Source organism: Tetranychus urticae, chromosome 3, assembly GCF_039701765.1.
Source record: "Tetranychus urticae isolate SD_2017Ah chromosome 3, NJAU_TeUrti_SD_1.0, whole genome shotgun sequence".
Taxonomy (NCBI): Eukaryota; Metazoa; Arthropoda; class Arachnida; order Trombidiformes; family Tetranychidae; genus Tetranychus; species Tetranychus urticae.
This window is the reverse complement of record NC_142960.1, coordinates 17,480,367-17,606,331: the sequence shown is the minus strand read 5'-3', so window position 1 is coordinate 17,606,331 and position 125,965 is coordinate 17,480,367. Positions and strand designations below refer to the sequence as shown.

Sequence of the window (125,965 nt, the reverse complement as noted above, 5' to 3'; positions counted from 1 at the left end):
CCATTAAATTTAGATTCAATTTAGAGTCAAATTTGATGGTTAGTTGAACAACTTTTAAATCTGTGAAAATTATTGAGTGATTTTTCCATCTTTCGTTCCAGGTTGCATTGAAACGTCAACAAGCTGCTGAAGATGCAATTGCGATTGGATTAAGAGCTGTAGCCACTGGAGGTCCAGTTGAAGGATACCTTCCACCGGGACCAATTTTCGGAATGTCAGTCACTGAACCTCGAGTTGTTCACGATGAAATGATGAAAGAAACTGAAAGTGATTCAGACGCCAGTCAAGCTTGTCAAAATTCAAGTCCCTTCGATCATGATCATGATCATTCAATGAAGGGTAAGTCTTTCACTTCCACATTTCCCATCAAAGTCACTAGTCAACACAGTTTAATCCTGATAAAGTCACTTGATCAAATTGACTTTAAATTGTTGTACAAAATATTAGCTTCATTAGTTTGCTATTTAAGTCAACATTTCCATTTCCAAGAAAAAGTTGATTCTTTTAAAAACAACAGCAAAACCTTGATTAACATTGTAAGATCGTTCTTTGGGGTAATTTATCCAGCTAATTAGCTTTAATTAGTCAAGTTGTTAACATTATTCAAACCATTTATTGTTCATTTTCTGGAAAATTTAATTGTGTGAAAATTTCAACTGAATTGTCAGGTTTGTTTACAATTTAAACGATAAATTAATGAAAGAACGAAATTTTATTGGATTAAGAGTTAACTTTAAATTTTGATTATTCTATTGAGTAAATCTTAATTTCGCAAAAGCAATTTATTTTTCGCAATAACCGGTTGTTTACCTGATTAAAGGTAAAAATTAAATCAGTCCAAGAACAGCAAATTCATGGATTTACCTTAAAAGATTATCTGTTAAGGTAGGAGCATGAAAGTCGGTGAAAAAAAAGAACAAGAAAATCACTTGATTATAAGAGTATTCAATAAGCATTCGGTACAGTTGAATGCCAGGAGCAATTAAATTGTTAATCAAATACAAAAGTAGCAAAATTGAATCAAAAATGATCCCAAATTTGAAACAAGAAACAAAAAAGAAACAAGAAATGATGAAAAAGCAATGAGAAAATCGCAAATGGTGAAAAATGGAAAAGCATATTAACTTGTCAGAAATATTAATTTTGTTATAAAAATTACCTTGCTTATGTCAGATTTTGTCTGATTATTGAAGATGAAAGTGTATCAAAGTTAATTATCATTTTATTTTGACCTGAAAATTCAATCTTTTTTCCTCTTCATCTTCATCATTCCAACATTGTTCTTCTTGCTTTTTATCACCTTGTTTCAATTTTCAGTGAAACATTTCCAGTACTGAACAAAATTAACATGAAACACTGAAAGTAAACGCTTATTTAAATTTTAATTATTTAACTCTTTAATCATTTGAAAATTGCATTAAAAGGTTCTTAATTTGATGTTTGTTTTCAACAGTAAAGGCTTCAAAACCTTGCAATCAAGTTTACCTTTTGTTTTTGTTTCAATTTTGCTTTTATTTTGCTCTTTACTTTCCATGAAATAAGATGAAAAATCAGTGAAAAGAAATTTTTTCAATTTAAATTTTCTCTTTTTAATCAATTTAAATTGCTCAATTAACAATATTGACCATCATTTAATCAAAGTAAACACTTTCTATTGAGTTTTCACGTTAACTTGCTACTTTACAACTTTGCCGTAAGGCTATTTTTACAGTTAAGGTTTGCTTTCTTAATTTGTGATTTTCATTTGATTTGATTAGTTTAAATTGTAAACAAATACTTAAGGTGCGTCAAATCACAATTTGAATTGTTTCTTTAATTAACTGTATCCAGTTTAACCATAAAATAATTAATGACTAAATATCAATCATATGAATGATTTTAATGACTAACAGCTCTTTAAAATTTCAATTTAACCTTTTCTAATTTGTTTTTTTTCAATTTTAATTTCTCAGATTCTAATCAATCAGACCAAACTAATGGTAAACAATCGATGACAACTCAAGATTATTTCGATGATTCCAAATCTGAATTGATTCGCATGGACTTATCTGGCGATGAAGCAAATGAAAATATTATGATTAATGTTACAAAAACAACTGGACTGACCACAATAACACCTACTTCAGTCACGGCCACTTCTTTACCTCCAACCTCATCGACACTTCCAACAGTCTCATTATCATCCTCATCATCTCCACCATTCCTCATCGGTACACCAATAACCTTTCGTGAAGTAAATGTTAAACAAGGTAAACGTCCAACACTGACAACTCCAGCCACAACCTTAACCATGTCTACCATGTCTTCTGGATCATGTTCATCTTCCTCATCAACTTCATCAACTTCCTCGCTCTCTTCCATTGATCCAGGCAAAGATGTCGACTATCTTAACCAACTGAATCAAAACTGTCCCAGCGATTTTCGTCCAGGTCGGTTAACTGGAATTGAAATGTTGAGTCGAGTTTTTCCAACCCAAAAGCGAACCATTTTGGAATTGGTTTTACAAGGTTGTAATGGTGATGTTATCAAAGCAATTGAACAATTTTTATCCCTCAACGATTCAATACTGGCTCATGCAGGAAGCCGATCAGCTCAACTCTTGCCCTTTGATGCCAACAACCGTCGAGCAGCTGCAGCAGCAGCAGCAGCAGCGGCTGCCGCAATGATTACTGGCAATGGTTCAAGAGATGGAGATGCTCGTGAAATGAGTTTGTCAAGTTCAACCAATAGTACTTCCTTGTTACCCGGACATGCAATTAAATCGGCATTCACACCAATCCACTCGAGTCTCAACTTTATCCATCCGAGTGGTTACCTTGGTTCATCTGGAAATGCCGTTAATCTTGAATCTGGCAATGGAACTGGTTCCATGTTAAGTAGTGGTGCACTTTGTCCCGGTCGGCCTAGTCCTTTTGGATCAACTCTTATAAGTAGCATTTACAGCAGAGACTTTACTTGTCAACCTGTGATTGCCTCTGGAACCACTAATCAGTCCAATGGGTCAACAGTTTCAACCAATTCTCACAGTTATCCCAATTCAACTGCAGTTCAATTCCTTCTTGGTTCCAATCATCCATTTGCTGTTCCTTCAGTTCCATCATTAGTTTCCCCTTGTCCACCTGGATGTACTCAATGTCCACCAACCTCGGCTGCAGCGGTTGCTGCTGCAGCAGCTTCGCTTCTCCGTCGACCTGCAAGTCCCAATCGACCTTTCAAAGACTCACTAGGATCTCGTCTTGTTGACATTTCATCTAAAACGGCTGTTGACCTTTCATCAATGGAAAGTAATGGATGGCGTTCAAGTCCGCCATCCACTAGTTTAAGGGAAGGTAAATGTTCAAATTCATAAAGATAAACAAATAACTTTGTATTGCTTAATATAATTTCAAGTTGATTTAACGACAAAATCAGTTTAACTTTGAAACTGTAGTTAACTATTAATATTTATCCTGAAAGATCATTTATATATCAAACTCTTTACCTTTTCCCTCTTCATTTTAACCAGTAAAATCATTGACAAGAAAATGTAGAGCTTGATCAACAAACAATTAGTAATGGTAACTTGATAATTGTGAGATCAATGGTGTTTTCAAACAGTTCAAACTGTTGTTCACCGATTGATACCGAGCATTTTTCAATTCTGTATTTATTGACAACTGTAAATCAAAACCACAAAACATCAAAATTATCATTCTCTTATTATAATCATAAAACAATTGCCATTAATTATTTATTAGAGCAATACAAGCTTGCAATATAAGAAACAAATAAATTAAAATGTTTCACTGAAAACAACAAAAGTCTCAAATTAATATCAATCAAAAAAACTGGTTCATTTAGGAAGATGAAGCTTCCATAAATGTTAACCATCAACGGGTAAGTTAATCAACTAATGATGGATCAACCAATGCTATAAGTTAAGCAAAAATGTTTGATGTTTGATTGATGTTACATTTGAACAAAATGTATAGGCTTGTAAAGGAGGAGTTTTGAGTGAAGGAGGAGAGATGAAGATGAATAGAGATGATGAAGATAAAAGATAACGGTAAATGTTGTGAGATTGAGCAAAGACGGAACACAGGATGAAATATTATACGATGAAGGTATCAATGAAGATGATCAAGATAATGATAAATATAATAGCAAAATGCAACTTTATCCTTTTGCTTCAATTGTATAACAATTTGTCGATTGATAAAGGTAAATATTGAATGTACAAAAAGCGTAAAAATGGTTTTAAAACCAAACAAAAAGCAAAATAAAGTCCAAATGAGTATTTGTTTCAACAATGTTTATCTTTTTAATTCATATATTTGGACAAACGACAGCCAGCAAAATCTGAAGGATCGTTTAGCTGTGAGTCGCGATAAAATAATAATTTATTACAATCAAACTTAATTTTATTTTCACAGAAATATTCTGTAAATTTCATGTATAATCAAAGAATCTTGCTAAAAATTTCTACATATCTCGACTTCATCCTATGAGGTTTTGCCAGGCAGCTGGACAAAGGAAAGGGAAGTTCCAGACTCGATGATCTCATGCAAGCTACACAGTTATTACATTCGGGTTTGGAGTGGCATTAGCTGTATCAAAATGTCTCTTATTTCCTTATAGTGAGTGATGCCTAATTCAAGATTGAATTTTTCAACAGTTAGTTTAGTGATTGTATAATACTAAGAAATTGTTACTCGTCTCTTTGTAAAGACTTAATGCGAAGCTTTCCTTCAGTTCTGGTTTCTTGGAATACCCATTGTTCAGAAAAAGTTGATTTCAAAGACTGAGTAAGACGAAGTGAAGATAGAGTGGAGTGAAGTGGAGTCTTGAGATTAATCAAGCTGCCTAACTCAGGTCTATCTGTTGGTAGATTGTACAAGCATGATTTATCTAGTAGGACTGCATTCGGATAATTTTTGGCCTCGTTTGTGATCTTCGTGAATTTGATGAGTATAAATGGATAGAATCGTTTTTGAATTGAAAAAGCACTATTTTTGGTATGTGAAAACGTCATTTTTGGCACCTTTTAACGTTTCGCTAAAATATTTGTTTCATCTTCTGTGTATTGATATTTCCAAATTTCATGAAAATCCTTTTGCTCTCTACATCAGTCATTTTTTCACCTTAATACATTCGTCTTTGCTACGCTTCCGACTAATTAATGTTAACATTGAGCAGATGCTATAACAATAATAACAATATTTATACAATATTGTATTATCAAGTTTGGTTGACATAATAATGAGCAACAATGTTTCTGTTGGTTTGTCAAATGAGATTAAGTTTTGATGAAAATGGTTATCCAATTGAACCATTATTTATATTGTATATTTATATTAATAAACAAATATATAAATTAATATGATAATGATGATAATAAAGTTATCAATTCAATTTCAACCTCAAGAGAGTTGAACATGTTTTCAGGGTTGAGATTGAGATACTCAAAGGAGTTGATGTCAACTGTGAGTAAACAACATTGAAATATCCATCTTTTGACAGTCAAAGTTTCATTTTTTGGGTTCATTTTTGTTCCAAAAAATTATCATTGAAACATTGAATCAGATTAAGTGAAACAAAGTTGCACCGTTTTCATGTCCATTACAATGAAGAAGAAGAAAAAACAGATGAAAGTCCGAGTAACACAAGGCTGACCCCAAGGCAAGACATTTCCAACGGTTTGACCTGTGTTATCCTTTATCTTGAAACTTTGAGATTTCTTGATGGAAATCGAAAATTCTTGCACCAAATGATTTATAGGATGAAAGGCCTGAATGTCATGAGCCTTTGATGTTTGCATTCATCTTTTAACCTCTTCATCTTCGACTCATCTTACATGTAACCAGTTTTCCTGAGGGTAACAACAGTTGAAGATGTTGATAATAATAATGAGTGATAAGTTGGTGGCAAAAAAAAGTGAATATAATATCAAATTGAATTAGGTATCAACCAGGAAAAAAAAGGTTAACCCAGATAATTTGATTATAACAATCATTCTCAGTGTTTCTCTTGGATAAAAATATGAACAGCTTTTTCCTCAAAATCTTCACATTTTCCTTTTCCCCCATGAAATGAAAATCTTTCAACTCTAATCAGTATGATCTTCATTCCTGTGGTTATAATAGCTGAATTTTGATACATATTTTACTTAATCTTCTTGACACACAAGAAAAAAAGTCCAAAAATGAAGATTCTGTCAAAATACAGTTGACTGGACAAGTGAATAGTCCAAAGGGATTTCACTTTTTCTGTGTCTTTCCAACAGTTACTTTGTCTCAATTGAATCTCATATTTTTTTTGTTATCTTATTTTTGACACAAAAAAAGCAGATTCATTGTCCGGTAAGAAACAAAAGACAAATTGTGTTGTATCGGCGCATAAAAGGACTGTTCAACTGGGTAAGTGTTAACTTGGACAGGACTTAACAAGTTTACTAGATTGGGATAAATGTCAGGCCTAAATGAAAGGTTTAACCTTTCATCTTTTGGCTCCTACTCCAGCCATCTCTAAGGAGGTCTCTACGAGTAATGAAGAGATGAGAAGCTACTCAAGTTAATACTGAATTATCTTCCTCCTTAATCTGGATTCCTTGTTTTACCATCCTTTTCTAGATCCTTGTAAAGCCTCTTGTTTATTTATCATCATCTGTCAATCAAATAACGGTCAATTTAACGGAAAATTTTCTGCTCATCGAGTTGCTTTTTTGCTTCTCTTTTGCCAGCTACTGGGTTGACCTACTCGGTGGCCCGGCAAGACCTTCATCACCCTCATCATCACAACCTTATTACCAATTCAATGTTGTATAACTGTAATCCGCTCAACCTAATAATATTAACTAAAATGTTTACCACTTGATTAAACAAGTTGATCAGTAAATCAATCAAAGTAATACAATTGCATCTTTTCAGCTTTTACGGTTTTCCTTTTTTTTTAACATGATAAAATAGGAAATGTTCAATTGGCTTGTTCACTATCAATTAGCTTATTTCAATTCTGTTTGTTTGTTTATCATCTTCAAGCATCATGCTTGTGATGTTAAATTATTTAATGCAACTGTCAAAGGTTAACAGTGTTAAACATTCAGTACAAGAGCAACTCTACCAAAACAGATTAGCCTTTTTTTGAATTCCTTTGGTTAACTTTAATGTTTCTTGTTTTTCATTTTTTTTGTCTGAATGCCAATCAAACATCGGCAATATTGGCTCGATTCCGAGTCAGTTGTACTTGTCAAATGATCAAATCAATCAATAGTTTAAAACAAAATCAACAAAGGAAAACAATTTCTTCATTAACAAGCAACAAAAAGTATACCAAAAAATTGGATTCAAATTCAAACATCAAAACGATTCAAAGGCAGGATTGAAAGTTATTCAGTTTTCATTTTAAAATAACAAACATTCAAATATAGTTTCTTTCAAATATTCATAAGCAAAATTATCCAATTGTAATCAATTGTTAGTTTAAATCCAAGAATAACAAAATTAATACAAATGTTGTCCTCAAACAGAAGCAATTTTGTTGCATTTAAATGTTAAAACAGCTAAAGATTAAATCACTTCAACCCTCAACCAAGAGCAAATCTTGATGGGACAAGAGTCACTCTCTTGGGTTGTCTTAACATAGCCAACAGCCTGGTTGAGATTGAAAAAATAATTGAAACTCTAAGCTTTTTAACTGAAAAGATGAAGGGAATGTTGATTTGAATTAAAGATCCTTTTGAATTGCATTTTGTCTTGATTAAAATACACCTATTTTTAGGTTGAAAAATTGATGGCCAACAGTTTGGGCTAATTTGGATGATTGTAAATGTAATGATGAGTGAGTGATGAGTGAATATGAAAATGGTTGAGAGATGAAGAGTGTAAAGAGATTTATGTCAACACAGTAAATGTTTAATATTTAGCATTATTTTGATTCCCTGATGCTCATAATTGGATTTACTGTAACCACACTGAATAAAGTTACCATCATCATGATACCACTTTTGTTGATCAACAAACACCATCAATGAAGATGTTGGTGATCATCTTGATAGAGGGGAATAGATTGCCTTGAGCTATTAACATCAGATTTCTGTTTGCAGTTAACTAGTCAAATTGACTAACTTGATGAACCATGAAAAACCTTTTGTGGTATCTATTTAAGGTGGTTTTACTTGCACTTCATCATTCCAATTGATAAACTGTATTTTTATTGTTGGTGTTGATTTTATTTTTTCAAACCTTTTATTCCTCTTCGAGGTTCACATTTCTTTACAAATTCAAATCATGTTTTAACTTGTAACTTACACTGAATCTTAATTCATCGCAATTCAAATTTTTCCTTCTTTGCCATTTGCTTTCAATCCATCTCAAGTATCTTCATTTAACACTCATCTTTTCACATGCAAACAGTTCATCTTCATCTTATAGGATGAAAAATGAAACAAAATCAAACTGAAATCTCAAACAATTTAGTTGAGTTTAACTTTGATTGTATGTTAATCAGCCATGAAACCATCTGATAATCAAGTAAATAAACTTTACAGGCAAATAGAGGAAAAAATTGAACAATTTATGTTTCATGAGTGAATAGTGAAAACTGTTTCATCTCATTGAAATTGAAAAGATTGGATTTTATGTCCATTGATTTGTCCATTGATTGGATTGAGTGACATTTGTAATGACCATTCAACATTCAACAATGAAAATTATGTCGACTTAAAAAGTTTGAATTTAACCTTGCATTTAACCTTAATTCAGCAATTTGATATTGTTAAGAAAAACAAATTACAAGTTGTCTTTGGCAAAATAACTAATCAACTTTGTTAACATTATTATATTGAAGGTTAGTGACAAGGTTAGGTTAAAGGTTATGGTCAGTCATTTAAGCTGTTGACAGTTGACACTGTTTAAAATGTTAACGTGCAACAATAACAAACCCAAATCTGTTCAACTGTTCAATGTTTGAATTGTTTGGCAAGAACAGTGAAAATCAGTTTGCTGGATATTTCTCAGCAAATGCTGGTTAATGGACGTTATTGCCATTCAGTCAAACTCTTTCTGTTGATATGATGAAAATTCAAGTCTTCAGTTTCCGAATTGCTTCCATTTCGATTCGGTCGATACTTTTCCGTCCTTAGTTTCAACCTCTAGCTTACGAGGGAACCGTCAGAAGTGTAAAATCGATATTCAGATTTTATTGGTCACTATCGGTACATTAGACCTTATTGAAAACTAAAATAACGAAATTAGCTGCCACCTTTCCGATTTCGGCATTTTATGGCCTTTTTTCTAGAAAAATTTGTATGCTTTTCTATGGGGATTTTTAAGTTCATTTTTTAATTTTTGAAATTTTTAAACAAAAACATATACTTTTTATTGCACAACCAGAACATTTATTAAATGCGATTTCTAAAACAAATACAAATCCCCATAGAAAAGCATACAATTTCTTTTAAAAAAGGCCATAAAATGCCGAAATCGGAAAGGTGGCAGCTAATTTCGTTATTTTAGTTTTCAATAAGGTCTAATGTACCGATAGTGACCAATAAAATCTGAATATCGATTTTACACTTCTGACGGTTCCCTCGTTAGTACAAAAACCTCTCAATTAATCGCGATAACGTTTGATAGAGTTTTCTGTTTATTTCCTTCCCATTACTTTAGCGTTGTTGTGCAAGTATCATTTCTTTAACTTGTCGACTATGTGGCTTCGACTTCACCAGTAGAAAATGTAATCCAATTAATGCCATTTGCCTAACCATTTAACCAGCGTCAATTAATATTTTAACAAATTCGACTAGCTTCGGTGTCTGAAATTCACAAAAAAACTGAACTCGATTAAGCGAATTTTTCCACTGTATCCATCTAGTGATATTGTTTCATAAAGATATGATTTCTTACTATCTTTGTCACTAGATTGTCAAAAATAAGGCGGATTGTCATCATTCAAAACATAATCGATACTAGGCCCATCTAGCGATATTCACGCATAATGACAGATCACTAAATCAGGTCAGAACGTTTTTCTGTTTTATAATTTTCATTAGCCAGGGAATTAGCCTACTCTTCAAACATTGCTTTAAATATAAATCTGCATTCAAAGCGTGATTATAGCGATTCGTTTTGATATGTAAAATCAGTTTGGCACTTTGTATTATCTCGCTAGCGTTTAGACACCAGAAGATTTTGCTTTTGATTGCATGAGTAATCATTATTGTATGAAATTGACAGATTCATAGCTGGTTCGTGGTTTCTTCAACAAATCGCTGACTTTGACACATTTTGACTTGAATTTCATCTTTCTTTAATTTCATTTTATGCTGAAAATAAGCGATAAATAAGTGATTTTCAATAATTAGCCATAAAAAGTTTCTGTTGAAATTATTTGCTCAATCTATTAGTCCAAACAAGAATTAAAATCAAAGAGTGAAGGAAGTTCTTTTATTAATACTTCCTTTACTCTTTGATTTTAATGTATCAGTTTATGGAATCCTGGAATGTGTTTACTAACAATGTATTCATTTGTCTTCAAACTTTATTATCTTTTATTTTAATTCAGTTCAACAGCCAACAGCTTACAATGCTTATTCCAAATCTCATTACGATCATGCAATTCTTTTTATCCATTGAATATTCATATTCGTTCAAAAGATTTAAACAAAATCGATTAACTTACTACAAAGCACCAGATAGTGTTTCCTTTAGAAGTGATGACAATCTTACATGGTGTGATATTTATGTTGCTGGTGAACTCATAACAATTGAAACTCCAACAAGTGTAGTAAATGTGTCCGAAATCGTTAATTGGAAAGTAGTTAACCTAAGAAAAGATCGATTGATGTTCGTCCATAAAAATAAACCTCAGATGCTGATTAATCAAAAGAATATCGAAGATATGGAATATTCTGGTAAATTAAGTGGTCAAATAATAGCTTTTGGTGATGATGAAGCTCTTCATGTTCCAACAATATTCAATCCTAATTTAACTAAACCAGTTCCTGAATGGAATTATATTGAATTGTTGTATTTCGATGATGAAAATAAAAAGGTTTCTGTGAAGCGATCTTTACCTTGGCTTGTAGATGATTGGAAGTTCATCAGAGAATGGAAAATGACTGATTATATTCATTTCGACGATAAATTGTACCTTCTAATCAAGCGAAGTATTTGGAATGAAAAGACAAAAAATGTTACTCAAGAGATATCAATAATACGATTATGTCTTGACAAAGGAAGTGAGCTTATTTCTAGTGCAATTGAGATTCGTTATAATCGACCAGAGTTTCAAACTAATCAAATTACTGGAGCGATTTTTATTTGTTTACCATTTTACAAACCCGTAAAAATATTACTGTTAATAACAAAAGAAGCTTCCAACAAGAGTTTGATTCATACTAGATATTTCATCGATCATTTTGTTTCATTGTTTGACAAAACTGGTAAAGAATGTGCTTCAGGTGCTAATAATTACACCTTAATGCGAAACCATTTGAGATCTGAAGTTCGTAGTTGTCAAAAAACTACTTATAAAAATTGTTCTTCTAGTAAGAATACTGTACCTTCAGTTGAGCTCAATTTCGACCGAATATGGCCTTATCATTTTATCTTTGCTGATGGAAAAAGCACTAATCCAGATATTGAAGATGCTTACAATCATAGCCTCAATCAAACTCATTTTTGCCATAAAACAAGTGGTTTTAGACAGCAATGTATTGAAATATACAAAAATTTCAATAACGATAGTTCAATTCAAAATGTTCAAGCGTTTTTTTTTGGATACCCTATGAATTCGTTATGGTTAATGTATAACAGTTTACGTTTCAATGAAAGTCGCCGGTGTTTCCAACGAAAAAATAGATACTTAACATGTTTTAAAAACGATGGATATGAACAATTTATTGACGATATGCAACTTCACTGGTATTCTAATCACCGACCATTAGGGCATTTTCAAGTTACAAAAAATACCAATAAAATAATACTTTACAAATTGGTCGATTTTTGTGGCGAATTCAAAAGTTGTACTCATTGTTTGATGTATGGTGTGATTATGGACTGTATTTGGTCCAATTCAATATGTAAAAAGGACATAAACAGTGTTACACAAACTATTAATTACTGTTTCAAAATAGCTCAAATATCGCCTTTAATGTTCAACTCTGCATCGCCTGAAACTCTAACAATTGAACTCGATAGACCACTAGTACTTGATGACACTCAAGAGTACTTAGATATCAAAGCTGGTCCACAAAATCATTGCACCAACATAAAACCAAATCACAACGGATCAATCTTCAATTGCTCTATGCGCTTATCTGAATCGGGTAAATTCAAGATCAGTGTTAGTATACTAAATGATAAATATGCTGATGCTATAAGTATAAGTGCTCTATCAACTGAAAGGGTTGATATTGTTGCGCCCGAAGTTGATTATTTGCCGACATTCATTTTATTATTTTCAGGTTTATTCTTAATTTCATCGATAGTTTATGTGAGGTTTATAAAGCAACAGTCAAAAGATCCGAAAAAAGTTTCAACAAGAAAAGTAAGAAAATTTTCTGATTCAAAAAAGAAGAAAGCATTCGCTGAAGCTATAACTATAACGCGTGTTAAATCACAAATAATATCATCTACAATGCAAACTACGAAAGACTCGACGATTCAAAAGGAACCATCAAGTAAACTGGTTAAATCTCGAAGTTCAATTCCATCTGTATCCAAACAATTGGATGTTTCAAAAAGTCAAAACTCCAGTCTAAGTTGTTTGCAGAGCACTAAAAATAAAAAATCAACAAAAATTGCTGTAAGAAGTATGGAATCAAAAAGTTTGCCTGTTGTGATGAAAAGTATACCTAAAACGGAGAAGTCGAAATCCAGTGTCTCAAATAAACTAGTCAAGTTTTGAAGTACAATACCATTTGTATCAATGTCTTATCGGAACAATTACAATCGTCTTAAGATTGACCTTGCAATTTTAATTTTACAGAAATTGGAGCATTTTACGAATTCATTGCAGATTATTGATTAATCAATAAAGTTCTGTGACTTTTTACTGCTAAGTTTACTCCGCTTTCAAACTGAGCCAGTCGAAAGCGTGGTTTGTGCGAGCGATTGCCTCTAATTTGAGGTCTATTTCAGACTCAAATTAAACAAAAGTGAATGCACAATTATCGCAATTATAACAACTAACGTCATTAACGCTCTGATTTTGGCAAACGATCGTCTGACCTAGTGAAAGATAGGAAAACCGTTTAGAAATTCAATGTTAGAAGCTTTATTTCAAACTAACCTGTTTTGAGATTCAGCAATTGAATGAAGATGGATGAATACAATCAATACACTAAATATAATATTACAATAAATTATTTTATTGATTAATTCTGCAAATTAGAATTGCCTTTAAATAGGTTGAAGAAAAGGCTGCTTTTGGTTTGAATCTATCGTGTCTGAATAATCGAGAATCGGAAAGTTGATTATTAATTAATTACAATTGATTGCGAAATTATAAATAATTTGTTATTAAAATTGGTTCAAATTTTGATTTTTCCCAAATGCCGAATCTATTGAGATTTTCTTTCATTTTTCTTATTTTACAATCAAGTGGTCTCGATGCTCCCTTCATTTTTGTGGATTCATATGTCGCTTCATTGTGAATTTATTTCCTTTTTTACAACAATCCAAAATTTTGATTTTAATTTTGATTGGTTGTTTTCCGCACTTGTAAACCTTTTAATTTTTTCATAAAAAACGCACTTATGGAATATACTTTAGAATTGTTTGGCAAGAACAGTGAAAATCAGTTTGCTGGATATTTCTCAGCAAATGCTGGTTAATGGACGTTATTGCCATTCGGTCAAACTCTTTCTGTTGATATGATGAAAATTCAAGTCTTCAGTTTCCGAATCGCTTCCATTTCGATTCGGTCGATACTTTTCCATCCTTAGTTTTCAACCTCTAGCTTGACTAATACAAAAATTGAGTTGATTAACATCAAAAAACTCGCATAAAATATTATTGATTCACGAAAATAACAAATAAAAATTATCGTTTGATAAAGTTTTCTGTTTATTTCCTTCCCATTACTTTAGCGTTGTTGTGCAAGTATCATTTCTTTAACTTGTCGACTATGTGGCTTCGACTTTACCAGTAGAAAATGTAATCCGATTAATGCCAATTGACTAACCATTTAATCAGCGTCAATCAATAGTTTAACAAATTCGACTACTTTCGTTGTCTAAAATTTCACAAAAAAACCTGCACTCGATGAAGAAATTTTTTCTACTGTCTCCATCTAGTGGCAATGTTTCATAAAGATTTTCTTACAATCTTTGTCACTAGATTGTTTTGATTAAATAATATTGTACTTTAAAATTTTGTGTCAAAATACCGATACTTGATTTTAGTTGGTGTTTTAATAAAGCTGGAAGGTAGATCGGCGCAGAAGTATTCATTTAATGCAGATATCGGTGCTTTGCAATTATAACTCCTCAGCAGCTGATGCTTCAGACTTCAGATTAGAATCATGAGCTACCGTAGATAGATCAATAATAAATTCGAACGCTCAAGGTCATTCAAGGTCACCTCGTTATTTGACCTCTAAGACAAATGAAGGTCACATTTGACATTAGCAATTATGAATGCGGGGAAAAATCTTGATGGAAAGGTTGAATATGAACAGTGAATGAGGATGCAATTATGTTACCAAAAAAATTGCAGTTTATTGACCAAAAGTTTATCAACCATTGCCAACCAAGCATGGTTCTTGTAATAAATGTGATTTGATTCAGTAAAATTGCTCCAACTGTTGATAACTTTGCAAACATTTTAGCCTTCATTTGATTGAAACAAAATTGTGAGAGGGAAAAGCAAGAACAATCAGGTGTAAGTAAATTGAGTCAGTTGATAATGTTGGTTTCTTGTTTCGAGTATCAAATGGCTCAATTAGAACAATAAAATCCTTTACGAGTTACAAATTTAATTGCTTTGAGTGTCTGAATCGTGAGTTTTCCATTTCTCTTCAAGATTGAAACTTTGAATTAAGCTGAAGATGTAATGAAAATGAAAAAAACGAAAGCAAAATTTTCTTAGAACAATTAATTATTCCAGAAGCTTAAAATAAACAAATGATAAGAAAATATCATCATCATCAGGCATCAATGTGACAATGAATGTCACATTTGTGCCCAGTTGCACCTATCATACCGCAACCTTTCTCGTGTCGAACTTTATTAGAGCTTTTAGAAAAGTTGTGCCCACACCATCGACAACGATATTTTTCTGCGATATCATCTATAAAATGACGAGGGTTCCCACAATCTTGTAACTTTGATATATTTTGCGTGAATCCTTTGGGTATTGGCCCAGTGTACCCTGTTACTTGCGAAGGTGGATTTAGAGTATTGTAGTGCGCCAATTCGTATCGAAAATTTTTCATAACACCAGGCCGCCCAGGCAGGTAGCCTGATCCAAAAACACATTTGAAATCATAATTAGCTACGGGCATAGTCGCGAACTTTGTCAATTCTTCTTCTGTTGGCTCTTTTGCCCACTCCTCAGGCGAGACTTCGGCACCTTCACTCTCGAGTTCGTCGTCATCAGGCTCTTCGTCATCAAGTGCTGACTCTGCCTCTAAACTTTCTTCTTCTTCCATTGGAATTAGGGATGATTCATCAACACATACTTGTTCTTCAGCGGTCGCTCCCAAACCGGCAGCATGCTCCTCATCAATATTGCCAAAATTCACATCCTCACGTAAAGCCAAGGGTAATCCAGAAGCTGCTACTAAGCTAGAAGAAGGAGCACGGTGGCGAGTTTGCTTGGTACGGGCCATCTAACAACGAAAGAAACAAAGAAAAGACACATCAATCAATCATTTATCACCAAACTTAAAAGAAAACTTACCATAATGAATAATACGACAAAGGTGAAGGTAAAATGAAACCAGGACGAAAAATATGTAGACACAATAATTGGTCAGAGTTAATAAGTTCAATGGATGTAAAACAAAAACTGTGGTCAGTTTTTAAGACGGGCCGGGCAAGTGTTGTACTCAACGAGGACTCCTTGCTCATTTTCTATTGGTTGGTGACTAGAACACCAAACACTAGTATTTAAACCTCTGTAAATCTTAAGCATGTATTCCTCTCATCCCTTAAGCTGCTTAATAAAGATAAGATAACCTTAAGTTACTTAGTTCTCCTTCTTTTTACATCTTCAACCATTCTGGTACACAACAATATCACAATTATACAATTACACAATTATATCATATTATACAATTATACAATTATACCATCATTCCTCATTATATAAAAATAGGCGTTGAAAGATAAGGTCAGTGATTGAGGGAATGCGCGAGTTTTTCCCTATTTTCGACCTCGGTTTGTGAGTCAAAAGCGTAGGTCTCCTTTCATTCTTTGTAACTTTTAAACTGAGAACTTCCGAAACGAAAGGCTGATCTAGGTTCATTTAGAATATTTCAAACTCAAAAAGTCCAAAAAATTGTCTGACGAATATGTACTTCTCGTGATGTCCCATCACCGATTCCACAATCGGATGAATTCGGAAGGACCTATTCAAAATTTTGTTTACCAATGGTTTAATCTCTTGGGTACAAAGGCGGTTAAAAGAGTGTATGACCAGAAAAATATATTCCTTTAATTGTTTATTTTATGTTACATCTTTTTCATGATCACATTTTGGTTATCACAGTTTGAGGCTTCTCAGAATGCAAAGAATATTTCGTCAACTACTTTCTATTAATATTTCTTAATATTAAAATCTATTATATTTGCATCATTTCAAGATAAGTTCAGAGGCTATAGATCAATCTGCTATTTCAATCGACAGATGGAGTTAACGTCTGTTAACAGTTAGATAATTGTGTTTTCGTTTTCTGGTTAGAGATGTAATGCTTACTGGTAACCGGTTACATAGTTAGAATGAAAGGGAAAGTTATCATGAAACGGTTACTTCGAGTTTAATATCAACCATTAATAAAAATAACCAGTTACTCCTTGGTTACTCCATTCAGAACAATGTCAACAGATTTATCCTGTAAGTTGTAGCTTCCAATTTTTCAGTTTAGGCGCTGAAAATTGTAACCAAGAAATAACCAGTTACTTATACTGTGGTAGATTCATCCACGGTTAATATCTATACAAACTTAGCATTAATCACTACATCTTTAGTTTTGGTTTAGGTTGATTTAATTTTGAATTTTGAGTTGATTGTCATTTGATTTTTTTTACCTTTTCCTGTGGCATACAGTTGGTAAGTTGGCTTTACTAGTAATCTTTCAACTAACAAACTAAACTCCAGTTGAAAAATTGGCTTCGTTTCATGTTTTCCTTTTCATTTCCATTACATAATTCATTTTTGTTTACTTCTTTTTTTAATCTTCATCAAGATCAAAGTTTACCTTTTTCCAACCATGGCTGTATTCAAATTTAATGCCGAGATTACCTGTGAAGGATGTGTCAATGCTATTAAACGTAGTTTGGATCGATCTCTGGGAGATAAATTATTAAATCTAGAGTCTAATGTTCCAGAAAAAAGTGTAACCCTGACAGTTGACGATTCAGTTACTCAACAGCAATGTTTGGATGCATTACAAAAAAGTGGAAAAGAGTGTTCAATAGCCTGAATTTACCTAAATGTTTTTAAATTGTCTTCAATAAAATGATTTAATTTCTAAGAGTCAAATGATGTCTTGATGATGTTAATGTTGATTCAAATGTGAATGTACATGTTGATGTGGATCGATTTTGTGCGCGATTCCATTAATAGTTGCCATTGTGAGCAGGGTGTTGGCTTCTCTCCAATCTCGAGGAGAGAAAGAGTGAGAGAAACGAAGAGGCAAAAAAAAGATCAACATAGGTTGTTTTCAGAATTTTTTGCCCAGAAAATGATCATAATATTCTGACACATTAAAGCTCAATCTTTACCAATCAACATTATCCATGTATAACTACTAATTAATAGGCACATCAATTTTGGATTATTGTTCCCAGTTTACGAATCAATTTGCGTTTTCTTTTATTTTCACCTTTTTCTTTACCTTTTTTGCTTTCTCTTGTGAACATTAACATTAACTGTTAACTCAGAGAATCACAAATCAACTCGGCATTCAATCAAATTTCCCGCAAATCAAAGACCAAAGTGACCATTTCTATTGGAAACAAAAGTAAACTGATTAAACTGTCCACTTGATTAACCCAAATTGATTATGGCTTCAACACAATTGGGTGCTCTTCCCGAAGAGTCAACAATAACAACAACCACAAGTTCAACAAATGAACCCACAACTGAACCGTCAACCAACGATCAACCAATTGTTGTACCTGTTGTAATGAAAGAGATAGAAACAGTTAAATATGGTAAAGTTAAAGTTTACATTCAAGGTAAGTAAAAGTGCTTTTTCCTCATTTATTGATCATTTCATTGTCAACCCAATCACCTTAAACACCAATTTTGATCCCGAAACAATAACAAGGCAAACCCAATAAAACCCAATAAAAAGCCAAATTAAGGATTAATTAGTTTATGGGTTATTGATATAGCAATTAAAGTTGAATCTCTTGTCATTTTGCCAATAATCAGTTGCCAAACAAAACCCAAAGTTGACTTTTGAAAATAAGAGTTTTGTTTGTAACAAAACATGAGAAAAGTCAATTCAATGTTCAACTTTGACCTTATCCTGGTTACTCTTTACCCATCCTCCAAACCTTTCAATTTTCATTGCCTTTTCTCACCTTTTATTATCCAATCCATTCAACTATTTATATCAAATTTGGTTCAAGATGGTAAACAATTTAGTGGTTAACCTTCAGGGTAGCTCATTAGGATGCCTGAAAGATGCTCATGATCCTCTTAATTAACCAACACTCTTTACCTGTTTTTCACAAATTTACTTGTTTTCATTTCAAACATCACACAACATAACAATCATCATTTATCCTTGAATTCATAATTTCACTAATTGTTATTGTAGCTCACCATTTACTCATCCAATTTAATGGCAATATTTTTCACCATTTACATGTTATTGAAGAGTAAAACCAACAATTTAACCAAATTACATAAGATTATGAATTGAAAGCAAACGATAATTCAAGTTTAACCAGATTCGTTGCCAGACATGTTGACTATTTTTAGGTTGTTGTTGTTGATCAAAGCTCAACATATTTAGCTAATTTCATGATTCAATCCAAGGCTATCCAATTGTCTGCATCATTTGACCAACAATTTGAAATAATTTTGTTCCTTCCAATTTCAATATTAACCTGTGGGGAAAAAGTTTGAGACTTTTTGGTTTTTTTCTTATATCTCGTAAGATAATGGCTGAATTTTTTCGAAAATTCAACATGACATAGTTGGATAGTGTGGCTTTGATACCTGAGAAATGCAGAATTCAAAAAACAAAGGTCACTCCACAATCATCGTTCAAACTAGGTAGAGAAAAAAAATGTTCAAAAAATTCTCTTTTATACATGTTAAACTCTCATAGACAGAAACCAATTTTTGAGACTAATTCATATTTTGGATATTTGGTTGAATAACCTATTATTCAAAATTGAATATCTTTCAAACGACTTATCCGAATTTTTTCGATCATACCTCAACTGAAAGGTCTTGAAGAGTTGCATCAGTTGATGTATTTTTTAAGCTACATCGAATGTTGTTCATGGGGTTATTCACGAAACCAGTTTAACATGTATAAAAGAGAATTTTTTGAACATTTTTTTTCTCTACCTAGTTTGAACGATGATTGTGGAGTGACCTTTGTTTTTTGAATTCTGCATTTCTCAGGTATCAAAGCCACACTATCCAACTATGTCATGTTGAATTTTCGAAAAAATTCAGCCATTATCTTACGAGATATAAGAAAAAAACCAAAAAGTCTCAAACTTTTTCCCCACAGGTTAATCAATTGTTGGGTCCATTTATGTGCTAATGGTTTCACTCATTATCTCAACCTTATTGAATTGATTGAAAGATGACAAAAGGAACCTGAAAATATTACATGAAATAGATGAAAGTTATAACCTTATATCTATTGAAGTACATTTTACTTGAAATTGGGTAAAAAAAAGTGAAATGAAAATTCACTAAATTTACTGTTCACTTGAGATGATTTTGCTTTTCATTTCTCATCTTCACTCTCATGGTAAATCATCAGTTTATCCTGGGAATAAAAGGAGTAACTTGAAGCTCTTTTATTTGAACATTTTTAACTCTGATTTTGTTGTTATTTACAAACAAAAATGTTAATAAAAAGCAGAAAAAAAAGGGTAAACTCAATGAACTGAATTTATCTTCCTTTTATTTCCATTCTCATCGTTTCTTCATTCTTAATCATCTTAACAAACATTATTAGTTCAAGTTGAACATTTCCTCAAAATTTCATTTCCATTTCAACTTGTCTGCTCAAGTAATGCACTTGAAATATTCTGGATAACTCGGAATTAACCTTTAAACTTTCCAATCAATCTTTCATTACCTGAACCGTTAATTCATGATTAGCAAATTAGAAACATTAATCTGCTTACTTTTGGTCAATTGATTACAAGCCACTTGACTTCCATTAAGATCAATCAGATTGTCCAGTCCATTGCTTTTGATCAAAATTTTAGCTTTAAATTTACAGATCTTCATCATTAGAGAGCTTTAATTGTTGATTTAATTTCTTGATTTCTTATTGTTTAACCTTTGTTTCAATGCTTCAGCTCAACCCAAATAACCAGATTGAAAGCTGCTTTTTTATGCAAAATATATTAATGGTTTTAATCAAAAGATTAATTAACAGGAAATTGAAAGATTAGGATTGATTTGAGTCAATTTTTTGTCCTTTAATTAACCAGCTTTTGTTGCTCAGTTAATCCATTATCAACGTTAATCTATTGATTTTACTCAAGTTGTCTGCTTTACTCTAAAACAATTTCATTAAAATCTCTTGTTCAACCGTTCAACTTTCCCTCATTTAATTAATTAATCCAAGAGACGAGTTTAACTCTAATTGTAATCAAATAAATCATTTATGGTTAAACTGTTCAAAGAATCATTTCTCAAATGAATTCACTGATAATCATGGAAACATTATCTGAAAGATGAAATGGATTGAGTACAAAAATGTATTCAAAATATCCTTTGAAATGGCAATCAACTCGTTAACTTGTGAACAGCAAAAAACTGTGTTGTCTTTGAACCCAAAAAATTGATATTTTCACTTTTCTCAGTTTATAATGTAAATTGAGATTTAATTTACTTTTAATGAAAACTGTGAACAAAATTAAAATGATTCAAACAACAGCTTGTCTTGAAATTTGGATTCGTTGCAGGTTATCTTTAAATAGCATCTTCTAAGCATCTTTTACCAGTTTCTGGTTCAAGATGGTTCAAGAAAAGTTCAAAGCAAAGAAACGCTTGAAATCGCGAGAATTAAACTGAAAATTGACTTCGAGCTGAACCAGAATCTAAACCAGAAAACAATTTAATATCTAATATGAAAGAAATGATTCTTTAAGAGATTAACCTTAGATTTGAATTTCATTTTGATTAACTCTTCCTACTTCCAAGTCTTGAATCGTAAATGTTTTCTGGTTAATTCACTCTGATTCAAGTTGGTTTGATTGATCAGCTCAACACTGGACAATTTATTGATTGTTAACCTTGCAGAGTCACATTTGATTGATACGACCATTTAATTAATTGAAAGTTGACAATGATCAAGATAAATGATCCTTTTGGTTGAATGCAAATTGAACATGCAAAAGAGTCTCAATTTTTTGATGAAAAGATGAACTAATCAAAACAATATTGATTTGCTGATGAACCCAGTTTGATTTAAATGATTTATTGTTGACATTTGACAATGTAAACAGTGAATAAATTGTCAACTGTTTAATTCAAACAAATGTAAATTAAGGTAAAATGTCTATCCATTTAGAGTTAAATTACAATTGTAACATTAACTGAATTGCGATCAAGTCTCTTCAAAACCAGTTTAATAGCAATTAGAGAAATTAGAGAAAAAAAATTGTCATCAAATTCAATTGTAAAAGTGATGAATTGTCAACAAAATGAGGCAATTTAAACGATTATAATGATTATAAAGTGAATGGTAACTCGATAAAGGTATTAACCAGAATAAATGGACATTTTATTCAACAAAGGCTTCCAAGTTGACCCTTCAATGGATGATCGTAAAAGAAGAGAATCGGACAAAAAGAAGAAAAAATAATTACTATTTTGTAGGAAAAGGATTGATGGACAGTCACTTACATGGTGTCAATAGAGTCACTTCACTAAATGCACATATCTGGTTAAATGTGTTTAGCTGATGAATTGGTTTCCGATTTCATGATACTTTTGTCCAAATACAGTTTCTAACATTACACTTTCATCCAATTCTGGTTGGCTGGTCAAGTTGACTTTTGTTATTTACTATTCAATAACTTTCTTACATTTTATGCATCAATTTATCCATTGCAACCTTAACCAAAAACTGGTGAACCAGTTTTTTTGTTTGTGTTCAAACCAACAGTAACTTGAAGCATTTTTTTCATATTTTCCCTGTTAATACCAATTTTCATCATTCCTTACATGGATTGGTTTCGAGGAGAGAAACTTATCGATTAATAATGAGCTAATGACGAGCAGATACAGTTAACTAATAGTTGACTTATTTCATCTGTAATTCAATATCAACAATTATTTAGCAACAATTCATCTTCAACTATCCAAATTGATTGAGATAAATGGTTAACTAATCACATGAAACTAGAGATGAAATGGAATAATCTTTCCAGTCTAAATTAGATCAAACAATCCAACTAATCATTATTAGCCATCAACATCAAATATTGAAAGGTTTAAAACATTGGCAACAAAAAAGCCTAAAAACCTAAAAAAATGTCAGGCCTAACGAGTAAGCATAGCTTTTAAATCTATGAAGAGACGCGCAATTTTTAACCAATAATTTCATCCAATTTGTTAATTCTGCTGATTTTTGCCTTATATTCAACATCCAAGGTTTAAAGCTGGTTGAGTTGATAACAATTTTTTGGGTGAAACCGGTAAATCTTTTGATTTGGGTTCCATTTGCCCCGTTTTCATCGATTAAAATGGGAATCTTGTCTTCATTGTATTTGACAAAAACTGGTTTTTGGTTTATGGGAATATCAATCCCGGTTGTTTCTATTGAAGAAATTTCATGATTTCTGAGTGAATATTATTCATATTACATGCTAATATGTCAGGATACTTGGTAAAGGTTTGGGTTCAATTTTGATTGATTCAATTTTAATAAATTTAAATGTATTTACAAAAGGTTTTAACAACTCTTTGAACAAGCTTTAACAAACTAAACAACTTAATGATTATATTCAAATTCAGTAGCTTTAAACAATTTATAATCTAACACTTGACACTAATGAAATAATAGCATCATCATTAATAATAAATGAATGTGTAATTTTCATGATTATTCTGTGAACTTCTGCTGATCAAGAATAATGATATTTAACTCAATTAGAAATGTTGATCTACTATTTTTTTGCCTTTTTTCTGGTTCAACATCTACCAATGTTTTAGCCTATTTTTACATGTCAGGTCTGATATCTAATTGCTCTTGTATTATTGTTGATTTGTAGCTTAATTAATCCCAATAAAGTTGATAAACTAATAGTGAAACAGAAACAGTAAATTACATTTTCAATTGTAATGTAAATACAATTGTTAATCAATAGCAAACCAGAATTGACGGACTCTATTTGCTTTGCCTTTTGTTTATCCTTTGCTTCCATTATTGAAAGTGATTTAATTTATTGATTAAAGATGATTGAGCATCATGGAAAGATTATGAATCAATTTGAACTTTTTGCTTTGAACAAAACATGTAAACGCTAATTTACATGAAAATCTTGAGCTTATTGTTTCTGGTTGTAACAAGCAAGTGATGATTGATAGTTGGCATGTTTGTTATTAATTATGGTTGACTATTTAAAAAGGAATCATCATAAATCAAAATGATTATGTTTAAACTCGCCATTAATTTTTGGTTTCAATTTTTGCTTTTTTGTGTGTTTCAGGTGATCTTCAAGAAAAGGAGAAAAAAGCTGTTTTCCTGACGGTTCATGATATTGGAAGTAATCATTCGTAAGTTTTAAATTGACTTCAATTTAATCGCATAATTGATCACATTATTCAAACATAACAGTTCAATCCGTGATTTCGTTGAGAAACCCTGTATGTCTGAGATTAAGGCTCGATCCATTTTTATTCATCTTGATATTCCTGGGCAAGAGGATGGTGCTGATGATTTACCAGATGATTTTACTTTTCCTAGCATTCAACAAATGGGTGAGTTGAACACAATCCAAGTAAACACCTAATCAAACAATTAATTGTAAATATTTGTCCCAGTCGAGACAAAAAGCAAATTTACAAAGCAATCCTTTGAAGCTACTTTTCTGGTTTCTAGTTCTGTCTAATTTTTCCACCAAAAATGTCTTTTTTCTGGTTTCCTCATCAGGAGAAGAGCTGATTCCTACAGTTCTTGATCACTTAAAGGTTGGACTGATTGTGGGCATCGGTGAAGGTGCTGGAGCCAATGTTTTGGTCCGCTTTGCTTTAGCCAATCCAACCCGAACTTTAGGTAAGCATAAAACCATTTGACAAAAGTGTGGATAATCTGGAAAAGAATAAGAATGAACATTAGGAATTTTCATGAAATAATCCATCTTTGAAACCACGAAAAATCGATGAACTTGAAAAACTCTTGAAGCTTCAAAAAGGCAAGAAACTGGTAAAACCTCAGGAATTTGAGAATTTCAAAAACTTTTTATATCCTCAGTTCTTTTTCAACTGCAATCACTACAAGACTCTGGAGCTTTGTTAATACCAGAATTTAGTCAGATCTAAGTTCAGAAATTGTGATAATTAAAAACTGAAGACTGAAAATCTTGATCCTTTCAGTAATTTCCTGCGAGTTTGAAGCTGCCTTTAATTTAACTTTGATCATTAGCATGTTGATGTTCATCTTTAATGGTAAATTTATTAATCTTCTTAATTTTATCACCATTAACTCATCAAACATTGACCAAGGATAATGACATTGAAAAACTCGTTAACATGTTTTAAATTGAAAAAGCTAGTTTCTCTGAATTTTGTTGATAAATCGATAGTATTATAGTATTAGCTAATGTACTCATTGTTAGCATGTAATTGATAGCATTTCATCATCTTCACTTCAATGATCAATCCAACCAATTTGATTACTTACTTTTCAGTTACAGACCAGTTCTATTACCATCTAATTTCAATAACTATTATTATGGTTCATTAATCTTATTAACCAGTTTATCTCACCTCTTCACTCATCATGGTAGCTTCTGAGATAATGATGAAGTAGATGTAGCATTCAATGTACACAGAATAACCTTTGCAAGAAAGATTAAGCACTTTGAATAAATGATTTGGGTCCAAGTTGTATTCACTTTGAAAAATAACGACTGAAATTATTTAAGTGGGTTAAAAATGGGATTAAAATTAATGTTTTCACTAACAATTGTAAATTGGATTTAAAATTTTCGGTTAAAACAAAGAAAACTCCATCTGCCGTTAATTAGATTCAAAGAGTAAAGAAGATTAAATTCAAATTTCAAAGTCGAACACAGATTAACCAAAAAGCAACGCCATCTTGCTGATTTAACCCCTAAACTTACCCCTTTAATTTTTATAAATTAATCAAGTTTTTACCTAAAATATTGTTAATTATAAAGTGATTTGAAAACAGGATGATCGAGGCATACAGGAGCATTGAAGGTATTATTGATCGAGACGTTAATAAAAAAGGTAAAACCAAATAGAAAGAAAAAACCATTTGTAGAATTTGAAAATTGCGCTCTTAAATCGCGCCCTTTAAACTCGCGCCTCCCTCAACTGCAACTCGATCTCTTAATTCTCGACATTTCTTTCTTCATTTCACAACTTGCTTTCATTCATAGTCCCACACTTCATTCATGATTTGTTAAATTATTCATCTAGTTTGTAATTTAAATTAAGTGACCTCTCATAGACTTGAGTATTTACAACCAAAGATCTACTTGTGTTAATTTAAATTGTGCTTCATTCTCGAATTAAGTATTTTCGAAATATTTCCAGTCATATTAACCTGATATTTTGCGAGCAATCGATTAGATTATCAATTTTGTGTCTTTTGAAATCTCTCTCACCAGTCCACTCTAACCATGTGTACACCAGCAGGAAAAGGAGGAAAACACCCTAGAATCTGTGAATCAGTTAAAAATATAATAATTGATTTGTATTACGAGCAAGACAAAGGCCCTAAGTTTATCAGTGATACGTTGAAAATCAGTCAATCATCAGTCGCCAAAATTATTCAACAGTATAAAAAAGATAATAATCTACCGGCAGGTCCTCGACCTAGATATTGGGTCTACGTTGGCGACAAAAATTAAGATGGCCGCTCGATCCTCGATATTATCTTATTTCTGGATTGTATGAGTGGTCTCATAACATAAAATAAAGATGGTTACATTTGTACTTTCTGCCATTATGACCTTTGGTTCATACCATTTCTAATATCTTCTGACCAAATGTTTTCAAGATCTCTTTTTTCCTAATTTTCTCTTTTTGCCCAATTTTTTCAAATTTCATTCCGATTTTTTGTACAACTTCTAATCAAGATTTCCAATTCCTACTTATGTTCCTTCTGCCATTGTGCCTTCTGGGACCTTTGGTACATTCCAGCTCACATATCTTCTGACAAACATGTTTTCAAGATTTATTTATTTCATAATTTTCTCTTTGCTAAATTTTTGTGTTAAATTTCTTCCGATTCTTGTATAAATATCCATAGCTTTAATTTAATGTTAACTAATGGATAAATTACAATAAAGTTTCTGACAATTCTAAACGTAGTTCGTTCCTTAATATTGACTCGCAACCTTTGTGTAATTTCATCGATCGAGATATAACTTGTTGATATTTAATTAACCATGAAAATGGATCAAAATAGTTGAAGGAATATTTAGCGATTTTCATTACTCCAATCAATACTAATAGTTCACTGAATGTTAATGATATCAATCAATATTATCATTTCAATGACTGTTAATGTTTTGACCCGAAAAAAAAATTCACTTTTCAGTTCATTTATCCATTGAAACTGAAAGTTAAAATTCCAAAAATGCTTTTCAAAAGCCTAACACATTTGACGAGTAAATTTTGAATAATGTGAGCTTTCCTTTTCAATTTAGCCCAAGTTTTTAGATGAAAATTTAATGATTAATTGCATTTATTGGTTTATCGGTTAAATAAACTGTTTCGACTGATTGATTCAGAAGCTTTTTTCATATTGAAAAGCAAATATTGTACATCCATTGATAATGAAAACATTGTGAAAATTGTCAAACTTGTGATGCCACTTTACTAATGCCATGAGATACCAAATTGATCCAAAATTGTTATCCTTCACAATTTATTAATATGATAACTTTTACTTCAATTTATTCTCTTGTCTAATTTTTTATGTGCTCAACATTTTCCTCAGCCATATCGTATTCCAGATTTAACCTTCTGTTATTTTTCACCCAGAATGCATCTTCAGTTATCCCTTCAACTTGATCCTTCCTCTTAATCATTTTCATCTTTTATTCCTCTTTTTTTGCCTCTCAGTGTGATTTTTTTAACCCAGACTGTGTTAGACTAATGCATTGCTTTTGGTCACTGATGGTTCTATTGAAAAATGAGTTGAAAGCGCAATCTAATGAAGATGATGATGAAAATGATAAACTAGATTGATTCAAGTAATTTGAACAACAAGTGTCACTCCATTGGTACAAGAAAACAAGAAAACAGCAAATTGTGTGTAAAGACTGGAAACAGTTTCACTTTCAGAGGATAAATCATTTGGGAATGAAGAATGAAGATTAATTATCACTCTTGTCGCTATTCTGTTGTTTCATTATCAACCTCTCATCATGGTTATGGACTGAATGGAAGTACATGTCTCTGAAAATGAACATTTAGCTTGGAGAAAAAAAGAAAAGAAGAAATTATTGAAAGATTTTCCACAAACAAAAATTTAAACCTTTAATGTTGTCAAAGCTCATTGTTTAACACATACGAGGAGTGAAAATTAATTTTTAATAACAACTTTAGTTTCTCATGATAGCTATTAAATATTAACTCGCTTGGAATTGATTCAATCAAATTTATGTTTGAAAATTATTGCACCAAGTTAATTATCAATCAAAAATGAGTTTACTTTAACAAGATTGTCTAGATGGCATCAATCAAGTGACAAAAATGTTTACTAATCAACTTTTGTTTTGTACCTTTGGAAATTGTTTCAAAATTTCAGGCAAAATCCCAAAATCCCTGAACAGTAAAGCATGAACCTTCTGAACAGTTAAGGACAATTTTTTTATTCCTTAATGATGAAAGTCAATTTTCTTACAATTCAACCAACTCTATGGATAATGACACTTGTCAGTTGATGAAAACATTACCTCGCTCATTTCAATCATCTTGATACCTCATTGAGTCTTCGTAATGAGAAAACATTTCTTGATTATCTTAATGAATTAATATTAAGTTGATGTTCATTTAACTAATGGATGTTTCCCTTCATCATCAGGAATTATGCTTATTCACTTGGTTACGGCTGGAGTTGGAATGTTGGAAAAACTGAAAGATTCATTTTTTACTGGTAAACGACGTCCCAGTGAAGCTTTTCAGCAACCTGATCAGGTTATTGCTTTACACAAATTTGGTGGAACCGGGAATTCATCGGGTTCAGTGGAAGATAATCTTCTATCTGATACTAAATCACGAGTTGCCAATATAAATCGTAAGTAACATTTAATCAAAAATTACAAATTTGCCAAGCTCAACATTCATTTGCACATTGAATGCACCAGGTTGGTTTGAAGACTGTCTTTAAATCAGAAACCATCATTTTTATTGTATTATTAAAATTGTTATTACAGTACAAAGTCATTTATTAATGTGTTGTTTACCAGTAACAATGGTATTACAATATTTCCCCTGAAATACAAATCTTGCTATTACTTTTATTCAGTTTAATCATAAAGATTTATTTATTTATACATTTCTGAATGAGAAACAATTTATTATAGCCAAGCTGGCTCTTCATTTGCTAATCATTGCTATCAAATATCATTCAATTGGATTGATTGATAAATTTACAATTTAATTCCTGGCAATTTACCAACCCAATATTCATTAATCTTATCCATTTCAGTGAACCATCATGATCAGTGAATGTCATTATTAATATCTTCATTTACTTTTCAAGGAACCAAAAAAAATGAACCTTTAAAATACTTTTACAGAAAATGAAATTGATTTGAAATTTGATATTAAAATAACCTTTTTCAACTATTAATATGCGACAAAAACAATGCCAGTTGAAATTAATATCATCTTAGTTCAAATTGAATTTAAATTCAATTCCATTTTCTTATTCATTTTTTTCAACATTAATACTTGAGTGAATCAATATTAAACTATGACAGATTGTATTTTATAACTATTATTATGGATATTATTTTGGAGAGAACAGGGAGAATCCTTGGAAAATCTTGAATATCTTGAATCTTTTTCGTTATTTTTCTCATCCATTCTTTAAACTTTTCATGGTGTATCTTTTTTTCAGTTGAATTGTCAGTTTTCCTCCAGATATCATTGAATTTCATTCATTGTTGGCTAATTTCCTTATCATTCCAGCGGCTCTTTGCATTGAAGAAAAAATCTAGTACAATAAGACAGATTAGGATACATTAGAAACAAGAAGTGGGCTAAAAGTATTGAATTGAATGGACTATTTGGACTAAAATGGACATATGATTGTAAAAATGTCAAAATCATATTGTAAGTCAATAAATCTAACAGAAGATTAATTGACTCGAGATAGGAATCATCTTATTTTGGTACAATAAATAAAATAAAAATCATCTTGACATGGGTTTACTCCATTTTTTTCACAAACTTGACACACACTGGAAAAGATACAACAACAATAACAAATGAAACTGAGTTAAGCTTTTTTCTTGATACTTTAACATTTTTGATGTAAGGTAATGCTAATACTATTACTGGTAGTGATATCAATGGTAATACCTTGAGAAACTCAATTTGAACAAGTTAGATTAAAATGTACGTTTAGTTTGTTTGTTTAGCTGAACCTAATTGTAACATTATTATTATTAATTTTCGTCATAATCGACAATAACATCAAATAATAGCTATCTGACAAGCAAATAAAGGTTGAGCAAAAATAGATTGAATCTCATGATTTAGCTTCTTTCTTCCTGGCTGGACAGAAACTAACATTTGGAGTAATTGTATTTTTATATTATATTTAAACTAATCACGAAGCAAAGTTTATCAACAGAGGAACCCACAACCTCTGAAAAAACTATTAAGTAAAAAAAGACTCATTTCTATTGATTATCTTTCGTTTGGCATTGTTGCTGTTCATCTTTACTGTTCACTTGTCGAGTTTCTCATCACTTGAAATTTAACTCACAATCTTGGCTCAGTAGTGATTCAATATTTTTTTCACTTTTCTTTTTCTCTTTGTTCCAATTTTCCTTTCAATCCTTTCTCTGCAATTGATCAGCTTTTCTTGGCCTGTCCAGTATCACATATGGAAACGAAATGTATCCTTTTGTTTGGCTCATTAGTCACAATTTTTCCACATTCATCTGCAATCCTTTCATGACTGTTTCCCACCATAATGATATAATTTTCACAATAGAAAATATCGGAAAACAAAAAGGTGATAAAAGAATGTTGAAGAAAAGAATTGGGTCAACAGTCTTTTAGTTGCAATGTTTCTTTCCTTTTTCTGACACTTCTTTTTCCCATGTAATTGTATTTTCAAAGTACAACTGTAAATTGACGTTTCCAATGTTTACTTGCTTCAGGGTAAAATTGATTTTCTGTATTCCAGTCATAACAAATATTGCCTTTTGCCATAATAGTTCAACTGTTAAAGAAAAGAGTACAAAAAATGACAATTTCTCTGATATTATCATTACAAACAGAATTGAAAGAAAAATTAGAAGCGTTTCATTTTGTAAATACTTACTGCTCATGATGAATTTCATTATCATTATCATTAATATAACTTTCAAGTTTCTTTAATTGCATAGTTTATCTTCTTCTTTGTTCCTAGTCTCCTGCATCTTATACATCAATCCAGTGAAGTTATTTTCTAAGTTCTGTTAGCAAAAAAATATTTAGAACCATGTTGATGGTTGTTCATCAGACTTTTTTGCTTCTCCTTTGAATTATCCTTTTCTTTTGCTTGACTCTTTAATGACTTTGCATATTTTTTTTGTTCAGCCTGCTTCACCATAATGTGCATGAAGATGCTCATGGTAGTCTTGGTGAACGAAATGATGATAATGGTTAGAAAAGATGGAAAAGAAAAGCACTTTTCACTTATTTCCCTTTTTTCGTCTTATGTTTCTTATGTGGATGTATAGATGCACATTAAACGCCATTGTACTATTTGGAGTAATGATAATCAAGTTCATAAGATCCATTCCAGAGATGGGAAAATCCAAATTGAATCTGATAATTGAAGAAAATTACGAAAATTAGTAGAGTTTTAATTTTGAAATTGTATTGATAAAAGTGGTTTGCATTTGACGCTATTAATTTCTTGGAAATTTCAGATTAAATTGATTAAATTGAATTAATTTTTAACACTGAGTTTTCCCTTGAAATTATTTAACGTTTACTCACAATTGTTTAGTCAGACTTAACCACAATTGAGTGTGCAAGTATATTTACCCTTGAAGCTTTTTCATTTGCTTTTCTTTGCTTATTTCAATCTTGTTTACTTTTTCTGGTCTTCTTATTTTGATCTTGTGTTTGATGAAATTAACTTGAATCAAATTTGATTTCTGCAAACTTGTCACTTGGTATTTGCAGCGTATACTTATTCTTGAGTCCAAATTGACCTTTTCACCAAATGCATTGAACGAACTTTGATCTTAAGCAAATAATAGTTACTTTATATTGCAACAAATCAGCAATACCTAAATCACATTTTTGCCTCGTGAATTGCAATGCTTTGAAAACCTTCGAAATCCTTTTTATCCTTTGATCCATAATTGTATTTTGTTTATCCTCTTCCCTCCAACCTTTCAACAAATTATCATTTGACTTGTTGGGTGTGGTTAGGAAACCAGGAAATTATGAGAATAATAATGCATATCAGGTTAACAATTGAGTCTATTTTACTTCATTTTTGCTCAGTTTTCAATCTTCACTTCTCTGGGTTCGTTTCTTCCAATTATCTCTTTTTGGTTTCTCTCATTAAAAATTTGAGGTAAGCAATGATAGGCGTTGTTCAAATAGCATTTTGTTTCAACTCTTTTTTCTGATTATTGTCCAATTCAATCATTATTATTGGATTCTTCAAGTCTCCATGGCGTTACGTTCATTATCGACAGCATTCCTTTTCAAACCAATCAATTAGATTTCATTTAATGAAGGTACCATTCAATTATCTTGTTTCGAGCCTTGAATCAAGTTAGGACAGCAAATTTTGGTGAGGAAAGGAAAAAAGTACAGATGTTATTAACAGTTATCTCAATAGTAATAAACAGAAGCAAAAAATGATGTTATTACTCACTTAATTCAATATTATTTAGTCAACCGTATTTATTTTAGTTTATATCGAGAGTTGGAGACAAATTCAGTAAAACGGAAGTCACAAAATTGAGAATGATAAATGGATTGAGAATTGTTAGATTCAGTTCTTTTATATCTGATGGATTCTTTTGATTCTTCCTTTGTGTTTTCAGGCCTTCTTGATTCATTTACTTTAATAAATGTATTTATAGATTTTCAGAGTCTTTGATCGTTCAATGGTTTACCTTTATAACAACATGCTGGAAGGTATCTTTTTTTACTCTAATTCATTGATTATTTCAAGGTTGACCTTTCTTTTATCCCATGGTATAACTGTTCGTTAATTCAAACCAAGAGTAAATAGCAAATTATATGGCAAATTGAAACCTTTATAGTTTTCTTCGTAATTTCGTTCCAACCAGAGACGATGTTTGCAAATGATTTATTTCAATCTTGCTATGCTACGTCAGTGGTGCATACAATTCAGTTTCCAACCATGCTTAACACATTTTCACCGTTATTATCCAATGATGTTTCATCTTTTGTCTTTACTCTTTCCTTCTTGGCCTTCAAAATTCAACCTGAAAAACAATAGATTAACATGAGATTAGTAATGCTATTAGATTAGTTACCTTTTATTTTCTTAAATAAACACAGTCTCTGATTTACTTTGGAAATTATACTAATTACACCTTCAAGTTATTATAATATTCAGTCTGGGTAAAGCAAAGACTATCAATTGTAAGGTATAAGGGTAATGTTAATGTATCAAGTTGTTACCTTTTTCCATCAACAATTTTGCCTTAAATACATTAACATTTTGATTACTCTGATAATGACCTGGAGTAAATTAAACTTACCTAATTTTAGGCTCTTATTAACCAGTCAACGTACCAAAATAGATGGCAATGGATGTTTGAAGATAACATGCATTTCATTTAGAGATCAGAAGATTTTTCCTGGGACACCCTTTACAATAATGTTGAGTTGAATGTTTTATCAAGAAAGAAAGAGAAACACAAATAGAAAGCAAGAAAAATCCGTGTTCTTTTTTTGGACTTGGGTATAAAAATGAGGTAACTAACGAAGATTGATTATTACTAGAGACACATTTAGTTCATTTAAGTTATCATTTAAATAATTAATTTATTATAAAAGCATTAGAGGAACAATATTTTTGATCAAAACAAAAGCTGTGAAAAAAGCAGCATTGTTAAGTTGCTGTTTGTCTATTGCCTTTAACCCGCTAATTTTGCTAATGGAAGACAAAAAGTTGCTACTCATTACCCAATGAGCAATGAGTCAACCAAGTCATTTGAGACTTTTTTGCTAAACATTGACATCGCCATTTTTCATTTTAACTGGTAACACTTTTCTTCATGTCAACCGTTTTTCAACTTACTTTAATAAACGGATTATGTTAATCACTTAGTCCAATTATCCCGGGTCTCTACAAATAATCAACGGTCATATGTTTATGTTTAAATTATCTTTTGTTTCTCTTTTTCTACTCTTCTTAAGTCTCTTTTTTTAATACCAACCAAAGAGTAATGGTTATACTCTTTGTTGATAGCTCAGTAGGTAAATAAAACTGCGCTTTTCATCAAAACCCGAGTCATGTTTAAAGTTAATCATTGTTTAGTATGGATTTCCAATAAAGTGTTGTCACATCAAGTGATGATAAAAACATTGATTTTCGCTATGTGTTCACCAAAAGTTATTAAACAACTCTCATCGTAATGTCTATTTTGTTACCATAATCATTTATACCAAGGATTCCAACACTTGATCACATTTTGTTGAGCAGCTTCACCCTCAATCAAACTTTCATCATTCCTGTTAATTCTCTTGTTATTGGAGTAATGATTGTTCAGACTTTAAATGATTATTCAGTTATTGCGGAGTTGTGATTTTTTTGCTATCTATTGTCTTGATTCAATTGCTGTTTTATGTCTTTTGGCTGGTTTAACTCTTAATCTCTACCATCATTGGGATTTTGTCTATTCGAGCTGCATCCATGTTAACCGTCACATGATCGTCTATTTACTCTGAATTCATATTATGGATGGACAGTAAAGATCTTCATGTAGTTTTCCAGACAATTGGTGACCAGATTTTCTTTGTTCTAATACAATTGAAGGGAAATATAAATTATATCTGGTTAACTTGGTTTATTGGTTGAATCTCATACAATATTGGTTGCTTAAATTATGTTAAAATCTGCTTTCTGATGAAACAGCAACAATTTCAAATGCAAGCTGATTCAGAAATTATTTAGTTACCTCAATTGTATCCTTTGCAACTGAATATGTGTTCAAAGCAACTTTCTTGAGCAGTGACCATAATTTCATTCAGTTCAACTACAGTTTTATAGATCACAAGAGAAATATCACATTCATTTCCAATGGCACGTCTCAACTTTGACCATGTCACATTTCCATATCATCAAGTTTATGAATTTCCAGACTTTCTCCATTGACCTGCTGATTTAACTGAGGTCTCATGGGCTGTCACAATAAGTGATGAAAATTTAATCAACAACTGTGCCATTGGAGTAATAAATAACCAGTTGAAATAATGATTTCCATGATTACTCGGAAATCCTCACTAACTAACTTGGGTTTATCGGTAAAAATCAAATCAACTTTAATCTTGTACAATAGCTAATAACATCATTCCAGCAGTTTCAGCCGATTTTTTATACTTCTTTAATAATTGTGTTATTAGTTTTACAAGGAAATGGTGGTTTCTTATCAGAATAAAAACAATATTAATGAAGTTAATAAATGAATTTATAAAGTTATATAGCAATATATAACATTATAAAAGTTAATGATCGCATAAATGATCTAGCAAGTTTCACCCTCGAAATTGAACACAATCTGGATTGCATGAACATCTATTGAATTTCAATATTATTTGCTATGAATATTGTTTTTATTTGCTAAAAGCCTTTCTTTTTTAATGATTACGTTTATAAAAATTGAAACTATAAACAATATTGCTTCATTGAATGAATAATTGAAAATGAATAGCTGAGCAATTAATCGATAACCTATTCAAACCTGTAAATATTAATTTCATTTCTTCTCTCTATTTCAGCTAAAAATTTACGCAAATACGTTGAAGCCTACATGAATAGGAAAGATATTACAGATAAACTATCTGGCATGAATAATATGGACATTCTTTTAGTAGCTGGTGGTAAATCACCTTACATGCAAGGAGTAATAACTATCTATGGTAAAATGGATAAATCAAAAACGTCTCTTCTTAAAATTGATGGAGTTGTCGATGTAATGCAAGAAGCTTCTGATAAATTGGCCAAGAGTTTACTTCTTTTCGTTAAAGTTAGTCTTAATTTTCAAATTTAAACTTTTAATTTAATTTTACCATTTGCTTGCCCTGTCTAATTCAATTTAATTTTATTCATCAGGGTCTTGGTTTTCTAACCTCATTAACTTTACCTGGAGTTGAGCGACAACGAACAATGAGTGGAGAGAGTCAAGAAGGAGGTAATTCAAGCAACTACAATGAAATCGATGAAAACAGAAAGCCTTCAATTCCGAATCTTTTTTTTTCTGGGATGACCGGAACAGACTTTTTCCATTACCTTAACATTAACACTTGAATCCAATTAATAATTTTATAATTATTACGCTTGATTGTTGGTCAAGTAAAACATTAGTAATTACTTTTAATGCTAATTTTCTAATGAGCAAAATCCATACATTTTGATAATCAAACATTCAAATGTTGAACTGGTAAACCAATTTGCAGAAGGCGGTGCAAGAAGTCTGTTTCACTCATCAATAGATGAGAAAAAACAAAAGGCAAACTCGAGTCTTATCGAATCAGTTTTAATTGTTTCATAAATTAACGAACTTTTTTTGTTCATTTAGCAGCACCACTTAGTAGAGCAGCTCTTGGAGCAATCGGAAGACGTCGAACTCTTTCAATGGAAGAATATGATTTACCCAGACCCAGACGTTTGAGCTTAACTACTGCAGGAATCAGCGCTTCTCCAGCCAAATAAATTGAAAGCTCGGATAACCATTAAAGCAAACTTGAAAATAGTCATTTGATTCATAAGCCGCTATTCATTCAAATGAAATTTCACCCAACAACGACGATGGATGCGATGTAAAAATAGATGGTAGAGAAAATGAAAATGAAAATTGACGAGAAACAAAAAAAGGTCCGAAAATGTCAACTATGTTTTGAAATTTGGTATGACACACTCATACACATATATACATATACATATACAAATATATATACATCTCTATCTTGTTGTCTTCTTTTGCTGTTGATAATGGTAATGATTATGATGATCAAGTCAAAGATGGAAACAACATGAATCACGGAAGGATATTATTATTGCCATATTACTATGGATAAGGTTAAATTGACTTGATCCAGTTCTTTTTCTTCTCTCTATTGTTATTCCTTCATTCCTCCATTTTACACAAAAGATGGACATGAATGAAACAAACGACAGTTTATGTACCTTAATTCATTGTCCCATCATCTGTCTTTTTGTTTGAAAGAGACAAAGGATTTGGTCCCACTGTCATTATACAGCGATGAGATTCTGACAATTCAGATTTCATGTTATCTCTGTTTTTTTTTTGTGTTTCGTTTCCTGACTTGGATCATCCTAGTTTCCTTGGTCATTCTTGTTCTTGTAATATATTTGGCGATAGTGGGATGAAAAAGATGATGATGATGATGTTTCATAAGCAAAAGAAACAATTTTTTCATGCTCACAAATCACATCAAATTAATGTTATATTGACCTCAGACTCCAACTGTCAATAATTTAAATAACATTACATATAATAATAATGATCATTTGGGAAACGAAACATTGAAGATGTCATTTCTTTTAACTTGTTAACTAAAAGAGAAATAAACAAATATAGTAATTAGTTTAATTTTGATCTTATAATCATCAATATTCTCATTATACAAAAAACCTATTATTATACATATTAAACAATTAAGAGTATATTAAATTACAAAAAACTGTACCTTTATTAGCTTAATTTTCACACAATTAATTGTAGATTTTGTGAAAAAATTGAAATCGAGTTAAATCACAATATTTAGCTAACCATTGGTTAGATATAGAAGTAAATCAAAAACACTTTTAATTCTGTATTTCAAATGAAAGTCAATTAATAATTTTTATTCATTACACACTAGAATCTCAAAAAATGTATTTCCAGCTTGATTGTATTGAGATTTGCCTGACAAAACATCGTCTTTAACACATCAATTTAGCTCAATAAATTGTTTGAGATGGAATTATTAGACTTTTTGAAGTTACTTTGGTATCGCTTCGTGACATTACAGGGAACTTTGTATATGAATTCAGCCTGTGAGTTGAGGCTGCTTTTGTAGCAAAATTTTGAATCGAAGTAGCTGATTTTCCAGGCTCAGGCCACAGGATTTCACTTTTTAGTTTGTGTGCTTTTTGTATCCAAAAGCAATAAGCACCTAATCCAAGTGATCCGATCAAACCAAGCGGTATCAGTGGGAGAACATAATAAATCTTTGATTTTTTAGCTTTCGCTACCAATAGCATGGAAAATTCATGGCTTCCAATCGAAAGGATCGCCGTCCAAGCATACGATCCAGTTAAACTAATGTTGTTATAAATACATGTTATAAGGTTTTCAGTAGACTTGAATTGAATTTGGGTGCATCCAAAGTAGAGGTTAGCTTCACAGTCACATACAAAGCGAATACTTGTATTGGATAAGTAATCTGGATGATAGTTAGAAATTCCGAATTTTAATTGGTTCGACGTTTGTTTGAAAGTCACCAAATCTGGTGGAGGGTTTGCCTTGAATTTGAGATCTGGTAAATTAAACAACTGATTTGAATGGGAATACCAAACAAAAGTTCCTATAGCAGGCAGGTCACTGGGAAACTTGTCATTTGAACAGTATAAATCTGTATCGGAGACGACAGTACAATTAAGAAGCATTTTATCACCCCTCAAGTAGCTGATATAAACCTCCAAATTACTGAATGAGTAAAAATTTGTTCCAATGAAATGAAATGGTACCGAATAACCAGGGAATGATTGAGATAGACTCGTCTGATTGATGGTTGGATATGGGTTTAACTGGAAAGCGTATGAATACCAGTTGATATTTGCCACGTGAATCGATAAATACTGCCAATTCACTGTAGAATCGACGACAATGAATTGACAGTTAAAGTTGACTGTCTTTTTGGATTCAATTTTACATCCGATGGTTGAATCGCCATAAACAAGTTTAACTGTTTGAATGTGTCTGGTTGCGATGCGTGAAAATTTAAAGGTAAAAATCGATGGATGATTGATTAAAGCAGAGTTTGGTCCAATTTCCTTAATAATGGGGTCGACAAATCGCATTTGATCTGAGATGATGAAATGTAAAGGGTAAATGGTGCCAAAATAAACGCTGATGAAAACATGAAATGTCTTATAGAAAGGGAAGACAATGGAATTATTCTGTGGAGTTAAATTACAAGTGACTTTTTTGCTGACGGAATTATAGCTGGCAGTGATGTTGATGTAGTTCTTGAACGGTACATCCAGCCATACATTAACAGCTGTTACTGGATTGGTAAATTGAATGCCAAAGTAAAACTCTAATGTACCATTGGACAATATCAAATTATTTACAACTTTTTCAGACGATATTGGAAGATAGTCAATGTTTTCTGGACAAGATTGAATAAGAGTCCTGGGGCGGCATTCATAAAGGCAAATGAAGCATCCAGATTGGGATAAACATTGTTCTTGGGTAAATTTTTCACATGACACAGCCACTTGTAGCTCTTCAAAATTTGGATTGGATTCCCTTTTCTTAGAAATGGGTTCCTGGATTGATGAATTGATTTGACTGGTAAACGATCCAACTGATGAACCATTACTTTCCCTTACAGCTATTAATTGGCCCAAACCTAATCTGGATCCTAAAATGTGCGATATTAAAAAACAGAAGAAAAGTGAATGATTTAATTTTTCAATAAAAAAATGTAGCATTATGCAAGTAAAAGGAAAACAAAATTTAAAAAGATATTTACCATATTTCCAAGTAAACAATGGTATCAATAATGCTTGAATGTTTTGTTAAAATCCAATAAGACAAGTTTATCATATTTGTATTTATAATATCTCGAGAAACAAGTTATAAGATTGAAACAATTAAAACAAAATTAAGCACAAATTAATTCAAATTTTTGGTGCAAACCTTTTATTTCTGTGTTTTTCATGATACAAGAAAGGAAGCTGTTAGCGCATTCCTGTTGATGAAGGTTGATTTGTTTTTAGTTACAAAAAGTAGAGATATTTTAGAGGTAAATGATAAGAATTAAGTTTCAAGCTGTTCTATGTTTTTTTGTGGGTTTATCTGAGTAGTGTTGTTCTAAGAGTGGAGCAACACATTTGGTGTAGATTTCGTTAATGAAGGTATAGGATTTTTGGATTGGGTTAGTAAGAATAAATAAGAAAATGTTAGTATCTTTAATGACATTTAGCTGAGTGAAGCTGTTCCTAGATGATTCCAGGGAGTCACATTGAGTTATCCAGTGAATATTATCATTCATCTTGGATCCACATATACAGTCATGGTCCTTGGCGAGTGAGTTATATTTTCCAATGACTAATTTTGTCAGATTGTCGATTTTTGTTCTTGAGTTAAGATATTTCCAAGGTCCAATTAGTTTATATGCACTATCTGGTTGATTTTTCCAATTTTCACTGAGAAAATTATTGCTATGATTCTCAATCATTTGGTTGTAACCCCACCAGATAGCTTTGGAGTTAATAGAAGGGGCTAGATTGGGAAATTTGGTAAAGAAGAGTAGATTCTCTTCTATGTTTTGATTATTAAAGAGTTGACAGTATTTCTTTTTAAGACAGATCTTTATAATTCTAATCCATATTGGTTCTCTTCCTAGTAGAGAGCAAGCTGTGAGTTGGTTAACTCCCCAGTCAAATTTACATTTGAATCGGTAGAAGTAACTACATGCATATTCTAGTTGGTTTCTTGTGTTTTCTGAGGTCAACAGCTGTTCCAGGATTAGTTCTGAGTATGTAATAACTTTGGATTCAAGGAGAGTGTTTGTTAAAAGTTTGACGGTATGAAGCGGTAGTAGTTTAATTCTGGGATTTAGACCAATTAGTTTATGTGATGATGAGGATATCTTCTCGATGATTGAATTTATATCCAAGTGATATCGTCCGTTGTGAGTTGTTATTATTGCTCCAAGTATCTTATTTTTGATGGTAACTTTTATATTGTAGTTGGCTTTGATCTTTAGTTCATTTGCTCTCTTGATTATTAATGGATGTATTATAAGACTTGTTTTTTCAGGTAGTATCGTTAGATTCTTGGAACTTAAAAGATTCTGGAGAAGTTTAATGATGATTTTTGTGCACATTAATGCATGTTCAGGTTTATCTCTTTGTCTTGGTGGGATTGCTATAATCAAGTCATCAGCATAGGCTGTGACTTTGAATTGTAGAGGAGTTTCATCTTTGATTTGGCGACCTTGTCTAACCAGTGGAGGTTGACAGTATCTGCTTTCATTGATGGTTCGTATTATATCTTGGATTGAAATAATGAATAAATAAGGGCCTAAGATAGACCCTTGAGGAACTCCATCCAGTGTTGATTTTGCTTTGAATTTTTTACCATCAAGAATGGACATAAAGCGGTTTTTCAGGTAATTTGAAATAATTTCTGATAGATTTGAGTTGTTGGTGAGATCTTTTAGAGTTGATAGGATCGCTTGGTGTGAGATATTGTCAAATGCTGATTCAATATCAGCAAGTAGAAGTGAGTGTCCATATTTGACTTGAGCGATAATTTCTTTTAAGGCTAAGATTATTCCTTTGTTTTCCTGGTATGAGTATTGATTTTCGAAGAAATTTGGTAGTAATTCTTCCTTAAGGATATTTAAGATTAATATTTCAGCGATTTTTGCCAGGTTGGATTGGAGGGATATCGGCCTTACTCGCTTTCCATCACTCTTTGGAATATACACTACTTGACATACTTTCCAAGCATCTGGGAAGAAATTGTGTTGAATGATTAAAGTGTAGATTTTTGCCATCTTTTCAGGATATTCAGTTGTAATGTTTTTGATGAATTCAATGTTGATGCTGTCAATTCCAGGAGATGCTTGATTGTTAAGATCTCTGATTGCTGATAGAATGGCTTCTTGGTTAATTACCATTTCATTCTTTTGAGGCTGATATTCTGTTGTTGTTGTTACATCTTCCAGGTTTAGATTGTAGGTATTCATTTGTTTTTCCAGGTTGATATTGTAAACCTCTTCCAGATTATCTTCTTGTTTTGTGATGAAGTGTCTGATTTTATTCCATCTGGTTTTAGTTTCATCCGAAGGATCGAAGAAATCCTCAATGCACTTGTTCATATGTCTCATCAAAAGTCGCTTTGCTAGTTGATATTGTTCTGATTCATGACTATTGATCTTCATTTGAAATTTTTTGAGATTCTTCATATGATTAATAGTGTCTTTATTGAGAATTCCAGATTTCCAGCTCTGTTTCTCTGATTTATACCAGTTGTTTGGATTGGTAAACATTTCAATTTTTGTTCTGAGGATTTTATTCATCAGGTTATTGACATCAGAGATGGAATTTATAATCGATTCTTTGATTAATTTTTCAATCTCATGGTAGTATTTCTTGTATTTAAAGAAGGCTTCAGTTTGCTTGGAGGTTTTCTTCTTCTTGAGTGTGATGATTGAGGTCAAAATGTTGTGATCAAAGGTTTCTGAGATTGTTACGTCAGTTTGATGATGGAAATCGTCATAAAACTTGTGTAAGTTAGTAGCAATTATATCAATCCATTGCGGTTGTGAGTTATTATTGCGTCTGTAGGTCCAATTCATCGAGTTAGGCTGGTTGAGTATTTTAATGTTATGTGATTCAAGAAGGTTATTTAAAGCATTTCCTTTACCCTTCTCTCGGTTGTAAGTCTCATAAGACCATGCTGGACAGGCTGCATTGGTATCGCCACAGATAACTATTGGTAGATCTTTGTTGGCCATAATAATTGTGTTTATAGATGATATTGTTTTTTCATATTCATAATATGTTATATTTGGTGAGATATATAAAGATATTGCTAGAAATTTGATTCCACAGATGTCAATGATGGCTGCACAACTATCAGATGAGATGTTGAAGGTCTTCTTGAATGATCTTGTGAGTGTAGTTATAGCTGATCTGTTGTTTTGATGAACTTTATAGTTGTGGTCTGTTATGATGAGAGGAAGATGATTTGGTTCTTGGATGAAGGATAGATGAAAGTCACTTATGGTTTTGTTGATGATATTTGTTGTTTTCTGTAGTGTATTTCCACAATTTTGATTAATTATTTTGAGTTCCATAACTCCAGTCAGTTATCTTCTTCAAGTTATCAATAGCTTTGAGAAAAGCTTGACAATGAGATGATTTTGGTCGATGATTTACTTCTTTTTCATTTCCATTTACACATAATAAACAAATATTGGTTTTTGGGAGGTCACACGTGGTGGTCTTATGAACATCTTGGCATTTGCCGCACATGGGTTTGTTTGAACAATATTTAGAGGTGTGGCCAACTGAGAGGCAATTTGTGCATGTCTTTATGTAAAAATTATCTCTAATTGGAACACTTTCTGCACCAATATAAATTCTTCCTTGATTTTCAATCAATTGACATGCATTTCGTGATAATCTTATGATTAATTTTTTCTTTGGTTCTTTGTTATGAATTGGAATATCATAAGTTTGCACAATCATGAGAGTTTCTTCTTCAGGAATATTATTTCTTTTCTTTATAATTTCGGCTGATTCCTCTGAGAAATTATTGATTACTGCAGAGATTTGTGGAAGTAGTAATTTCATCTCTTCAAACTCTAATTTGTCCTTTAGATCCGTAGTTTCCACATGTGATTTGATCTTGTCCATCATTTGATCATTACTTGTTGTTAGTTTGACAGCTGTAAGTCCAGCTCTAGCTTCATCCAGTTGCATCGAGTTATCTTGTTTGGTTAAAGATGTTATCTCTTTGAGGATTGTATTAGGTTGGATTTTAGGGTCTTTACTTTTAATAATATAACTTTTTGACTTTCGAGTTGGTTTTGATTGACTCGAGTTGTTCACCAGTTTATCCATTATTTTGTTAGTAAATTTGTCCAATGTGTAAGAGTTATCTGGTCCAGTGGCGTCGGTCTTTGCTGCATGATCAATCATAATATTGATGATATTTAAGAAATTATTCACTTGATTGTTGACTTTATCTTTCGCAGATTTACTCATGTTGTTCAACATGGCAGTTGAAAAGTCTTGGATATTATCTCGGACATGATAAAGTGTTGATGGAGTGTCCATGTGCTTAAGAGCAGCAGTGATGATAGATTGGTTTTTACACTGTCTTATTTCTTCATAAGTAAAGTTGAATTGGTTGTTTGTTGCCATTCTGAAGCTGATGAGCTTAAGAACTTTATTTTCACAAAAGATAAGATTAAAATTAGGGATTAATTAAGTTAATTAAGATAATTTGGAGAGCTAATTTAAACGTGACTCTCAAAAGCACCTTTAGTCATACAAGCCAGTAGTGTCATCTAGTGTTCCAGATTGTTAATACACCAACTCAACTCGCAATTAACATTTGATTGAAAATGAAAAATTGAGAGATTGAGTTGATAATAACATTATTATTGACACTATTGAATCGTAATTTGTACTGGGTGACAATTAAATGCTTAAGTAAAGTAAAGGGCTATAAAAATCGTATTTCTTGGTCGATTTTCATCAAATTTTCAGCAATGAAATTTAAGATGAAAGGAATTCAATAAATCACATTTACAAAGTTAAAAACTAAACGGGCATCATATGACGCAATATGGGGTTCAATGAGGATTTTTTTTCACGTGGGCTATTTTAACAATAACGCCTATCGAAACTGTCTCACTTCGATAGAGGAGCTCAAAATTTTCATCAGATAACAAATCCGGTGAATAACTGATAAGATGAGATGAAAAACACGTTACAACTCTTAAAGTCAAATTCAAGCAAATTCCTTCACAAATAGCGCCATAAGATCGCCCGTTAAGTTTTTAACTTTGTAAATGTGATTTATTGCATTCCTTTCATCTTAAATTTCATTGCTGAAAATTTGATGAAAATCGACCAAGAAATACGATTTTTATAGCCCTTTACTTTACTTAAGCATTTAATTGTCACCCAGTATAATAAAATGAAAAAGTTATAGATATACATTGTATATTGTAATTGTTCAGTTTTCATCCTTTCTACTTGTTTGAGTCTCATTTGCATTTCAAGTTCATTCATTTGCATTGTTCGTGTATTTATTTTTCATTTATTTTACATTTCAATGAGATTTTCACAGAATATTTCTTCAAAATTCGATGTGTCTCTAAATCAGAAATCTGTCATGGAAATGGGATAATTTCAAGTTATAGCATTTATGTAAAGTTATGATGGCAGCTAAAGCAAGAAAGTTTCTTTTCGGGTTTTGCAGAATCACAAAAATAGCAAAATTTGACCTCAAATTGATGAAAAAGATTGTCTCAAATGAAACTCAAGTATAGTCAATTGAAGGATTCTGGTCCTCCTCAAAGCTAAATTTTATGAGACTTGCCTGCTTCTATCCAGTTTCCAGGGAGTTTAAGCTTATTATTATGCGACTTAGCAAATTAATTACTCGATCCATTGAGTATAAAATGAAAAGCTGGACTTTGCATCAAAACTGGTTGATAATCATTGAATCCGATTCGGAAATATTTTGATAAATCTCTAGTTTAGTGTAATCTTTAAAGATTATATGGTCATTGAGATGAAGATTTATTGACGATTAAAAGTGTAATCATGCAAATGAATCTAGATCACCATATTTCCCAACAAAACCAAATCAGAAATTTATTTCCATTTTCCTCTCAAAATTGAGAAAAATTCATCATTTGATTCACTCATGTAACAAGTGTCTAAGATTGCAAAAAATGTTGAACATTTCAATCAACTGCCAATGCTTCATCTTGATCCTTTTACCGTCAAGTCTCTGGTTATGATTACCAGTCAATTTGCGACTACATTGTTAAATGATATTGCTTTCAGACAAAATTAGTAATCTTTTCTTATGAATTAATCATTCTCATTAAATCACCAATTTATTTTCAGTATTTTGTTTTCTTCTGAGTAAATAACATTTTACTCTTTTGCACATCAATTTTCATGAAAAATTCATCTCTTTAAAAGCAAGTAGCAAAGCGAAATCTCTCAACTTCAATTCAGTTTCTCCAAGTCAAAGCCTTTTGAATGTTCCTCCATCGGAATCAATTAAAGAGCTTTTCAATCATTTTTCAACCTTTCAATGGTTCAACATGATTTGTAACAAAGATACAAACAAAAATATCGAGATAAATTCCTAAAAATTTTGATTTTCTTTTCAATATACAATTCATCATGAAAGATGAAGCATTTACAAGCTTTCAAGCAACTTATAAAACGACTGTAAATGCTCTCGAAAATTGATCTTAAACTCCATTCAAAAACATTTTTCTTTAAAAATTTGAAGTCGATTCAAATGGTAGCTAGTATTGGTTCTGAATTTGAACTTTTCCCGTTCAGCAAAATGTTTAGAGTCTTTGATAAAACCTTTTATTCAAACTCAACCTTTTCACTATTCATGGGATTCCATGTAAATTATTGATGAATCAACAGATGAAGTCAATGGTTAAATTTTATTTTTGGTTAACTTTTTTGTTCATATTTGAAGTTAAAACACATCTTTTTGTCATTCATCGACATTTTGTTATTTTGTATTCCTTTGCTTCTCGAAGCTCACCAAGTTTTTTGTTAAAAGTATTGACAATCATCATAATATTTGAACCTTTCAGAATATTTCAGGGAAAATTTGTTGCCATCTTTTTCTCTCATGTTTCTTGAGCTTCTCTAATCTCAACTGAAATCCATTTCGATAAATCTTTGATCATTTAATGGAGATAAAATTTCGCCATTTTTTGATTAAAAATACAAATGTTGAAAACTTTTCAGTGCAACCTGAGTCAATCGCAATTCCCAAGAATTCAGGGGAAATCTCAATAATCCAGATTATATTGTACCGAGTGTAGCTTCAATGGGAATTAAAGGTTGATTGTTAACAGGTAAAAGTACAAGTGTAAAACAGAGGACAATAGTTTATTCAAATGCAATCAGTTAGAGACTTGGAACCTTCATCTCCAACCTGATTACAATAACAGTAAGCAAAATGAAAAGATAAACAAATAAACAGAGGAAAGATTCAAGCGATTTAACATGATAACAAAAAAAGCTATTCATCCAATGGAATGAATGAAATTGAATGAAAAATAAAAACAAAATGATTTGTTAAATATTGAATTGTCATCTCACGAGAGTTTAAAATTATCCGTAAATTTGTATATTCAAACGATTTCCAACAAAAGTCAAATTTTTTTTTCACTAAAAGTTGAAATTGCAAAGTCAACTGTTAATATTTAATACAAATCAAATAATTTAACCTTCACTGTTCCAGGAATTGATCAATATTCATCAATGAATTGAGATTTAAATCTCTTGAATTCATGCTGACATCCAACTTAAAGCAGATTTTCATTAACCATTTCAATTGAATTATGTTGCCTCCATAACAGCTCATTAAACTATGGACAAGATTTGGGTGACAATGAATATTATGTGTTAATCTGTAGAAACGTATTGAACTATGAATTTTGGGTTGAAAAATCATTGTCTAATCAGATTAATTTTGATGGCCAAAAATGTAATGAAAGGCGAAGTGAGAAAAAAATGAAAATGAAAATGTTTGCTTTCACGAAGTGAAGGCCTTTAGTAAGCTAATTTTGATGCAGCAAGTGTTGCTTGTTAGGTGTAACAATACATCACCAACAGCCTAGCCAGACAACATTGAATGACTTCCAGTGTGGCAACAAAAGATGATGATGATGATGATAAGGTAGAGTAGATTGGATAAAATTAGTTGGCCTGAGGGTTGTTCACATTAAATGGTTGCTTTGTTGAAATTTGCTGAGGATATTCCTGAATCAAAATGAAGATGAGATTGTAAATTTTGTGTTAATGAGTGAAAAAAAAGTTGAAGATTGAAACTGTTGCAAGTGACAGTGATAAATCACTTTAACAGCCATTCCTTTATCCTCGCCCCTTGAACACATCTCATCCCGCAACCCTTAACCTTGCCCCATTAAAATATTGTTTACATTGTGCTTCTTTGTGTAACATTCAATCATTTCACTTTGTTACACTTTAATCAATTTTTAGTTGACAAAATTTTAAATTAATAACAAATAATTTTACTAACAATAATAATCTTTATTTTGATAATATTATTATTTGTTATCATCCAAGTTTATTGAAATGTGAAAATAGGAAGAGCAGAGTAGAGAAAAAAAGAGTAAAAGAAAAGCAAATGATATTCACTCTTTTTTTTCTGGCTTGCTATTTTTTCCTATTCAACTCCAAGTGAAAATATTATATATCAAAATCCAACTGATTTACACACAGAATCAACCAGTGGTTACCATGGTTACCCTCATGAAACCAGAATAATCTGATCCTCTGTTGCCTTTCTTCCTCATCCTTCTTCATCTTCCTTTTCCTTCTCTTGTTTGTTTTCAACCTGATTTACCTTTCGTGTTTTTTTTGTTTCCATGATTTGTCCTTTTGCTCCTTTCCTCATCATTTTGCGTTTATCAATTGTTCAACCTTTTCTGTAACCTCTTTCTTACTGCTTTCCTCATCTTTCCAATTGTTGTACATGTTTACAAATGTCAATGTTTATCAAATTGTTTCCCATCTCATTTGCAAATTGCAATTCAATTTTCATTTTGAGACACAAATAACAATCTTGAAATTTGATTCCCAGCCATTGTCTGCCATTGTAGCTACTTTTGCCAATTTCATTGTCCAGTTTCCAGGTTTAACTCAAAGTCAGTTTCCATTATAATGACAAGAAATCAGTCAGTCTTGAAATAACTACATGAATACATCGCTAATGCATCCAAGAGTCTAACCTTTCCAAGACCATTAGACCAAAAGCTCGAGTCGATTAAATTTCCTCGAAATTCCGATTCGGACCTTCAGATTCGCTCAGATATAAAAAGTGACTTTGAATCATCACTAAGCGAACTCATAGATGAAACTGAAAATCAATTTTCTGCAAATGAACATCAGATGATGATTCCATGATGCAAGAGCGCCAATCAATCGAAAATTTTGCTCAATATTTTCTGTTCGTCAAACGGCTAAATGTAAGGGAAACTTGAAAGTCTCTAGAAATGGTCAAAATCGATGAATGCATTTTCTGTGGTCATTTGCTTCTTTTCCTTAAATTGTTGCGCTCATCTTGTTCATTCTGCAAAGTAAAGTTCTCAGCTCAATTTGAACACTTTAAAGCTTTATTGAACCTCTCTTGTAAAGTATACAGGTTCAATTGGGTAAACAGTATGAAGTGAAGTGTTGAAATGTCTCTTCATGTTCATCATTTTAGAGTTTTATCATCAGAATGACAATTAAAGCGATTCCTTTTTTTGTCGCTATTGTTGTCTTTTCTTGATTCCATTTAACCTTTTTCCTGTTACTTTTGAGATTTACAGGCATTTAAAAGCATTCAGGTTCAACACAATGAAAATGAGCAATAAAGCTTCACTCAGCTTTAGATTGTTGCTTTTCTCAAGCATTTTTAGCTAAACAAATACGATCAACTTTATATCTAAAAGAAAATAAAATAATGACAAATCCTTTTTTCATCATCTTCTTCCCATCTTGGTGTGATTATTATTTCTTACCTTTGATACCTTTGAAAGAATCAAAAAAAAAAAAGAAATACCAATTTTTCTGGTTTTCAGAGTTTTCTGTCTTTTCTGGTTCGTTAGTGAAGAGACACAAAAAAATGATGATTTTGTCAAAGTTGAATTAGTTGATCATTAAAAGAGTGTTAAAAATGAAAATGATTGATACTCACTTGGTATTAGCTTTAATGATGACCAGTGTTGCCAAGATTAATTAACGTTAAATTGCATTCCAAGTTGCGACCATTTTAATCGTTTAATTATTCCCTTCAAGTGACTTGCCATTGATTAATTGTGAGTTAATGGCTTTTGTAGGTTAAACTTGAAAAATGGTTGTAAAGTGAACCTTTTGCTCTTCTCCTTTTTTTTTGCCCGTTGATTTATGGATCTCAATTCAGGTTTTGACGACAACGAACAGATTGATTTAAAAGACGTTGAACCAAAATCCGTTTACCAAGATGTCATGATTAACCTTATTAATTCACTGATTAACCTTGATAAGTGGAGATTGATCAACAGCCAATGTTCGCCGATCGCCCAAACCCGAACCTTATCCATTAACATTTCCAGATTATTGCATTCTTTACCAGTTTACAAAGCCTTCAACTTGGAGTGAAAATGTTTCATGTTGAAAAATCATTATTATTTGATGGATTTCAAACCTTTTCAATAGTTTAATTATTTCACCTTTTTTCATCTTCACTTTGACTGTTGACTTTGATTCACTTTGAGTCAATGCTGTGAACCAGAAAAAAAGAGGAAGGATGATGATGATGAGATGAAAGTGAAAAGTTGAATTGAATGTTGAAATTTAATGATGAACAATAATGAACAAAATTCATTTTTAGATTGCCGATTTAATCAGAGTTTGTTACCTTTCAATGATTGAACTTGTACCAAAGAAAAGAGTTGTTCAATGGAAGCTATTTTTAACAATGTTAATCAAAAGGTAAAACATTTTTCAACTCATCATTTTTTTTCCTTCCCAGTCAACATTATCATTTCACCATTTTGGTTGCCTTTATTCAAACTCTCCATGATTAATGAAGAAAAAAGAAGAGAAAAAAAGGGGAAAAATTTTGAGGTTAAAATCTTACCTTTGGAGTGAAAAATCCAAGGAAACAGAAAAGAAAAGGAAGGAAACCAGAATTCTGGTTCTCAAGTGTTGAAATGTTCATTGGAATGGATTTACATGGCAAGGTGAACCAGGATGAGGAGTAAAAGGTGAATAGAGAAAATGGCGATTTATAAATGTAAATGTTACTCACTTGATTTGATTGGTAAATGAATTGATTAGTAAAGATGTAAAGTGAATTGAAGAGACGGAGAAGAAGAAAAAACTGGTTTTCTGTTGATGTGGGTTGATCAATGTTCAATGATTATGGTTAGTGGTTGGTGATGAGGTTGATGATCATCATTTTGGATAAGCTGATTGTTGCCATTGTATCGAGTTGGATGATGATGTTGTCAGGCAAAAGAAGAAAAAGGAAAACGGTGAAAAAAAGTAAAATCTGGTTAAAGGTTCACATCCAATGCAAGTATTCATTTGAATATCGTTTCTTTTTTTTCAGCGTTTTGTGTTGGAGCAGGAAAAATTGTGATAAAGACAATCTTGTGCTGCCAAAGTAAAGGTATTTTGAAGAAAGGGCGAAAGAAGAGAGAAAAAGGTGAAACAGAAACAGAAATGAGATGAAGATGGAGAAGAAGATGATAATGATGATTGTATTAGTAGTAGTTATGGAGGAAGACATTGTAACTAGGTCTGGCAACCTGTGGATAGAGTCAGCCTCAGGAGAGACAAAACCAGAAAAAGAAGAAGACAGGAAAAGATGTTCATGCGGAGGAAAATGATGAAGAAGAAGAAGAAGAATGATGATGATGAAGAAGAAGATTAAAGGCAGAATTGGAAGGAAGGATGAAGAGGGAAGATGAAGGTGAAGATGAGGGTGAAAGAGGAAAGAGTTTGCGTCGATCGATAGTGAATATCGATTTTGGATGTTTAACATTCTCAACACTCCAAGCTCTCTTTTCACTCCCAAGGATAATCCTGATGACAGCATCCTTATCTCTTCCCCTTAAAACTCCCATCTTGTTTTCCTCTCTTCTTCACCTTCCTCATCTCACCTCAGTTATTTTTACTCTCATCTTTATTCACTTTGTGTGCCTTTCATCCTTCATCTTCATCTTCTCATCATCATTTTATTATCCTGCATTTGCTCCCCTTTTCCTGTTTCCTTTGCCTTCTCCTTTACCTTTTTGCTTTTCCTTTTTTTTACTCTACTTTTTCAATTTACCTGTTCCTTTACCTTACTTTGCTCCTTTCAACTTTGCTACCTTCAAGTTAACCTTTGAAAGTAATGACAATGTTTGATTTCAGAAGCTGAATCAATTGAAATTGCGATTAGCGACAAATTTGGATAAACAGAAAAATCTTTCATTGAAAATTCGCTTTTCATTTTTTTACTTTCACATTCCATTAGGAGATGCAATGATAATCACGAGAAGAGTTGATTAAATCTGATGAATATTGTTTAATCATGGAAAATGATTGTTAATTGTTTATCGTTTTGGTGAACATGAAAGGCTCATCCATCATTATCACTGAACTCGCGTTGCACTAAAAATGAAATGAAAGTATAAAGTTTTATCGAAATGCCTTTTGGCAAGAAACAGCAACAATATTAAATGAAGGTAAAGAGTAAAGGTTTAATCATTGCCTCTTGCCAGCTTTATCCTCATCCTTTTTTTTCCTCATCATCCTCATCGATTCACCAAAAACCATAGAAACTAAACTTGCAAAGTTTACGAATCGCTTTTTCTATCAACATTTTCAATTCTAATTACAAACATTTTTCCTCATCCAAAACCAACATTTACCTGCATCAATTGGTCAACTCTTGACAAACAACTTGAAACTCCCAGCAACCAACAACCAGCAAGTTGAATATCAAAGTTATAATCATTTCTTAAAAAGGAAAAGCCAATTGTAATACTTTACGATTAATGGTTCAAAGTAAATGATCAACAAATGCAATAGTTGAGAAGATGAAGTGAAACAAAATTTAATTAAATGAAATTATATTAATGATGGTTATAATTAGAGGTAATTAGTCTGACTTTTCCTCATTTCTTCAGACTTTTTTTTAAGGCTAACTTTTTAACCAAGATTATAATTGAACATTCATCTTGATGTAACTCAATGTGCAACATTTGAAAAGCTTATAAGATGACAGAGAAGACGTTTTACTGAATAACAGTGATTCATTAGCTGAAGTAAAAGATGAAAATTTAAATAAGATCATGATTAAGATGCAAGAGTTTGGGTGACTTTTTGCAACATTTTTGCTCTTCTCTGCTCTCACCTTTGCGTGTCTAACCCAAAAAAGGGAAACATTTTTCACACAATTCTCGATGGAATCTGTTGATGATGAAAATTTCATCAACTGTTCAGTGTTATGCGTGTTTCTCAACATTCAATGAAGACACTTATTTCCATCATGATGATGATGATCATCATCAACAGATCTGCTCGTTTCAACTGTAATAACTGAACGGTCCAATTGTTTCTCCTCTTCACTTTTGTTGCCTTTTTGCTTGTTATTGTATTAGCTTTTACTTCATCATCATCAACTTGATTAACATTTACATTCTTATTATTGATAACAAACAATTTTCATTGTTACTATTGTCCATAATCAGAATAGCATGGCCAGGTAATGATGTGTTAATCTATTATCGTCTTGCAAGATGATAATAAATGAATTAACATTTAGAGACGCGAAATGATAATTTTGATAAATTAGCTAATCAACTCTTTGCAGCCTTTTCTTTTGTTTCCTGGTGAACACACAAATGTCTGTGTTTGCGCTTCTGTAATTTGCTTAATGCTGTTCAAGAGTTGGACATTTATTGATATTAAAGTCTATCATCAATTCATTCACCTTTTTCTTTCCACTGATCTCCAGGAAGATCATGATTGTGTTGAGACATTTCATTCAACCTTCATTTCTTTTTCCTCCTTTTACCTACTTTATGCCAGTTACAGTTGTTAATATTTATCTCTACCTTTTTTTTGCTGTTGTTCAACTCACAAAAAATGTTACAAAGTATTATCATGCTAATATCTTTAAATATTCATGTTCATTGTAAAGATATTGAAGATTATTCAAGCAGAATAAGAAATAATAGTAAAAGTTAAGAGTTTTATTACATGCTTGCCATGCATTAGTTTCAACAACAATTTTTAGAATTGAAATTCAAAGAATTTTCTCTAATTCTTTTCTTCACTTGGAACAATACTTTAGGTTATTTGGGTAAATCAAAATTCTGTGAATATAAACTGAACAATTTGTTATGGTCAGGTTGTGATCTGAGATTATTTCTGAAAATTTTTTGATTCTAGGTTCGAGAAACGAAAAAAACATGGTTTGCATTTGGAAAATTTCCATAAAAAAATTATTAGAAAAATCAGTTTAATAAAAAATACGGAATCATAATCTAATGCGTTGCCGTTTGAATTTGGAACGCTATTCTATCAAAAACTATTGATAATACTCTGAATGTGCAAATTAACTTTTATGGATCAAGCTCACCAGGTCTCAACTCGAATCAAAAATAAAAAATGTTCATTTGCTTCTCCAAAAAATTAGGGATTATCCCTACGGGTTGTAATCGTAAGGATAATCCGAAAAGTAAACGGAAAAGGTAAATGTAGCACCCTGACCGGACTCGAACCGTCAACATCAGAATCGTTAGACTCTGAGTTAGTTTATCTTGCCCTGGTCAGGGCAAACAATTAACAGCTAAAATTAAATTAAATTCATGAATATCGACAAGATTATAAACATTTCACCGAAACTGTAATATTTCAATTGTTAATATTGAAAATGCGTGCTGATTTTGATGCATAAAATGATGGCCGATATTTTTACAAGAATTTGAGGATTCCAAGAAAAAATGTCAATTGACTAAGAGATTAGCAGATATTTCAGTGAAAAATGGGAAAAAATTTGTCTATTCCTCGAAAGCAGAATAATTTTCTTCATGATTCCTCAACACATTTACACGAACTCCAGTCAACACCAGTTTCTTGAGGTTTTTCAAAGCCAAGTATTTGTAGCAAGCTTGTTAGTTTTACTTGACTAATACATGTAATTTGACTCATTTGTTGCATGGGATGGAATGGAATGAACTATGAATAGTGAAATATGAAAAGTGTTTCATTCTGGTGCTTCATTGAAGATCCATTTGTATTAATATTTGCATTGAAAATGGTTAAAGTTGTACTAAAGCAGACTCTTCTGGCTTTTCATTTGACAGTCTAGTTGGTTTTGGGATTTGAGAAAGATATTTATCTTAATCAAGTCTTACTTGCAAAGGTATAAATTGTTTAATTATTATTATTTAGTGTCAATGTTGAATAATTAATTGGTTTCATAAATTTGATCCATTTAAACTGAATAATGTAGCTTTTGTTGAACCTTTTGAACCTGGAAATGGAAACCAAGAATTATTTTGTGACTTGTTTTTGTCAGTAAATCTTGATTTGTAACAATCAGTTATATGAATAGCGTGATGATGATAATAATCATTCTGGTATCAATTGAATAGTGAGAAGATGAAAATTGAGTTTAACTGCAATAGTTGATGTCTTTTCAGATGCGATCTCAGCAATTGAGTTAACATAATTTATTCGATAACAATTTACATTTGCTTTACAATATTATCTAATGTAATACTGCGATTAAAATTGGATAACATTTTTCATCCTCAAAAGTGTTATCTTTTAATAAATAATGTCAATGTTTGATTTTGCTCAAGAAAAAAGGTTAACTCAAGTCATGACAAAAGTGTGAACATGAAAAGGCTGAAATCTTTTTCTGATTAATTCACAAGAATTATCATCTTACTTTGAATGTATGACAAAATTTTTGAATCTCTTTAAAGCAAGAGTTTTTTGTCCTCATCTTGTGAATAAACAGGTAAAAAATAGCATTTAATTTTTGTACAGAAAAAGGAAAAATGCGGAAAGAAAAAAATTGGATCCTAATCGGATTATTTTGACCTTTTAATGGAATCCGATCTCAAGAATATCTAGAAATATGAGCATTTTTGCTCTCAACATTATGATAATGCCAGCGTTATGCTAATCATTGAAAAGTGTAGATTTTTCGCCACTTTTTTGCTGTTATAGAAATGGCTTGAGCCTAAGATTCAAGTCACTATTTTGATTCAGTATGCGATGGAAAAGATAAGCCAATTTCAAGCAAGAAATCATGGGAAGTCAGAAGTTCTAATGAAGACAGTTTCTTCTATTCGATTACAATTTAAGATAAAAAATAGAAATGCTGTTCAACATTTATTTATGGTCACTAGCTGTTATATCAGTGAAAATTTTTAGTTGGGTTACAGTCAAGGCTAAACTTGATCTTTAGGTACTGTCAGTCTAGATACCCTTTTTTATGCTATCGATAGGCCTTTCTGTAAAGATGATGCTTTTGTATTATGCTCGACACTATCGACTTTGGAATAGTCAACTCGACTTCGGTCCTGAATAGCGTGTTTATTCCATGAGAATTGTTTCCTGGAAAACATTGATTGACTTTGCACAACCATTTCTTTTAATGCTTCATAATCAGCTTGTGGATACGCAAGTATAATTTGGTAAACATCGTGACTTCCATCGTCAATACTTCCAAGTTTACATGGACTAATCACATGTATTTATGAAATCAATAGATTTAAAAAACAATTGAAATGATATCTTTAACCTTTCATATTAAGATAGTTTTCATTCTTCAACCTTGTCAATATTAATCACAGTTACATGGTTGTATAATGATTTTGGGAATGTGTTTATATGAAAAAATTGTCAGGATTTATTAGTTATCTTCTTCTCTACTTTTAGTTTCTTTGGTCATGGGGTCAAAAATAGAGATTATCACAAGGTAAATAAACTTTGATTAACAAAATCGATTGTGGATGCTGGTTAAATTTTATCCACATTCATTGGTAAAAGCATCTCATTCGTTTCACCGTTTAGAGATTAAAAATAGAAAACTCTACACTTCAGAAATTAAAAAATCTTTGTTAAATAATATGAGAAGGGTCGATGCTCTTGTAAACCAGATTCGTTGTTTTCCCGTCATAAGATCGTGCCTTGTTGTACAAAAGGACACCCAAAATTACAATTGCAGTTCCAAGCCAACTTAGGTACGTCACTGGATTGCTAAAAATTATCACAGATAGCCAGATCAAAAGCGCTCTTTTAGCTGTATTTGCAACACTAAGAATGAAAAGAAACAAAAAAAATTAATAGCTGATCAATCTGAAATCAAATGAATATTTCTGAAAATGATGAACATTTAAAGAACTTCACTCATGTGTTCTTTAGTTGTTTTCAGTTTGAAGGAAATGGGAAAATTTGGGTTGTCATGACGAGTTAATTTGATGAACAGATGATTAGAGTTGTTTCTATGATGGATTGCAATAACAAATTATTTTCCTTTCAATACTCTATAATATATGAGCAATCAGAAAGTGATGATTGAACAATCAACGTGATACTACAGATATTACGAAACATTGAGAAGATTGATCATTTTAATTGCATTCAATTTTATGAAGGCTCAAATCAATATGATCAAGGATCTTGAATTGTTTTATCAGATGAGTGAACACATATTAAAATGAGGTTGATAATGTTGAAAAGACAGAAGTTGCCACGTACCTATGAGTAACTGGTGATATAAAATTCAATAATAAATATTCAGATAAACTTTGAAAATGAAAGGAAATACCGCTCAACAAAAACGACAAACATAGATTACTGTCCTCCATTAAAGCATTCCAAACTTGACCAAAGTCGACCATAAAAAATATGCATGGAATCTGCAACAATAACGACGAAGTGCTTGAATAAAATTGCATTTCAGCTGGCTCATGAAAACGAAGTAGCTTTTTGGAATAAACATTTTGTAGACATTCAGATAGGTTTGTTGATAGTGAAACAACTAAGCCGGTAAAACTGAAGCTTAATTCATAAGCTGAACAAATAGCTAATCCAGACATAACAGGTATTAAAGAAAGTTTGGTAAAAGTAGTGGTTGTTTCGCCAATTAAAATCCATGAAATGAACACAGTGAAAACTGGCGCTGAACTTTTAACTGTCTCCGCAAAAGAAACAGGGACATACCAAAGAGCGTATAAACCTAAAATGATAGTGGAATACCTGTGGCATGACAAAATAAAGGTTGAATTAATGAAAAACTGGTCACTGATAAAGCAAGATTCAGTCATTAGTAATGACTCATTACTTACCTTAAACATCCTATTAGAATAAGATTACTAGAAAAATTGTCCCATGAAACGGGCTTACGAACTTCATCCTTTATCGGATTTGTTGCCAAAAAACTAGTTGGAAATTGAAGATGAGCGTAACCACAAATGGCACAAATAATCAACTGGAGAGAACCTGAAAGGAAAGAGTTTAAAATGTTGAAAGATTTAACATGAATTTGTACTTACCTAATATTGTTGGGTCTCCATTGAGGTAGGAAAGAATGTATTTGTTAAGAAAAAGAGTTGTACAGCTAAAAAAATACCAAACAATTATAATTATAGTCAATTTATGTTTAAGCAAAACCATTTTTAAATGACATGGTAAATTCAATTTCAAACTAAAAACTCGATAGCAACTGATTGACACAACATACACTACACTTGTAACCATAACAACTTGAGGTTAGCGAGGGAATTTGAATATAAGTTGAAATCTTTTTTGATGCTCAAGAAAAATTAGTAAAACTGATTAATTTAAACAATTAAATGTATTAATTTACAGGAAGAAATGAATAAAAATACTACAATTAAAGGATTGTTGTATAAATTTATTGACAAACAAACATGATGGTGTATAACGATTTAAGAGCCATTGGCAAGCTAATCATTTTGCTTCTTTTTACTCGATCTTCGACCTTTAACATCAACCTTTTGGTAGAAGTGAACACCGATCTTCTTTGATTTTTTGGCCCTTTCTAAGGCTCGTTTTTGTTTGGAGGTCAATTTACTAGTCGATGCTTCTTCATCACTATCAGCTTTACGTTTTTTGCTATCTTGAGGAGCCATGAACTCTTTCAGCGTCTCTTCTTCACTTGATAAATCATCTTCATCGCCTTCAGCTTCCTCAGCTTCATCATCTTCTTCATTTTCAGCATTTTCATCATCGGAATCGAAGACTGGTCCTTCTTCTTCTTCTATTGTTTTAACATCGTCTCCACTGAATTCAGGCTCAACCTGAATCTTAGCAAGTTTTTGTTTAACGATTGAAATTTCTGAAGGTTCAGTTGTTACATTTTCACCTGAAGATTCTTGAGTTTCAGTTTTATCTGATTTCTCTTCATTTGTTCCGTCAAGAGTTGGAGGTTTAACGAAATAAGGAAGTTTACCACGTTGAAAATCATTGAGTACCATTCTGGAGACTGTTGATATATCAGGTTCAGCACGTTTCAGCAACCTTCCAGTACGTCGACACAGCTTTTCAAGAAAATCTTCAGTACTTTCCCACTCATCGATTTTATATGTTTTGACAATATATTCCTTTTTCACTCTTTTCAAGACTTCACCAATGTGTTCTTCTGGGGCTTTGATATTTTCAACTCTCACCACACCTTTCAAAACAATTTCTGTATCACTATCACTAGTTGGATAAACAATTCCAGGACAGTCAATTAAAAATATTTTTTTCATTAAAGTAATGAACTGCCAAACTTTCGTCTCTCCAGCAATAGGCGCAACATTACACACTTTTTTGGCTCTGAGTGTATTGATAACAGAACTTTTACCAACATTTGGATATCCAATGAGCCCAATGCTGATTTGTTTTTTGTCACTGTGTAGTTTACCAAATTGTCGTAATAGGTTAATTAAAGCACCTTTACCAAAAGAGTTCTTAATAGAGGAATGGAAGGCCATCGTTGGATATTCTTGCGATAGTATAGTAACCCATCTTTGTGTCACCCAAACAGGTACTAAATCACACTTATTTAACAGAAGCACAAGATGCTTGTGCGGCTTCTCTTTTTTCAAAAACTTCTCTACATGTTGACATCTTGTACCAAGTGGATTACGAGCATCTAAAACCTCTATGATCACATCGCTGGAGTCAATTACTTTATAAAGTTCTCCCCAGATACGTCTTGATGTACCTAGAAAAGGAAATAATAAAAAAAATTGTAACTAAAACAGAGACAAACAAATGATAATCGAAATACCTTTCTTCATTATTGCTTCTCTCTGCTCATCCTTTGGTATAAATTCTTCACTAAGCAAATCCTTGTCCTCTTCAGGTTTATATTCCGTCGCTTTGCTCTGAGCAGCATTTACCAATTCAGATAAATCAGATATTTTGAGGTTAGGCCTTTTCCTTTGAGACTTTGGACCAAAGGTATTAGAAAATGTTTCAGTTTCAAGAATATGAACATTAGTATTCTTTGCTTTCTCATTTAAAAGAGTAATTGGCAGATTGGTTTGTCTCATAACAACTTGGTAAGGATCATTAATAACTTTTCCCAATTCATCTTGGAAAGACTGTAGAGCTGTTTGAGTGATTGTCCTGGTATTGTTGAACCATTTCTGATTTGGAGCAATTCTAGATACACTTCCCGATGGAAGCCAGTCTTGAAACGGAGCAGCTTTCACAATTTTACCTTTCCTATTCCTTATTGGTTTACAATTTTTATAAACCAAAAGTCTTTTGATAGTTGCTTTATCTCGTAAATGTGTTTGATTAGGATCCCTAGGACGATCAGGGTTAAGAGAATGGTTACCCTTTTGTAAACCGATCCGAGTAGGTGTATTTTTATCCGATTTCCTAGTTTTAGCCATTCTTGGAACAATCAAAACAAACTGAAATTCAATAAATTAGTATAACTTATAATATAAAAAACCCCATAAACACAAAACAATTGCTTAATTAAAGCAATTAAATTAAATACAAAAAAAAGTCAACACGTGTGTAAATTAAATGCAGAAACAGAGAGAAAAATTTTTGTCTTAAAATGTTGTATCCAATGGAAACCAAGGGGATGGTAACCAGATAAAATAAAGGCGGCCTTTTCGAATGAAATTTTTCACAGAATTGCCAAAATTATATGAAAGCCATCAAACTAGATGGCAGGTAAAGTAAAATTCAATGGCAATTGTAACCAGTTGAATGTTATACCTGTTGATGGTGTAAGCAACAGAGTCTAACTGTTATAACTGTTTTTTCCTAGTTTTTACTTTCACTTCGAGTTCAACTTTTTGCCTGTCACACAAAGTCTAATAATCAAAATACAAATTTGATTCCTAAAGTGGCTTCAAATTTAAACGTAATTTTCAACCTCTTTTCATTTCTGGCCAAACATTTCAATTTTTACTTTTCGAAGTTTACGTTTCCACTGTCAATCATTCAAACTCTAAGTGTAATTAACAACATTTGTTTTACAACAATCAACATAACGAACAAATCATTTCAGTTTAACGGTTAAACAAATCGGAAACCAAAAAACCCCACAAAATTCACCATTTAAAAAGTGATCGTCTTCACAACTTTACCCAAACAGTAATCATCATTTTTCCGTCTCCATTTTTCATCCACGGAAACAACAAAAAGTACCTTTTCTTGGTGTGTTTTATCATTCTTATTTCCGGTAACCTTGTATTATAACCAAACGGAACCAAAATTTTCTTTTTCTGATTAAATGTTGATCTTTGAAAGCCATCTCAACACATTATAAACCGGTAAGTACCTTTTGTCTTTACATTTGCAAGACTCTAAACCCAATGAGACATCGGTCATTATTGTTACCAGTTTTTACCAACAATAACCAAAGTAACTCTTGACTTGCTTAACCTGTGACTTAACCTTAAACTTAACCTCAAATCTTAACCAATCACACTTTATTAACAAAGTAAAGGCCATTTCAGTGCCTCTTAACCGGTTAAATAAACGCAATTCTTGTGAGTCATGGTTTACTCTACATAGATTTCAATAGATTTCTGAATGTTGTAAAAAATATACAACATCGACAGTTAATGATGACGATGACGGTGATGATGTTAGAGTATTAGGAAGGGGAAATAATTGAAAGACAGAAAGAACAATCAATGATTAAAAGCTGACATCAAATCAAATATTAGACTTGTAATTAAATAGATTCACCGCAAAAAAACCATTTATCTTGCCTATTCCATCGTTCAACTTCACAATTTCCATCTTTATCATTTCTTCTCTTTCTTCTCTCTTTTCTATCTTCATCATCATCTTGTATTTGTTTCTCATCATCATCAATAAACCTTATTATATTATATACAAATATATTTTGTTTTTCTTTCCGTCTTTCGTCTCCATTCCTATTCTTATGATAACTCAATTGTCATCACAAATGTTACAATATATATTGATTGTCATTTCGTGATGATGACCACAATAATAAACTAATAATGACAGTAAATCATAAAACCATTTAGTTTGATTATCACGCTAATAATAAAGATCACAGGCAACAAAAAACAACAAAACCCAAAAAAAGCTGAACCCAAAACAGTTTCCAAATTTACATTCCTATTGAAAAGACAGTCAATAATAGATGGTAAAGACAATAGGAAAAAAGTGATTAAAAGGTAATTTTCAATTCTCATTGATTCCAGGTTAACTAATTGTTTGTTCAAGATGATCAACAATCAGTTTGACTGATGAAAAGGTTGAACAAGTGAATACACATTTACATGAACATGAATAAAATATGCGACAAGAAGGCAAAGGAAAGGGTAAAGGCGAAGAAAACAAATTAAGAAAAGGAAACTAAATCTAATTTAGTTGATTACCTGACATTGTTAATTGTTGTTTCATCTATTATGTCAATCTAATCAAGAGAAATCAAAGTTTGAATCAAATCAAAGTTATCATTAATTAGCATTGAAATTATCTCCAATTAACTGAATAAAAGGCAATTTCTCGAGTCCAAATCAAATTGTATTTGCCTATTTAAAGCTGAGGGTTAATCAATTTTCATTATAAAGACAATCAAAACCAGTTGACAAATTTACTTCATCATCATCAATATTGTACAATTAAAAGGTAAACTAAATTCAATTTGTTTTTTTCCTCTTGAAAATCATTCCAATCAGTTTACCTTTCATTGTTTTTACCCTTTAATTGTCAGTGGACTTGAAGTGATTAAGTCAATTATTGCTAGTCAAATCAATATAAACTTGCACAAAAGTCCAGTTTCACTGTCAAAGAGTTAACCTTTTTTTCAATTTACTTTGCTTTTTAATCAATTGCTTTAATTATTATACACCTTTTTTCACTCTAATTTAGTCCTATTTTTTACCTTTTGTTTTCCTCGTTTTCCCCTCAATTTACTTCATTTAACCAGTTGCTCTGTTCATTGTTGATTAACTGATTACCCTGAAAATTGATTAAATGAAAGGCAAGTGAACAAACATGAAAATGAAACAAAAAAAAGTAAGCAACAAATAATTAAATAAACAAGAATAATGTCATTTCAAAGTGAATGCTCAATTTCAATTCATGATTATGAGTTAACTTTAACACTAATTATCTTTTCTGTTGTCATCATTTCCTCCAATTAGTTCAATATTGACTGGCATTTCATGAAAGTCTTTTCACAAAATGAACACAAATCAATGTCCAATTCAATTCAGTTTGAATTATCAAACAAAAACCACAGAAACATTAAAGAACTGAAAAGTTGACTAATCTTGAAAGTTGTTATAATTCATTCGGAAATGAAAGCAACTCTCGAATATCTGATTTACCATGAAAATTCTTGAAAACCAAAATTCCAACCTTTTAATTTTCTCCTCAAAGAAAATATCGAAAATGAAGAAAATTTATTTTCCTTAAAATTCAGTGAATGGAAACACTTTGATGGAATCTCAGCTTTTCCGATTTTTCCATTCAAGTTGTTTCAATGTTTCCTTTGACATTTATGATTATCATATTCATAAGATAACAAATGACCAGCCGAGGTTCACTATTGGACTCTCAATAAAAATGATAATAATCATGAAAATGTTGAGTTTAAACTTGGAGACAAAAGGCTAACAAAAGTGGTCCACTTGAATACAAATTAGATTTCAATTAGATTCTCAGCACTAAATAGCAAAATAAAAACTTTCATTGTCATTATTAAATGTACAATACAAAGCAAGTGAAACAAAAACCTAAAAAAGCCAGAAAATTATCCTGAAAAAAGTGATAATTTTCTGGAGGAAACTTGTTAAATTAAGTTGAATAATTTCAACTAATCCATTCAATGTTTCCATTCTTCCATAAATTCATGGTTATGATAATTTCAACTTTTACCAAACTGTTTACGATCATTTGAACATTGACAAAGTCTGCTTTTTATAATTCTCATGAATCTCAATTTTTTCCAGTTTTTCAACAGAAACATTTTGTTGGCTTTTCTGCTTCTCAATCTTATTGTTGAAACTGAATCTCATCTTCACCTTTCAACTTATCAGTTGCTGTTTACTGGCAAAATGATTATCTGATTGAGCTTTGAAATGATCATTAATCGTGTAATGATGGTAGAGTGATTATGCAGGTAGACAGATGAGTTATTAAAGCTGTTTCATGAGCTTTTCTATTAACTCAACAATAGACATTAATTGTTGCTTTTATGGCAAAAAAACAGATAAAATCATCTGCGCAAAATGATTATCAATTACAGATGTGACAATCATCAAGTTTCTGCTCATAAACACCGAGACTAGAAAAGGTTTAACCAGTTGTGACCAGAAAAAGGTGAAAATCATTTTCAAGAATTGGAAAAGTCATTGGAATAATTTCTTTACCTGAAAATTTGAATTTTCATTCTCAATGAGTAAATGTTGAGAACAATTGATTTTCTTCTCAATTTGGAAGTTGAAGTTTTACAAAAAAAGAGCTTATTCCACACTTTTCAATTGTTTATCATGAAACTTGAAAGAGATGACCTAATAAAATAGGAAAATGCGTTCAACTGGGAATGATGAAAAAATAGAAGAAAATATCAAATTCTCAAAGGAGATTAATTTGGTGTTATGATTGAGAATCCATTGTGATGATGATGATATGAATGAATCTAAAGTCAAATGTTTTTCAATCTTTTTTTTGTCAAATCTTAACATTTCAAACTATTGTATTCAACTTATTGTAAAGAGCAAAATATTTATCCAAAAAGTTAATCTTAAACTTTACTCCTTAACTCATTGAAACTTTTCCCATTTGACGGCAATTTTTTTCATGTTAACTCTTATTTATTGTTTACAGTTAACCTTTTTGTTGTTGAATCCATTCAGCTTTTTATTCAACCTGCACCAGGGAATCATGACAATTGAAGGAAAAGTGTGAATATCAACAGATGAATTTCAAAATTTACATTCAACTATAAATACATTTTAAACTCGTTTCAAATTAAACAGGAAAAACATTGATTGAAAATGGTGTAAAGGTTTTTTGATCAATTTTTTGGTCTTTCATCGCTTTTCTTTCCGAGTTCACCAGTTCGTTTAATGTTGTAATGTTTAATTATATTAGTGGTTAATCAAGATTAACACTTAATATAACCAGAATCTAGTATAGAGAAGCTTTCAATTGATTTAGGCCTTGTTGTTGTTACTCTTTTATTAATACATCTTGGGCCTAACAATCAATTCAATTTTGCTAGTTTTAGGTTCAAGCTTAAATGGTATTATCATGTAACTTGCATTTTGATTAGACTCAACCTTACCCAGTTGGAATCCCTTTATTCAATCTCCTGGTGAGTTTCACCTCATCTTTACATGCTACTTGTCCATTGTTTTTCCTATTGTGCTTCATTCCTTGTTTAAATAGTCAACCAAGGCTCATAACTTTATTCACATTTATTGTAAAAACACAAAATAAAAGTTTGTAAACACCAATAACACCCAACACATGTGTGTAACCATCAAACATTTTCAATCTTTTTTCCTTCTCATTAACATTTGTTACCAGTTTTTGGATGCTATTGACTTTTCATACTGGTTTTACAGCCACACACACACACATTGCTTGATTATTAATGAACAAAATGCGCACATTTACAGGGACTTTTAGGCTTTCCCGTTATTGAGATTGATTTGATTGTTGAAACTTGTTCAACCCTAGTTTGGGTCTTTATTAGATTATCAATTATGTTTATGTCAACAGAAGTTGCAAAGTAACACTTTATTGTGTTGACACAGTATTAAAGGTTATACCTTGTTACCTGATGAATTTTGATAAAAGCTTCAAAATTAATATATTGATGATGAAAAGCTGTTTCCAATATCTTACCAACTTTTTTTATTGCTTCACCTTTTTGGGTACAAAAATGGGTAAAGATTTTCGACATTTCACCATTCATCTGTTTAATCAACTTTCAGATTCAACATTTCATTTCACTTTTAGATGTTTTTTGTTTACCAAATTCAGAGACTTTTTTGTCCTTTTTTGCTCCAACCTTTGAAACTTTCAATTGAAATGTCCAAATGTATTTGAAGCAATTTTCAATGAAAAGATTCAACTTTTGGTGAAACCAAAAAGTCACAATTTGGACATTCATTATGACCAGTTGAATATTGAATAAATAGCAGTAAATGTTGAAATATTGGGTTTACTCTATTTTTATAACACTTGTGATACTTCAATAATTTATTGATGAATTTGGTTCAACCTTTCAACAAGTTTGTTTTTCCATGAAATGAGAGGAGGAAAAAATGATGAAAATGTATCTGATGATGAAAAAATGGGTTCAAACGAGAAAAGAGATTATAATCAGTGGAATAAGATTGTTCACTGAGAATATGATTAAAGGTGGAAAAGCTGAATCAACCCTAAAGGTAGTCAAACTGAATGTTATTTAATCTCAATATTGAAGGAGAAGCTATTCTCAGTCTATCACATGAAACTGATGATAATTGGTTTGAATGGTTTATGAGCATTCAATTGCGTGATTGGAAACTAAGTGAAAAAAAAGAGTGACACAAATAGCATGAGAATAATGGGAAAAGTGGATAATTCGTAATCAGATATTAAACATTAAAATTGAGAGAAATGTTAACAGGTGAACATCTTTGTTAAGATGTAAATGGACGACTAATGTTTATCCTGATTAAAGTGACAATTTGATATTGTTGCAAATTGATTTGAAATGGTATTGTTAGGTAAATAGATATACTAACAACGATTGATTTTACATTTGATTGTAATTTGATTCCATTGATGATAAATGATGATTCAATTTCATGAGCAACCAAATTCCATTGATTGGGAAATGAAAACCAAAGAAAATGAAAATATCTTGAAACACGGTTTGACAGACGAAAAAATAGTTGACGAAGAAAAAAGTAAAATAAATTGTTGCTTGAAAAAGATTAAAGGTTTCGCGTTACTAATCATTGATCTCAATGATTATCACAATTATCAATCAAAAAAGCAAACCAACATGACATCAATAGATTAAGTATTAATATCAAAATAAGAGGCAACATCGTCTAATCCAACGTCATTTGTCAGGGAAAGAAGCTGGTTGATTCTGTAAGAAAAAGGTAAAGATTTATGATGAATTCACTCGAATTTTCGTTTGAATAATTTCAGTTGTTAGATTTGAAGCTCAAAAATAACATTCGAACCTGATTTTTGAAGCATCAACTCGTCGCTGTTGCTTTACAATTCCTTAGATCATGACACTCTTCTGGAGATTCGAGAGGTGACGAGGTGAAGTGTAAGTTCTTGACCTTACCAAAAATCAACCAATTACCAGTTAACCCAGGCAGAAGTGTGATAACATGAGATCAGAGGAAAGACCAGATTTTTCGTTTCTTTAATTTCGTTTAATCTCATTGCCAGTTACAAGAGTTCCCCGATTTGGTCTCAAGACTTGGGTTGACTGGTAAGTTGGACTGAACACAGGGAACGACACTTTAAATGACCAGTTGAACACTAAAAATAAGCACATGCTTTGAAGACAATTTCATAGATATGAAGATGAATCAAATTAAAGGTGAATTTAACAGAATCACATCAATCAAATAACAGTTATTAGCAAGGACAAAAGAATAATCTGATTAAAGGTGCAATTAAATCACTTTGAATACATTTATGAAGCAATTTACAAAAGAAAAAGGAAAAAGGAAAAGAAAAGCTTATCAGGGTTTGATGCATAATTACAATCTGTAACAAGTGTCGATCCCTTGCAATGCTATCAATAATAAAAAATGGCAAAAAATAAAAACATATTTTACAATCTTGCACTTCGAACTATTGTAAAATATTTCCTTACCAATATCAATAAAAGTTGAGATAACTCAGGATATCTTTTATTGCCTTTTCTCGCTGTCGATGTTTACTTTTCATCATTTATACAAAAATTATTTTGAAAAATTCAAGATTCTATTTGATAATCTGATAAGTTTCAGTTTGACTCGAAACGCAACCAGAATACAAATATCGATTTAAAAACTCGACTTTTACTGATTCCATTGTATCACCTTGAACATTATCCTCTCTAGTCTTGGTTTACATTGCCATTCAGCTGAACCATTCCATGATTTTCTGACCGTGAATTTGAAATGAACCAACTTGAAAGACCAAGACTAAAGTCTAGTGAAAAGACAACTAATTCAGTAGACAAATTGACCATTCAATTGTCCAACCTTAACTGAATCACTTTTGTTTTTACTTTTTTCCTCTGTCCACCAAACCTTAAGTAACAAAGTCAATGGTTAATGTTTCACTGATAATAAAACAAAACAAAAATTACTGTAAAGCATTATTTGTTAACCTTTTTATATCTATCATAACCTTTAGTATAGTTTTTCATTTCTTTTAGTTGATCAATTGAACGAGAGAGAAGAAGAGAAAATTTTTCCCCATTCTTTACCTTTCCATCTTTAAGTAACATTTCAAGATTCAATCTTACCTTTTACTTGCAAGTTGCTCACCGTTTATCCAAGTGATTTAATACTTTCTTGGGAGTGAAAAACAAAAATAAAAAAAAAGTATAACATTGAGAGGAAAAGGAAAAGAGCCGAGAAAAGATTTAATTCAATTTGAGTTATAGATAGACAAGAATCAGGTATCAAAAAGGAAAGTTATCAGTAAAGGCAAAAGCAAATTGAAAATGTTTCCCATTCACTTGGGATGTGAAACTTTCTATTTTTTATATCATTATTATCATGATTATTATTTGTATTTATAATCAGTAGAGTAAAAACCTGATTAACCAGTTTAACTCGATTCCAGTGAACATCTCATGAGATGTTAAATTATGAGAAGTTAAACATTCAACAGTTTTATCAATTGATCTGGATTCCCAGTAAATGGATAAAAAGTGTTTAAAAATAGTTTCAATAATTTTGCTCTTTTCACGACCAGTTTGCTTGACTCGTTATTGTTCAAAGTTGATTAATCAAAGACCATGTTTCTCCTCATGTTTTCGCGAATAAACTTGAAACTTTAAATCAGGTAAACCGATTAGAATGGTAAAGAAAAGGATTTTCCTTTTCTCCATGTTGTCAGAATTTTTGAATAGCCTTTCTTTTTGAATAAACAATTTTGCACTTTGAGTAGGTTTTGAAAAGCTCGGAAACTGAAACATTTTCATGTGTTTACATTTACCATGAATGGGTAAACAAATTGGAAGAAAAGATAATCTCTTTCTTTTCAAGATTAACGGCAAGATTATGTTTAACCTCTTCAATGTTGACGGTTAGTTGATCAACTTGATGGTTCATGGTGTTGAACACTTGTTGAAATGTTGACTAATCGCAAACTCATCAGAATGAGAATCTATTGTAACCACAAGTTAAGTGAGTTTCATGGAGTGGGCGAGTTGTGATGATATATTTTTCTGTTGAATATTTTTCTTCTTCTCTTCTTCTTCTTCTTCTTTCCTTTATTGGTTTGGCTGGATGAAATCACATGGATAAGGAGAAAAGAAAAAGAAAAATTGATTGAATGAAAAATTCCTATTCTTGTGGTTTCTTTCCATATCATTTCATATCATCAAGTGTATAATATGACTGGTAAAAAAGCTGATGTAATAAAAATAAAACAACTGAAGATTCCCTTGAGATATTTTTAATAGCTTCAAGCATTTGTATCTATCATTCAATGTTATATCATTTTTCATTTTACCACTTTATCCAAAATAAAGTTATGTTTTATTATCATTATTATTATACCATTTTTTGCTCCAATTCAACCAGATAATGTAACAATTTAATATTTAAGCGTCTTGTTCAACATTTTGCTTTTCGTAATTATACCTTTGAATATAGTTTGGTAACGATGTAGACGATATTCAGATTGAGAATTGTCTGATTATTTTATTTATGGTTTGTTATTTTGAGAATCCAACTTTACTGATTTATTCAAAATGGTATTTGAAGTTAGCATGTCGGAGAGCGAAATATTACTCTATTTTGAGTGTTTCTGTCTTATAAGCTTCGGTCTTGTTATGATATTAGAACTCTGGTTTTGTTAATTGAAAAGTTGGTTCTATGCGAATAATAAAAGCGATGTTCATAGAGTAATATTTCTGTCCCAAAACAATGTTTGCTGCGTAAGTGGCTGCTACGAAATACTAACACTTTTTGCATTAAACCAACTTTTAAATGACCAAAACTCACTTGCATAAGCAAGAAACGCTCAAAAGATTGTTAATTCGGTTTCCACAATTACATCTTGACTTGACTTACAAACAATAACTAGAACTCTTTCGAAAATATGTGTTCATTCAGCAACATAATGCGGCCAACTATCAACTGATCTCTTCAATAAGTCCAAATCATTTTGCAATTGGAATAACAAGCAAAAATATTTAGTAAATGATTTGCACAATTGATGCAACGCCATTTCACTGACCAATCAAAGGAAGAGGTCAAAAACTTGCAAAATAATATCAATACTTGTATTACAATAATTATAGCAAAATAATATGAGAATTTTCCATGTAATGCTCTAACATACGAAGCTTATTCAGCTAACCTTTTAAATGAACAAAACCAGCAAACCAAAAGACTAAAACCATAGTTTTCATAACAAAACCAGTATTGAAACTACCAAAGCTTATTTTGATAGGACAAAAACTCGTTGTTTAACAGTTACTCGAACTGCAAAATAATTATGAACTCATTGCAGTGATCAGTTGATAGTTAGCATACGGATCAAATTGCTGAATGAAAATAAATTTTTGTGGAGTCTAATGACTAGTCTGATAAGTCTTAGTCTCTCTAATTATAGTGATTCGTTTTGATTTGTAAAATCAGTTTGGCACTTTGTATTATTTGTATTACACTAGCGTTTAGACACCAGAAGATTTTGCTTTTGATTTGTATGAGTAATCATTATTGTATGAAATTGGATAGATTTATAACCATTAGGTTAGATGGTTTGTGGTGCCTTCAACAAATCGCTATGAACAATAGACGATTTATATTATTTTGACGCACTAACCCTCTTGGCTGAAGTACAAATCTAAAGATGGCTGGCTTGACTGTATAGCATCAAATCACCGTGAATATAAAAAAAAGTTCATTATGAGTGTAGCGCTCATATTGTGGGATGAACGAAGATCGAAATAGTTGAATGACTTGAATTTCATCTTTCTTTAATTTCATTTTATGCTGAAAATAAGTGATTTTCAATATTTAAGCATAAAAAGGGTGCGTTGAAGTTTCTGTTGAAATTATTTGCTCAATCTATTAGTCCAAAAAAGCAGTAATATGTATTATTAGTTTATGGAATCCTGGGATTTCTTTACTAAAAATGTATTCATTTGTCTTCAAACTTTATTATCTTTTATTTTAATTCAGTTTAACAACCAACAAATTACAATGCTTATTCCAAATCTTGTTATCATCATGCAATTCTTTTTATCGATTGAATATTCATATTCTTTCAAACGATTTAAACAAAATCGATTGACTTACTACAAAGCACCAGATAGTGTTTCCTTTAGAAATGCGGAGAATCTTACATGGTGTGATATTTATGTTGCTGGTGGAATAATAACAATTGAAACTCCAACAAGTGTAGTTAATGTGTCCGACATCGTCAATTGGAAAGTAGTAAATCTTGATAAGAATAAATTGATGTTCGTCCATAAAAATAAACCTCAAATAATGATTAATCAAAAGAATATTGAAGATATGGAATATTCTGGTAAATTAACTGGTTCAATAATCGCTTTTGGTGATAATGAAGCTCTTCATGTTCCAACAATATTCAATCCTAATTTAACTGAACCAGTTCCTAAATGGAATTATATTGAATTGTTGTATTTCGATGATCAAAAAAAATCAGTTTCTGCGATTCGATTCTTACCTATGCTTAAAGATGATTGGAAGTTCATTAAAGAATGGAAAATGATGGATTATATTCATTTCGACGATAAATTGTACCTTTTAATAAAGCGAAGTATTTGGAATGAAAAAGCCGCAAATGTTACTCAAGAGATATCAATAATACGTTTGTGTCTTGACAAAGGAAGTGAACTTATTTCAACTGCAATTGAGATTCGTTATAATCGACCAGAATTTCACAATAATCAGATTACTGGAGCGATTTTTATTTGCTTAACATTTTATAAACCCGAAAAAATATTACTGTTAATAACAAAAGAAGCTTCCAACAAGAGTTTGATTCATACTCGATATTTCATCAAGCATTTTGTTTCATTGTTTGACAAAACTGGACAAAAATGTGCTTCAGGTTCTAATAATTACACCTTAATGCGATACCATTTAAGATCCGAAGTTCGTAGTTGCCAAAAAACTACTTATAAAAATTGCTCTTCTAGTAAGAATACTGTACCTTCAGTTGAGCTCAATTTCGACCGAATATGGCCTTATCATTTTATCTTCGCTGATGGAAGAAGTATTCATCCACCACTTGAATATGATTACAATCATAGCCTCAATCAAACTCATTTTTGCCACCAAATAAGTGGTTGGGAACAGACTTGTATTGAAATTTACAAAAACTTTAATAACGACAGTTCAATTCAAAATGTTCAAGCGTTTTTTTTTGGATACCCTATGAATAGGTTATGGTTGAGGTATAACAGTTTACGCTTCATTGAAAGTCGCCGGTGTTACCAACGCATAGAGATGTGCGATTATTAAAAAAACGATTATCGATGATGACGCAATGTTAAAAATTTTAATCGATAAATATCGATATTATCGATAAATCGATTTAATTCAAAAAAAACGATACAAAACGATTAATACTTAAAACAATGTGGTAAAGATTTCAAAAAACAAAGCATATCAACATTTTTGGCATCAAGTCGGCTTCTTCTTTCATTAAGAATATAACCTGCTTTTGAAAAAAGCCTCTCGCAAGGGACAGAGGTAGCAGTTGTTGTTAGGTACTTAATTGCTAAGTTATGGAGCTCGTGCCAATTCTCCTTATTGCGCTTCCAAAAATCAAGAGGATCAGCATTTAACTTGAGATTCGGTAGAGATAAATAGTGTTTGAGACCAGAATTAAGTCCAACTTCTGAATCAATAAGTTGGTTACAACGCCTATCATGTAGCTCCCATAAGCTATCAGTAGGTGATTGTGATATGTCAGGAACTTCCTGAGTGAGAGGCACAAACTGCAATAAGTTATTGATTTCAGTGATTGCATGAGCACAGTTTGATGGTGACATGAAATCAATCTTTTTGAACCTAGGGTCCAAAATTGTGGCCAAAGAAAATCTTTTAAAACTTTCAATATTTCCAAACCTTTGGTCCAAATTGCGTAAAATTACGGTTTGAAATTTTTTACCTGCTTCACTTTTAGTTACATAAGATTTTACACAATGCTTAAGCATGTTGATAACAGGTATAACTCTGCTTACAGTTACGTAACTTTCTCCTGAAATATCAACAGTTACTTTGAAAAAAGGTTCTAATAATCCTTTGATATCAGTAATGAAGTCCATTTCATAAAAAGGTATATCCATATCTTCTCTCGATGATCTAATTAAAGCCATAGATGTAAAACTCTTTAACTGTAGATACCTGTCAATCATAAGGTAGGTACTGTTCCATCTTGTTATGACATCTTGTTTTAACTTGAGTGGAACCAAAACGCCATCTTGGGTTTGAAGATTTTTCAGTAAATCATTGAGATTATTACTTTGTTTAAATAGTTTAACTATTAATCTGATTTTGGAACAAATATCACGAGTATCACCACAAGTTCCAATCGAATCGGTAACAACCAGATTAAGTTTGTGAGCTACACACCAAATCGGACTTGGACATATGCGTCCAGCAGCGTTGGCAATGTTTGGTGCACCATCAGTAACTATTGAAGTTATTTTGTCCTTTCCAATTTCAAAATCTTCTAATACTTCATTGATGGCAATTACAATGTGATCAGATGTATGAGAAACATTCATATGTTTAACAGCTAAACATATTGATTGACTTGTATAGTTGTCAATGAAGTGGCATGTTAAGCCGATGAAAGATCTAGAATTATGTTCATCGGTCCATAAATCACATGATAAACTAAGGTAATTTATCATTTTGAGATGAGTTTTTATTAGCTCTTTTTTGTTGATGAATATCCTATTCGCAAGCTGTGTAATACTTTTTCTTCCTGGCATCTTAAAATGTTTACACGCTATTTTAAACATTTGAATAAATGCTTCACTTTCCACTACTGAAAATGGCTGAAAATCACCAACAATAAACCAAACAATAGCTTCTTTAATAGCATTAGCAGCAACACCACCTTAAAAGAAGAAAAAAAAATGTTAAAAATTTCATCTTATTTTACATTGAAAATACTTACCTTTAATTGAATTCAATTCAGCGACCAGATCATCTATTCTTGGTTGTTTGTTTCCTGTTGCTTCATCAACTAATTGAATAGCAAGGTTTGGATGTTTAGATTTGATGTGTGAGTGGAGATTGGTAGTATTACCACAATATTTCACATTAGCATCACATTGTTTGCATTTTGCTTTGGTTCCGTCAACCTTGTTGAAAAAATTCCACACTTTGGATGGCATATTTCAATATTACATTAAGTAAAACTTTCAAAAAAATCAAAAAAAAACGTAAAGAAATACATAAAACAGACTAAATTTGGTCAAACATGTGTATGTCATAAGATAAACAAGCGTTTCCAAGGGTTTCCTTTAGTACGATATATCACTGAAATCATCGATATGGAATCGACTTGAAATCATCGATATTTATCGATGATTTTGATATAATCGCACATCTCTACCAACGCAATAATATTTACTTAGGATGTTACAAAAACGATGGATTTGAACAATTTATAGACGATATGCAACTTCACTGGTATTCTAATCACCGACCATTAGGGCACTTTCAAGTTACTAAAAATACCAATAAAATAATACTTTACGACTTGAACAATTTTTGTGGCGAATACAAAAGTTGCATGCATTGTTTGATGTATGGTGTGAGTATGGATTGTATTTGGTCCGATTCAATATGTAAAAAGGACAAAGAAACTGTTACACAAACTAATGATTTCTGCTTCAAATTAGCTCGAATATCGCCTTTAATGTTCAACTCTTCATCGCCTGAAACTCTAACAATTGAACTCGATAGACCACTAGTACTTGATGACACTCAAGAGTACTTAGATATCAAAGCTGGTCCACATAATCATTGCACCAACATAAAACCAAATCACAACAGATCAATCTTCAATTGCTCTATGCGCTTATCCGAATCGGGTAAATTCAAGATCAGTGTTAGTATACTAAATGATAGGTTTGCTGATGCTATAAGTGTAAGTGCTTTATCAACTGAAAAGGTTGATGTTGTTGTGCCCGAAGATGATTATTTGCCGACAGTCATTTTATTATCTTCAGGTTTATTCTTAATTTCATCGATAGTTTATGTGAGGTTTAAAAAGCAACAATCAAAAGAACCGAAAAAAGTTTCAACAAGGAAAGTAAGAAAATTTTCTGATTCAAAAAAGAAGAAAGCATTCGCTGAAGCTATAACTGTAACGCGTGTTAAATCACAAATAATATCTTCTACAATGCAAACTACGAAAGACTCGACGATTCAAAAGGAACCATCAAGTAAACTGGTTAAATCTCGAAGTTCGATTCCATCTGTATCCAAACAATTGGATGTTTCAAAAAGTCAAAACTCCAGTCTAAGTTGTTTGAAGAGCACTAAAAATAAAAAATCAACAAAAATTGCTGTAAAAAGTATGGAATCAAAAAGTCGCCTGCTGTAATAAAAAGGAAACGCAAAAAAAAGAAGTTGAAACCCAAAATCGGTGTCTCAAATAAACCTAAATGAACTAATAGTTAAGTTTTGAAGTACAATACCATTTGTATCAATGTCTTATTGGAACAATTATAATACAATCGTCTTAAGATTCACCCTGGAATTTTAATTTTACAGAAATTGAAGTATTTTATCAATTCATTGCAGATTAATGATTAATCAATAAAGTTCTGTGACTTTTTACTGCTGAGTTTGCTTTGCTTTCAAACTGAGCCAGTCGAAAGCGTGGTTTGTGCGAGCGGATTGGCTCTAATTTGAGGTCTATTTCAGACTCAAAATAAACAAAAGTGGATGTACAATTATCTCAACTAACGTCAGTAACGCTCCGATTTCGGAGAACGATCGTCTGACCTAGTTGGCAATTCGATCCTCTAGCAAATTATTAAGTAAATTGTTGTGTTCGGTTCATTGAACGCCTTTTTACGTACCAATAAACACAACAGAACGTTCTAACGCTGGTTTTGTTGGTTAAATTGGTTCTATTCAAAATATTGAAAATGATTGTAAAAAGTGATTTGATTATTCCATATTAGCACAGCAAACGGTATTTTTGAGACAGAAATATTGCTCTATGAACAGCGCTTTTTGCAATCATTTTCGTGTGCATAGAACCAGCGTTTGCAAAATGAACATTTCAGTAATTTTAAAGAGTAAAACCAGAGTTTTCATTACAAAACATAATATTAAGTTACCGTAACATAAACACTCAAAATATTGTAACTTTGGTTCAACAGTTTCAACTTAACTTACAAACAATAACTAGAACTCTTTCGAACTTCAATAAAATCAACTATTTACAATTCTAGTAACAAGCAGGCATTTGCAGTAAACTGACTTGAAAGATTGATTCATTTCAAGGACCAATCAACCCAACAGAAGAGGTCAAAACTTGCAAACCAATATCAATAGCATTTGTATTAGAATAATTATACCCTAATAATCTTGATTTTTCATTTACTTTTCCCTAACATACTAAACTTATCAAAATTAATTGCTATTAATTTTCACTTAGCTTTTGCTAAATGAAATCTCGTAATGTCTAACTTTTGTCATGAATAACTGAATAATCTTTTATTATTTATGAATGATTCTTATTCAACTGTTGAATACAATGCAAGTTTAAAGTTTGTTTCATTCGTGCTAAAATGTGTCAACTTTAACTCGTCTCTGAATGAGTTTGACGGTCACGATACAAAAGGTTCTTTCTCCTTTCTCCTTCTTTCTCCGTTCCAAAGTTTTCCATTCTTCCGTAGTTGCCACTTACGCAGCAAATGTTAGCTGGAGACAGAAATATTGCTCTATTTTGAGTATTTCTGTCTTATGATAGTAAGTTGTTCGAACTCTGGTTTTACTCTTTTGATTGCTAGTTTTGTTCAGTTGGTTATGTTAGGTTAGACTTGATGTTCATAGAGCAATATTTCTGTCCCCAAAATAACGTTTGGTGTAAGTGATTACGGATACGGATTACGGACTACGGATTAATAACGCTTTTATTATATAATCATTTCCTTTGCATAGAACCAACTTTCAAATAGCCAAAACCAGCAATTACAAGACAGAACCAGAGTTAAAACGACCAAAGCTTACTTTCATATAACAAAAACACTCAAAAGATTGTGTAGGTTTCATTTTAACTATCAACCGATCACTTATTCAATAAGTTCAATATTGTTTTTCGAGCAACTCTCGAATAACGAGTTCCCGTCTTATGAAAATAAGCTTTGGCCATTTCAACGCTGGTTTTGTTCATTTAAGTTGGTTCTCTGAAAATGATTGTATTAAAAGCGATGTCCATAGAATAATATTTCTGTTCCTAAATAAAGTTTTTGTGTAATTGAAACTACGAATTAATTCTTGTTGACTGCTCTTATTCGCTAATAAGTTTCAATTTTATCGTCAGACAATTCAAAGAAATATGTTCTCATTGAGAACAATAAATAACAAATTGGATACGTTTTTCAAGTAAATCTTTTCAATATTTCAATTCGTCTTTTAATGTAAACTTATAAACAATCTTTCGGAGATTCGTTTTTGCGTTTCAAATTCTGTAAATATCAAATGTCTGAATAAAGGAAGAAATAAAAACAATATTTTCTGTAAAACCTTTTCTCAAAAACATTGATACATTGAAATTTCTGGTATATAATGATTCTATGAGTTCGTCCTCTTTAAAACCTTAACTAAACATAAGCCATTTCCAAGCATTCTCCGATTGATCTACTAACCTAGATAACCCGATGAACAATTTACAGATCACTGCAAAGTTGAAACTTCGTTGAAAGAGAAATGAGAGAGAGAAAGAGAATAGAATCGCTCTGAAGCTTGAAAAACTCACTAGGCTCATCTGGATGAGAAGCTAATCAGACAAAATTGATTGTTGACTTGAAATTACATTTTTTGTTTGCTCTTTCCGTGCTTTCATCATCTACAGCTTCCTACGCAGTCAGTTGAACATGTTGAGAGCTTTCAGTTCCTGCTTTTCTGAAAGCCAAAGGTTTGGTTTTACAATATCAAGTAATAGGTAACAAGAAACGCAATGAATGATTAACGTTCAGTTTTTCATTTCTTTTCCAGTTCACTTGTTCACTTGTTAACAAGTTTAATCACAACTAAAGAAATGAACATTTCCATCTATTAACTCCCAGCCTTTACACTTAAACATAAAAGCATTTTTGTAAACAACCAAAATGTGGGCAACAATTGTTAACCATTCAACTCATGATGAATGATGTCTGGTTATTTTTAGCAGCAAAATGTAACAATATATCATTCAATAGACAAATCAAGAATCGATCATTAATCTGACCCAATCAAACAAATTAACGCTTTCGTGTCGACTCTGAAACATTTCCTTCCATCATGAATTACGATTCATAACCTTTTCCAATTTAAGCTCAAAATACTTTTCATGGTTATTACGATGTTCATTGAAAGTTCATAACGATCATAAATGCTGAATAACATTACCTTTAATCAAGCAAATTAAATTTGATTCAACTTCTTCAATGGATAATAAAAGTTGAAAATTTGCTCAAAATTAAGATCGAATTTCGAAAAGGCTTTAATCAAGTTTATCGATTTTAGTCAATTCATTTAGTGTTCATTTTTCCTCCATTTTATTGGAAAAATTTCAAGCTCATCTTTCACTGTTGAGCAAGTTTCATCTTGAAATTTTTCGGGAAATTTTTTATTGAATAAAAGTTGGAAAAACATTTTAAAATGTTTTTCTTACTTTTCAATGAAAGAGAATCAATCAATCTGATTTTAGAGTATTCGGTGCAAAATCAGGAATAATATTTGATTTTAAATGTACAATAAAATATCAAATCCTGATATTAATAAAAGTTGAAGCTTAAATCATCAGAATCGTCTATTCAAAATAAGATAAATTTGCAATCTTTGATCATTTCTGTTCTCTTTTTTCACCAATCATTGTAAATCTTATTACAGAAAATGTGATTTACTTTTCATCATCATTAATCTGATAATCAAAATAACATAATAATAGAAACTGAAGCAAAGAGAAAAGGTAAAAAGCAAAACCAAAATTTTAAAGAAAAAAAGATTTCAAAGAAAAGACGAAAATTTCAAAACTCGACTGATTCATTTGGACGAATCTGAAAGCAACAATGGAATGACTTGGAGTGAAAACTCCCAGCAAAGAAAACAAGAGAATTTTCAATTCATGACAGATTCACACTTGAATATCATTCTTTACTCCTAATCTAATCCTTTGTCTTGCAACCATTTTACATGTTTCACTCCAAGTAATAGCATTAAATATTTTGCTCAACTCGAGTGTGAAAGGTTTGACTTGAAAATCAGCTTAAGTCTAAGACAGTGAAAAACCATTGAATACATTAAAAGTGACTTAGTTTTGCGTGAAAATGTTAGTCTAACAAGTTTTATCTGTTGGCCTGTTTTTTTGTAACAAAATGCTGGCGAAGACGAAATTTTTGGATTCTTTAACCATTTGATGAATAATTGATGGTTCCTTTTTGTGCTCATTAAATGTTGCTTTTTATTCACTTTGCATTCAGTTTAATCAGTTGAACTTTCCTCGAGACTTGTGTTAGTTAACTTGTTGAACATTGTTTACTTCATTTGAGCAACTTTTTTGCTTCGTCTTCTCTCTCTCTGCTCAAGTTCAAGGGAAGCAAAAAACTTAATCATTTAATTGGTTTCACACACATGAATTGAACATTTGTCGGCTCAGGTTATGAATAAGTCGAGTGTTGGAATGAAAGAAACACTTTTCTCCATATTTTAATGAACACATTTCAACTGATTAACTTTACTAAGGTTTCAAATTGTATTTAACAGCATTTTTCGGTTGTAAGGTTACTTGGTCCAATGTAAACAAATACATGTTTATATTTGAATCATCGTCATCTTTGGATGAATAAGGAAGGAAGAGAAAGGTTGAAAAAAGGGAAGACAATGATGATAGGATGATGATGGTGAGGTTGATGGTGAAAAGAAGTTACTTTTTAGGTCAAATAAGGAGACAAAAAAACCAAGTAAGGCAAAAATAAACAAAAGTAGAAGATGGAAAAATAAATAAATAAAAATGCAAAAATCAATATTATTAGCAAAGGTAATTGTGTATTGAGATAGATTATCTGATTTCTCATTTCTTCATTCTTTTGCTTCGTTTTTTTGTCCAACAATATTTTAGCAAAATATTTCCATTTATCATTATCCCTCGGTGTTCTGTTCATTGAAGGATTCATTATGTGTGTAGCGCTGATATTGTGGGATGAACGAAGATCGAAATAGTTTAATGACTTGAATTTCATCTTTCTTTAGTTTCATTTTATGCTGAAAATAAGTGATTTTCAATATTTGAGCATAAAAAAAGTGCGTTGAAGTTTCTATTGAAATTATATCCACAACCTATTAGTCCAAACAAGAAGTAAAATGTATTATTAGTTTATGGAATCCTGGGATTTCTTTACTAAAAATGTATTCATTTGTCTTTAAACTTTATTATCTTTTATTTTAATTCAGTTTAACAGCCAACAACTTACAATGCTTATTCCAAATCTCATTACGATCATGCAATTCTTTTTATCGATTGAATATTCATATTCGTTCAAAAGATTTAAACAAAATCGATTGACTTACTACAAAGCACCAGATAGTGTTTCCTTTAGAAGTGAAGACAATCTTACATGGTGTGATATTTATGTTGCTGGTGGAATAATAACAATTGAAACTCCAACAAGTGTAGTTAATGTGTCCGACATCGTCAATTGGAAAGTAGTTAATCTTGATAAGAATAAATTGATGTTCGTCCATAAAAATAAACCTCAAATTCTCATCGACCAAAAGACTATCAAAGATATGGAATATTCTGGTAAACTGAGTGGTTCAATAATAGCTTTCGGTGATAATGAAGCTCTTCATGTTCCAACAATATTCAATCCAAATTTAACAGGACCGGTTCCTAAATTGAATTATATTGAATTGTTATATTTCGATGAAAAAAATGCAAAAGTTTCTGTGCTTCGATTCTTACCTATGCTTAAAGATGATTGGAAGTTCATTAAAGAATGGAAAATGATGGATTATATTCATTTCGACGATAAATTTTACCTTTTAATAAAGCGAAGTATTTGGAATGAAAAGAACGCAAATGTTACTCAAGAGATATCAATAATACGATTGTGTCTTGACAAAGGAAGTGAACTCATTTCAAGTGCAATTGAGATTCGTTATAATCGACCAGAATTTCAAACTAATCAAATTACTGGAGCGATTTTTATTTGCTTAACATTTTATAAGCCCGAAAAAATATTACTGTTAATAACAAAAGAAGCTTCCAACAAAAGTTTGATTCATACTCGATATTTCATCGATCATTTTGTTTCATTGTTTGACAAAACTGGTAAAGAATGTGCTTCAGGTGCTAATAATTACACCTTAATGCGATACCATTTAAGATCCGAAGTTCGTAGTTGCCAAAAAACTACTTATAAAAGTTGTTCTTCTAACAAGAATACTGTACCTTCAGTTGAGCTCAATTTTGACCGAATATGGCCTTATCATTTTATCTTCGCTGATGGAACAAGCGTTAGTGCAAGAATGGAAGATGATTACACGCCATACTTCAATCAAACTCATTTTTGTCACCAAAAAAGTGGCTCACAGAAGAAATGTATTAAAATTCACAAAAACTTCAATAACGATAATTCAATTCAAAATGTTGAAGCGCTTTTTTTTGGATACCCTATGAATAGGTTTTGGTTGAGGTATAACAGTTTACGTTTCAGTGAAGGTCGACAGTGTTACCAACAAAATAATTCTTACTTAGGTTGTTATAAAGAAGATGGATTTGAACAATTTATAGACGATATGCAACTTCACTGGTATTCTAATCACCGACCATTAGGGCACTTTCAAGTTACTAAAAATACCAATCAAATAATACTTTTAGAATTGATCGATTTTTGTGGCGAATTTAAAAGTTGCACTCATTGTTTGATGTATGGTGTGAGTATGGACTGTATTTGGTCCAATTCAATATGTAAAAAGGACAAAGAAAGTGTTACACAAACTATTGATTACTGCTTCAAAATAGCTCGAATTTCGCCTTTAATGTTCAACTCTTCATCGCCTGAAACTCTAACAATTGAACTCGATAGACCACTGAACCTTGATGACACTCAAGAGTATTTAGATATCAAAGCTGGTCCACAAAATCATTGCACCAACATAAAACCAAATCACAACAGATCAATCTTCAATTGCTCTATGAGCTTATCTGAATCGGGTAAATTCAAAATCAGTGTTAGTATACTAAATGATAGGTATGCTGATGCTATAACATTAAGTTCCCTATCAACTGAAAAGGTTGATGTTGTTGTGCCCGAAGATGATTATTTGCCGACAGTCATTTTATTATTTTTAGGTTTACTCTTGATTTCATCGATAGTTTATGTAAGGTTAATAAAGGAACAGTCAGAAGATCCGAAAAAAGTTTCAACAAGGAAAGTAAGAAAATTTTCTGATTCAAAAAAGAAGAAAGCATTCGCTGAAGCTATAACTGTAACGCGTGTTAAATCACAAATAATATCTTCTACAATGCCAACTACGAAAGACTCAACCATCCACAACGAACCATCGAGTAAACTGGTTTAATCTCGAAGTTCAATTCCATCTGTATCTAAACAATTGGATTCATCGAAAAGTCAAAACTCCAGCCCCAGTTTGAAGAACTATAAAAATCAAAATCCACAAAAATTAGTTTAAAAACTATGAAATCAAAAAGTTTGCATGTTGCGATGAAAAGTATACCTAAACGAAGAATTTGAAATCAGTGTCTTGAATAAACCTAAATAAACTAAGCAAGTTTTGAAGTACAATATTATTTGTATCAATTATTGGAACAATTACAATCATCTTCAGATTCACCCAGGAATTTCAATTTTACAGAAATTGAAGCATTTTACGAATTCATTGCAGATTAATGATTTATCAATAAAGTTCTGTGACTTTTTACTGCTGCGTTTGCTCCACTTTCAAACTGAACCAGTCGAAAGCGTGATTTGTGCGAGCGATTGCCTCTAATTTGAGGTCTATTTCAGACTCAAAATAAATAAAAGTAGAAGATGGAAAAATAAATAAATAAAAATGCAAAAATCAATATTATTAGCAAAGGTAAATGTGTATTGAGATAGATTATCTGATTTATCATTTCTTCATTCTTTTGCTTCGTTTTTTTTCGTCCAACAATATTCTGCAAAATATTTCCATTTATCATTATCCCTCGGTGTTCTGTTCATTAAAGGATTCATAAAACTGATTGCATTTAAGGCTCTATCACTTAATAGCGTTTCATCGATTCCAAATCAATACCAATTGATGAAATCGAAAAGGAATCAACAAACGCAGAAAACGCTATTTTGAGACAGAAAATTACTCTATGACATTGATTTTTACAATTATTTCGTTTAGCTAACCTTTTAAATGAAGCCTTTTGTGAAGTCTAATGGCTAGTCTGATAAGTCTAAGTATTTCAAATTACAGCGATTCGTTTTGATTTGTAAAATCAGTTTGGCACTTTGCATTATCACACTGTCGTTTAGACACCAGAAGATTTTGCTTTTGATTTGTATGAGTGATCATTATTGTATGAAATTGGATAGATTTATAGCTGGTTTGTAATGCCTTCAACAAATCGCTAGCATGAATTATTTTGACACACAAACTCTCTTGGCTGAAATCCAAATCTAAAGATGGCTGGCTTGCCTGATGCTATCATCAAATTGCCGTGAATATAACATAAAATTCATTATGAGTGTGGCGCTGATATTGTGGGATGAACGAAGATCAAAATAGTTTAATGACTTGAATTTCATCTTTCTTTAGTTTCATTTTATGCTGAAAATAAGTGATAAATAAGTGATTTTCAATATTTAAGCATAAAAAGGGTGCGTTGAAGTTTCTGTTGAAATTATATACACAACCTATTAGTCCAAACAAGAAACTAAATGAATTTTTAGTTTATGGAATCCTGGGATGTGTTTACTAACAATGTATTCATTTGTCTTCAAACTACATTATCTCTTATTTTAACTCAGTTGTACAGCCAACAACTTAAAATGCTTATTCCAAATCTCATTACGATCATGCAATTCTTTTTATCGGTTGAATATTCATATTCGTTCAAAAGATTTAAACATAATCGATTAACTTACTACAAAGCACCAGACAGTGTTTCCTTTAGAAGTGAGAAGAATCTTACATGGTGTGATATTTATGTTGCTGGTGGAATAATAACAATTGAAACTCCAACAAGTGTAGTTAATGTGTCCGAAATCGTCAATTGGAAAGTAGTTAATCTTGATAAAAATCAATTGATGTTCGTCTATAAAAATAAACCTAAAATTCTCATCAACCAAAACACTATCGAAGATATGGAATTTTCTGGTAAATTGAGTGGCTCAATAATAGCTTTTGGTGATAATGAAGCTCTTCATGTACCAACAATATTCAATCCAAATTTAACTGAACCAGTTCCTAAATGGAATTATATTGAATTGTTGTATTTCGATGCTCAAAAAAAATCAGTTTCTGCGATTCGATTCTTACCTATGCTTAAAGATGATTGGAAGTTCATTAAAGAATGGAAAATGATGGATTATATTCATTTCGACGATAAATTGTACCTTCTAATCAAGCGAAGTATTTGGAATGAAAAAGCCGCAAATGTTACTCAAGAGATATCAATAATACGATTGTGTCTTGACAAAGGAAGTGAACTCATTTCAACTGCAATTGAGATTCGTTATAATCGACCAGAATTTCAAACTAACCAAATTACTGGAGCGATTTTCATTTGTTTACCATTTTTTAAACCAGTAAAAATATTACTGTTGATAACAAAAGAAGCTTCCAACAAGAGTTTGATTCATACTCGATACTTTTTCAATGATTTTGTTTCATTGTTTGACAAAACTGGTAAAGAATGTGCTTCAGGTGCTAATAATTACACCTTAATGCGATATCATTTAAGATCCGAAGTTCGTAGTTGCCAAAAAACTACTTATAAAAATTGTTCTTCTAACAAGAATATTGTACCTTCAGTTGAGCTCAATTTTGCACAAATATTGGATTATCATTTAATCTTCGGTGCTGATACTAAAGGAGCTTCTCTTCCACAAATTGAATATGATTACACTCCATACTTCAATCAAACTCATTTTTGCCACCAAAGAAGTGGCATCATTCAGACATGTTTTAAAATTCACAAAAACTTCAATAAGGATAGTTCAATTCAAAATGTTGAAGCGTTGTTTCATGGATATCCTCTTAATACGTTATGGTTATGGTATAACAGTTTACGTTTAAGTGAAGGTCAAAAATGTTTCCAAAACAATAATACTTACTTAGATTGTTACAGAAACGATGAAGATGAACTATTTATAGACGATATGCAGCTTAACTATTATACTAATCACCGACCATATGGATATTTTCAAGTTACTAAAAATACCAATCAAATAATTATTTACACATTGATCGATCAGTGTAAAAAATTGAAAAGTTGCATGCATTGTTTGATGTATGGTGTAATTTTGGACTGTATTTGGTCTAATTCGAGATGTGAAAAGGACAAAGAAAATGTTGCACAAACTATTGATTACTGCTTCAAAATAGCTCGAATATCGCCTTTAATGTTCAACTCTTCATCGCCTGAAACTCTAACAATTGAACTCGATAGACCGTTAGTACTTGATGAAACTCAAGAGTACTTAGATATCAAAGCTGGTCCACATAATCATTGCACTAACATAACACCAAATCACAACGGATCAATGTTCAATTGCTCGATGAGGTTATCTGAATCGGGTGAATTCAAGATCATTGTTAGTATACTAAACAATAGATATGCTGATGCTATAAGTGTAAGTGCTCTATCAACTGATAGAGTTGATATTGTTGCCCCCGAAGTTGATTATTTGCCGACAGTGATTTCATTATCTTTAGGTTTACTCTTTATTTTATTTATATTTTATGTAAGGTTTAAAAAGCAACAGTCGAAAGATCCGAAAAAAGATTCAAATACAAATATTAGAAAATTTTCTGATTCAAAAAAGAAGCAAGGATTTGCTGAAGCTATGACTACTGTAACGCGTGTTGAAGCACAAATAATTTCATCTTCAATGCAAACTACGAAAGACTCGACGATTCAAAAGGAACCATCGAGTAAACTGGTTAAATATCGAAGTTCAATGCCATCTGTATCTAAACAATTGGATGTTTCAAAAAGACAAAATTCCAGTCTAAGTTGTTTGAAGAGCACTAAAAATAAAAAATCAACAAAAATTGCTGTAAAAAGTATGAAAACAAAAAAGTATCCTGTCGTAATAAAAAGGAAACGCAAAAGAAAGAAGTTGAAACCCAAAATCGGTGTCTCAAATAAACGCAAATGAACTAGTTAAATTTTGAAGTACAATACCATTTGTATTACTGTCGAACATCCAATAACTATCCACTAACTTCGTGATTAGCGTTTTGTTATTTTTACATAATTTCTAGGTGGAATAGCCTTTTTAGGAATCTTATTTAGCATTTTTTCTTCCATTTTAAGCCTTTATACAGGCACAAATCACGAAGGGTTCCTGCACGCCCAGGTGGACATGGCAAGCGATGCTCTTCGACATTCTCTTTTGAATGAGTTATTGAGCATCAAAACCGTTTGGTACCACTTCGAATGGTTCCCTTGTTAGTAAAGTTTAAAAAGCAGCAGTCAAAAGTTCCGAAAAAAGTTTCAACAAGAAAAGTAAGAAAATTTTCTGATTCAAAAGAGAAGCAAGAATTCGCTGAAGCTATGACTGCTGTAACGCGTGTTGAATTACAAATAATATCCTCTACAATGCAAACTACGAAAGACTCAACGAACAATCGAGTAAACTGGTTGTTTCGAAGTTCAATTCCATCTTTATCAAAACAATTGGATGTTACAAAAAGTCAAAACTCTAGTCTAAGTTGTTTGAAGAGCACCAAAAATCAAAATCAACAAAAATTGATGTAAAAAGTATGGAATCAAAAAGTTTGCTTGAATTGATTGATTGTTTCGTGTGAATAGAATCAGCGTTTGCAAAATGAACAAATCAGTAATAAAGAGTAAACCCAGAGTTTTCATTACAAAACACGATACTAAGTTACCGTACTAACATGTACTTGAACGCTTGTTTTACACTTTTGATTGCTAGTTTTATTTAAAAGTTGGTTATGTTAGGTTCCATGTTCACGGAGTAATATTTCTGTCCCTTTAAATAGCGTTTGCTGTAAGTGGCAACTACGGAATAATACTTTCATCGATCATTTTCGTTTGCATATGAAGCAAATGAACAAAACCAACATTCAAACGACTAAAGCCTACTTGCATATAACAGAAACACTCAAAATATTGTAACTTCAACAGTTTCAACTTAACTTACAAACAATAACTAGAACTCTTTCGAACTTTAATAAGATCAAAATTATTTTGACTCACTAACTCTCTTGGCTGAAATACAAATCTTGAGATGGCTGGCTTGCCTGTATAGCATCGAATCACCATGAAAATAAACTGGAATTCATTATATGTGTAGCGCTCATATTGTGGGATGAACGAAGATCAAAATATTATAGTTTGACTTGAATTTCATCTTTCTTTAATTTCATTTTATACTGAAAATAAGTGATAAATAAGTGATTTATCAATATTTGAGGGTGCGTTGAAGTTTCTGCTGAAATTATTTGCTCAATCTATTAGTCCAAACAAGAAGTAAAATGTATTATTAGTTTATGGAATCCTGGGATTTCTTTACTAAAAATGTAATCATTTGTCTTCAAACTTTATTATCTTTTATTTTAATTCAGTTTAACAACCAACAACTTAAAATGCTTATTCCAAATCTTATCACGATCATGCAATTCTTTTTATCAATTGAATATTCATCTTCGTTCAAAAGATTTAAACAAAATCGATTGACTTACTACAAAGCACCAGATAGTGTTTCCTTCAGAAGTATGTACGATCTTACATCGTGTGATATTTATGTTGCTGGTAAAATCATAACAATTGACACTCCAACAAGTGTAGTTGATGTGTCCGACATAGTCAATTGGAAAGTAGTTAATCTTGATAAGAATCGATTGATGTTCGTATATAAAAATAAACCACAAATTCTGATTAATCAAAAGAATATCGAAGATATGGAATATTCTGGTAAATTAACTGGTTCAATAATAGCTTTTGGTGATAATGAAGCTCTACATGTACCAACAATATTCAATCCAAATTTAACTAAACCAGTTCCTGAGTGGAATTATATTGAGTTGTTGTATTTCGATGATCAAAAAAAATCAGTTTCTGTGATTAGATTCTTACCTATGCTTAAAGATGATTGGAAGTTCATTAAAGAATGGAAAATGATGGATTATATTCATTTCGACGATAAATTGTACCTTTTAATAAAGCGAAGTATTTGGAATGAAAAGAACGCAAATGTTACTCAAGAGATATCAATAATACGATTGTGTCTTGACAAAGGAACTGAACTCATTTCAAGTGCAATTGAGATTCGTTATAATCGACCAGAATTTCAAACTAATCAAATTACTGGAGCAATTTTTATTTATTTAACATTTTTTAAACCCGAAAAAATATTACTGTTAATAACAAAAGAAGCTTCCAACAAGAGCTTGATTCATACTCGATATCCCATTGATGATTTTATTTCATTGTTTGATGAAACTGGACGAGGATGTGCTTCAGGTGCTAGTAATTACAGCTTGATGCGATACCATTTAAGATCCGAAGTTCGTAGTTGCCAAAAAACTACTTATAAAAACTGTTCTTCTAATGGGAATATTGTACCTTCAGTTGAGCTCAATTTTGACCGAATATGGCCTTATCATTTTATCTTTGCTGATGGAACAAGTCTTAGTGCACAAATGGAAGATGATTACACTCCATACTTCAATCAAACTCATTTTTGCCACCAAAGAAGTGGCTGGGTACAGAAATGTATTAAAATTCACAAAAACTTCAATAACGATAGTTCAATTCAAAATGTTGAAGCGTTTTTTTTTGGATACCCTATTAATTCGTTGCGGATAATGTATAGCAGTTTACGTTTCAGTGAAGGTCGATATTGTTTCCAACGAAAAAATAGATACTTAACATGTTATAAAGACGATGGATATGAACAATTTATAGACGATATTCAACTTCACTGGCATACTAATCACCGACCACCAGGATATTTTCAAGTTACTGAAAATACCAATCAAATAATACTTTACACATTGTTCGATTACTGTGATGAAATGAATAGTTGCATGCATTGTTTGATGTATGGTGTGGCTATGGACTGTATTTGGTCCGATTCAATATGTAAAAAGGACATAGACAGTGTTAAGCAAACTGTAGATATCTGCTTCAAAATAGCTCGAATATCACCTTTAATGTTCAACTCTTCATCGCCCGAAACTCTAACAATTGAGCTCGATAGACCACTAAACCTTAATGACACTCAAGAGTACTTAGATATCAAAGCTGGTCCACATAACCATTGCACTAACATAACACCAAATCACAACGCAGCAATCTTCAATTGCTCGATGAGATTATCTGAATCGGGTAAATTCAAGATCAGTGTTAGTATAATAAATGATAGATATGCTGATGCTATAAGTATAAGTGCTCTATCAACTGAAAAGGTTGATATTGTTGCCCCCGAAGTTGATTATTTGCCGACAGTAATTTCATTATCTTTAGGTTTACTCTTTATTTCATTTATATTTTATGTAAGGTTTAAAAAGCAACAGTCTAAAGATCCGAAAAAAGATTCAAATACGAATATTAGAAAATTTTCTGATTCAAAAAAGAAGCAAGGATTTGCTGAAGCTATGACTACTGTAACGCGTGTTAAATCACAAATAATATCATCTACAATGAAAACTACGGCAGACTCGACGATTCGAAAGGAATCATCGAGTAAACTGGGTAAATCTCGAAGTTCGATTCCATCTGTATCCAAACAATTGGATGTTTCAAAAAGTCAAAACTCCAGTCTAAGTTGTTTGAAGAGTACTAAAAATAAAAAATCAACGAAAATTGCTGTAAAAAGTATGGAAACAAAAAAGTCGCCTGTTGTAATAAAAAGGAAACACAAAAAAAAGAAGTTGAAACCCAAAATCGGTGTCTCAAATAAACTTAAATGAACTCGTTAAGTTTCGAAGTACAATATCATTTGTATCAATGTTTTATTGGAACAATTACAATCGTCTTCAGATGCACCCTGGAATTTTAATTTTACAGAAATTGAAGCATTTTACGAATTCATTGCAGATTAATGATTAATTAATAAAGTTCTGTGACTTTTTACTGATAAGTTTGCTCCGCTTTCAAACTGAACCAGTCGAAAGCATGGTTTGTGCGAGCGATTGGCTCTAATTTGAGGTCTATTTCAGACTCAAATTAAACAAAAGCGAATGTACAATTATCTCAACTAACGTCATTAAAGCTCCGATTTTTGCGAACGATCGTCTGACCTAGTTAGCAATTCGATAGCAAAATTATTAAGTAAATTGTCGTTTTCGGTCCATTGAGCGTCCTTTCACTTACCAATAAACACAACAGAACGTTCTAACGCTGGTTTTTTTCATCCAAATTGGTTCTATTCAAAATATTGAAAATGATTGGAAAAACCGATTTGATAATTCCATAGTTCGCAGCAAACGCTATTTTTTCGATAGAAATATTGCTCTATGACAGTGCTTTTCGCAATCATAGTGCATAGAACCAGCGTTTGCAAAATGAACAAACCAGTAATTTTAACGAGTAAAACCAGAGTTTTCATTACAAAACATGATATTAAATTACCGTACTAACATGTACTTGAACGCTTGTTTTACACTTTTGATTGCTAGTTTTGTTTATTTAAAAGTTGGTTATGTTAGTTTCCATGTTCAAAGAGTAATATTTCTGTCCTAAAAAAGCGTTCGCTGTCAGTGGCAACTACGGAATAATACTTTCATCGATCATTTTCGTTTGCATAGAAGCAATTGCCAAATGAACAAAACCAGCGTTCAAACGACTAAAGCCTACTTGCATATATCAGAAACACTCTAAATATTGTAACTTTGGTTCAACAGTTTCAACTTACAAACAATAACTAGAGCTCTTTCGAACTTCAATAAGATCAAAATTATTTTACAATTCTAGTAACAAGCAGGCATTTGCAGTAAACTAACTTGAAAGATTGATTCATTTCAAGGACCAATCAACCCAACAGAAGAGGTCAAAACTTTCAAACCAATATCAATAGCATTTGTATTAGAATAATTATACCCTAATAATCTTGATTTCCCATTTACTCTTCCCTAACATACTAAACTTATCAAAATTAATTGCTATTAATTTTCACTTAGCTTTTGCTAAATGAAATCTCGTAATTGTCTAACTTTTGTCATGAATAACTGAATAATCTTTTATTAATAAACACTAGAATGATTCTTATTCAACTGTTGAATACAATGCAAGTTTAAAGTTTGTTTCATTCAAAATGTGCCAACTCAACATAGTTTCCTATTCAAATTTTGCTCATTTATTCAGCTTGAATTATCCCAATGAATAGATGTAAAATATATTTTTTTACGAGCAGAAAATAAGTTCATAGACAGAGAAAGAGTTTAAAATTGAAAGGTTGAAAATTACTTTAATGAATTGTATTTAATGCCACTTTTATTTTAAAACCACTTTAATTTTTTGCCCATTTTTTTTTGCTTTGATACAATAAAAATGTCTAAAGTGTATAATACTGGGAGTGCAAAAAAAAGCCTGTTAACATTAATATTAAATATGATGTTAATAAAAACAAGATGAACGTAAATCTTGCGAATAGTGATAAAACTAAATTTCAACTCTTAAACATTCCCTTGAGCTAATTTGTCTATAAGAATTAGAAAGGAAACTGAAAATGTTAAGTGAAATGAACTTTTTCATTTTTTCCATCTAATTGGCCATTTATATGCATCATGTCAACCCTAATTTAACCTGATATACCCTTTATCTTCATCTGCTTCTCTCTGCCTCATCTGCATCTTCATCATCATTATCACCATCTTTACCTATCAAATATCCTTCACTCCCTGTCATTATTATCCTTGTCAATCTTTCCCATCATTAATGGAATCTCTGTTTTCAACTAACAAATGCTAACAAAATTCAAATTGTGATACAAAATTCAACTCTTGGCTTTTCACTGTTTACAAACCTGACATTGCAAATGTTGAACCATTATTATTAATAATAATCATGATATTAATATTGAATATTTCACTTTTCTTCTTCTTCTTCTTCTCATCCTTTTCATTTCCTAATACTTGATAGGAACCATTATACTTTCATTTTGTTTATAATGTAAGAAAAAGAGGAAAAAATATTTTTGTTTGTTTCCAAGTAAAAAGGATAAGAAGAAAATCTCCAACTTTTCAGTCAAATCTTTTCAATGAACTTTTCTATTCATTTATTCATTCTCATTATTTGAAACATTTTAAATCATTCATCACTATTCAATCAAAGCAAATCAATTAGAACGGATAAAACAGAACTTCATTTAGAAAGATTTTGTCAAAATTACTGTAACTTGTAAATCAATTTAAATAAGTTCGACTTTTTTACTTCTAAATGTTGGCCTTTTTCTTGTAGCGTTTCAAGTCGAGTGTGAGTTTGCTTGGAATCTCCGATGAAAACGATTTTACAGAAGTTGATGACTTTTCCATTTCCATTGAAAATTATGTAACTTTTATCATGTTTTATCCTTTGATTGTTACTTTATATTTATACTTTCATTAATATTCACATGAGTGTTGATAATAATAGCTATTGAACTTTTCATATTTACCTTGAATACCTTGTTCTGCTCCTAGTTGCTCTCTTGCGCCCATATTGACACATGTTTGAGTCTAACTCTTGATTATCATTTCAACATTGTTTATTCACGATTAACATGATATCATCATGATAATCATAACCATCTGTACCTTGAAACTGGTAAAAAAACTACTTGTAAAGGTTTTCCTTTGAAAAGCACAATTGAATGAATACACAAAAATTGAGTTTCAATTAAATGACATTTTTTATTAAATTAATGGCAAACATTTTCTCATTTCCGCCAGTTTCAACTTTTCAAGTTTAAATGATTGCAGTTGAACAAAAATCTTTATTTGAACCATTTAATTATCACAATTAAATAGATTCGGAAATGATAATTTGATTTATAAAAAGCAACTAGAAAAAAATGATTTATTCAAAACCTTTTTGCTCATCAAAATCAATGCTCTTGGACATTTTGCTGTCCATTTATAGTCTCTCTTGGACCGTTAAAGACGTTATTTCATTATTAAATCAACAAGTTTCGTTAACATTTGTTTATCCAGTTTTTGCCATTTGTTTTCATTTGAACCATTCAATAACTGGTAAAGGTTATGGTGTTATCAATGAAGTAACCAGGATTGAATTAGCAACCACATTGATTCAATGAATAACTTATCACTTGACCTAAAAGGCAATCTAATTTATTAATTAGTGACATTCGCGATTCTGATAATTTCTTGTTTATTCCGAGTTCTGGAAACTCATTTATGATTAAAATGATTTACCATCTTTGACCCAAACTCGAGATGAAAGTGATAAAAGTTGACATTTCAATTTAGAGGAAAATATTGAATGCAAGATTGCTTTTAAGGTTCAACTATTTTTAGCTCAATCTTTCAATTTTTCAGATTATTCATCTTTCAATTTTCTGGACAAAAGTCATGAACTTTTTTTCTTAAATTAAATTGTCATGAATTATCCTTTGCCAAGTTTAACTGGATCCTGTTGACAAGCGATCCTTTCATCAAATACATCTTTAACTCAATCTGATGAACATTTTTTAATAGCTCATCATCAACATTTTCAAGATTAAATGTGACTCCTTGACCTGCGGCTGTTTGGTCAAGAAAAACACAACTTGGTGGTCAAATGGTCAAGATTTAGACAATTCAATTACTTGGACTTGGGTCTGATTAATCATCAAATACATGTCAATCAAGTTTGTTGACATTTTGCTTACTTTTTATTTTCAATTTAATCAACTTCAATATAATGAAAGGAGCAATTGTCAATATGAGAATCAAATAACAATTTTCCGACTTTTCATGTATTCTGTAACATGGAAAGTAATATTATTGTCTTCATCTTTTCTAATGATTTCAAGATTAAATGATTCTTGTTGAGTTCAGAGTTTATAAATATTGATATTCAATCTTTGTTCAGACTTTTCAGTAATGAGATTATGATTCAACTTTATTTTCACTTTTCATTTAATAATGAGTTTCACCTGAAAAGACAAAAAACTTCAAAATTTCAATCTCAAGATTGAATCGATTTGGCATTTTGTTTCAAACTCAGAATTGATGAGAAAATCAAAATAAATTAATAACTTAATTATTGTTGGTTAAGTCGATCTGATTGCTCTTTGAATTAAATTTGATTTGGAATTGGATTCATTTTGAGTCTTCCAATTAAAAAATGATTGAAAACCTGCAAAATTTGTTCTGAAGTTGTTCAAGTTATCAAATAAGATTGAAACAATTCCCTTGAAATGCGTTTCAATAAATTCATCACTTTAATTGGATAACAAATTACGACTTTTGTAATTAAACAGAATCAAATTCAAATTCATTTGGATAGAAAATTTCGAGTTGAAATGATTTCCCGAATTTGTAGATAGAATCCTTGAAATCCTGGAAATTTCATTTTGAATCAATAATTGTAGGAAAGCATGACTTTCACACTAATCCATTGAATAGCTCAGATTATCACGTTTTTTCGAAGATAATTTTTAAGATCATTTATGAAACGCTTTGATAGTAAAATGAATAAATGTTTTTCCACCTTTTTGTTGAACCTACTTTTTTTCCTATTTCAACATGATAAATCCAGAACAGTTCAACTCCATCAACGTCCAAGCAAATTGTTTCTCATTGATGAATCTAAATGAAACTGAGTTTCATTTAACTCAATACCAACTGTTATTTAAATGAACTCATGAATGCAATTGCTTCATCAATAATGCATCTTTCAAGGCACGTGACTTTACTTGACAATTTTTCATTCAATATTCAATTGAATTTCACCAATTCAATATGAAACCCAACAAGTTGATACACTTTTTTCATCCTCAAGTCTCCTGATTTTAATAAAAATGAAGGTAACTTGTAATAAACTGGGAACCGCTTTGATAACAATATTAATGGCACTGGAACCGCATGAACAAAGTGAAGGTAAAACATTGAGTAAAACTTGATAATCCAATTTCCTGGTTTATCTGATCACAACTGAAACAGTGTATAACATTTTGTCTCAACTTTTTCATGTTAAACTTTTGTTTGCTCGAGATTCATTATCAATGGTAAACAAATTGTTGCCAATTGTAAAAGGTAAATCAAGATTATTCCTTGATTGTGATCAAGAAAAGGTCGTTTCTTTAATTTGGTTACAAGTTTTGTCGCCGCTCATTTGTGCTCTATGGTTAAGGGTGAAACAAAACAAGACTCATCCTGTTCGGAAATGAATGGTAACCTATTTGCTCTCGGTGTGATAATTGGTTGATTGTTTTGCGATTTCCGTTCACAGTTTGTCGCTTTTCTGTCTGTGATAATAATTTAATTGATAGCAATTAGCTTGTTAAAAAGCTAAGTATAATTGCGCAGAGAACATGAACAAGGAAAAAGAAGAATCTCAATGATGAACATTTTTACTGTTTTTGGCAGTCTACTTGTGCAGTTGACATTCATCAACATTTCAATAAAAAGTTTCGAAATCAGATTCTAAAGTTAATTTCCTCAGAAAATTCCACAATTGATTAACTCAGAGAAAAGTTGCCAGACTCAGAGTCTCTTGACCTGGTTCAAGTGACGCCAATTGTCTTGTGATTTATTGAGTCGATCTCAGTCGATCGAGAAAAACTTTGTTTCCAAAAATGATTTTCGAGTCGAGATGAAGGTTGAATTTGTTTGATTGCTCAAATTGTTGTAAAATCAATTCTTTATTAAATTGTATTCAAGTTTGGTAATTGCAGTTTAATTAGATTATCTTTGAGTTAACAATTTTGTCGACTTGTTTTTTTGTGCGATAAAAATGAAAATGAATATTCAAATTTGTCTGCTTTTTATATAATCATTATGTGAACAAATGAATTCACCATCAATGTGAAACATCAGGTAAAGACGAAGGAGGCATGAATGAAAGGTGAAGATAAAAGATGTTTTAAGAAGGTAAGAAAAGAAGATGATTAAGCAAAGTGAGAAGGAAAAAAAAGTTCCAACATCTTAAGAGAGAATAAAGTGAATTAACATGAAAGATGAAGAAAAAAAGTTCACGATAAGGTGTTTGATGGAATTATTGATGATAGATGTTTTGATAATATTATTTGTTCCAAAGGAATTGTGATGAAAATATATTTGCATCTCAACCTCTTTTTTTCCTGTTATAATCCTTGTCTATCCGGAAAACCCAAAAATACAACAAGAATTATATCGAAAAGTTCAAGACTTTTTCTTGATAACAAACCTCTAATTAGAAATGATATTTTTAGACTTAAAAGGTTTCAAGACATTCAGATGACAGTTAATTCAGTCAATGATACAAATGCTCTTAACCATTGTTTAAACATGTAAACATGTTGAGTTGATGATCCATTGAACACTTTCTTTGGGTTAAAGTGAAAAGACTGATTCTCATCATTATCACTGTGATCGTTACTCTTGACATATCCCAGCATTTACAATCAAATGAGTCCTTCCAATGAATATTCAATCATATTAGGCGAGTTGATTAATTTACCGTTTCTCGATTCCAATTGAATCACACTGTTGATCATTTTTCATTAGATTATCTTGTTTTTCATCATGCTTCCAACTTTTCTCTTTCCATTCTTATTGTTCTGCCTTCATCATTGCCCATAAAACATTATTACTCTCATCTTGTTCATTAAATTGAATAAAATTATCTTCCATTAATGCCAGTCTTGCCAATCGCCATGTTCACTTGTAACAATTCATTGATCAACTCTGTTTATCCATTGTTTTTTGGCGATCCAACCGCTCTTTTCAACACTTTTATCTTAATCATAATTTATCAACTAGCAAACTGATTTAACTTAATTGTATTAAATTTTGGATTCACTTAGCTTCTTCCCTTCTTTTGCCTCACACTTTAATCATTTCATTTATTGAAATGTACTCAACATTCACCAAATTGAATTACAGAAATGGTTTTTTCCCTTCTTTTTCGAGGTTAACAATGGTAAATGATTTGATCACCAATTTCATCACCATCACCATCCTCATCATCATCAACAATTTTTTTGCTTCTTCTTCTGTTGATCAAAATTTGAATTCAATTATGTTGATTTATTTTCCCCTTTTACTCGTTATTATTTGCATTTCATCTATTTATAAGAATTTCATTTCATTTAAAAGGTTAAATTTTCTCAGCATGATCTTTGTGACTTCAATTTTGTCTGAAGCTTTACTTTTTTTCTGTTATAAAATGTTAAAGTGCAACAACAGTCAACAAAAAATCCAAGTTAATGATAATTTTTTCTGCTGTTGCTGTCCCTGATGATATTCCCTATGACTTAATGGTTGCACTATTTTACAATCAGGGATTCATTTCCGTTCAGTTGAAACTATCTTTATGGTTTCATGTTACCCAATCAATTGATTTACGAAACTGTCTTTACCAATAAGGTTCTAGGCTTACACTTATTTCAAGTTATATAACAAGTGAAGTAAAAAAGCAAATAAAAATGTGAACAAAATAATGTCGACAGTTATTTCAATTAATAGTCTTGCTATTGCATTTAATCATTTACAGATTGAAAGATTAAATAGATAATCGTTTAGTGATTTAAACAGATTAATCATGTAACAAAGTGAGGTCAGAACGGGAATAAACCAACAGTTTTGAGCAAAACTGATTGATTTGGTAAAATCACTTATTCAAGATTCTTAAAGAGTCAAGCATCAAGATCGTATTTCAGCTTTAAACACTTTATTAATTTCAAACACAATAACGTTTAGGACCAGCAAGAGTTGAGGGTTAAGAAAGTTAGGACAGAGTGGTCAGATCAATGGATATCAGTTCATTCATGATATTCATGAAGTCAATTGTGAAGATGACTTTTCAAGTGTGAAAATGCTTTTAATAACTAAACATTTACTAACATCTTTCATTGAATACTGACTTTTCATAGCCATGGTTACGTTGCTATGTTAATTAACCATTTGTATTGTTTGAAAACATCTTTTGTCAAATTGAATCAAATTTTTCGCCAATTTGAATGAGAAAATTCAATTAATGAAGGAAAATGTTCGTTTAATTTTGTCAAAAATTCTTTGATAAACTGTGATTTCTATTGTCACGGAGGAAAGTTTTTCTTCAATGAATTTGAAACAATTTACACTCATTTAAAGTTTACAATTTTATTTGCTTTAATAGTTAAACATTTACATTATTGATATTTTATTTGATCATAAATGCAATCAAATGAAACTCTTGAAACTTTAATTTTCTCTCTGTAATAATTATCCTTTTCAAGTTGCACTAATTTGGATAATTAAACCTTTTAATGTCCAAATGGGAACCTTTTCCACTCATCCTATCAATACTGATGAAGCAACATTAGAACTGGTCAGTTTCAAATGAACTGTATCAAATGAGTTTGCATTAATGATGATGGTAATGATATCAAATGATAATCATCAATATCAAGAGTAAACTGAATGGCCACTTCATTGGTAGTCTTGAAACCAGCAAACATTGAACCAACAATCTAATCTTTCAATTTTAACCTTTTATTGAAACAGAAACAAAAGCAACGAAAAAAAAGTCTAAACCCAAATTGACTTTAACCAAAAAACTGGTTAAAAGTTGAGATCAACATCAAGATCGGAAAAGTAAAGATTGGCGAAAAAAATTGTAAACCCAAAATGAAACCTCGAAAAATGATTTCTGGTCCGATTGGTGAACCTGATAGTCTTCTTGGTGGAGTGAGCATCTGGAGGGAACAACAAACTCAATTAGAGGTATTGTATTTGTAATCAACTGATTATGACCATTAAAAAGATGAGTCTTGTTTCTCAATTATCCAACTCTTTTAATAAATGATATTTTTCTACTTCTCTTTTCTTCTTGACCATTTCTTGATGATAACCATTACTAAACTGGATTACAATGATTATTCGATGACAAACTTGTGGTTCGACCATCAACAATCATGATTTATTCTGAATTAACTCCACTCATGGATGGCGTCTTTCCAATGGAATTGCCATTTTCTGGTTTCCATCAAATTCAATTTACTTCAACATTCGCCTTCTGGTTATCATCATTATCATACTGATCATCTTGACCAATTGTGTAATTGCAGAAAAGTTTACGATTAATGAGGAAACGTCGGACAAATGGAAACAACAATTGTGAAACAATTAACGGAAAATCAAAATTAATTTCCAATTCAGTTACAAGTTCAAGCAACAGTTCCAATTGTAGTAATATAAATAGCAATTATAGCAACAGCAGCAACAGCAGTATAAGCAGTAATAGCAGTACAGTTAGCAGCAGCAGTGCCATTAATAATCAGATCAATTCAAGTGTACTAGTCACCAATGGTGGACAAAATGGTTCCAACATGACGGATGATTTTGACGCATCCGTGGTTGACGCCAGCGAATCAACCGATGATTCAAGTTCAGTCGACGAACTGGAGACGAATCGAAAGCGAAACCGTCTCTCACCTTCTTTAACAAACGGTTCAACCTTTACCAATGGATCATCACTATCGGTCTCCTTTAACCACACCAACAATGGGCAAGGGCGCAGACGAAAGTCAACCATCTCTGCCCGTGAACGTAATCTACGGCGACTAGAGTCAAATGAAAGGGAACGCCAACGGATGCACAGTCTGAATGATGCTTTCCAATCGCTTCGAGAGGTTATACCGCACATACGCTTGGAAAGGAAACTGTCCAAAATTGAGACGCTAACGTTGGCCAAAAATTACATCATGGCGTTGACCAATGTTGTCTGTGAGATGAGAGGTGAAGAGTTGCCCTACAAGAACCTTGTTCAATCGCCTGATCCTTCGGATGGAAGCAGCCAAGATGTTGGACTTATACTGAGCAACAGTGAGGTTAACGAGGGAATCACAATGATCAATGGATCAAGAGCATTACAAGCCTCCAGCTGTGCCAATTCAACATTCAATTTTGACTCAACCACTTCAACGTCAACACCAACCGTTGTAACAAGACGTAACACTCAACGTAACAATGTTGTTAACAATAATCAAAATGAAAATAATGAGAACAATAATACAATTGAAAATCAATTTTCCCTGCAAATGCCAACACCGGCAACAACAATAGGCTCATCTTGTTCACCTTCAATCCAATTGTCCAATGGATTGGCTGGCGATTCATTTACTTCTGTCATCACCGCAGAAACTGAATTAACCTCAATTGGTGACATTAGTCTTCTTAATCCATTTAAAGGTTCATCAACGTTAACATCATCATTATCATCATCTCAATCAAGATTAGTCAATTGTTTCTCTGGTCTTATTGCTGATGAGGCTCTGGTATCAACTGGTAAACTTGAGCCTTGTTTGGATGCCAAAGCAATCCTCAACTTTCCAGATGATCTTTAACACTTAACCAATCATTATATGATAATTATTTATTCAAATTGTCTTAACCTTCTAATCCTTATTGTCTCATCATTCACTCATCATCATTAACCATCACTCAACACCCAACAAAAGAGATGCTAATGTTTAATCAATCCAACCATCATTGATAAGAAGAAGAAGAAGAAGAAACATTCAGTTTAACATGAACATTAATCGTTTGCACCATCTTTTCCATCATCTTTACCACTTTTCATTTCACAATCAACATGTGTTTTCATCAGCATCATCATGATTGATCCATTGACACCTGTTAAACCTATTCAATAGATTATTGTTAATCAGGGTTAGATAAATACCCAAACATACACATGCATCCAAACACACATCACACATGAAAATGGATGAGATGACAAACACACCAAAATAAAGGAATCCAAATCAATCATATAAAAGGATCAAAATCATAACAGTTTAACATAATCATTATAATCATAATCATCTTGACATTGAACAAATTACTTATAATAGATGATCAATGAAAAGGAAAAAGCATCGAGAAAAGACGAGAATCAAGAATTGTAATTCAACTAAAAGAAAGCAACAAAAATCACAATCAACTGTAATCATTAAAACTCGACTCATCTTCAAGTCAACCAGAAGTTTAACTTAAATCTTGAAGCCAAACACAAACCCAAATCTTCATGTTAACCCAAACTAATTGAGTGACTTTTGCTTCTCATTGCTTGCTTTTTATTTTCATTTATTGAGACAATGAAATGTAAATAACAATCTTAATCAAAAGCTCAGCTTACAGATTAAAAGTAATAATTGTTTCAATTAGTTTAAAACAATAATCAAATGTTAAACCTTCCTAAAGGCCTCTTTAAGAAACAGTTTAACCGTTTGCAATCCATCAACCCAATGGATCTTGAGATTTAACAAATTTTACCTTTTACCTTATTTTACTCAATTGAATGCATTCAAATTAATTCATTGCAATACAATATTATCATTAAACGATAGTTTAGATCCAAAGTCAGGATTATTTAGATTTAAAACGCATGAAAAACACACAAATGATTGTAAGCTACACAAATCTTGCAATAATGTTGATTATTGTTGATTAATCGTTTCCAAATAACCCAACAACATTGTACCATTTAGAGTTCCTTAACAACATTGTCATCGAAACAATTAACATCAAAGTTTTTGCTTATTTCTTCATTTCCAATCACAATTAAAATCAATGAAAAAAAAACCTTCCAATCGTTATTGTAATCCATTGAACATTTCTCTCTCTCTTTTTTGATTCAAATCAACAATTGAAATCTTCTTAGCTAAGCCTGCGATAAATTAACATGTAAAGAGTGCAATCATTTGTTTCAATTTTAATCAAAAAAACGCAAATCATGAATCAATTATAACCTTTAAACGCTATGTCAATCATTTGATTAATAAATGTGATTCAAATTTTCCCTTTTATTTTACAATTTTTCATTCCAACATTCATTTCTGTCTTTGAGCTCAATTCAATTTCTTTTGTTTTTCTTTCCCTGTTTCACTTGATAATCCAAGAGTATTATCACTATTATATCATGATTTAATGCAAACAATCAAACAAATGATTCCTTTAATACTCAACTTTAACCTTTAATTGTGCTTTTAATTGTGTAAATTTTTCTTCCTCTATTCATCTCAAATCATATACATTGATATGCAAATAAATGAAGAAACAGAAGAAAGAAAATCAATTTATCCAAATTATCATTGTAATAAACATCAACAGTCTTTTGCTTGCCAACAATTTACCTAATTGATCATTAAACATTGAAAATCATTCTGTAATCAATAATTGAAATGTAAAATTCGGTTGAAATTAAACTCTCAAATTTCACTTGTAAAAATGGGTTCCTTTTGTTTTCACATTTAAAAGCAACACTTTGGGTTTTCAATGTTGTACATTTTGATTTAATCTTGATTTAATTTTGATTTTCTTGTGATTCTTTAATTTCTTTAATTTCCTTTTGATTTCACCTTCGTTTCATCAATAATCTTGAGTTTTACATCTTCACTTGAATGGCTTTCAATATTAAGTGGGCGCTCTTTTGGTGAATTCAAGCCTTTAGCGTCAGTTTTAGGGTTACCTTTTGATATCCTTTTCCATGTGTCGGCAACACTTGAATCCATTGTTGCCTTTGAAGGGAAATTTTGTACGCTCTCTGAAGCTTTGTTTGATTTCAAGATTTTAAGATTTGAACTTGTCTCTGGTTTGGCTTGACTGCTTGGACCATCCGATGTTTTGGTGGAAGCCTCTTCATTCCGGTTAATTGAAGATGTAGGTGATGATTCAAAGAAGCATCGGTGAAGTATGAAAAAAGCAAAGCCAATCAAGATTATCCAAATGGTAACAATCAGATAAATTTGCCCAGTTGCAAGTTGACGTTCCTTTGGATCATCGATGTTGATGTTTTGAAAGCAACTGGTTGTAGCAGCATATTTCAACAAATTAACCAGAAAATGGATTTTCCTGGAAAACATTATCATCTATTGTTACATGATCAGCAAATTGTAGTTTATACTCCTTTGGGTTTGGGTATAAAATATGTTTGTGAATATCCTTAAAGCTCACAAATCATCCAGTTGTAACTGTTAAACAGGGAAATCATTGATTTCATCATTCACTTAATCTGATCAATATTTCAAATATTAGCAGCATTAAATTTATAGCTTACCTTTTATTAAATTGATGGCACATTAAGTATAGGTGAACCTGAAAATGGGTAAAAGTCGTCCATCATCCATAATCTGGAACTGATTTGATTGCACAAATCCACTGTATCTGATCAGTTCAGGAAATTTTTAAACAAATGGTGACCGTAAAATTGGCATCGATAATTTTGGTCAATCTTGATTCCACTTTTAATCATATTTGTTAGTTTGTTTAAATTGTTGACTAAAAACAGTTGACTATTGATCAAGCAATTTCACTTTTTTTTTCAGTAAAATCTATTTTACGAGCAAAAATTATGGATAATTGTAAGCTTAAAGGTTGTGACGTGATTGGTCAAAATGAAAAAGCTGTTGCTTGGTGGAAACAGAAACTGTCTGGTCTTGCTTTGGTTAATCTTCCAGTTGATTACATTAACCAAGATTTGTCTTTAACTGTTAAATCTAATTCTTTAAAGAAAATTTTAAATCCCAAATTAAGTAAATCGATAGTGGATTACATTAATAAACAACAATTGCGTCCAATTGCTTTTTTAGATGCAGCCTTTAGAGTCTTGCTTTATAGATATTCCCAACAAACGGATATTACTTGGTCGGTTACTTGTTGCTCAAGGAAACCTGAGTCAACAAAAACATTAGTATCTCGACTGGTTAGTGATGGTGCCTTTAATTTTGGTTACTTCTGTCAACAAGTCCAATCGTTTTACAATCAATTGTTGGACAATCATGATCAGCTGTTGTCGGTGCCTGTTGAACAAATTGCCAAATCAATTGAAGCCAAAGCGTTGAATGTACATCTTATTGGACCGTTAACTGGCAAGGATGGATCGACGAAAGAAAATGGTTTGTTGGACAAACAGTGGACGAAAAATCTTGATGATTATGACTTGGTTGTTCGAATGGATTTTTCTGAAGACAATCGCCTTGGAATTTATTACTGTTTCAAAGGCAATCTTTTCAAAGGCTCAACCATTGATCGTTTATCGGAGCATTTTGTTAATCTTCTTGATTCTTTGATCAATAATTTGTCTTTTAAATTGGATGATCATGTATTAATGGATAAAGAAGAACTTTCGCTTCTTGAAAGTTTCAATCCTGATTATCCCGCCTCTGTTGGACAAAGGCTTTTCATTGAAATGTTTTATCAAAGAGCTGATTCTCAAACTTATTTCCATGCGATCAAGGAACAATCTCGAGCTGTAACTTACAAAGAACTCAATTTCAAGTCCAACCAACTGGCAAACTATTTATCTAATAAATATGCTGTTAAATGTGGTGATATGGTTGCTATCATGTTGCCTCAAGGAATTGACAATTTTATTTCACTATTGGCAGTTTTAAAACTTGGGGCTGCTTTTGTCCCGCTTGGTATTGACTATCCTGGAGATCGGGTGAAATTCATTTTATCAGACTGCGATTCTCCTCTATTGATTACTGAAAATCATTTAATGGAACAAGCTTCGGTGACTTATGATAAGACATTGTGCTTTTCAGTTATCGAAAAGGATTCAAACCTGGAAAGTGGCAAGAATTTACCAATATTTTCTTCTCTCGATGACCTAGCTTACTGTATGTACACTTCAGGATCAACTGGCCAGCCAAAAGGAGTATTGATCAGTCAAAGGACAATCAGTTATATGGCTACTAGTTTAACGCAAATTTTCGATGTCAACGAATTAACTAGATCATCACTTATATCAAATACAGCATTTGATGCCGCAATCTGTGAATCATTTCCTACTTTGGTTAACGGTGGCATTTTACTTCTTCCAGATCCAGAGAAAAGGTATAATTATCGATATTTAGTTGACTGGTTGATCCAAGAAGATATCAACTACTGTTACTTGCCAGCAAAAATACTGGATATGATTTTTGAAAGTGATTTACATCTAGAGATCAAGCACAACATTAAAATTTGGGCATCCGGTGAGCCACTGGGCATGGTAAAAGTATCCAGTTCATCAAACATTGAAGTTTTTAATGTGCTTGGAATGACTGAGCTGACTCCGTTGACTTATGTTTTAGTCAATTCACTGTCAGAACGGGGTGATTTTGTTAAACCTCCTGTTGGTAGACCAGTCCCTGGAGTCAAAGTGTACATTTGTGATTCTTTTGGTCGTCCATGTCCGATTGGTGTTATTGGTGAAATTTATTATTCATCGCCATTGATTGCACAAGGTTACCATAAACTGCCCGAACAAACAAAAGTGAAATTTCTACCAGATTCTTTTAACCCACATGTTGAAGGATCACGTTTATTGCGATCAGGTGATTTAGCTCGGTGGCGGGAAGATGGTTTGATTGATTTTTTTGGTCGAGCTGACGATCAAGTTAAAGTCCGTGGTTATCGCATTGAATTGGCAGAGATTGAAAAGCTTTTAAATAGCTCCCAAGGAGTCAAACAATCAATTGTTTTGGTTAAAAGGAATCGAGTCAATGATCCTAGAATTGTGGCTTACTTGGTGCTTATTGAAATCAATTCACAACACACTTCATCTTGGAGAAAAGATTTCGGCTCATCTCTTCATGAATACTTACGAGCTCATCTGCCATACTTCATGTTGCCACAAATTTTTGTGGTTCCTCAGTTCCCTCTAAACTCTAACGGTAAAATTGACAAGAATGCATTGTTGACTTACAATGATTGTGAACCATTGATGAGTTCAATGTTTAGTCAACCAATTACTAAACTTCATCGCGATATGGTTGAAGTATGGTCTCGAGTTTTATCGATTCCCAGTGAATCCATTGGCATTGACGACAATTTTTTCGAGCTTGGAGGACATTCACTCTTAGCAGCAGCCATAGCTGGTGAACTAAATGAACCGCCATATAGTTGTCCAATTACTCCAAGAATGATTTTAACGCTGGCGACAATCCGAGCAATTTGTCAAGTTATTGAACAAGATTCTTCGCACTGTCAACTTCAACCCATTGTTGTATCGCAAACTAAAAGAGAAGTTGATTTGAGCTCAGCTCAATCATGGCTCGCTTTATTTGAATTAGGATTTAAAGGTAAAGGAGTAACTAACGAATTATTCTACTTTAAAGTTCCAACTGATCTACACTGGACCCAAGTTAACGAAGCACTAAATTATATTATAAAGCGTCACGAATCATTGCGCATTGTTTTAAATTTAATTAAAGCAAACAAGATTCGCCAATCAGCTGCTCCATTCGTCCCAATCACTATTCAAGTTACCAATTGTTCATCACTGGATGAAGCTGTTGCTCATGGAAAGCGATTACTCTTCTCGCTCGACAAAGTTTTCAACGGTCAACCTTTGGTTAAATTCAACTTTATTCAACTCCCAAGTGATCGTTTGATTCTTATGGTCGCCAATCATATAATCATGGACGGAATATCCTACCAAGTAATATACCAAGAACTTGGAATATTGTTTGATGCAATAAAAACTGGTTCACCAATGAATTTACCTGAAGTGAAAATTAACTTTTTAGACTATATTGACTGGGAAAATCGTGTATTTTTCCAGGATAAAGCTTTAATGGATAAAGCACAAAAATTTTGGCTTCAACGCCTTAAAGGATTTCAAGCCCCGCGTCTTCCTTTGCTTATTGATCCACTTCTTTGTATTGGCGATGATACACACGCTAATTATCTCTGGTTTGATTTAGCAGTTACTCATAAAATTGACACAATTTTGAAGGAATACAGAACAACTCTTTTTGTCTTTACGCAAACCATGCTAGTGGCCTTGTTGCATTTATACACTGATTCAACTGACATAACCCTTCATCAAGCAGCTCGTAGTGTCAATCATCATTGGGCCCTTTCATTGGTCGGGAATCTTGCTGTTGTTAACTACTCCAGAATCCAGTGGACAGGCGACGTCACTTTTGTTGATCTTTTACGTTTAACACATAACTATATCATGAAGGAACATGAATTCAGATTTTATTCCTTTCACGAACTTTTACGTACAATTTCTGAATCTATTAAGGGCGACAATGATGACATTTACAATGAATTCAATCAGATTTTACCAATTACGATTAGCCAAATCTTTGATTGTGATGAACCTTTAGAGTTTTTAGAAGCCATTCATAGATCCGCTTACGTTTTGAACGCTCTAATTGTTCAGTTCATGAAAGTTCAAGAAAGATATACAATCGTGTTAAATTTTGCTCAAAATGGGTTTGATAAAGAGATGATCAAAGAGATTTCCGAGAATGTCGAATATTTTGTCAAGAGAATTGCTGATAATCCGAATGTGCTTTTACCTCAATATTTTGAAGAATCAAGAATTACCAAGTGGCGTTGATATTTTATGCCATTTTCAGCAATTGATAACGTATTATCATTTTAATGAATGCTTCCAGATGAAACTTGGACGATATTTGGGTAATCAAATGATAGAGGACACTAGTAATCTTGGATCCTCTACTTTTCGAATTTAATTTAGTTTCCTTGTCAGGCAAATCAAGACTTTCATTGAATATTTTCAACTGAAATAATTTTCTTCATAAAAAGATGTCAATGTGAGGAAAATTTGTTTTTTTCAAATTTCATCATTTAAACACAAAATAAATATGATTATTGAGCTCAAAGCAGGATCTATTTTGTGAAGCAGGTAATTGCCTCTTATTATTATAATTATCGGTTTGATTGAATAATTCGAACCAGAATAAGAGCGGACAAAATTGAATATTGTTTTGGAGGTTACACACAGTTGACATTTGGCCATTAAACTTAACTAAGTGATTAAACATATGATAAAACTACATGTGAGCGGAAGAAATTTACTATTGTTTGAAAGGTTACACTCAGTTGCCATTAAACTGGCGTTTAACCATTGACTGATATGTGATGAATAAAATCCATGTGAATCAAGAGTGAAGTACGTATCTCAGTTGAATCAGTTAATTTCGATAAAATCTGTATCGATAGTTATATAACTGTAGTTGATTTGTTTTCATTATTTCTGGTAAGATAATGTGTGAAACAATGGAATTATCAATTCAAATAAACAATTACGATTAATTTTGTAATCAAAGTTCCATCTTCTCAATTGTTTAATAAAAACTCGTGATTTTTGCTGATTCGGTTAATTTAAAACAAAGTGACATTTAACGTCATTGTTGTTAATTTTTATCACTATTTCATTCAATGTGCAATCAAAACCTAAACAGCATATAAAAGCAGCAGCAAAAGTTAATAGAAATCATTAGTTTAATAATTAATTATTGTTCACCCAACAACTACCAATCAAAATGATTCGAGCTGCTACATTCGTTGCTTTATTTGCCTTGGCCGCTGCTGCCAGCCTTTCCCTTGACTCCCAATGGGAATCATTCAAGGTAAGTTTAGTTCAGGCAAATCGATTCGATTGTGCGATTAGTGACTACTATTCTTGTTTCATTGTTCAACAGACTAAATACGGCAAATCTTATGATTCGGCTGAACAAGAAACCTACAGACGAAATGTTTTTGCCCAGAAACTGGAAAAGATCAAGGCTCATAATGAAAGAGCAGCCAATGGTGAAGTTACCTACAGATTAGGAGTCAACAAATTCTCTGATTTGGTGAGTTGGAAACTGTGAAATTTTGAGCCACAACACATCAAATAATTTAATAACAAATAATTAAACTCATTAAATTTATTGCAGACCGCCGAGGAATTCAAAGCAAAATATCTTGGATACAAGCCTGCTCGTCGATCCGCTCCTCTTATTCACAACGTAAACTACACCGTCAAAGCTCCAGCCTCAGTTGATTGGCGAACCAAGGGAATCGTTAGTGAAATCAAAGATCAACAGCAATGTGGTTCATGCTGGGCTTTCTCTGCCATTGCTTCTATCGAATCAGCCAACGCTCAAAAAAACGGTAAACTTGTTGAACTTTCAGAGCAAAACTTGATGGATTGCTCATGGAAATACGGTGATAACGGATGCGGTGGTGGTTTGATGGATGATGCTTTCTCATATGTTAAAGCCAACAAGGGTGTTGATACTGAGAAATCTTACCCATACATTTCTGGAGACGGAGAAGATTACCACAAATGTCGATACACTGCAGCCAACAAGGGTGCTTCAATCTCATCTTTTGTTGATGTTCCAGAAGCTGATGAGAAATCCCTTTTATCTGCAGTTGCTGAACGTGTTGTTTCAGTTGCCATTGATGCTGGACCAGTCCAAGATTATGAGTAAGTTAATCTTTTCAACCAATGAAAATGCAATTTTTTGATTTGTTCATCATTTTCTTCCTTTAGATCTGGTATTTTAAATACCGATGAGTGCTCAAGCGACCCTCAAGATCTTGACCATGGTGTAGCTGTTGTTGGATACGGTACTGAAGATGGTACTCCATATTGGATTGTCAAGAACAGTTGGGGTAAAGATTTCGGTGAATCAGGTTACTTCCGATTGTACAGAGGTAACAACATGTGCGGTATTGCTGATTCAGCTTCTTATCCAATTGTTTAAATTGTCAATAACTTTTGTATTAACCTGCACTTATTGATTGATTAAATTAGAGTAGAGATTGTCTAACCAACTGTTTTTGGAAAAACTTATTCAACACTCTTGTAAATCGTGAATCGCAGTGAAAATTGAGATCGAAAGTTTTGCCAATTGTCTAACAAAATCTAACTGATTTTGCTCACCATTTTTTTCGGTTGCAATAGCTCCTGATGCTTTTCAATTATTGACTGTCTAACTTTAGGAAATAGAATGATAACCAATGGATTCATTGATTTAATATCACAATTTTTGATGACCATAAACAACAAAGTATCACATTGTTATTGATATTGATAGATACTCGGCACTGATATCGCTAGATCAACCAACACTAACACAATTCGTTAATGATTTGAATTTCATCGTTGTTTCATTTCTGTGTTAAGTTGAAAATATGAGATACATTGGTATTCCTTTTCATATTTTTCGAGCAAGAAGGGCGCGTTCAAGTTCCTGTTCCTTCACATCCAGGTGGTAATATAATAGCTCCTGATGAATAATGAAACTCTCCGCACAGTTGCTCCGGGTTCTTTTAAACTTTATAAATCATTTATCTTACATTTTAAATCGTACATCTATTAGCTCAGCTAAGTGACAAGTAGTACCAATGAATGATCAAGCTTTAAGCACAGTTTATGAAATCCTGGGATTTGTTTAGACTCAATGTAATCATTTGTCTTTAAACTTTATTATCTTTTATTTTAATTCAGTTTTACAACCAACAGCTTACAATGCTTATTCCAAATCTTATTACGATCATGCAACTTGTTTTATCGATTGAGTATTCATATTCGCTCACAAGATTCAAACAAAATCAATTTACTTACTACAAAGCACCAGATAGTGTTTTCTTGACGGATCCTGACAATCACACGACATCGTATGGTATTTATGTTGCTGGTAAAACCATAACAATTGACATTCCAACAAGTGTAGTTAATGTGTCCGACATCGTCAATTGGAAAGTAGTTAACCTAAGAAAAAATCAATTGATGTTCGTCTATAAAAATAAACCTCAAATTCTCATCAGCCAAAAGACTATCGAAAATATGACATATTCTGGTGAATTGAGTGGTTCAATAATAGCTTTTGGTGATAATGAAGCTCTTCATGTACCAACAATATTCAATCCAAATTTAACTGAACCATTCCCTAAATGGAAATATATTGAATTGTTGTATTTTAATGCTCAAAATAAATTAGTTGAAGTGCTTCGATCCTTACCTATGCTTAAAGATGATTGGAAGTTCATTAAAGAATGGAAAATGATGGATTATATTCATTTCGACGATAAATTGTACCTTCTAATAAAGCGAAGTATTTGGAATGAAAAGACCGTAAATGTTACTCAAGAGATATCAATAATACGATTGTGTCTTGATAAAGGAAGGGAACTTATTTCAAGTGCAATTGAGATTCGTTATAATCGACCAGAGTTTCAAACTAATCAGATTACTGGAGCGATTTTTATTTGCTTAACATTTTATAAACCCGAAAAAATATTACTGTTAATAACAAAAGAAGCTTCCAACAAGAGCTTGATTCATACTCGATATTTCATCGATCATTTTGTTTCATTGTTTGATGAAACTGGACGAGGATGTGCTTCAGGTTCTAGTAATTACACCTTAATGCGATACCATTTAAGATCCGAAGTTCGTAGTTGCCAAAAAACTACTTATAAAAATTGTTCTTCTAATGAGAATACTGTACCTTCAGTTGAGCTCAGTTTTGACCAAATGTGGGATTATCATTTTATCTTTGCTGATGGAAAAAGTCATAATGAACCACTTCAATTCAGTTACAACAATGATAGTATCAATGAAACTCATTTTTGCCATGGAAGAAGTGGTTATGGTTTTATACAGATTTGTATTAAAATTTACAAAAACTTCAATAACGATAGTTTGACTCAAAATCTTGAAGCTTTCTTTACTGGATATCCTTTAAATCGTTTACATTTAATATATAACAGTTTACGTCACAATGAAAGTCGCTATTGTTCTCAATCCAAGAATACATACTTAACATGTTATAAAGATGATAGATCATCTATGGACAATCTTCAACTTCATCATTATTTCAATCACGCGCCATTAGGATATTTTCGAGTTACTAAAGATACCAATCAAATAATTTTTAAAGAGTACGATTATTGTCCCTATTATAAAAGTTGCATTCATTGTTTGATGTATGGTTTAAGTATGGACTGTATTTGGTCCGGTTCAAGGTGTACATTGGATATAGACAGGGCTACACGAACTGTAGATTACTGCTTTAGAGTCGTTCGAATTTCACCTTTAATGCTCAAATCTGCTTTACCGACAAGGCTAACAATTGAACTCGATAAAACACTGGAATTTAATGCCTCTCAGGAGTACTTAGATATCAAAGCTGGTCCATTTAATCATTGCACCAACATAACAAGAAAGACATCAATCATCAATTGCTTTATGAGCTTATCTGAATCGGGTAAATTCAGGATCAGTGTTAGTCTACAAAATGATAGATATGCTGATACTACCAGCTTAAGTGTTCTATCAACTGAGAAGGTTGATATTGTTGCGCCCGAAGTTGATTATTTACCAATAATCATTTTATTATTTTTAGGTTTACTCTTAATTTCATTCTTATTGATAAGCTATATAAGGCGGAATGAGGAACAGTTGAAAAATTTCAAAAGCATATATAAATATGATTCAAATAAGCATGTAAGAAAATTTTCTTATTCGAGAAAGAAAAGAGGATTTTTTAAAACCACAAGCGCTATAACACGCGTTCAAGCACAAATATTACCTTCTAACATGAACACAATAAACGACGCAACCATTCAAACTAGGCCATCGAGTAAACTGAACAAATCATGGAGCACAATGCCATCTGTATTGCAACAATTGTATTTATCGAAGTAAAAATAATCATTAAGTGATATACTGCTGACATTAAATACCTAAATTGAAGCATTCATTTCGAGTGTTAATACGTATTTGAACATTGATAACTCATGAAGACTCTTGAAGTACCAAACAACATGAAAGAGTGCATTACAAGCAAAAAGCACAAAATTGTATCTTAATTTTAATCTTAAGATTTTTATTTTATTTTGATTTGTTCAGTAGGATCAATTTAAAATAATCAATCACATAACTATGTGTTTAATTGATATTTTGCTGTGGAAATATTACGTAAGCAAAAAAGCGATTTGTGACTATTATTCATGTTTCATTGTTCAAAAGACTAAATATGAAAATCTTGTGCATCGGCTGTTGAATAAACCTACAGTCGAAGTATTTTTGCCCAGAAACTTGACACGATCAAGGCTCATAATGAAAGAGCAGTCAACGGTAAAAATTTAAATTTCATGTTAATCCGAAAATGCGTGTTATAAATTGTTGTTTATTCGTAACATCTTTCGCACCAGAATGGCACGTTCGATTTCCTGTTCTCGCACTTTCAGGTGAATGTGGCCTGCGATGAATCTTGAAACTCTCCGCACAATTTTTCTGGAGTCTGCAATTCTTTTAAATTTAATAAATCATTTTCTCACATTTCACATTGCACAATTTAATAGTTCAAACATGAAGTAGAAAGGATTGTGAAGCTTTCCTTTTATGAACTGTTAATGAAATCTTGGAATGTGTTTAGACTCAATGTATCATTTGTCTTTAAACTTTATAATCTTTTATTTTAATTGAGTTTGACGACCACAACTTACAATGCTCATTGCAAATCTTATTACGATCATGCAACTTGTTTTATCGATTGAATATGCATATTCGTTCAAAAGATATCAATACTTCAATATTCCATGCTAGGCAGTTTTCCCTATTCTTTCGGTCTTCATCCTTTCGACTTATATCAGTACAATTGGGAACATTTTTGATAGCTTAGTCTACACTCCAATTAGTTAATTCAATTAGTTTCATTAATCAATAGATCCCAGTTATTACAAAGAGACAGCAAAATGCTTGTAAATCCCAACAATGAATAATAGAGAGGAACTTAGAGGTATAATAAAAACAAATTACCATTCAAAGATGATAAAATGATTCAATCTTTGAGTGAACGGCAAAGCCCGATGGATAAAAGTTACTGTTTCAACACATCCTGTGGTTGGCGGGCGCAATGAATCATGAAACTATCCGCACAGTGCTTCTTAAACCTTTTGCGATTTATAAGTCTTGTTTCTTGCATCCCAAATTATTCAAACAACCAGCAAGTAGCACAATATCGGGCATTTTTTCTTTATTTCAAACCTTTATACAGGCACAAATCACGAACAGTTCCTGCATGCCCAGGTGGACATGGCTTCGACATTCTCTTTTGAATGAGTTTTTGAACATCGAACGCGATTGGTACCAATTCGAATGGTTTCCTTGTTAGTAAAGTTTAAAAAGCAGCAGTCAAAAGATCCGAAAAAAGTTTTAACAAGGAAAGTAACAAAATTTTCTGATTCAAAAGAGAAGCAACAATTCGCTGATGCTATAAATATTGTAACGCGTGTTGAATTAAAGATAATATCCTCTCCAATGAAAACTACGGAAGGCTCGACGATTCGTAAGGAATCATCTAGTAAACTGGTTAAATCTCGAAGCTCAATTCCATGTGTCCAAAACTCAGCCACAGTTTGAAAAGCGCTAAAAATAAAAAATCAACAAAAATTGCTGTAAAAAGTATGAAATCAAAAAGTTTGCCTGTTGCGATGAAAAGTATACCTAAAACGAAGAGGTCGAAGTCCAAAATCAGTGTCTCAAATAAACCAAAATGAACGAGTTTTGAAGTACAATACCATTTGTATCAATTTCTTATTGAAACAATTACAATCGTCTTGCTAAAAATAAGAGAGTTGGCAAGCTTTTCTTGCCAACTCTCAAAATAGGTTTCAGGTCACCTTTAGGGTGACATTATTGTGTTGTGCACTAGGCACACAAATGGAATAATGATGATGATAATGATGATGAAGATGAAGACATGTAAAATATAAAAGTAAAAAAATGTAAAAGAAGTAAGTTAGTTCTAGTCTTTAATTATTGATTACTCTTGTGGACTCTAATTTAATAAAAGTAACTTTTTATAAAGTGTTGTTTAACTATTCATTATGTTAAATTTTAACAGTGGCGACCTTGGTAGGATCGCTGAGTAGCGATCCTGGCCTGCAACCTTACTCAAAATAATAATAAACACCAGTTAAAAGTGATTCGTGAAAACATCTTCTGACTGCAAAATTGATGTTTATGCTGAATTATCCCGATTTCCTGATTAATTGGTATCTATAAAGTGCTCAAATATTGAATTTTAACTGATCAACGGGGAACAGAATAAGGCAAGGCATTGTTGGTCCAACTAAGGAAACATCTTTGGAATAAACTTAACAACCTACAAACACAAAGAGTGTAAAAGTAAGAATGTTTACCACCATTTGCTAAGATTATTTTACTACCTGTGTGCATATTAGTAATTTACAATTTTACAATGATAATACCGATCGGTTGTCGGTAATTTATTGAGAACTTTATACTGCCTTTATTGGTAATTGATTAAAAATGTTTTCACTAAATTATTATTAAAATGAACTAAAAGATAATCCTGGTTATGATTCTTAAATAAAATATAATTAAAGAAGTCAAATCTAACCAGAAACTAATTTCTGCAAACCATACTCTCATGGTGTAATTATTGTGTGAAGTTTTGTTAAACTGATTTTATTTACCAAATTATAGTTAAAAACTCTCTTGAAAATTAACATTATGATTATTAATGGCTGATGCTTTGAAACTAAAAGCTACCGTTCAGTCACTATAGTTGACTTCAAATTTCGTAACTTGTTTGTGTTTTCATCATATTTCTTAAATAATAAATTTGTGAATCTGCTATCTCGGGTTCATTGGGTTTATCCTACAGATCTTTGAATATTTAAGGTATTACTGTGGTATTTAAACATTGCTAAATATGCTATTAGAATTGAAGATTATACGTTTCTGTATAAAAGTTATAATCATTATATGGATTTTACTTTTATTCACTTGATTTGCTCAAATTACATTTGATAGTTAATTGTTATGAATATTATTAAATTTTCATATATCCGCGTTTACTTAAACAACAATACAATTTTTATCTACCGAATGCTTGATTATTGTGCTAAATTGATTCTCTTACTTTGCATTATAATTTGCCACAGATTATACTTATTACCTGATGTGTAAATTTTAATTACTCATGATATTGATTCTACATTCTACACTAAACATTTATTGATTCTGTTTTCACAATACTTCTTTAAATTTAACTGAATAAATTGAGACAAAATGGCAACTCAACCGAAGAAATTCTTCAAGATTTCAAACGATAAATCTACACAATCATCAAGTCAGACAAATAATGAAAGCAATTAACCAAGACATTTAATAGCCACTATAGCAGAAAATTTCAATGAACCTAATAATATTAAGACTCTTTACTATGATAGAAAGGAAGATTTAATCGATTGGTTTGAAAGATACGAATATGAAACAACAGCAGTAGGATGGAGTGATAAGGATAGACTGAAGGGAATAGCCCAATACCTTGATGGAACTGCTAGAAGATGGTATGTTAGCTATGCTAGTCCAGATAACCCTGACGCTCCTAAAACTTATTATGATTTAAAGCAAATGATGGTAAGGGATTTATGTAGAGCTGATTATAGATCAATAATTGAAACAAGATTATATGATTGTAAACAAGAGAAAGGAGAATCTGTCGCTAATTATATATTGAAAAAACAAGAATTATGTAAACGAGTTGATTCCAAGATGCCAGAGTCACAGGTTTTAAGACATATTTTGAGAGGATTGTTACCAGAATTGCTACAATACATTGATCAATTTGAAATAAAAGACGTTTCAGCTCTATTGCAAAGAGCTAATATTGCAGAAAGCACTCATGAGAGGCAATTGAATGAACAAGGGTTAATGGATAAAACGAGTCTGGAAAAGGTTTTCAGTGATTTAAGAAAGTCAGTTGAAGTAATGAATGAAAGGTTAACTTCAATGACAATTCAAAACCCTACCAGACTCAATACTAACCCAACTCAAAGGCCAGTCGAGTGCAACTACTGTAAGAAATTAGGACATGTTTACAAATATTGTAGAAAAAGAATCTATGATGAGAAACAGAGACAAGGTAACAATGTAATGGGTCAATCAAATCAAACTCAAAATATGAATTATAGATCGAATCAAACTATGAATCAACAAAATAATAGGTGGACTAAACCTAAAGTAGTTAATCTAGCAACACAAACTCCATCATTAAGTATGATGTTAACCTTTTATGCATCTCTTGCTGAAGGTAAATTTATCTTTATGAATATTGAAATTGAATCAAAGAAGTTTCAAGCATTGGTTGATACTGGTTCTGACGTAACCATAATAACAAGGAAAGTAGCAAATTCAATTGGCAAGAATCCTGAATATTATCAGGGTCCTTTAACTGACACTGCTTGCAATATTCCTATCTCTCCAGTAGGACAAGTAGATGTCATTCTAAATTTAAAAGGAGAAAATAAAGACTTGGCAATTGAGACAACAGTACTGGTAGTTGATTACTTGCCAGCAAATATTGAAATATTATTAGGCCAAGACGTTTCATGGGAAGCTGATTTATATTTAGGGATAAGACAAAAGAGTGTTTACATAGGACATGGTGAAGGAGAAAAAGCTAGACAAGGTGAAACCATTGAAGTTAATCCTTACACTGAAGAAGAAGAAGAAAGTGAATCCTTGCCAGACTCATGGGAAGAATCAGACGTCAGTGAGGATGAAAGCCAAATAGAAACGCAAGTTGTCAACCTTGTGACTAATCAAGTTGAAGTAAAATCAAATGAGAAGTTCAACCTTGATGAAAGTCTAACTAAAGAGCAATCTATTTGCATGTTGAACTTAATCCAAGATTATAGAGATGTTTTCTCATTTCCAAATGATAAATTAGGTTGCACTCATTTGGTTCAACATCAAATCAACACAGAAGAGAACCCGCCCATTCATCAGCCTCCTTACAGACTTTCTCCTGTTAAAAGAGATTTAGCTCAAACAATGATTAATGAGCTTATTGAAGAAGGTTTTGTTGTACCTTCTAACTCACCATGGGCATCACCCATTGTCATAGTTGATAAGAAAACAGGGGACAAACGATTCTGTGTTGATTATCGAAAACTAAATGCAATAACAAAGAAGGATGTTTATCCTTTACCTGACATTCAATTGGCTTTGGATTGTTTGCAAGGTGCACAATATTTTAGTTTACTAGATTTAAAAAGTGGTTATTACCAAATAGCTATGGATCCTAAAGATCAAGAAAAGACTGCTTTCGTAACACAAGACGGTCTTTATGAATTTACAGTTATGCCTTTTGGATTATCATGTGCACCTGCAACTTTTCAACGATTAATGGACAGAGTTATTGCTGGACTAAAATACAAATGTGTTTTAGTCTACATCGATGATGTTATTATTTTTTCAAAATTATTTGATGAACATTTAGATCATTTGAAGCTTGTGTTTGAGCGATTGAGGTCAGCTCATCTTACTTTGAAACCAACTAAGTGTTTCTTTGGTAAATCTGAGATCCTTTATCTAGGACATTTAGTTACTAGAGAAGGTCAATACCCGGATGAGAACAAATTAAAGGCAATTAAGAATTATCCAGTGCCTTTAAATTTAACAGATGTCAGAGCATTTGTCGCACTTTGCTCTTATTTTAGAAAGTTTATTGAAGGGTTTGCAACTCTTGCTAAACCTCTAACAGATTTAACTAAAAAGGACATTGGTTTCAAATGGGAAACAGAACAACAAAAGGCTTTTGATCTAATCAAAAGTAAAATGATCAATCCACCCGTACTAATGCATTATGACCCTAATAAGCCAACTCAACTACGATGTGATGCTTGTCATTACGGAGTAGGGGCAATTTTATTGCAGGAAACTGAGAAACAATGGAAACCTGTAGCTTTTTCAAGTCGTTTATTACGTGGAGCTGAACTCAACTATGCGATTAGTGATAAAGAATGTTGTGCAATTATTTACGCAATTGATAAGTTTAGACCTTATCTGGATGGAATCGAATTCGAAATATTTACAGATCACTGCAGTTTATGTTTTCTTCAGTCTAAAAGAAAATTACCTCCTAGATTGTTAAGATATTCATTATTGTTACAACAGTTCAACTTCAAAATAACTTATAAGTCAGGCAAACATCACAAAGATTGCGATGCTTTATCTAGATACCCTGACGTCGAAGAAAATGAAGAAGCTAAAATAGACGACGATGAAAGATTATTTGCATTTCTAACTATGCAAAACGTCTTACAAAATGAACAGTTAAAAACTGAACAGGAAAACGATCCTTATATTAGGAGTTTAAAATGTGAAATTGAAAATAAAGCAGTTAAACCAATAAAAACTCAAAGAAAATTAGAAAGATACAAAATAGACGAAGGGATAGTTTATCGAATAGTTAAAAGACCTTATGAGACCAGTTGGAACATAGTAGTACCATCAAACTTAAGACAACAAATTATTCAGGCCTATCACGATGATGTTCTTTCTGGACATGTTGGTTTTCAGAGAACTTATGAGAAAATAACAGCCAAATATTATTGGCCTAAAATGACCACACATATCAATGACTATGTTAAGAAATGCGCCGTTTGTCAGGCCAATAAAAGAGGTCCTCTCATGCTTGAAGCTCCTCTCCAATCTATTACCTCGTCCCATCCTTTCGAGAAAATAGGCATTGATATGCTTGGTCCGTTGCCGCTTTCAGCAGGAAAACAATACATAATAGTGTGTACAGATTATTTCACACGTTGGGCTGAAACACGTTCAACTAAAAATCAGAAAGCGACAACAATTGCACGTTTTATTATTGAACAAATTATGTCAAGACATGGCTCCCCAAAAATAATAATAAGTGATCAGGGAAGATACTTTATTTCCAAAATAATTAAGGAGATAAACTATTTTCTTAAAACCGATCATTATTTATCTTCCCCTTACCATCCTCAAACTAATGGTTTAGTGGAAAAAACTAACCAAACTTTAACAAGAATGATAACTCACTATGTACAAGAAAATCCAAGATGGGATTTAGTACTACCAATGATTACTTTTGCTTACAATACAGCTAATAACACTAGTACTAAAGCTTCACCCTTTTACCTAATTTACGGAAGAGAGCCTAAATTACCGATAGATGTCACTATCGAACGACAACAAAAACCAAGCAATCCTTATTCAGTCAACAAATATGTCACATTTGTTGAAGAAAAATGGCCAGAGATTCGAGAGATGGCAATGAACTTCACAAATTCTGCCAAAAAAGTCAAAAATTTCGTCACGACCGAGACAAAGATTTCGAATTCTTCCGAGAGGGAGATAAGGTGATGTTGAAAAACGACTTAAAAGAAACTAAATTTTCTCCATTGTTTAAAGGTCCTTATGTCGTTGAAAAACGAATTGGTGAAACCACATATGAGATTCGAAATCTTGGGGAAAAAGCTGATAAAAAGAAGGCACATATTCATAGACTTAAGAAGTACCACGAACCAGATAAACCTAAAGGTTCAACAACTGGTAGAAGAGTTACTAGATCAATGACAGGAAATCACCGAGAGAAAAAGAAATCTTGTTGTTCAGGAGAAAATGCTAAAACCTTATTGTGTCTACTTCTGATTTTAAATCTCTTTCCTTCACACTTTGCTTTTTCAATTGCTCCATTTATAAATTGGAAAAATAGCAATAAACCCATTGTAAAAGGTCAAATAACTCACAACATCATGATAGCAATCAAAGCTCCTTGTCCTGAAATTAAAATTTTAACTAGTCGTCAGCTCGGAATTGCGTCTGACGACAATGAGCCTGATGTGCAAGATCCTCTGCTCTGTCCAACAGATTTCAAATGCCTTGCATTAACGCCCAACGGAACGTTGAAACTCCTCAAAACAGAAAGATCATTCAATCAAATTGATATCATTGACAAAAATCAAAGGATGGCGATAACGCAATCTTGTATTTTAAGCCCAAATACAAATTGCGCTAAATCTTCCAAGAATGCTTGTTTAACACCTAATGGTGACCATTACGTCGCAAAGTTTGAAGAAGAGACGGCTTATTGTTATAATGAAAAAAGAAACTTAACTATTGAATGCGAGGAATGCACTGTTAGCACACCAAAAGACTGTCCAGTCTGTCCTGTTTGCTCAATTCTACAAAGTCGAGTTATCGATTGCGCGGTTAGCAGTCCTCCTGAACTGTTATCTGACATTAAAAATCTCCAACGGATAACAGATCAAGTTTGTCAACAAACAACTGAAACTTCAGTCTTTCAGCCTCTCAGCAAATTATGTCCGGCTAAACGAAGAACAAAAAGAGTAGGTCCCTTGGTAGCTCTTGGAATTTATGTAGCAGTGACGTCAATAGTTGGAGTAATTAGTTCAACTTTACCAGCTTACAATCTTTGGACAAATATGGAACAAGATGATGCTATAGACAAAATTTGGGAAGACTTAGATAATAAGTTTAAACAAGACCAAAACCTTATTAATGCGATTCAAAATTTGACCAGCAACCAGCAAAAATTAGCAAATGAAATGAAGAAAATGCATGACCGAATGGACACTTACTTTAAATATTCACCTTTAAGTTTGCTGGCAACATCGAAAACAATGATTGAATTATCAGCAATTAAAAGTAAATTAGAATTGGCTGAGCGTGATGTCAAAAATAAAAGACTTAATGACCAATTCTTAAAGATATTTAACATTACTTTGGAATGTGGAGCAGATTGTCCGACTGAAATGGCAACAGATTTCAATTGCGAATTTGAAAAACGAAATGGAACCAGCAGATTGAAAATAAAATTCGACTCACCGGTCATAGACACCAACAAAATTATCTATAGAGCGGACCCTTTTCGATTGATTCACCATAATGAAACCCATTATTGTAACAAAGTCTATCGTGGGCCAAAATATGTTATTTGGAGAAATAATTCAATTTGTCCTTTCAATCCAGAAGATATTGAAAACGAGGACAATCTTATCATAAATCCTGATGATAATGATTGCATCGACTCAGATGACAAGACTCTAGATGAATTCTGGAAAACAGAAAAAATTAAGCGAGCCGATGTCCAAATTAAAGTTGCTAATGAAGAACTTTATATATACTGTTTCAATACCAACATTACAATATTTGATATCACTAAACCTTGCCCAATTTATCCATTCAGAATAACTAAAGATACTGTTTTCACAATTGGAAAAACATTTTACAATGTTACCCACTTAAAAATGACCATAAATGCAACTGAAACTTTGAAGATTAATCTCTTGCTAAGTCCGACCATGTCAAGCTTCGAATTAAAACCAATTGTGATTGAAAGATTTGATGCCGTGAATTTTGTCAGACGACATAGTACTAACCCATTAGTCCAACTAATTGGAGTCACGGGACTGATGAGTTTTATTAGTCTACTTTGTTTGCTTATTGGTTGCAAAATTAGAAATCGAAGAACGACTTATGTTCAACCTAATAGAAAAACACAAAATTTTGTCGGCCTGGTGACTAGAGGAACCATTATTAAGGCCAAAAACCCGAAAAGTTACAATGTAGATCACCTTTATTAATCCCAAATCTTTGTTTTCTTCTTTAAATATCTTACAGAAATGGACGATCAAAATAGATCCAGTCTCGCAAATTGGAGGCATGTGAAAGAATATGCTGAAGAAAAAATTAAATTCTACAATGAACAAATCTTAGATGAAGAATTCCCACTCCCGAGGCGTGTACGCTATCGCTACATGTTATACCTTGCCGTCTTGGAACTAATGTTGGAAGCAGCTATTATTTATAGGAAATTATATTTCAATAAAATACATGGCCACGGCCGAACCAGGAGATTTCAGGCCCTGGTTGGAGACATGTTTGTCGCTCTAAACCAGATAGAACGATACATAGAGTGTAACAATTTAACTTTCTTCTACGCCATCATACGTAGGGAATACATAGAAGAATTCAAAAATTTTGTTCGATTTTAGTTAATTAAAACTTTAGAATAACTAGTTGAAAATGTTCCATATATGTTGTAAATGGAAACCATTTAGTTGAAAAATGTGTAATTCAAATTGTAACCTTAACCTGAAAATTAATCATTTAATTTAATCTACCTAATTAATCTAATTATTTAATTCATCTATTCCTTATTATACATTACAGAAATGGAGAACCAATTGTACAATTGGAAATTTATGCAAACCAACGCACGGCATAAAATTAAAAATATTGATTTCATTCTGGAAACGGGCAACTTCATTCCTACAAGGAGAGTAGTCCGCAGGTACCTAATAGAAAGACGACTGTGCGAAAAAATGTTATACATGGTAGCTGTCCATTACTGGTATCATCAAGCCAGAGTCTTGAACTACAGCAAAAGAACTCAGAAACTAAGAATTAAACTATGTCTGTTAATAGATGAGTTTGAATTCCTCATAAAAAAATATCATTTAAATCACTATTATCTAAGTTTTCGCAGATTACGTGAAAATTTCGATGAATTTCGTGACTGCGAAAATAACATTAACTTAGCCAATTAACCTTTAGAAATTAATTGTAAATGATCACTATACATACTATGTATATGTTGTAAATGGTGGTCATGTAGTTTAAAACCTTTAATCATAATTGTAACTCCATCAGCATCTGAATCATCATCTAATTTACCAAAAGAGGGACCTTTTGGAGCTGGAGAGGGGGAAAATGCTAAAAATAAGAGAGTTGGCAAGCTTTTCTTGCCAACTCTCAAAATAGGTTTCAGGTCACCTTTAGGGTGACATTATTGTGTTGTGCACTAGGCACACAAATGGAATAATGATGATGATAATGATGATGAAGATGAAGACATGTAAAATATAAAAGTAAAAAAATGTAAAAGAAGTAAGTTAGTTCTAGTCTTTAATTATTGATTACTCTTGTGGACTCTAATTTAATAAAAGTAACTTTTTATAAAGTGTTGTTTAACTATTCATTATGTTAAATTTTAACAGTCTTAAGATCCGCACTGGCATTTTAATTTTACAGAAATTGAAGAATCGAATTCATCGCAGATTAATGATTAATCAATAAGTTCTGTGACTTTTTTACTGCTAACTTTGCTCCGCTTTCAAACGGAATCAGGCGATTGGTTTCAATTTCAGATCTATTTATAATAAAAATCAAAAGGAACCATCGAGTAAACTGGTTAAATCTCGAAGTTCAATTCCATCTGTATCTAAACAATTGGATTTATCGAAAAGTCAAAACTCCAGTCTAAGTTGTTTGAAGAGCACTAAAAATAAAAAATCAACAAAAATTGCTGTAAAAAGTATTAAAACAAAAAAGTCGCCTGTTGTAATAAAAAGGAAACGCAAAAAAAAAGAAGTTGAAACCCAAAATCGGTGTCTCAAATAAACGCAAATGAACTATTTAAATCTTACTTAACAAAAGCAATTAATTATTATTTTTTTTATGATTTTTGATGTTTAATTGAGCAATTATTATAATATACCCAATTATAAACATTATTGAAGCCTTCGCAAAATGTATTTATTTAAAAAACCGAATTAAACTAAATTGTTCATATCGTTACCATGACTCTGTGACACTTTGAGAGTGTCAGATTATCGGAGGTTTGACAGTAATAACTTATCGGAACAATTACAATCGTCTTAAGATTCACCCTGGAATTTTATTTTTACAAAAATTGAAGCATTTTACGAATTATTTGCAGATTAATGATTAATCGATAAATTCTGTGACTTTTTTATTTCCAACTTTGCTCCGCTTTCAAAATGAATCAGTCGAAAGCGTGGTCTGTACGGGTGATTTGTCTCAAATTGAGATCTATTCCAGACTCAAAATGCACAAAAGTGAATTTTTGATAGATTTATTTTTGTACTTTCAAAGCTCGGACAAAACGGGTTAAACGTAAAACGTTGTTAAATAAAATGTCAAATTTTTGAGTGAAAAGCTAAAATCGAACTTCTCTTGGGTACATGAATTAACAATCTTGGAACTCTCTACCCACATTTATCAGCGCCCAAAAAATGTTTATCAATGCAAAGTAAAGTCATTATGTATAAATGTATTATTATTCAAATTTTTATTGTTTCACAATGGATTTCTATGGAAATTTCAGTTTTTTCGCTTTCAATCAGTAATCGCAATTACATTAGTGACTTGATTGCGCTCAAACTCATACCCATCATACCTCAGACTATTGACAAAAAGCTCGCAAAAATCAACCATGAAAATTAAATTCTTGCTGCACCAATAACTTGTGATTTGTTTCGTATCGATTTCTATGCAATCTGCAGTGTTCATTAGAAAATTTTTGATTTTCGCACCAAGAATTATTTCTTCATGGTTGGTTTTTTCCGAACATTTTGCCAATAGTCTGAGTATGATGGGTATGAGTTTGAGCGCAATCAAGTCACTAATGTAATTTCGATTACTGATTGAAAGCGAAAAAACTGAAATTTCCATAGAAATCCATTGTCAAACAATAATTTGAATAACATTTTTCAGAATT

At 31.8% G+C, this 125,965-nt stretch overlaps 7 protein-coding genes and 3 long non-coding RNA genes across 13 annotated transcripts in view; 4 read left to right on the top strand and 6 right to left on the bottom strand.

Annotated features, from left to right (window-relative positions):
- The window catches only part of LOC107363324 (uncharacterized), a 5,289-nt gene extending 1,488 nt beyond the window's left edge, over positions 1–3,801 (top strand). Inside the window, exons 4-6 of one of the 2 annotated variants that reach the window (XM_015930541.3) lie at positions 102–339; positions 1,953–2,249; positions 2,370–3,800. In XM_015930541.3, the coding sequence (XP_015786027.2) occupies positions 102–339; positions 1,953–2,249; positions 2,370–3,349 (1,515 nt within the window). In that variant the 3' untranslated portion in view covers positions 3,350–3,800. Of the gene's footprint in view, positions 1–101; positions 340–1,952 lie in introns of both variants that reach the window. The other variant, XM_015930540.3, reaches the window with a different exon arrangement.
- A 13,363-nt stretch (positions 3,802–17,164) lies between these two features.
- LOC107363153 (uncharacterized protein ZK1073.1) lies at positions 17,165–37,615 on the top strand. 2 transcript variants are annotated; one of them, XM_015930335.3, is made up of 9 exons: positions 17,165–17,252; positions 17,389–18,382; positions 24,071–24,137; positions 24,199–24,341; positions 24,514–24,636; positions 28,645–28,857; positions 35,781–36,028; positions 36,115–36,193; positions 36,584–37,615. In XM_015930335.3, the coding sequence occupies exons 2-9, from the start codon at positions 18,208–18,210 to the stop codon at positions 36,712–36,714; spliced, it is 1,179 nt and encodes a 392-aa protein (XP_015785821.1). In that variant the 5' UTR covers positions 17,165–17,252; positions 17,389–18,207; the 3' UTR covers positions 36,715–37,615. The 2 variants fall into 2 exon arrangements, with proteins under 2 accessions (XP_015785821.1, XP_015785820.1); XM_015930334.3 differs by having other exon boundaries at positions 36,581–37,615.
- LOC112538916 (uncharacterized) lies at positions 24,143–25,610 on the bottom strand. The gene is made up of 2 exons (XR_003082343.2): positions 25,264–25,610; positions 24,143–24,672 (listed from the first exon to the last, which is right to left on the bottom strand). It is a non-coding gene; the product is annotated as an uncharacterized LOC112538916 (long non-coding RNA).
- On the bottom strand, positions 28,946–34,057 carry LOC107363156 (uncharacterized). Of its 2 annotated transcripts, none has more exons than XR_003082342.2 (6): positions 33,539–34,057; positions 32,680–33,259; positions 31,833–32,566; positions 31,123–31,610; positions 30,559–31,020; positions 28,946–29,781 (listed from the first exon to the last, which is right to left on the bottom strand). It is a non-coding gene; the product is annotated as an uncharacterized LOC107363156 (long non-coding RNA). The 2 variants fall into 2 exon arrangements; XR_001568819.3 differs by having other exon boundaries at positions 31,785–32,566; positions 33,539–33,924.
- Positions 37,616–56,416: 18,801 nt separating the features above from the next.
- On the bottom strand, positions 56,417–58,232 carry LOC107363002 (solute carrier family 35 member E2A). Its single transcript, XM_015930161.3, has 4 exons — positions 58,089–58,232; positions 57,882–58,035; positions 57,292–57,792; positions 56,417–56,847 (listed from the first exon to the last, which is right to left on the bottom strand). Exons 1-4 carry the CDS (start codon positions 58,207–58,209, stop codon positions 56,652–56,654), a joined length of 972 nt encoding a protein of 323 aa, XP_015785647.2. The 5' UTR covers positions 58,210–58,232; the 3' UTR covers positions 56,417–56,651.
- Positions 58,233–58,429: 197 nt separating this feature from the next.
- On the bottom strand, positions 58,430–60,600 carry Ns2 (nucleostemin 2). The gene is made up of 2 exons (XM_015930158.2): positions 59,834–60,600; positions 58,430–59,767 (listed from the first exon to the last, which is right to left on the bottom strand). The coding sequence occupies exons 1-2, from the start codon at positions 60,444–60,446 to the stop codon at positions 58,503–58,505; spliced, it is 1,878 nt and encodes a 625-aa protein (XP_015785644.1). The 5' UTR covers positions 60,447–60,600; the 3' UTR covers positions 58,430–58,502.
- A 227-nt stretch (positions 60,601–60,827) lies between these two features.
- Positions 60,828–102,624, top strand: LOC107363000 (uncharacterized). The gene is made up of 3 exons (XM_015930159.3): positions 60,828–61,343; positions 99,327–99,545; positions 99,890–102,624. Exons 2-3 carry the CDS (start codon positions 99,450–99,452, stop codon positions 101,165–101,167), a joined length of 1,374 nt encoding a protein of 457 aa, XP_015785645.2. The 5' UTR covers positions 60,828–61,343; positions 99,327–99,449; the 3' UTR covers positions 101,168–102,624.
- LOC149093514 (uncharacterized) lies at positions 66,232–67,812 on the bottom strand. Its single transcript, XR_016199659.1, has 2 exons — positions 67,251–67,812; positions 66,232–67,153 (listed from the first exon to the last, which is right to left on the bottom strand). It is a non-coding gene; the product is annotated as an uncharacterized LOC149093514 (long non-coding RNA).
- On the bottom strand, positions 72,733–74,751 carry LOC149093513 (E3 SUMO-protein ligase ZBED1-like). The gene is made up of 2 exons (XM_089268872.1): positions 74,416–74,751; positions 72,733–74,355 (listed from the first exon to the last, which is right to left on the bottom strand). The coding sequence occupies exons 1-2, from the start codon at positions 74,633–74,635 to the stop codon at positions 72,848–72,850; spliced, it is 1,728 nt and encodes a 575-aa protein (XP_089124998.1). The 5' UTR covers positions 74,636–74,751; the 3' UTR covers positions 72,733–72,847.
- A 6,451-nt stretch (positions 102,625–109,075) lies between the features above and the next one.
- Positions 109,076–110,389, top strand: LOC107363004 (cathepsin L1). The gene is made up of 4 exons (XM_015930165.3): positions 109,076–109,198; positions 109,271–109,423; positions 109,508–110,043; positions 110,110–110,389. The coding sequence occupies exons 1-4, from the start codon at positions 109,112–109,114 to the stop codon at positions 110,321–110,323; spliced, it is 990 nt and encodes a 329-aa protein (XP_015785651.2). The 5' UTR covers positions 109,076–109,111; the 3' UTR covers positions 110,324–110,389.
- Positions 110,390–125,965: the final 15,576 nt, after the last annotated feature.

Coding starts and splice junctions, on each gene's coding strand:
- LOC107363153 (XM_015930334.3), top strand. CDS start 18,208: ATGGCTTCAACACAATTGGGTGCTCTTCCCGAAGAGTCAACAATAACA. Junction 18,383..24,070: donor AGTTAAAGTTTACATTCAAG/GTAAGTAAAAGT, acceptor TGTGTGTTTCAG/GTGATCTTCAAGAAAAGGAG. Junction 28,858..35,780: donor ACGAGTTGCCAATATAAATC/GTAAGTAACATT, acceptor TCTCTATTTCAG/CTAAAAATTTACGCAAATAC.
- LOC107363004 (XM_015930165.3), top strand. CDS start 109,112: ATGATTCGAGCTGCTACATTCGTTGCTTTATTTGCCTTGGCCGCTGCT. Junction 109,199..109,270: donor CCCAATGGGAATCATTCAAG/GTAAGTTTAGTT, acceptor ATTGTTCAACAG/ACTAAATACGGCAAATCTTA. Junction 110,044..110,109: donor GGACCAGTCCAAGATTATGA/GTAAGTTAATCT, acceptor TTCTTCCTTTAG/ATCTGGTATTTTAAATACCG.
- LOC149093513 (XM_089268872.1), bottom strand. CDS start 74,635: ATGCCATCCAAAGTGTGGAATTTTTTCAACAAGGTTGACGGAACCAAA. Junction 74,356..74,415: donor TGAATTGAATTCAATTAAAG/GTAAGTATTTTC, acceptor TCTTCTTTTAAG/GTGGTGTTGCTGCTAATGCT.
- Ns2 (XM_015930158.2), bottom strand. CDS start 60,446: ATGGCTAAAACTAGGAAATCGGATAAAAATACACCTACTCGGATCGGT. Junction 59,768..59,833: donor AGAAGCAATAATGAAGAAAG/GTATTTCGATTA, acceptor TTCCTTTTCTAG/GTACATCAAGACGTATCTGG.
- LOC107363002 (XM_015930161.3), bottom strand. CDS start 58,209: ATGGTTTTGCTTAAACATAAATTGACTATAATTATAATTGTTTGGTAT. Junction 57,793..57,881: donor ATTCTAATAGGATGTTTAAG/GTAAGTAATGAG, acceptor GTCATGCCACAG/GTATTCCACTATCATTTTAG. Junction 56,848..57,291: donor ATATCACCAGTTACTCATAG/GTACGTGGCAAC, acceptor TTTCATTCTTAG/TGTTGCAAATACAGCTAAAA.
- LOC107363000 (XM_015930159.3), top strand. CDS start 99,450: ATGAAACCTCGAAAAATGATTTCTGGTCCGATTGGTGAACCTGATAGT. Junction 99,546..99,889: donor AACAACAAACTCAATTAGAG/GTATTGTATTTG, acceptor GTGTAATTGCAG/AAAAGTTTACGATTAATGAG.